Genomic DNA, 142,864 nt, shown 5'->3' on the forward strand with positions numbered 1-142,864 from the left:
ATTCCTACCAAAACAGAGTGCTCTCTGCAAAACAGAGAAGAAAGCAAGCAGTTTTACTAGTGAACAAGCATATCAGAGTACAGTGCATTGCAGGTTATCTGTGAAGAGAGATAACAAAGGCAGTTATACCACTCACTTATACGCCAAACTGCCACAGCTGTTCTATGACACCCTATTTTTAACCACGACATACATAAACTCTCATGGTTAACACACCTCACCTTCCCATAGAGGACTTGACTAAACTCACTTGGAAGTCAAGGAACAACTTGGTCTAGTTAATCGCCTTTATCCAAGGGAATAATAAATTTCTGTTACAATCTTCCCTGCTAGCAGATGGTTACAGCTCCAAGAAAGTCACTTAGGTTAAACTCCACAGTGACAGGAGAGTGAGGTGTCACCTTCTCAGGTGTTTACATTTCAAAAGGGATGAACCCCAGTCAACTGCAAAATATTTCTGGGTTATCAAACTGGCAAATGGCTTATCTTTACAAAAATTTATACACATATCAAAAGATTAGAGAAAATATTCACAGTCACTAAGTTTCTCACAGAAATGGTCTAGGAAAGGTGGGGGAAAGGTCTCCTTCCCTCTTAACAACAGGAATAATTCATTTAAAAATGTATCATTACAATAATAAATAAGATAATATGTGTGAAGCATCTAGCCCATAGAAAAAGCTCCATAACAAAAAAAATATTCAGAAAGCATGTTCTGAAATAATTTTCCTTGTATTTATGTTCATTATACAGAATTTTTTGGATGTTGAGGAAAACCACAGTCTGATTGCACAGGCCCTCAACCTGGAATATTTGGGACAGAAACACTAGCCTTTTTAATCCTTTGAACGTCTCTTTCTTTGTTTAGTGAGTGACTGGTGAGTCTGGGCCAGGAAGGAGGTGTGGCAGGGAGGGGGAGACAAACCCTGCAGTCCCCATCAGGCACATGACCCAGGAGGCCTGGTGCAGGCGGTGGCCACATTTTCCCTCCACTTCTGGCCATCCCCTGCCTGCTGAGCTCCAATACCTCTGCATCCTGTCCTGTGGAGACGTCAGCCCTGGACAGGGGAGGAGAGAGGGAAAGAGAGAGGAGGGGGAGGTTGGGAACTGGTTGTGACTAATGTGCCAAGGGTATCCTGTGTCTAGGATTTTTCTCATCTTGTTTAATCTTCCTAGAAACTCTGAGAGGTGAATATCATCACCCATGGGTAGATAAGATGAAACATGAGCCATTCAAGGACCAGTCAGGATTCCACAACTAAGAAGGAACCAACTACCTTGACCCGAGAGGCAGACTCTCCCTCCATACCTAGGGGCTTCCCTGAGAACTGACCTGAGGCCTTGGGTCTCAGATGAAGATCTTAACATTACTTCAGACTCTTCTAGGAATTTTGCTAAACACTTCAGTTTAGTAAATACCCATTTTGGACATACAGAGCATGTTCCATCTTCAGATTGTTGATGAAAATTCAATTAACTATTAAGTTAAGAAGAAGAAAAAAGAGAATTTTATTTGAGCCAAACTAAGGATTATAACATGGGAAGCAGATTCTCAGAAAGCTCTGCCTGTTAGAAGTTGAAGGCATAGTCATACACATTTTTGAGACAAAGGATGATATATCAAAATGGCATACTGATATTTTACATAAAGGTCACCAAGGATACATAGTGCAGGTAAACACATACAAAGTGAGCAGAAAGTCATCATGACCCTTTACAGAGCTGGGAAAGGACACCATCCTTTTTTTTTTTAAAGAGGGTATTAAATCATTTTTTGATTTCACATGATAATGGATGATACACAAGCTTCATTCCCATCTATAAGTTTATCTGGTACCATAATTCAATTTAGATATATTGCATAGGAGTCCCAACAATCATATTAATAACCTAAAAACGCCATGACTTTGCTTGGGTGACCATTTTAATGGTGAACTCCAGGTCACAACACAGTAACTGTCAGTTCAACTACACCAGGGTTTTTGAAAACAATGGTTTCTCCACCCAAGTACGTTGTAAATAAACTTCGAATGGAACCTGGCATCACCCTGAAGGAATTCTAACTTCACACTCTTGAAGTAGTTTACCAAAATGGCTTCAGAGTAGACTAACTTTACACAGCACGTTTAAAAAAAAGACATTTATTCAGCACCATGATCAGACTATTACATTTAGCAATCAACAGCATGGATGCAAAAAAAAAAAAAAAAAACCTACACTAAAACCCTTTGTTGGAATTCTTTACACTTTCCACAGAACAGAAACTAAAATAACCTGTTATACGATTAGTCACAAATACAATCCTTGAGGTTTTTTTACCCATACACATGAATATTGTCTAAAACATGTCTTCTTTGTATCAGCTAGGCCCTGACACCACTGTGATTGGCTGAGTTCACAAATCTGCTGCAACCTGTGGCTTCCTGTCACTTCTCTGGCTCTCCTCTCCTACTAAGCTTTGTTTCCTGACAGTAATTAAAATCTTCTGCCACTCCCATAGCTGCTGCTGCTGCTGGAACTGCAATAGCCACCTTGGTTTTGTGGTTTGGCAAACTATTGGCCTCCACCACCATAGGGGCCAGAACCTCTGCCTCCAAAGTTTCCTCCTTTCATGGGTCCAAAATTTGAAGATTGATTGTTGTAATTGCCAAAATCATTGTAGCTTCTGCCACCTCCAAAATTGTTTCCATTATCACCACCAAAGCCGCCTCTGCCTCCTCCGTTGTTATAGCTATCATAGCTTCTGCTCCTTCCATAGCCACTGCCCTGGTTTCCATAACCCTGTCCACAACTTCCATAGCCTCTGTTTCCTCCAGAGTAACCAGGGCCACCTCCTCTATAACCACCATCATTATCAAATCCATTATATCCATCCCCACTGCCACCATATCCACCACCATCACAGCTGCCACCAAAGCCACCTTGACCACCGAAGTCTCCTTCACAACCAAAGTTGTCATTCCCACCAAAATCACCTCAGTGACCACCACCAAAATTCCCAGAACTACTTTGACCTCTTTGGCTGGATGAAGCACTAGCCATCTCTAGCTTTGAAAGGACTTTCCTTACTTCACAGTCATGGCCATTCACTGTGTGGTATTTCTGAATGACAATCTTGTCTATAGAGTCATGGTCATCAAAAGTTACGAAAGCAAATCCTCTCTTTTTGCCACTGCCTTGGTCTGTCATGATTTCAATCACTTCAAATTTTCCCAAATGTTCAAAATAATCTCTTAGGTGATGTTCTTCAGTGTCTTCTTTAATGCCACAAGCAAAAATCTTTTTCACTGTTAAGTGTGCACCAGGTCTTTGAGAGTCTTCTCTTGAGACAGCCCTCTTTGCTTCCACACATCTTCCATCCACCTTGTGTGGCCTTGCATTCATGGCTGCGTCTATCTCTTTCACAATGGCATATGTGACAAACCCAAAGCCTCTGGAGTGCTTGGTGTTTGGATCCCTCATTACCACACAGTCTATGAGCATTCCCCTTTGCTCAAAATGGCTCCTCAGACTCTCATTGGTTGTTCCAAAGCTCAAATCTCTGATGAAGAGCTTCCACAGCTGTTGGGACTCTTTGGGAGACTCTGACTTAGACATGACAACAGTAGAGGGGGGAGACTTTAATGATGCTTACTTGGTGGCGTCCAAGGGCAGAAAGCAGAACACTATTCCTTTAAGAAATAACATTTCTAGCATCAGAAGAAAAAAGAAAAAAAATGATCTTTACAGTTGAACAGGCACTCCCATCTTTGAGGAACTCTAGTTAATGTGTAAGGCAGACACACACTGCACATTAGGGAAGGAGGGAGGAGGCCCAAAGAAACACAGAGGGAGAATTTTATGTTCTAATTTTTTCTTGTCCTGCCTTAAAATATAAATTTTATTTCATCATCTTCCCCCTTTTTGTCATTAATCTTTCAATAGAAAGCATTAGGTGATCAAATATTTTGTCCCCCAATGCCAGGGTAGTTGTTTACCTGACCTGGATCCATCATGTCCCTCGATGCCAGGTCTTAAAAGCCCCAGTTCTTTCTTTCCTTTTAGGGGGTTAGTCTAGTAGAATGCTTGGCAAGGACTGAAAGTCAATTCTAGGTTGTCCAATAGGACTTATGCCAATTTTATCCCATATGTGCATTGTGCATGCCCATTATTTTATATAGAACTATAGATAGATCAATAGTTTCAAGTCATTTAGACATTATTATTTTAGTTGGAGTTTTGAATATAAGTTGAGAGCCACAAGAGATTGATTGTATAAATGATATAGAACACAATCAATATAGCCAACAACAATAACAGAGTCAGAAGCAGAGATTTAAACAGCAAATCCCCAGAACAGAACCATTTACCCAAGATTTCATTTAGACTAGAAAGGGGATCTTTCAATGCAGAAATTTGATTTTGTATGTGAGTCATTAGATGGTTATATTAGAGAACTCATCTGATATAAAAGCACAACATTGTCTGGATTACAGCATGTTTCCTGCAAAGTCGTTTTAAAAATCAAGAACCATTTGGTTTTGCAACATCATTTTCTCATCATAGAAACTTCAGAATTGAGTAGATTAATTGAATGTGGTAAACAAACATGGAGGTATATGCTGATGGGGAAACATCTTATAGATTATAGGAACATCTGAAAAGTCAGTGAAAAGACTTATGAGGGACTTATATTGGCCTTGTATTTACCAAGGAATGTGATGACAAATCTGACAGTCAGTAAAATTGCCCCCAATAAGTATTCCTTGTGATAGTGTTACTAAAGAGTTTTCTTTTCATCTTAAACATTGGGGCAAAAGCATAGCTAGAAATAAAACAATAACTTTTTTTTTGACTTATAAACAGAAATTTACTTCTCACAGTTCTGAAGTCTGGAAGCCCAAAATCAAGCCGCCAACAGATTTGGCATCTGGCGAGAGCCCACTTCCAGATTGCAGACTGCTGACTTGCTGTGTCCTCACATGGTAGAAGGGGTGAGGAAGCTCTCTGGGGTCTCTTTATAAAGGCACTAATCCCATTCTTGAGGGCTCCACCCTCATGACCTAATCACCTCCCACAGGCCCCACCTCCTAAGACCATGATATTGGGGATTAGGTTTCAACATATGAATCTGGGGGATGCAAACATTCAGACCAGCAGTGAGTGTAAATCACCAAGTGGAGAATGTGAGGTGAGAAGGAAAGAGAGCGAGTGGTAGCCAGAGACGAAGCAAAGCCCAAGGAGCTGGAGCATGCTCACACCCGTGAAGGGACAGCGAGAGAGGGAGAAGGACATGCAAACATGGGAAGGAGGGTAAAGCCTGAAGACATGGGTCTCCAAGGAGACAGTGATTTTTGTGACATAGGTCAGTTTTCTTTTTCATTTTTCGTTGGTATATACTTAAAGTGTGCAAATTGTCGATGTGATATACATACACATTGTGAAATAGTCACTACAATCAGGTTTATGAACACATCCATCCCCTCACAAGGTAACTGTGTGTGTGTGTGTGTGTGTGTGTGTGTGGTAAGAACACTTAGGGTCTACCCTCTGCAAATTTCAAGTATATTGCACACTGTTGTAACCTATGGTCACCATGCTTTACATTAGATCTCCAGAACCCATTCATCTTACATAACTGAGACTCGATACCCTTCACTGGAATCTTCCATTTCCCCTACCCCACTCTACTGTCTGCTTCTACAAGTTCAGCTTTTTTAGATTCCACATATAAGTGAGATCATACAGTATTTGTCTTTCTGTGTCTGGCTTATTTCACTTAGTAGTGATATAATGTCCTCCAGGTTTACCCATGCTGTTGCAAATAACAAGGTTTCTTTCTTTTTTTAGGCAGAATAACATTCCCTTGTATGTATGGACTGCATTTTCTTTATCCATTCATCTTTCAGTGGACACTTGGGTTGCTTCCCTATCTTGGCTATTATGAATACCACTGTAATCAACACAGGAGTGCAAGCATCTCTTCGAGATCCAGATCAATTCTCTTGGATAAACACTCAGATGTGAGATGGCTGGATAATAAAGTGGTTCTATTTAAAAAATTTTAAGGAACCTCCATACTGTTTTCCACTGTGGCTGCATCAGTTTACAAATCCCACAAACAGTGCTCAAGGATTCCAATTTCTCCTCATCTTTGACAACACTTGTTGTCTTTTGTTATTTTAATAAACTATCCTAACAGGTGTGAGGCAATATTTCATTGTGGTTTTTTAAAAAAAAATGATTAGTTAATTAATTAATTTTTAACATCTTTATTAGAGTATAATTGCTTTACAATGGTGTCTTAGTTTCTGCTTTATAACAAAGTAAATCAGTTATACATACACATATGTCCCCATATCTCTACCCTCTTGTGTCTCCCTCCCTCCGACCCTCCCTATCCCACACCTCTAGGTGGTCACAAACCACCTAGCTGACCTCCCTGTGCTATGCGGCTGCTTCCCAAGCTATCTATTTTACATTTTGTGGTGTATATATGTCCATGCCACTCTCTCACTTTGTCCCAGCTTACCCTTACCCCTTCCTGCCTCCTCAAGTCCATTCTCTAGTAGGTCTGTGTCTTTATTATCGTCTTGCCCCTAGGTTCTTCATGACCTTTTATTTATTTATTTATTTTATATTCCATATATATGTGTTAGCATACGGTATTTGTTTTTCTCTTTCTGACTTACTTCACTCAGTATGACAGACTCTATGTCCATCCACCTCACTACGAATAACTCAATTTCGTTTCTTTTTATGGCTGAGTAATATTCCATTGTATATATGTGTCACATCCTCTTTATCCATTCATCTTTTGATGGACACTTAGGCTGTTTCCATGTCCTAGTTATTGTAAATAGAGGTACAGTGAACATTGTAGTACATGACTCTTTTTGAATTATGGTTTTCTCAGGGTATATGCCCAGTAGTGGGATTGCTGGGTCATAAGGTAGTTCTATTTTTCGTTTTTTAGGGAACGTCCATACTGTTCCCCATAGTGGCTGTATCAGTTTACATTCCCACCAACAGTGCAACAGGGTTCCCTTTTCTCCTGACTCTGTCCAGCATTTATTGTTTGTAGATTTTTCTTTCTTTTTTTTAACATCTTTATTGGAGTATAATTGCTTTACAATGGTGTGTTAGTTTCTGCTTAATAACAAAGTGAATCAGTTATACATATACATATGTTCCCATATCTCTTCCCTCTTGCATCTCCCTCCCTCCTGCCCTCCCTATCTCACCCCTCTAGATGGTCAAAAAGCACCGAGCTGATCTCCCTGTGCTATGCGGCTGCTTCCCACTAGCTATCTATTGTACGGTTGGTAGTGTATATATATCCATCCGACTCTCTCACTTTCTCACAGCTTACCCTTCCCCCTCCCCTATCCTAAAGTCCATTCTCTAGTAACTCTGTGTCTTTATTCCCGTCTTGCCCCTAGGTTCTTCATGACTTTTATTTTTTCTCTTAGATTCCATATATATGTGTTAGCATACGGTATTTGTTTTTCTCTTTCTGACTTACTTCACTCTGTATGACAGACTGTAGGTCCATCCACCTCACTACAAATAACTCAATTTCATTTCTTTTTATGACTGAGTAATAGTCCATTGTATATATGTGCCACATCTTCTTTATCCATTATTCTGTCGATAGACACTTAGGTTGCTTCCATGTCCTGGCTATTGTAAATAGAGCTGCAATGAACATTTTGGTACATGACCCTTTTTGAATTATGCTGGGTCGTATGGTAGTTCCATTTTTAGGTTTTGAAGGAACCTCCATACTGTTCTCCATCATGGCTGTATCAATTTGTTCCCACCAACAGTGCAAGAGCGTTCCCTTATCTCCACACCCTCTCCAGCATTTATTGTTTATAATTTTTTGATAATGGTCATTATGACCGGTGTGAGATGATATCTCATTGTAGTTTTGATTTGCATTTCTCTAATGATTAATGATGTTGAGCATTCTTTCATGTATTTGTTGGCAATCTGTATATCTTCTTTGGAGAATTGTCTATTTCAGTCTTCTGCCCATTTTTGGATTGGGTTTTTTGATTTTTGATATTGAGCTGCATGAGCTGCTTGTAAATTTTGGAGATTAATCCTTTGTCAGTTGCTTCATTTGCAAATATTTTCTCCCATTCTGAGGGTTGTCTTTTGGTCTTGTTTATGGTTTCCTTTGCTGTGCAAAAGCTTTGCAGTTTCATTAGGTTCCATTTGTTTTTATTTCCATTTCTCTAGGAGGTGGGTCAAAAGGATCTTGCTGTGATTGATGTCATAGAGTGTTCTGCCTATGTTTTCCACTAAGAGTTTGATACTTTCTGGCCTTACATTTAGGTCTTTAATCCATTTTGAGTTTATTTTTGTGTATGGTGTTAGGGAGTGTTCTAATTTCACACTTTTACATGTCCAGTTTCCCCAGCACCATTTATTGAAGAGACTGTCTTTTCTCCACTGTATATTCTTGTCTCCTTTATCAAAGATAAGGTGACCATATGTGCATGGGTTTATCTCTGGGCTTTCTATCCTGCTCCATTGATCTATATTTCTGATTTTGTGCCAGTACCATACTGTCTTGATTACTCTAGCTTTGTAATATAGTCTGAAGTCAGGGAGCCTGATTCCTCCATCTCTGTTTCCTTTCTCAAGATTGCTTTGGCTATTCGGGGTCTTTTGTGTTTCCATACAAATTGTGAAATTTTTTGTTCTAGTTCTGTGAAAAATGCCAGTGGTAGTTTGATAAGGATTGCACTGAATCTGTAGATTGCTTTGGGTAGTAGAATCATTTTCACAATGATGATTTTTCCAATCCAAGAACATGGTACATCTCTCCATTTATTTGTATCATCTTTAATTTCTTTCATCAGTATCTTATAATTTTCTGCATACAGGTCTTTTGTCTCCTTAGGTAGGTTTATTCCTAGATATTTTATTCTTTTTGCTGCAATGGTAAATGGGAGTGTTTTCCTAATTTCATGTTCAGATTTTTCATCATTAGTGTACAGGAATGCCAGAGATTTCTGTGCATTAATTTTGTATCCTGCTACTTTACCAAATTCATTGATTAGCTCTAGTAGTTTTCTGGTAGCATCTTTAGGATTCTCTATGTATAGTATCATGTCATCTGCAAACAGTGACAGCTTTACTTCTTCTTTTCCAATTTGGATTCCTTTTATTTCTTTTTCTACTCTGATTGCTCTGGCTAAAACTTCCAAAACTATGTTGACAAGAGTTGTGAGAGTGAGCAGCCTTGTTTTTTTCCTGATCTTAGTGGAAATGGTTTCAGTTTTTCACCATTGAGGACGATGTTGGCTGTGGGTTTGTCATATATGGCCTTTATTATGTTGAGGAAATTTCCCTCTATGCTTACTTTCTGGAGGGTTTTTATTACAAATCAGTGTTGAATTTTGTCGAATGCTTTCTCTGCATCTATTGAGATGATCATATGGTTTTTCTCCTTCAGTTTGTTAATATGGTGTATCACGTTGATTTATTTGTATATACTGAAGAATCCATGCATTCCTGGAATAACCCCACTTGATCATGGTGTATGATCTTTTTAATGTGCTGTTGGATTCTGTTTGCCAGTATTTTGTTGAGGATTTTTGAATCTATGTTCATCAGTGATATTGGCGTGTAGTTTTCTTTCTTTGTGACATATTTGTCTGGTTTTGGTATCAGGGTGATGGTGGCCTCATAGAATGCGTTTGGGAGTGTTCCTCCCTCTGCTATATTTTGGAAGAGTTTGAGAAGGATAGGTGTTAGCTCTTCTCTAAATATTTGATAGAATCGCCTGTGAAGCCATCCGGTCCTGGGCTTTTGTTTGTTGGAAGATTTTTAACCACAGTTTCAATTTCAGTGCTTGTGATTGATCTGTTTATATTTTCTATCTCTTCCTGGTTCTGTCTCGGCAGGTTGTGCAATTCTAAGAATTTGTCCATTTCTTCCAGCTTGTCCCTTTTATTGGCATAGAGTTTCTTGTAAAAATCTGTCATGATCATTTGTATTTCTGTAGTGTCAGTTGTTACTTCTCCTTTTCCATTTCTAATTCTATTGATTTGAATCTTCTCCCTTTTTTTCTTGATGAGTCTGGCTAATGGTTTATCAATATTGTTTATCTTCTCAGAGAACCAGCTTTTAGGTTTATTGATCTTTGTTATCGTTTCCTACATTTCTTTTTCATTTATTTCTCATCTGATCTCTATGATTTCTTTTCTTCTGCTAACTTTGGGGTTTTCTTGTTCTTCTTTCTCTAATTGCTTTAGTGCAAGGTTAGGTTGTTTATTTGAGATGTTTCCTGTTTCTTAAGGTAGATTTGTATTGCTATAAACTTCCCTCTTAAAACTGCTTTTGGGCTTTCCTGGTGGCGCAGTGGTTGACAGTCCACCTGCCGATGGAGGGGACACGGGTTCGTGCCTCGGTCCGGGAAGATCCCACGTGCCGCGGAGCGGCTGGGCCTGTGAGCCATGGTCGCTGAGCCTGCGCGTCCGGAGCCTGTGCTCCGCAATGGGAGAAGCCGCAGCAGTGAGAGGCCCACATACTGCAAAAAAAAAAAAAAAAAAAAACTAACTAAAAAAAAAACCTGCTTTTGCTGCATTGAATAGATTTTAGTCATCATGTTTTCATTGTCATTTGTTTCTAGGTACTTTTTGATTTCCTCTTTGATTTCTTCAGTGATCTCTTGGTTATTAAGTAGTGTATTGTTTAACCTCCATGTGTTTGTATTTTTTACAGATTTTTTCCTGTAATTGATATCTAGTTTCATAACATTGTGATTGTAAAAGATACTTGATACCATTTCAATTTTCTTAAATTTACCAAGGCGTGATTTGTGACACAAGATATGATCTATCCTGCAGAATGTTCCATGACCACTTGAGAAAAATGTGTATTCTGTTGTTCTTGGATGGAATGTCCTATAAATATCAATTAAGTCCACGTTGTTTAATATATCATTTAAAGCTTGTGTTTCCTTATTTATTTTCATTTTGTATGATTTGTCCATTGGTGAAAGTGGGGAGTTAAATTCCCCTATTATGATTGTGTTACTGTCGATTTCTGCTTTTTTGGCTGTTAGTATTTGCCTTATGTATTGAGGTGCTCCTATGTTGGGTGCATAAATATTTATAATTGTTATATCTTCTTCTTGGATCGATCCCTTGATCATTATGTAGTGTCCTTCTTTGTCTCTTCTAATAGTCTTTATTTTAAAGTCTATTTTGTCTGATGTGAGAATTGCTACTCCAGCTTTCTTTTGATTTCCATTTACATGGAATATCTTTTTCCATCCCCTCACTTTCAGTCTGTATGTGTCCCTAGGTCTGAAATGGGTCTCTTGTGGACAGCATATATATGGGTCTTCTTTTTCTATCCATTCAGCCAGTCTGTGTATTTTGGTGGGAGCATTTAATCCATTTACAATTAAGGTAATTATCAATATGTATGTACCTATTCCTATTTTCTTAATTGTTTCAGGTTTGTTATTGTAGGTCTTTTCCTTCTCTTGTGATTCTTGCCTAGAGAAGTTCCTTTAGCATTTGTTGTAAAGCTGGTTTTGTGGTGCTGGACTCGATCAGCTTTTGCTTGTCTGTAAAGGTTTTAATTTCTGATCAAATCTGAATGAGATCCTTGCTGGGTAGAGTAATCTTGGTTGTAGGTTTTTCTGCTTCATCACTTTCAATATGTCCTGCCACTCCCTTCTGGCATGCAGAGTTTCTGCTGAAAGATCAGCTGTTAACCTTATGGGGATTCCCTTGTGTATTATTTGTTGTTTTTCCCTTGCTGCTTTTAATATGTTTTCTTTGTATTTAATTTTTGATAGTTTGATTAATATGTGTCTTGGCATGTTTCTCCTTGGATTTATCCTGTATGGGACTCTCTGTGCTTCCTGGACTTGATTAACTATTTCCTTTCCCATATTAGGGAAGTTTTCAACTATAATCTCTTCAAATATTTTCTCAGTCCCTTTCTTTTTCTCTTCTTATGGTACCCCTATAATTCAAATGTTGGTGCGTTTAATGTTGTCCCAGAGGTCTCTGAGACTTCCTCAATTCTTTTCACTCTTTTTTCTTTATTCTGCTCTGCAGTAGTTATTTCCACTATTTTATCTTCCAGGTCACTTATCCGTTCTTCTGCCTCAGGTTTTCTGCTGTTGATCCCTTCTAGAGTATTTTTAATTTCATTTATTGTGTTGTTCATCATTGCTTGTTTTATCTTTAGTTCTTCTATGTCCTTGTTAAATGTTTCTTGCATTTTCTCTTTTCTATTTCCAAGATTTTAGATCATCTTTACTATCATTATTCTGAATTCTTTTTCAGGTAGGCTGCCTATTTCTTCCTCATTTTTTAAGTCTGGTGAGTTTTTACCTTGCTTCTTTATCTGCTGTGCATTTTTCTGTCTTCTCATTTTGCTTATCTTACTGTGTTTGGGTTCTGCTTTTTGCAGGCTACAGGTTCGTAGTTCCCGTTTTTTTTGGTGTCTCTGCCCAGTGGCTAAGGTTGGTTCAGTAGGTTGTGTTGGCTTCCTGGTGGAGGGGACTAGTGCCTGTGTTCTGGTGGATGAGGCTGGATCTTGTCTTTCTGGTGGGCAAGTCCACATCTGATGGTATGTTTTGGGGTGTCTGTGGCTTTATTATGATTTTAGGCAGCCTCTCTGATAATGGATGGGGCTGTGTTCCTGTCTTGGTACTTGTTTGGCATAGGATGTCCAGCACTGTAGCTTGCTGGGCATTGAGCGAAGCTGGGTCTTGGTGTTGAGATGGAGATCTCTGGGAGATTTTTGCCATTTGATATTACATGGAGTTGGGAGGTCTCTTGTGGACCAGTGTCTTGTAGTTGGCTTTCCCACCTCAGAATCAAAGCACTGACTCCTGGCTGGAGCACCAAGAGCCTTTCATCCACACAGCTCAGAGTAAAAAGGAAAAAAAATAGAAAGAAAGAAAGAAAGAAAGAAAGAAAGAGGATAAAATAAAATAAAATAATGTAATATAAAATAAAATAAAGATATGAAAATAAAAAATAAGTATTGTGAAAAAAATTTTTTAAAGATAAAAAGAACAGACTAATAAAATCCTAGGGCAAATGGTAAAAGCAAAGCTATACAGACAAAAATCTCACACAGAAGCATACACTCACAAAAAGAGGAAAAGGGGAAAAAATAATATATCTTTCTCCCAAAGTCCACCTCCTCAATTTGGGATGATTTGTTGTCTATTCAGGTATTCCACAGATGCAGACTCCATCAAGCTGATTGTGGAGATTTAATCTGCTGCTTCTGCTGCTGCTGGGAGAGATTTCCCTTTCTCTTGTTTGTTCTCACAGCTCCTGGGGTTCAGCTTTGGATTTGGACCCGCCTCTGCATGTAGGTCACCTGAGGGAGTCTCTTCTTTGCTCAGACAGGATGGGGTTAAAGGAGCAGCTGATTTGGGGGCTCTGGCTCACTCAGGCAGTGGGGAGGGAGGGGTATGGATGCGGGGCAAGCCTGTGGCGGCAGAGACCAGCGGGACGTTGCACCAGCCTGATGCGCACCATGCGTTCTACTGGGGAAGTTGTCCGTGGATTACGGGCCCTTGGCAGTGGTGGACCACACAGACTCCCGGGAGGATTGGTGTAGATAGTGACCTGTGCTTGCACACAGGCTTCTGGGTGGCAGCAGCAGCAGCTTTAGTGTCTCATGCCTGTCTCTGAAGTCCGTGCTGATAGCCGTGGCTTGCACCCGTGTCTGGAGCTCCTTTAAGCGGTGCTCTTAATCCCCTCTCCTTGCGCACCAGGAAACAAAGAGGGAAGAAAAAGTCTCCTGCCTCTTCTGCAGGTCCAGACTTTTCCTCGGACTCCCTCCCAGCTAGCCGTGGCACACTAGCCCCCTTCAGGCTGTGTTCATGCCACCAACCCCAGTCTTCTCCCTGCGCTCCGACCGAAGCCTGAGCCTCAGCTCCCAGACCCTGCCCGCCCCGGCGGGTGAGCAGAGAAGCCTCTCGGGCTGGTGAGTGCTGCTTAGCACTGATCCTCCATGCGGGAATCTCTCCACTTTGCCCTCCGCACCCCTGTAGCTGCACTCTCCTCCATGGCTCCGAGGCTCCCTGCCTCTGCCACCCACAGTCTCCACCCGCGAAGGGGCTTCCGAGTGTGTGGAAACCTTTCCTTCTTCAGGCTCCCTCCCACTGGTGCAGGTGCCGTCCCTATTCTTTTGTCTCTGTTTTTTCTTTTGCCTTACCCAGGTATGTGGGGAGTTTCTTGCCTTTTGGGAGGTCTGAGGTCTTTTGCCAGCGTTCAGTAGGTGTTCTATAGGAGCAGTTCCACGTGTAGACGTATTTCTGACATATCTATGGGGAGGAAGGTGATCTCCGTGTCTTACTCTTCTATCACTCTTGTTGGAAGATTTTTAAGTACAGTTTCAATTTCATTACTTGTGATAGGTCTGTTTATATTTTCTAATTATTCCTGGTTCAGACTTGGAAAATTGTACCTCTCCAAGAACTTGTCTATTTCTTTGTGGTTGTCCATTTTATTGGCGTATCGTTGTTTGTAGTAGTCTCCTATAATCCTTTGTACTTCTGTGGTGTCATTTGTGATTTCTCCTTTTTCATTTCTAATTTTGCATCCTCTCCCTCTTTTTCTTGATGAATCTGGCTAAGGGTCTATCAATTTTGTTTACCTTCTCAAAGACCAACTTTAATTTTATTGGTCTTTGCTACTGTTTTCTTCATTTCTATTTCATTTATTTCTGCTCTGATCTTTATGATTTCTTTCTTTCTACTGACTTTGGGTTTTCTTTGTTCTTCTTTCTCTAGTTGCTTTAGGTGTAAGGTTAGATTGTTTATTTGAGATTTTTCTTGTTTCTTAAGGTGAGATTGAATTGCTATCAACTTCTCTCTTAGAACTGCTTTGGCTGTGTACTATAGGTTTTAGGTTGTCGTGTTTTCATTGTCATTTTTTTCTATGTATTTTTAAATTTTCTTCTTTAATTTCTTCAGTGATCTCTTGTTATTTAGTAGCGTACTGTTTAGTGTCCAGGTATTTGTGGTTTTTTACAATTTTTTCCTATAATTGATTTCCAATCTCATAGCATTGTGGTCAGAAAGGAGGCTTGATACAATTTCAGTTTTCTTAAATTTTCCAAGGCGTGACTTGTGACCCAAGATGTGATCTATCCTGGAGAATGTTCCATGTGCACTTGAGAAGAAAGTGTATTCTGCTATTTTCAGACAGAATGTCCTATAAATATCAATTAAGTCTATCTGGTCTGTTGTGCCATTTAAAGCTTGTGTTTCCTTATTTATTTTCTTTTTGGATTATCTGTCCATTGGTGTAAGTGGGGTGTTAAAATCCCCTACTATTATTGTGTTACTGTTAATTTCCCCTTTTATGGTTGTTAGTATTTGCCTTATGTATTGAGTTGCTCCTATGTTGGGTGCATAAATATTTATAATTGTTATATCTTTTTCTTCGATTGATCCCTTGATCATTATGTAGTGTCCTTCCTTATATCTTGTAAAAGTCTTTTAAAGTCTATTTTATCTATAGGAGTATTGCTACTCCAGCTTTCTTTTGATTTCCATTTACATGGAGTATCTTTTTCCATCCCTCCACTTTCAGTCTGTATGTGTCCTTAGGTCTGAAGTGGGTCTCTTGTAGACCCATATGGGTCTTGTTTTTGTAACCATTCAGCCTGTCTGTGTCTTTTGGTTGGAGCATTAATCCACTTACATTCAAGGTTATTATCAACATGTATGTGCCTATTACCATTTTTTAATTGTTTTGGGTTCGTTTTTGTGCATCTTTTTCTTCTCTTGTGTTTCCTGCCTAGAGAAGTTACTTTAGCAATTGTTGTAAAGCTGGTTTGGTGGTGCTGAATTCTTTTAGCTTTTGTTTGTCTGTAAAGCTTTTGATTTCTCATCATATCTGAATGAGATCCTTGCTGGGTAGAATAATCTTGGTTGTAGGTTTTTCTCTTTCATCACTTTAAGTATATCCTGCCACTTCCTTCTGGTCTGAAGAGTTTCTGCTGAAAAATCAGTTGATAACCTTATGGGGATTCCTTTGTATGTTACTTTAATTTTGATAGAGAGACAGACATTTGGTAAACAGTAAAATTGAACTGGTAGGATGGTCTTACAGGTCTGGTCTGGACCTTTGGTTCAGCTGACCTTTGGTTCAACAAATATTGTTGTCTTCCTGTTCTACCCTGGTGATGCCTGTCTTAGTTGAAGCCAGGTACTAAAAACAGGGGTCAATATCCATTCAGGTGGAGGGGCCTTTTTAAAAAATGAGAGATGTGAATCCGTGAATTAACATTTTTCATTTTGGCTGTGCATGGGTTAATGTTACCTTAAAAATTCTTTCCATCTTGCCTGCAAAGAATCTTTTATTTGGTGTTCTTTCCAACAAATAAAATATCCAGGTTGTAATACATGATTATTTTCATTTCCTGGGAGGTTGCTGTAAAAGTAGTCATCATTTTTTTAAGTATCTCTATAAGACCCTGTTGATAATGTAATATATTTCCTTTGAATTATCATGCGTGCAAGTTTCCAATATATTGTTTTCCACATAAAACTATTTTCTCAGATGCCTAATGGGTTAAATAATGTACATGTTGGAGTCATGGCAATTGGGTTTCAATAGACACTGTAAGTTTTGTTTCGTTTCATCAGGTCTAAACCATATTTGTGTGGTGGGGGTCAAAATTCCCCCTTTTTGTTGCCATATGTGTTTCTCTTCTTTAGTGGTGATTCCTTGAGCCTCTAGAAAGAAATATTTTATTGGGTTAGCAGGGTTAATGGAGAGCAGTAGACATTCTCAAGACTAGACAGGATGAATATTTAAAGCTGCCTGTTTGGCTGCAGCATCAGCATGCTGATTTCTTTCAGCCTCCATAGTGTCAGATTTGAAATGCCCTGTTGTTTTAATAATAGCCAACTGTTTTGGCAGTTGCATAACAATAATTCTGCAACCTGTTTTTAATTTTTTTATAGGTTGTATTGCAGAGGTTAAAACCTCATTCCAAAGTTGTGTGCCACTTCAAAAGCATAGTGACTCTCAGTATAAATAATTGTTATCTGCTCTTTAGCTAGTTGGCAATCTAGAGTTAAGGCAATTAAATCGGCTTGTTGTGCTGACTTTGTTCCTGGCAAATAAAAGTTTTCAATTATGTCCATTGTGGACGTTATTGCATATCCAGCTCAATAACGTCCCTGTTCATCCTTTAAGTAGGACCCATCTGTGAATTAACTTAGATCAGTCTTATCAATAGGGGTTCTTATAAGTCATTCCTGGAAGCAAGAAGGTAATCTGTTAACAAAATGCAGTTGTGTTTGTCTCCTTTCTGTAGTGCTGGAAGCAAATTTGCAAGGTTAAAGTTATTACATGGAACCAAGGAAGTATTAGGTGCAGAAAGCAACAATATGTCATAAGAAGTTAGCTGGTTTACAGAATTGTGCTGAGAGTTTAGAAGAGACTCAACTGAGTGTGGGACATAAATTGTTAAAGGAGACCCTATTACTTTTCAGTAGCCTCATGTGAGAGAGCTGTTTCTGAAATAAGCCTTATACAGGGTGGAAGTCTTTTGCTACCAAGTCTAATTTAGTTTTGGCGCATAAAAGCAAGTTATCCACAAGTATTTTTGTAAAAGCACCAGAATAAGACAATAACTGTCTCTAAATGACAAAAGACTTACAAAGCATGGTTAAAGACCTAATTACAATGTGATTGTCAAGGAAATTTGGCTATTTCTGAGACATACAACATTTTAAGATAACTAGAATTATGACTGACAACATACCAGGACATTTCAAATTTTAGTAACTTCATTATAATTTCCAGAACATTTATGTTAATAATATTCATCTATACAATATAACTTTAGACTTATTATTACTTATTTGACAATGTTTCCCATGTAATTTAATATACCAATTAAGCCTAAATAGTTTAATACCTCTCTTTGGGATGTTCAGGGGCCCTCTGAAGCATCCCAAAGTTATCTGGAGGTCAGAAGAATTTTGAATTTAGAATTTGACTTGAGAAAGGTTGTCAAAGATATCAAAAAGTTTTAAACATTTGGCCAAATAGGATCATAAGTCACTGTGAAACAATATTTATTCATACAACCAAAATGACAAGAAAAGCTTTCAAAGGGAAGTGCAAAAAGGTACTGGTAAAGAAACTTTACAATCTGTTATTGAAAGCAGATCAATATTTCAAGAAACTTTGTCCTCTCAACAGAGAAAAAAACAAATTCTAGTTTTAAATCATTTTACTTTTAATATTAAATTTCATTTATTTAATTAAATTTCATCTGATTTTAGTCAGTCTTGACCATGCATAAAACTCTTTTCTCAAGATTCCCTTTGAAAAATTAATTTCTAGGAAGATTTGCCATTTCATAGTACGATCTTTCAATGAAGCACAAAATACATTTATTAAGTTTCAAACATATGTAGTCTGTCTGTAATAAGAGGTCAAAAGTAGGTAAACATAGACTTCTTTAGCAATTAATATTTCAATATTTTATCTTATTAAAAATGATCAAGACATTCAATTAATTTCCATCATTTAATTTAATTTAGCAGAACTCTAAAGTTTCAAGCTGCCAAAAATCCAAAGAAACTGTTTTTAGGTAGACATACCATATAACATGTTGTTGTTTGTTTTTTTTGAACATCTTTATTGGAGTATAATTGCTTTACAATGGTGTGTTAGTTTCTACTTTATAACAAAGTGAATCCGTTATACATATACGTATGTTCCCATATCTCTTCCCTCTTGTGTCTCCCTCCCTCCAACCTTCCCTATCCCACCCCTCTAGGTGGTCACAAACCACCTAGCTGATCTCCCTGTGCTAGGCGGCTGCTTCCCACTAGCTATCTATTTTTCGTTTGGTAGTGTATATATGTCCATGCCATTATCTCACTTTGTCACAGCTTACCCTTCCCCCTACCCATAACCTCAAGTCCATGCTCTAGTAGGTCTGTGTCTTTATTCCCATCTTACTGCTAGGTTCTTCATGACCTTTTTTAAATTTTTTCTTAGATTCCATATATATGTGTTAGCATACGGTATTTCTTTTTCTCTTTCTGACTTACTTCACTCTGTATGACAGACTGTATGTCCATCCACCTCACTACAAATAACTCAATTTTATTTTTTTTATGGCTAATAGTCCATTGTATATATGTGCTACATATTCTTCATCCATTCATCTGTTAATGGACACTTAGGTTGCTTCCATGTCCTGGTTATTGTAAATAGAGCTGCAATGAACATTTTGGTACATGACTCTTTTTGAATTATGGTTTTCTCAGAGTATATGCCCAGTAGTGGGATTGCTGGGTTGTATGGTAGTTCCATTTGTAATTTTTTAAGGAACCTCCATACTGTTCTCCATAGTGGCTGTATCAATTTACATTCCCACCAACAGTGCAAGAGTGTTCCCTTTACTCCACACCCACTCCAGCATTTATTGTTTCTAGATTTTTTGATGATGGCCATTCTGACTGGTGTGAGATAATATCTCATTGTAGTTTTGATTTGTATTTCTCTAATGATTAATGATGTTGAGCATTCTTTCATATGTTTGTTGGCAATCTGTATATCTTCTTTGGAGAATTGTCTATTTCGGTCTTCTGCCCATTTTTGGATTGGGTTGTTTGTTGTTTTGATATTGAGCTGCATGTGCTGCTTGTAAATCTTGGAGATTAATCCTTTGTCAATTGCTTTATTTGCTAATATTTTCTCCCATTCTGAGGATTGTCTTTTGGTCTTGTTTATGGTTTTCTTTGCTGTGCAAAAGCTTTGAAGTTTCATTAGGTTCCATTTGTTTATTTTTGTTTTTATTTCCTTTTCTAGGAGGTGGGTCAAAAAGGATCTTGCTGTGATTTATGTCATAGAGTGTTCTGCCTATGTTTTCCGCTAAGAGTTTGATAGTGTCTGGCCTTACATTTAGGTCTTTAATCCATTTTGAGTTTATTTTTGTGTATGGTGTTAGGGAGTGTTGTAATTTCATACTTTTACATGTAGCTGTCCAGTTTTCCCAGTACCACTTATTGAAGAGGCTGTCTTTTCTCCACTGTATATTCTTGTCTCCTTTATCAAAGATAAGGTGACCAAATGTGCATGTGTTTATCTCTGGGCTTTCTATCCTGCTCCATTGATCTATATTTCTGATTTTGTGCCAGTACCACACTATCTTGATTACTCTAGCTTTGTAGTATAGTCTGAAGCCAGGGAGCCTGATTCCTCCATCTGTTTTCCTTTCTCAAGATTGCTTTGGCTATTCGGGGTCTTTTGTGTTTCCGTACAAATTGTGAAATTTTTTGTTCTAGTTCTGTGAAAAATGCCAGTGTTTGATAGGGATTGCACTGAATCTGTAGATTGCTTTGGGTAGTAGAGTCATTTTCACAATGTTGATTCTTCCAATCCAAGAACATGGTATATCTCTCCAACTATTTGTATCATCTTTAATTTCTTTCATCAGTATCTTATAATTTTCTGCATACAGGTCTTTTGTCTCCTTAGGTAGGTTTATTCCTAGATATTTTATTCTTTTTGTTGCAATGGTAAATGAGAGTGTTTTCTTAATTTCACGTTGACATTTTTCATCATTAGTGTACAGGAATGCCAGAGATTTCTGTGCATTAATTTTGTATCCTGCTACTTTACCAAATTCATTGATTAGCTCTAGTAGTTTTCTGGTAGCATCTTTAGGATTCTCTATGTATAGTATCATGTCATCTGCAAACAGTGACAGCTTTACTTCTTCTTTTCCAATTTAGATTCCTTTTATTTCTTTTTCTTCTCTGATTGTTGTGGCTAAAACTTCCAAAACTGTGTTGAATTAGAGTGGTGAGAGTGGGCAACGTTGTCTTTTTCCTGATCTTAGTGGAAATGGTTTCAGTTTTTCACCATTGAGGACGATGTTGGCTGTGGGTTTGTCATATATGGCCTTTATTATGTTGAGGAAAGTTCCCTCTATGCCTACTTTCTGCAGGGTTTTTATCATAAATGAGTGTTGAATTTTGTCAAAAGCTTTCTCTGCATCTATCATATAACATCTTATTATTAAAGAGTTCACCCAAAAGCTTTTGTTCCACTTATCTTTATTTTTTTATTTATGAAAATATCATCATACCATTAATTATCTTGTTGAAAGATTTTGTAACACAGATGACATGAGCTTATTGACTTTCAGTAAACCTAGGTACAATGAAAGTATTATACTTAATGTTGATGACTCTAAAAACTTATATTAATTAAACCCTCGATTTAAACTTGTTTTTATTCATTAAAGCATAATCCTAGATCAGGTGATCCTTTAAAATTTTGGACTAGTTTATGTTACATTTAGTTACCTACATTACTTGTAGAAATATTTGATTTGTACAAATCAAAATTTGTAAACACTTACTTTTAAGTCAGTTAAAGAGAGCTCTTTTACAAATTAATTTTGATAATACCATCTTAAGGTAGGGGCATATCATACTTAAAACATACACACAGACTATATATATATACAGAGACACAGAGATCTCATAATTTTCCTGCCCGAGGTTTAAAAAGCCCTTTTCCTTTCTTTTTGCTTCCTTTCAGTTTTAAGTTCTATTAATTTAGCTAAGGCTGTAGTCTCAGGTGATGTTATAACTTCAAGTTTTCTCCTAGGAATACTTTTATTTTCTCAAGATCAGAATTTTGAAAAGGTATTTTTTCAAGCTGGCTTTCTCTAGAATGTCAAGAGAGCTCCATGCATGAAGCCAGCTGAAGTTCCAGTGAGTGGCTGCCCATCCGGGAGATGTTCGGCCTTTGAGGCACGGTTTCCCGTTATTAATTTGGCAGCCTAATTCAGATATGATCTGAACAACTTTCTGAGGACAGCATGATGAATCAAATGTGTGCTGCTTCTGAGTCTAGCTCCCCAAGGAGTTACCCTTGGGTTGGTTTGACTCTCTTATGTGTCTTGATTTCTCCCTCCAACAGTCTAAAACTGCCGTGGGTGCTCAGGGCACCAGGTGATCATCCTTTATTATGCCCCCTGGGGGGCAGACTTTACTTAATAGTTGTAGTGGGATTCTCTGTGGGACTGCTACACATCACGAGGATTGATCCTCAGACACTTCCGCTAGGGTCTCAGTCATCTGAGAATGACTTGTGGCCGAAGGAGCAGATGCCCCTTTTCTTTGGAGTTGAGCAGGCTGTCTCTCATTTCACTAGCAGTTTGTTCAGACCATATATACATAATCTTTCCAATTTAAGCCAGTTTTTAAAAAAAGAGAGCCAACCCAATTCACTCCAAATTTCCCCCAAGGTCCCTGCCTAGGAATTTCCCCTTAGGTCCCTGCATAGGAAATGTACTGGTACCCTCTTAGAATTCCAAGTCCCAAGAAAAACAGCTCGAGTAAAATTCAGGACGTCATTTAAAGTAATGATGTCTGGATATCAGAACTCACCAAAGTACCTGAAGGATACCAAGAAATAGGTGAGGCTCAAACGGTCGCTGCTTGTACCAAGCACTGGTTTGGGGTAGACGCCAGGTGTCCTCTGGTGGGTGTCTCTGATATCCTGAAGACTACACAAAGAAAATGTCAATGAAAATTCAAATAACTATCAAGTTAAGAAGAAAAAAGAGAATTTTATTTGAGCCAAACTGAGGATTATAACACAGACAGCAGATTCTCAGAAAGCTCTGAGAACTGTTCCTTCTGTTAGAAGGCATAGTCATATACATTTCTGAGACAAAGGATGGTACATCAAAATGAAATACTGATATTTTACATAAAGTTCACCAAGGATACATAGTCCAGGTAAGCACATACAAAGTGAGCCGCAAGTCACGACAACCCCCTACTGAGCTGGGAAAGGACACTATTCTTTTAAGAAGTTAAACTGCTAGCGTCAGAAGAAAGAAGAAAAAAAATGATCTTTACAGCTGAGCAGGCACTCCCATCTTTGTGGAAGTCTGGTGCACTCTGCACATTAGGGAGGGAGAAGCCCAAACAAACACAGAGAGCGAATTTTATGTTTAATGTTTTTCTTGCCCTGCCTTAAAATATAAATTTTATTTCAACAAGATGTATAAATGGTAATGTATGGGAATATACTCTCAAAACAAATTTGTAATTTTTTGCCTTAGTATATTGAAATGTGTTTGTTATTCTACATCAGTAATCACACCCTCAGGGACAGGGTGTGGGCATCACTTTCTGCCACCTGGCAGTGGGGTGAGCGAGCGTAGATGGGGTCGTGTGGTATTATCAGCAGGTAGATGAAGGCCAGCTTTGCGCTCGCATGGTTACCTGATGGGCTTACAAGCAGGAGGCAGATCAGCAGCCAGCACAGGTTTTGTCAGAGATGGGGAGGCTAGACATTAGTTGGCAGATTTTTGTCACAGTCACATACAGGCATACCTCATTTTATTATGTTTTGCTTTATTGCACTTCACAGATATTGCTTTTTTTTTTTTTCAAATTGAAGGTTTGTGGCAACTGTGCAGTAAGCAATCTGTTGGCACAATTTTTCCAACCTTATCTGCTCACTTTCTGTCTCTGTGTCACATTTTGGTAATTCTTGCAATATTTCAAACTTTTTCTTTATTTTAATATTTGTTATCATGGTCTGGGATCAGTGATCTTTGATGTTACTACTATGATTTGCTAAAGGTTCAGATGATGGTTAGCAATAAATTATTTTAAAAATAAGGTATTACATTTTTTTTAGACAAAAATGCTCCTGCACACTTAATAGAGTACAGTATGAATATAACTTTCATATGCAGTGGGAAACCAAAAATTTGTGTGACTCACTTTACTGCAATATTTGCTTTATTGCTGTGGTCTGGAACCTAACCCACAATTTCTCTGAGGTCTGCTTGTAATTTTAGACATCGCTTTCTTGTTTGCTGGACCTGGGGGAGCAGCTCAACCTTTGTGAATATGGGACCTGCTTTGCCTCAGCAGGTGGGAGGCGGCCTCTTCCTCTGCTCTAGGAGGGATGCTCTGTGGGTCTAAGTGGTGACAGGAAATGGCTGCAAGGCCATCTTACAGCTCCTTCCCAGACCTCTGTTGGACTCCACATCAATCCCTGGTGATTCACTATCAGTGCTATTATCATAGTTATTCCCTAGGTGAGGATGGAGCACAGGATCGGCTTGAGTTCAGACTCAGCTGCCCTCTTTCCAGTTGCATCATGGAAGTGGGGCATGATGTGTGTTAGATGGTATTGGGTTGAAGCCAGGTTCTACTACTTTCCAACAGCAGGGCAGGTTATTCTTGTTGGAGCCTCAGGTTTCCCAAGTGCCAAATAAAAATAATGCTTCACTCAAAAGGTTACCCCGGTGTTGCCTGTCACTGTGAAGATAAAGTATTAGACCTGTGACCTGCATGTAGCAGTCCCCAAATGCTCCCCTAACAAGTCCCAGCCCTAGGAGCTGCAGTAGTGCATGGAGGCCAGGGAAGGTGAGGACTCCAGCAAAGGTGAGGCCAGGAAGCCAAGCAAGGGGGTCGCTGTCGTTTCCCGGCTTCTGTGTGACATTGCAGATGACACAGTGACATGATGGGACTCGGGGGTGTGTTCCTCCCCTTGTTGACCATTGCACAGTCATGAGTCATCTGTGCCAGGCTCCAAGTGGCCCCCTCTGGTTAGTGGGGATGTGACAGACACCTCTTTGTAAGGAAGAGGAAGATAACAGGAAAGGTAATGAGGTATATTTGTATATTCAGCAATTATTCATATTCCTTTGTCTTTTAATTCTCCGCTCTTTCCCTCAACTATTATCTGTGGTGCCTTCTGTGGTAGGTTCCCCCCATCTCCACTGAAGTGGAAGACCAAGGACTGACGTACTTCTCACTGTTACTTTTCCTTCACCGGTGGATTAGGCCTTTCTCTTTCTCCAAATGGAGCAGCCAGCACCCCTCCCAGAGTCTGTGCTGTGTGTCACAGCAGCCAGCCAGCCCCTCCACCGTCTCCTGGAGCCCAGCCAGGGGCTCAGGTCTGGCTCTCATGGCTGGTCCCACCCTGGGGACTTCTGACACAATTCTGGCCGTGGAGAGAGCCCTGGCCCACAGTGACTTAGACATGTTCTGGGCGCCACCTACGGGAAGCTTGGAGGTCAGTCACACCTGAAGTTTAAGGATCAGTGGCAGCTCGTTTGTGAATGTTCCTTCTAACTGAAGAAACTCTTTTGGCTTTGTTTCATTGATAAGTTTTTCTAAGGCATATAGGACAATTACCTACTATGCGACATTAATCTAAATCTACAAGTGATGAAAGTGAATCCAAATTGAGATACAATTATTTTAAATATTTTTCAAATACAGGTTTTATGTTTGAATAAAGCAGCTGCTTATACATTTCTTTCATGTTCTAATCTTCAGCCATTAAAGTAATAAAACAAAAAATCTGTTTCAGGCTTCTGTTAATGATTAGTTTGGCATTATTTATTGTCTTTTTATTTTTATTACATAGTCTAATAGTATTGTTTCTCAGTCATTGCCAGTCTTCCATATTTTCAGTAATTTTTTAAAGCTATCAAAAACTGAGATACAAAGTTGTTGGAGAAATTAGCAACACCTCTGCTGGAGGCCATGGGTGGGTGCCCTGCTCAGCCCGCTCTGCCACAGTGGCACAGCTCACTTCCCCTTCAGGGGAAATTTGGAAATATCTAGGGTTTTAGACTATTTTTAAAATCATTTCAGAAGATACAGGAACTGAAACAGGAGGGAAGGGGGCAGGGGACAACATTTAAAAGAATGACATAGCCCCTTGAGGACATGATATAAACTGGTCCAAGACGGCAGACCAGTTGACTTTCACTAGACCTTGAGCCTCAGTATATGCTCATTGTAACACATCAGCTAAATGACACACCCACAGGTGCCTTGACAGTTCCAAGGCCATAAAAGGTCAGGTGGTCCAATTCCTGGAAATACCCACCCCTTCCCCAAAATAGCTGGAATACTCTTCCCATTAGCCTAAGAAATTACCTACCCCTATATAAACTGACAACCCCGTACCCTGATGCCTCTCATTTTCTGCGATGGCCCACACTCTCTCTGTGGACTGTGTTTCTCTCTAAATAAATCTACTTCTTACCTATCACTTTGTCTCTCACTGAATTCTTTCTGACGAGATATCAAGAAGCTGAGCTTCATTAAGTCCAGAAACCAGGTGTGTGATCTCAATTAAAAGTTCCAGTCTGGGCTTTGGCGGGGTTTGAGTCCTGGCACGTGGGTTCAAGTCCCAATCTGGGTTGCGCAGTTTCAAAACCATGTAGGTAGCATTTTCAAATGGGCATAAACTATAAAGAAAACATTTTCTAATAAAACTGGAAAAATAAAGTTGATATTTTATTTGTTTCCTAATGGGTATTTTCTGAGGTGCAGCAAGTATGGGGATTAAATGTAATTAAAACGAGAAGCCAGAGCAAAGGTGACAACCCCACCGAGGGAACCAACTCTTTACAAACTCAGTGGCCCTGCCAGGAGAGCTTTGTTAAACAGTGTTGAAGTGGAAACCACAGTCCGAACTTTAACAAGAGAGAAGAAAAATGTACCTGAAGACGGGATTTTGTACATGGCCTGCAGATTCCTCGTGGCAGTTTGTTTTTATGCCTATATAAATAGGAGGTTTAATTGAGCCTTGGCTCCTAATAGGTTGTTGATGGTACTGCCCCAAGTCAATGAGATTAGATCCTCTCCAGGGCCCCTAGCAGTGAATACAGGACTGGCACATGAATACCAACCTGTGGTGCTTCCCCAGGGCCGTCTCTCTTGGGTTGGGGTGGGGGAGTGGGGAGGAGGGTGCCTCAACCTTCTCAGGAACTGGAAGTCCATGAGCTCCACCACCAGGCCTACCTGCATCCTGGCCAGATCCCACAGGTGCAGTCAGAGGGCCTCTAACTTTTTTCATTCTTTCAATACAAGTCTGTTGAGAATCTGTGAGGCAGCTGTGCAGAGGAATTGTGACTAAAAGACAGGTAGAGGCCCTACCTGCATGGGCATACAAGCCAGAGTGAACTTTTTTATCCCTTCTTTTTTATTTTTGCAACTGTTGGTGCTTCCTAAATCCAGAGTGCTGGACACGTGTTAGTGATGTACTCACATGTCATCTAGGCTGAAGCAGAGTCCCAGGCACCCCTCCAACCACTGTAAGTGGGCAGAGGCCCAGAGAAGAAGTTCTGCCCCATCAGCTCTATTCAGGTGGAAAGGAGGATCACTGCTCTGGTGGGACACAGGCCCTCAGGGAACACATCCAGACTCACCCTGAGTCAATGGCTGAGTCATCCTGGCTGCCCCAGGGCTGGTGTCTTTAAGAGCTGTTTCGACTTTGGCTTTCATGACCCTGTAAGACCTGCGGCAGCCCTGGTGGCAAATGCCTCCCTTTTTGAGGAGGCCAAGATTCAGAGCATCCACGTGTCCCCACACGAGACCCACCTGCTATTGCCCAGGGAGGAGACGTGTTAAGATGGTGGCAGACTGGAGGCTTCTCTTCCAAGCCCAAGAATAAATGCGACAGTCTGAGTGGAGAATGAAGCCAACTTGTTTCACGGCAAAAGGCTGGAAAGAGTGCCTTCCCACCCTCTACCCTATCCACCTAGATCAGGCTGGGTGGGATTAGCAGGACTGGTCGGTGAAAGAAACTCAGACCCCAGCACAGTGGAAAGCAAACTGCCTCTGTGCATGAAGGGGGTGTGTGGGTGGTGTACATGGGTACAGTCCCAATTGCAAAGCATTTTGGTGGGTGCATGGGCAGCAGTCATGCTCTGTGCCCTTTGACTAAGTGCTTCAGAGTGCTACCTCATGATGCTGACAGCAGGTCAGATGCCATGTGCAGTTTCACTGGGTATGCAAAGCAGACAGGCTCTAAATAGCTAAAAATATGCTTATTGGGATATATTTAAAGCACTTGGATATGTAAGAATTTGAATTTGGTGTCAGTGGGCTTGGGGCTAGGCCTAGTGCTCCTAGTCTACTTGTAAGAGTAAACAACCGAGGGCCACTATACAGGGGCATCTTTACGCCATATGTATCACACTGTTGAGCCAAGCAGTTGGAAACAATTCAGAGGTCTACCTGAAATAAATTCAGAGGTCTGCTTACAAAGTACATTTCCCTGGGAAAATGTGGGTGGATCCACAATGCTCCATTTCTCCAACAGTCAAGGAAAAACTGCACCAGATAAACTGAAAAAGTGTTACCAAGTCCAAGTCTGCTCTGCTCACTGCATGACAGGTCAATCAATTGGGAGATGAGGTGTTGAGGCAAGGAATAGAGACTTTATTTGGAAAGCCGGCAGACTGAGAAGATGGTGGACTATGGTTTCCCCAAGCCCATCTTTTCGGGGTCTGGATGCCAGTTTCTTTTATAGAATGGAGAGGGGGACGAGGTGAGGAAATGTTAGGTTGTTAGTCAGACATTAGTAGCAAGGAGGCGACAATGGTGAAAAGACAAGAGGGGAGTAGTCAAGTCACACCCCAACCATCTGGGGACCCTCCCCTGACCCCACCCAGAATGGGCAAAACTATAGTCGGCTGGTGGGCAACTTATTCTGATAAAGGAGCACGGTAACATGAGGGAACTTCCCCGGGCTGCGTATGCCCAGACTAGACAGGCGTGTGACCTATAGTAAACCCAAACTCATTATACCATCACTATAATAAAATCTGCATGTGGTTTTACCCCCGCCCCATGGGCTTTTCTTAGTGAATCAAGGGTACAGGCATGCGCAGTGATGAACTTATTGCATAACTCGGGAGTGTCAAACAAATAATGATCTCCGTCGCTCACCCATGATTGCGCCCACCTCCTCACGGAACGCTCCTTATAAACACCCTTAAGCCTGTACAGGAGGGCTCGTTTCACTTTGCAGAAACAGCCCGCACTCTCCCTCAGACAGTGTAACTATGCTGTAACAAACTTTGCTTTGCGCTCAAGCCCGAAGTTGTAGTCTGTAATTCTTTGCTTGCTATCACAAGGACCTAGATTGCCGGTCCGGGTCTTCTGTCGACCTCCTCGGTTTAAGCTATTTGACACAGTGCACACTAATCCCCATACCGAGGGGCAGGGTTCCCTGTGACAGGCCATTATGTATGCTTACAGCTATAGACAGTCGTTATAATAACAGAAGCAATGAAACGCGGAGGTTAACGTAAAAGAAACAGATCCAATGCGGAGTCAGAACTGGCTCTTCCCTGTTACAAGAGGAGCGTCAAATATATTTATTGGGGGCACAGAGAGAAGAATGGTTAATTCCAGTTACGGGCAGAGGCATGGCAAAATGTACACTTTCTTTACCTGGTGTTTGTGGATGCTCTATCATGCTTGTGCTCAGTAAGGCGGTGAGGTAATCGCTGAACTCAGCAACGTTCTATAGCAGTTTCTACACCAACAGCACTGCAAGGAAGATAAAGGAGGAAGAGGAGGGAAGAAAGCCAACAGGAGCCTCACATGGAAGGGGGAAAGCCGAGACACAGTAACTTGAATATAATGCACGAGATGGAAAAGGGGTCAGCTCCCTCCCTTTCATGTCATTGCTCTACTGCAGGAGCCCAGCACCCCTTCCTGGGTAGAGTGGGGGTGGGTGGTGCTGGGAACTGTAGCCCAGACAAAAGTGAGCCTCTTGACTGGAGTATGGCACCTGCGTTGATACTTTATTTTTGGAGGGGATTCATTGTAATAGCTGGCTATGGAGACACAAGATCAAGTCAAAGGCTTAGTTTTTATTTAATATTAGAATCATGAAATATAGGTAATGTCGACTAAAAGATATTTTCACAACCTAAAGGTTGAGAGTTATGTTTTATTCGGTGGGAATTTTTAGAACTTCAAGCCCGGGAGGCAGCATCTCAAGTAACCCCTAGAGAACTGCTCGGAGGAGGCGAGGGGCGGGGAGCCAGAATATATAGGAGTTTTGCAACAAGGGGTGGGTAGTCTGAACAACGAAAGATTATTGTTAATAAAAGAAAACCAGATAGATCAAGTTAAGGAATTTATCACTTTTCTATGTATGGGAAGATGCAAGACTCTGGGATTACTGAAATCATTCCTTTGATATGCACCTCAGTTACCTGGGGCCAGTATCCCGTGTTTACACATCCTGAGTTTCCTCAGGGCTCACTGAAAGGAGTGACTGCAGTCTGATGGCTGCTACATGGCAGGTATTCTCTGTTTCCTTCCTGAGTCCCCTCAGGGCTCACCGGCTCACCTTGGAGGGCTGCAATCTCCGATTGTGACATCTTTTTTTACTAATATGGCAGGCAATATTCCATTTATCAGTAATAAAGGAAAAATTATATGATCCTCAGGGGAAAACATGTAAGTTGAGGCTAACTTCATGATATCAAAGCTTAGATGACCAACTGTCTCACAGTTGTGCAGCATATGAATAATTCTACAAAATTTTTTTCTTTTGAATAAGTGTGTGTTTTGACATGGATCACTTCTTTCTGTGCTCCATTTCCCCAGAGTAATATTTGTCAGTTTATGACAGATTATTTTTAAAATGCCTTAAGGCCAGTAACAAGAAATTTTTCCAACTTCCTAGAGATTATTTTGGGCTTTACAGCTTTCTGCACCAAACAATAAAAATGATAATAATTAATAATAAATTTTGCTTTCAAAACTCTCCCTTTTCTCACCTCCTTTATCTTCTTTTAATCCTTCACTGTTTTTGCCTTTGATTTACTGTCCTTTTTTATAGTTTTTAAATCATGATTAAGAAGATATAAAAGCCAAAAACTTATTTACAGAGTGGAAAACTGTGCCGGGTGCAAGATCTTATTTCAGTCAGATAGATAGATTTTTAATGACTATTTTCATCTATGAATATTGTGCTTTTCTCACCAAGACAGCCCACAGTTTAAGAACTTCTCCTTGAACTAGAGAAATCAAGGAGGGCACAGGATCAGACACAGAGTCTGCAGAAGCCTGGAAGCTAAAATCTTAGTACAGGAGAAAGCCTGCAACCCCTTTATATCTGGAAGGGCCAGCTGTCTTTCTCAGCATTTCTCCTGTTGTCACCCAAAATGAAATTTCTTCGCTGAGTAGTCTTTTCCATCTTAGGTCTCTGCTCATGCGTGGTGTCAGAATAATGGTCCCACCCCCCGCCTTGCCGCCCCAAAGATGTCCATGTTCTAATCCCCAGAACCGGTGAATGTGTTATATGGTAAAAAAGAGTTTGTAGACATAATTAAGGACCTTGAGATGGGGAGATTATCACGAATTACCTGGTGGACCCAATCTCATCATATGAGAAAAGAAGAAAAGAGAGGCAGAAATGTGGCTTAGAGAGATGAGATGGAAGAAGAAGGAGCAATTCAAAGCATGACTCAACTTGCCATTGATGGCTTTGGAGATGGAGGAAGGGGGCCATGAACTGGGGAATGCAAGTAACCTCTAGAAGCTAGGAATGACCCTTAGCTGACATCCATCAAGGAAGCAAAATCTTCAGTTCTACAACCACAGGAACTGAATTCTGTCCACAACCCAATGAGAAAGGAAACAGATCCTTCCCTAGAGCCTCCAGAAAAGAATGCAGCCCTGTCAGTCCTGCTGTTAGGCCAGTGAGACCCATGTTGGATGTATGACCCACAGAACTGTAAGAGAATAAATTTTTGTTGTTTTGAGCTGCTAAGTTTGCGATAGTTTATTACAGCAGCAAGAGGAAATTGATATATGCTGTGCATTTGAAAGGTCAGGCATGCATAACAGTGTCTCTCCCCAAACATGATCCCCCATTGTTCTTTCATTTTTTTCTATAATCTTCTGCCAACCTGCTAAAGTGGATAAGCATATGATAAAGTCCTATATGATGAGTATTTAAAAAAATATGCCAGGGGCTTCCATGGTGGCTCAGTGGTTAAGAATCCACCTGCCAATGCAGGGGACATGGGTTTGATCCCTGGTCCAGGAAGATCCCATATGCTGTGGAGCAACAAAGCCTGTGAGCCACAACTACTGAGCCTGCGTTCTGCAACTACTGAAGCCCATGTGCCTAGAGTCCATGATCCGCAACAAGAGAAGCCACCGCAATGAGAAGGCTGAGCACTATGACAGAGTAGCCCCCACTCGCCACAACTAGAGAGAAAGCCCACGTGCAGCAACAAAGACCCAAAGCAGCCAAAATAAATAAAAATTTAAAAATAATGCCAGGTCTACTTTTTTCAGGAGTTAGCTAACAGAACATCTTCAATCAACTATTGATTGTTGAGGTGTTCTGGCTCAGCCTTGGTACAGGTTAGCTGGATTCTGTGTTCAGGGTCCCACCAGGGATCAGCTGAAGCCTCAGGGAAGTGGACATTTGTCTAACTTTTGCTGGTGTAACTCTCTGAACGTGGGCACTCAAAGGAGGCAGAGTTGGGAGGGAGGAGAAAACAATCTAATAAAGCAGATTGTGCCCAAGTGGTTTTCTCATTGAGTTACAATGACAATGACGGTGTTGGCAGCAATGAGGCTCAATCCTGACGAGTGCTCTCCAGGGTGCTGATTCAGACAGCACTGAGCCCTGTTTACAATCTACTGTTCTCAAAGCAGGAGGGCCCTTTCTTTTTGTAGCATCTAGTGCCTGAAGAGTGTGGCATCTCCCTCCCCCCCTTTGTGAATTTGATCATTATAAAGAGATATATATATATATATATATTTTTTTTAGCGGTACGTGGGCCTCTCACTGTTGTGGCCTCTCCTGTTGTGGAGCACAGGCTCTGGACGCGCAGGCTCAGCAGCCATGGCTCACAGGCCCAGCTGCTCCACGGCATGTGGGATCTTCCCGGACCGGGGCACGAACCCGTGTCCCCTGCTTTGGCAGGAGGACTCTCAACCACTGCGCCACCAGGGAAGCCCCTATAAAGATATTTTTTAAAAAAATATTTATTTATTTATTTGGCTGCACTGGGTCTTAGTTGTGGCATGCAGGATCTTTATTTTTAGTTGCAGCATGTGAACTCTTAGTTGCGGCATGTGGGATCTACTTCCCTGACCAGGGATTGAACCCAGGCTCCCTGCATTGGGAGTGCGGAGTCTTAGTCACTGGACTACTATGGAAGACCCTAGAAAAACTTTTATATTTATATTCCTAACTCAAGTGTATAAATTTGAGTAGCAAAAGGAGCAAGGGCACCAATGTAGGTTGGGAGGGAAGTTTCCTGTGAAGCTTGTTTTCCAAATGCAGTTTAGAGTTGTGTTGGAGAGAGGTAGTTTGGGCATTGAGCATTTCAAGGCAAACACATTTTTTATCTTTGTGATACAGTTGAATGATAAAATACAATTTAAAAAATAGGCTCCTCAGGTTTCATGGATATCAAAGAGAATTTAGAAAATAGCATTTTGGAGAAGAATACAAATGGGGATGCATAATATTCCACAACCTAAGAATACACTGGAGTTTAAGAAATATTACGTGTAAAAGCATGATTCATGATTTAGAAGAGACTTAAAACATAAGGAAAAGAAAATGTAGACATTCTGACATTCCTAAATTTCCACTGGGGCAAACTGTCATTGCCTAAAGGAAAACGGACTCATTTCTTGGTATAAAGGCAATGTGTTCTCCAGAGCCTTAGCCCTGTAGCATTTTTATTTCAAGTTGGAACAATTAGTGATGGATTGATTTACTGTGGAAGAATTAAGTTTCCCTACCCTCTACCTATAGTCTCTGTGAGCTCGTGGGGAAGGGCAGCTCTAATCACAAGACATAATTACAGACGAGTACAAGCAATTTCCCATTTCAGTTGATGAATCATACTGAAGGAAGAAAGAACTCTAGGGGAAAAGCCAATACTTTCACATGCAGGATGCTGGAGGTCATTGCTAAGTCTAAAATATTTAACCCAAGAGAGATGCTTGATTGAAAAGTATTTGTTAACAAGTGGCAGGCTCTACTGCTTTCAGGGAAGTATAGTCATTCAGTATTCACCACAGATTTTAATATCCATAAATTATTTATTTGCTGATAATAAGTAACTACTACAAATCCAGGAAATGAATCAGTTATAGTGATCAGGGGAAGATGGAGAGAATCTGACAAAATGGTAACTTGAGAGTGTCCCACGCCTGAGTCTTACTTGGTAAAATCCATATTCTTTAATTCCTAGTGATGGATAAACACTCTTTGCTGGTAATGGTGATTCCTGGTTGCATTAGCCCAGTGACTTTAAAACTTTAGTACGCATCAGAATAACCTGGAAGGCTTATTAAACTGAATTTCTGATTCAGTGGGTCTGAGATAAGGTCTGAGAATTTGCTGTCCTAACGAGTTACCAGGTGATGCTGTGTTTAGGGGCCACAATTTGAGAACTATTGCAGAGCCTTTAGGTCAGTGATTCTAAACCTATCTACACATTGGAGCCACCTAGGAAATTTTATAAACTTCTGATGCTGGAGTCCCGTACCTAAAAGAGTCTAACTTAGTTGGTCTGGGGTGTACCTGGAATTCAGTGTTTTTTCCAAAGTTCATTAGGTGATCATAAGGTGCAATCAAAGTTGAGAACCTCCGTCTAGTAGCTCCCATCTTCTCTGAAATCTCCTAACTTCAGTTAACAGGTGCTCCTCTGACTCACTCTCACTCACAAAATCCTACACAACCCTTTCCAGAAGGCTCAGGAGGTGTCTCACAAATGTGCACAAATAAGTCTTCTCAACTCCCACACAATGACAACTACATTTTCCCCTGGCTTCAGCAGTGTCACTGAAGTCACGGGAAGGGCCCTCCCATCTCAGTCCTGGGGCAGTTCTCATTTTGTCCCTTGCACAAAAGCCCACCCCAAAGTGACAGCATGTCAAAGCCACCCATTACAGTGAAAAAGCTCCACAGCTCTGGATTCCCAAATACCACAGAGATTTTTGTTTCAAAGAAGTTCTTTGAGTCTATAGATTTAAATATTCAGGATAAAATCTCATGCTTTCCTCAGCCCATACTGGTGCTATTTGTCCCCCAAACACATTTGACCCTGAGGCCTGTGTCTTACTGTGATGCTGCACATGACTAATCATTAGTTAATATTTTTCTCAACTCTCATTTCTTTTTGTTCTTCCCATCTGTGCTTTTGTCACTGTGTGCCACTGCCTCAAAACACTGCATCTACGAATCTGTCCTTCAGAAATACAAGTATCTGTAAGCAAGTTGGCCACACAAATGATCATTTATAGCAGTATTTGCAATAGCAAGAAGGGAACAGTTAAATGAAAACATACTATGGAATATTAACATTACTGAAACAAATAAAGAACATCAATATGTATTTGTATAGCGTATAACCGTATTTGTGTTAAGAATGTAAAGTATTTGTATGTGAAGAAATACAAATACCTGCAATCACACACAACTGCATATAAAAAAGGTATAAAAGGACCCTTCGCTATTAATGGTTACTTCTGTAGGGATTTGAAGGATTTGGAGCTGATCAAGGAAACCTATGTCCACAAGAGTCAGTAACACACAACAAGTTTTATCAGGTGGCACTAGAACAGGGTTGCCTGAGAGCAGAAGTTCCTTCCAATATAAGACCTCCAGGAACCTTACAGCGAGTGGAGCACCACCTAGAAAGGGAATAGGGGAGGGGATACCTGGAGGAGAAGTAGATGGGAGAGGGGTATATGTGTGTAGGTAATATTGCTCAGTAGCACAGTGGGAATCTCTGGCTTAGCAGCTCTGAAGGCTACAGTGGCTTTGGCTTTTACCCTAGATTCTACCTTTTCAAAGTCTACCAGATGCTAGGTGAGGTTTTGCAGAGTATGTAAAGCAGGCAGGCCCTTAATTCCCCCAAATTTGCTTGTTTGGCTATTTAAAAATAATCAGATGCATAAAAGTTTGAATTTGTTGCTGGCAGGCTTTTGAGCTAAGGGGTACCAGCCTGATGCTGTGAAGAAATAAACAACTTAGGAACCAATACATAGAGGTCATCTTTGCCTCATTAGCATAACAATTTCCAAAGAGGGGAGCAGAATAGCAAGTGGGGTGAAAATGACTGTTTTGTTACTTTATGTGCTACTATATCTTCCATTCTTTTCACGTACATAAGTATTCTTTCTTTACATGTATTTACTTTAAATAAATGAGAAAAGTAACCACAATATTTTGCATTGAGGAGGTCATCAGTGATGCTGGTGAGAAGAGTTTCAGTAAGTGGTAGGGGTGGAAGTCTTGTTGAATTGGGTGACCAGTAGGGCAGGGAGAGGGGATGGCAATGAAGGATCAGTAGTCTCCAAACATTTGGTCCCACAATACTTCAGTAACAATTTTTTCATGTATACTCAGGGGCAGATCCAGGATTTGTGGGACTTTATGCAATTTGAGAACAATTACTCTAAGAAAAATTATACAAAATTATGAATAAATATTAGGTTTTTAAGTGAATAATTATTTGAAATTAAAAAAATCACAAATGCCACAAACTAACTAATGCAGAAAAATGTCATAATAGTTATATTAATTACTTCTTGATACATTGCTATAGTATTCTCCACAGACTAGCTTCTGGCTCTGTATATCTCAAAACTTGCTTCTCCTCTGTCATTCAAATAATCTGGGATTATGTGTCATTGGACATATTTTTATCATATGATTTTTGGCCTGGATGTCAGTACTATTGGCAGTAGCAGTCTTAGAAGCCATGCCTACACAAAGATGGCCAGAAACTAACTGTACACAGCAATGATCGCAAATCACATAAATACATCCTACTAAAGCTCAACTAAACATATTTCTCCCTACAAAAAAGGGTGGGGCTTTCCTGGTGGCACAGTGGTTGAGAGTTCGCCTGCCAATGCAGGGGACATGGGTTCGTGCCCTGGTCTGGGAAGATCCCACATGCCACAGAGCAGCTGGGCCCGTGAGCCATGGCTGCTGAACCTGCATGTCCGGAGCCTGTGCTCCGCAATGGGAGAGGTCAAAACAGTGAGAGGCCCGCATACCGCAAAAAAAAAAAAAAAAAAAAGGTGACATTCCATGATTAGGTGAGAGGACATATTTAGGAGAACTTGTGAGTACCTCCTAAAGCCTTTTAGAAAGTCTATAAGATCCCATAGCTACACAACACTACCTGACTTAATAAGAACTGTGACAGAGGAGAGTGAGAAGAGGAAATCAGAAAAGAAGTGACAGTAATCTGAACAGACTGTGATTCAAACATCTTATTTTTGTAAATTTTACTATAACCTAGGAAGCTGAAAATACATTGCTAGGGCCCTTGACAGAGTCTTGGAAGCTTTAGAGACTCTCCCTTCCCACATAGGTTTAAGTTTCATTAATGTCACAGTAAATCCTCCTCTGCTATACTCCTTACAAATGCATAATTATTTACAAACAATATATGTATATGTCATGTATTCCGCAAAAAATACATAAAAGCAGAAAATAAATGTTGGAGGTGAAAATTAAGGGAGTAAAATATTTAAATAGAAGGCTATTTTGCTGACTTCATACTTGTAACCTTCATCTGATAATATTTCAAGACATAATACACTCTTAGGGTGATATTCACTGATATCAATAATGGAAGTAAACTTATATTCAATTGTCCTCCTGATATTTTTTATTTTTGATCATTGTCTTCTCAGATCTGATGAGATTATTGTGTTTTAATCCCTTAATATGTCTGATGAAGAGCTTGTATTAAGAGTATTGGAAGTGTCTGCTCAGCTATGTTCTTATTATTTGCTTGTTTTGCAGTATCATTTTATGTTTACTCATTGATTTATTTTCAGGTGTACTCTGGTTTGGAAAGTTGGATTAGTTAAACTGAATAATATAATTTATAAATCTAATTGAGACACATGTAACTCACCTATATTACTACATACTGAAATTAACAATTGAGGGGGCTTTGTTAAATGTTCTTTCTTCAAGAATCCTTGAGGGAGTGAATGTAGATTGACTTTGTGACTATGTGTCAAGCAAGGGCATCAATGTCAACCCAAGTATAATTATTTGCAAAGATAAATAACTTTTTTATTGGATTAACTGTTTTGTATGCTTTTGAGATTATGGATCTAGATGATTTGTCCAGAACTCTTGTAGGTAACAGAGGAAGAAAAAACAGTAACTAGGCAGAATTTTGTGGTATATAAAAGGTATTTTCCTGGTCTTCCCTGGTGGCGTAGTGGTTGAGAGTTCGCCTGCCGATGCAGAGGACACGGGTTCGTGCCCCGGTCTGGGAAAATCCCACATGCCGTGGAGAGGCTGGGCCCGTGAGCCATGGCTGCTGAGCCTGCGCATCTGGAGCCTGTGCTCCACAACGGGAGAGGCCACAACAGTGAGAGGCCTGCGTACCGCAAAAAAAAAAAAAAAAAGTATTTTCCTGAAGATGGCAGAAGAGTAAGACGAGGAGATCACCATTCTCCCCACAGATACATCAGAAATACATCTACATGTGGGACAACTCCTACAGAACACCTACTGAACGCTGGTCAAAGACCTCAGACCTCCCCAAAGGTAAGAAGCTCCCCACGTACCTGGGTAGGGCAAAAGAAAAAAGAATAAACAGAGACAAAAGGATAGGGACGGGACCTGCACCAGTGGGAGGGAGCTGTGAAGGAGGAAAAGTTTCCACACACTAGGAGCCCCTTCATGGGCAGAGACTGCAGGTGGCAGATTTGGGGAAGCTTCGGAGCTGAGGAGGAGAGCGCAGAAACAGGGGTGCAGAAGGCAAAGCGGAGAGATTCCCGCACAGAGGATCAGTGCTGACCAGCACTCACCAGCCCAAGAGGCTTGTCTTCTCACCCACCGGGGCAGGCAGGGCTGGGAGCTGAGGCTCGGGTTTCGGTCGGAGCGCAGGGAGAGGACTGGCGGCGTGAACACAGCCTGAAGGGGCTAGTGCACCACTGCTAGCTGGGAGGGAGTCTGGGAAAAAGTCTGGACCTGCTGAAGAGGCAAGAGACTTTTTCTTCCCTCTTTGTTTCCTGGTGCGCGAGGAGAGGGGATTAAGAGCGCTGCTTAAAGGAGCTCCAGAGATAGGTGTGAGCCGCAGCTAACAGTGCGGATCCCAGAGACGGTCATGAGACGCTAAGGGTGCTGCTGCCGCCACCAAGAAGCCTGTGTGCGAGAACAGGTCACTATCCACACCTCACTTTCTGGGAGCCTGTGCAGCCTGCCACTGCCAGGGTCCCGGGATCCAGGGACAACTTCCTCGGGAGAATATATGGCGTGCCACAGGCTGGTGCAATGTCCCACCAGCCTCTGCCGCTGCAGGGTCGCCTCGCATCTGCACCCCAACCTCCCCCCGGCCTGAGTGAGCCAGAGCCCCCGAAGCAGCTTCTTCTTTAAAACCATCCTCTCTGAGTGAAGAACAAACGCCCTCAGGCAACCTACACGCAGAGGCGGGGCCAAATCCAAAGCTGAGTCCCGGGAGCTGTGCGAACAAAGAAGAGAAAGGGAAATCTCTCCCAGCAGCCTGAGAAGCAGCGGATTAAACCTCCACAATCAACTTGATGTACCCTGCATGTGTGGGATACATGAATAGACAACCAATCATCCCAAAATTGAGGAGGTGGACTTTGAGAGCAAGATTTATTATTTTTTCCCCTTTTCCTCTTTTTGTGAGTGTGTATATGCATGCTTCTGTGAGAGATTTTGTCTGTTTAGCTTTGGTTTCACCATTTGTCCTAGGGTTCTATCTGTCCATTTTTTTTTCCTTAAAAAAATTTTTTTCTTAAAAGTTAATTTTTATTTTAATAACTTTATTTTATTTTATCTTTCTTTTCTTTCTCTCTCTCTCTTTCTTTCTTTCTTTCTTTCTTTCTTCTCACTTTTATTCTGAGCCGTGTGGATGAAAGGCTCTTGATGCTGCAGCCTGGAGTCAGTGCTGCGTCTCTGAGGTGGGAGAGCCAATTTCAGGACACTGGACCACAAGGGGCTTCCAAGTTCCACGTAATATCAAATGGCAAAAATCTCCCAGAGATCTCCATCTCAACATCAACACCCAGCTTCACTCAACGACCAGCAAGCTACAGTGCTGGACACCCTATGCCAAACAACTAGCAAGACAGGAACACAATGCCACCCATTAGCAGAGAGGCTGCCTAAAATCATAATAAGTCCACAGACACCCCAAAACACACCACCAGACGTGGACCTGTTCACCAGAAAAACAAGATCCAGCCTCATCCACCAGAACACAGGTACTAGTCCCCTCCACCAGGAAGCCTACACAACCCACTGAACCAACTTTAATCACTGGGGACAGACACCAAAAACAACGGGAACTACGAACCTTCAGCCTGCAAAAAGGAGACCCCAAACACAGTAAGATAAGCAAAATGAAAAGACAGAAAAACACAGAGCAGATGAAGGAGCAAGATAAAAACCCACCAGAACTAACAAATGAAGAGGAAATAGGCAGTCTACATGAAAAAGAATTCAGAATAATGATAGTAAATATGATCCAAAATCTTGGAAATAGAATGGACAAAATGCAAGAAACATTTAACAAGTTCCTAGAAGAACTAAAGATAAAACAAGCAATGATGAACAACACAATAAATGAAATTAAAAATACTCTAGATGGGATCAATGGCAGAAAAACTGAGGCAGAAGAATGGATAAGTGACCTGGAAGATAACATAGTGGAAATAACTACTGCAGAGCAGAATAAAGAAAAAAGAATGAAAAGAACTGAGGACAGTCTCAGAGACCTCTGGGACAACATTAAACGCACCAACATTCGAATTATAGGGGTTCCAGAAGAAGAAGAGAAAAAGAAAGGGACTGAGAAAATATTTGAAGAGATTATAGTTGAAAACTTCCCTAATATGGGAAAGGAAATAGTTAATCAAGTCCAGGAAGCACAGAGAGTCCCATACAGGATAAATCCAATGAGAAACATGCCAAGACACATATTAACCAAACTGTCAAAAATTAAATACAAAAGAAACATATTAAAAGCAGCAAGGGAAAAACAATAAATAACACATAATGGAATCCCCATAAGGTGAACAGATGATCTTTCAGCAGAAACTCTGCAAGCCAGAAGGGACTGGCAGGACATATTTAAAGTGATGAAGGAGAAAAACCTACAATAAATATTACTCATTCCAGCAAGGATTTCATTCAGATTTTATGGAGATATTTAAACCTTTACTGACAAGCAAAAGCTGAGCGAGTCCAGCACCACCAAACCAGCTTTACAACAAATGCTACAGGGACTTCTCTAGGCAAGAAAAACAAGAGAAGGAAAAGACCTACAATAACAAACCCAAAACAATAAAGAAAATGGGAATAGGAACATACATATAGATAATTACCTTAAATTTAAATGGGCTAAATGCTCCCACCAAAAGACACAGACTGGGTGAATGGATACAAAAATAAGACCCATATATATACTGTCTACAAGAGACCCACTTCAGACCTAGACACGCATACAGACTGAAAGTAAGGGGATGGAAAAAGGTATTCCATGCAAATGGAAGTCAAAAGAAAGCTGGAGTAGCAATTCTCATATCAGAAAAAATATACTTTAAAATAAAGACTATTAGAAGAGATGAAGAAGGACACTACATAATGATCAAGGGATCGATACAAGAAGAAGATATAACGATTGTAAATATTTATGCACCCAACATAGGAGCACCTCAATACATAAGGCAAATATTAACAGCCATAAATGGGGAAATCGACAGTAACACATTCATAGTAGGGTACTTTAACTCCCCACTTTCACTAATGGACAGATCATCCAAAATTAAAATAAATAAGGAAACACAAGCTTTAAATGATACATTAAAGAAGATGGACTTAATTGATATTTATAGGACACTCCATCCAAAAACAACAGAATACACATTTTTCTCAAGTGCTCATGGAATATTCTCCAGGATAGATCATATCATGGGTCACAAATCACGCCTTGGTAAATTTAAGAAAATTGAAATTGTATCAAGTATCTTTTCCGACCACAACACCATGAGACTAGATATAAAATACAGGAAAATATCTGTAAAAATACAAACACATGGAGGCTAAACAATACACTACTTAATAACAAAGTGATCACTGAAGAAATCAAAGAGGAAACCAAAAAATACCTAGAAACAAATGGCAATGGAGACACGACGACCCAAAACCTATGGGGTGCAGCAAAAGCAGTTCAAAGAGGGAAGTTTACAGCAATACAAGCCCACCTTAAGAAACAGGAAACATCTCGAATAAACACCCTAACCCTGCCCCTAAAGCAACTAGAGAAAGAAGAACAAAAACCCCCCAAAGTTAACAGAAGGAAAGAAATCATAAAAATCAGATCAGAAATAAATGAAAGAGAAATGAAGGAAGTGATAGCAAAGATCAATAAAACTAAAAGGTGGTTCTTTGAGAAGATAAAGTAGATAAACCATTAGCCAGACTCATCAAGAAAAAAAGGGAGAAGACTCAAATCAATAGAATTAGAAATGAAAAAGGAGAAGTAACAACTGACACTGCAGAAATACAAAAGATCAATAGAGATTACTACAAGCAACTCTATGTCAATCAAATGGACAACCTGGAAGAAATGGACAAATTCTTAGAAATGCATAACCTGCCAAGACTGAATCAGGAAGAAATAGAAAATATGAACAGACCAATCACAAGCACTGAAATTGAAACTGTGGTTAAAAATCTTTCAACAAACAAGAGCCCAGGACCAGAGGGCTTCACAGGCGAATTCTATCAAACATTTAGAGAAGAGCTAACGCCTATCCTTCTCAAACTCTTCCAAAATATAGCAGAGGGAGGAACACTCCCAAATTCATTCTATGAGGGCACCATTACCTTGATACCAAAACCAGACAAGGATGTCACAAAGAAAGAAAACTACAGGCCAATATCACTGATGAACATAGATACAAAAATCCTCAACAAAATACAAGCAAACAGAATCCAACAGCACATTAAAAGGATCATACAACAATGATCAAGTGGGGTTTATTCCAGGAATGTAAGGATTTTTCAATATACGCAAATCAATGAATGTGATAAACCATATTAAAAAATTGAAGGAGAAAAACCACATGATCATCTCAATAGATGCAGAGAAAGCTTTTGACAAAATTCAACACCAATTTATGATAAAAACTCTGCAAAAACTAGGCATAGAGGGAACTTTCCTCAACATAATAAAGGCCATATATGACAAACCCACAGCCAACATCGTCCTCAATGGTGAAAAACTGAAAGCATTTCCACTAAGATCAGGAACAAGACAAGGTTGCCCACTCTCACCACTCTTATTCAACATAGTTTTGGAAGTTTTAGCCATAGCAATCAGAGAAGAAAAGGAAATAAAAGGAATCCAAATCGGAAAAGAAGAAGTAAAGCTGTCACTGTTTGCAGATGACATGATACTATACATAGAGAATCCTAAAGATGCTACCAGAAAACTACTAGAGCTAATCAATGAATTTGGTAAAGTAGCAGAATACAAAATTAATGCACAGAAATCTCTGGCATTTCTGTACAATAATGATGAAAAATCTGAAAGTGGAATCAAGAAAACACTCCCATTTACCATTGCAACAAAAAGAATAAAATATCTAGGAATAAACCTACCTAAGGAGACAAAAGACCTATATGCAGAAAATTATAAGACACTGATGAAAGAAATTAAAAATGATACAAATAGTTGGAGAGATATACCATGTTCTTGGATTGGAAGAATCCACATCGTGAAAATTACTCTATTGCCCAAAGCAATCTAAAGATTCAATGCAATCCCTATCAATCTACGACTGGCATTTTTCACAGAACTAGAACAAAAAATTTCACAATTTGTATGGAAACACAAAAGACCCCGAATAGCCAAAGCAGCCTTGAGAATGAAAAACGGAGCTGTAGGAATCAGGCTTCCTGACTTCACACTATACTACAAAGCTACAGTAATCAAGACAGTATGGTACTGGCACAAAAACAGAAAGATAGATCAATGGAACAGGATAGAAAGCCCAGAGGTAAACCCACGCACATATGGTCACCTTATCTTTGATAAAGGAGGTAGGAATTTACAGTTCAGAAAGCATAGCCTCTTCAATAAGTGGTGCTGGGAAAACTGGAGAGGTACATGTAAAGGTATGAGATTAGATCACTCCCTAACACCATACACAAAAATAAGCTCAAAATGAATTAAAGTCCTAAATGTAAGGCCAGACACTATAAAATTCTTAGAGGAAGACATAGGCAGAACATTCTATGACATAAATCACAGCAAGATCCTTTTTGACCTGCCTCCTAGAGAAATGGAAATAAAAACAAAAATAAACAAATGGAACTTAATGAAACTTCAAAGCTTTTGCACAGCAAAGGAAACCATAAACAAGACCAAAAAACAACCCTCAGAATGGGAGAAAATATTTGCAAATGAAGCAACTAACAAAGGATTAATCTCCAAAATTTATAAGCAGCTCATGCAGCTCAATAACAAAAAAAGCAAACAACCCTATCCAATAATGGACAGAAGACCTAAATAGACATTTCTCCAAAGATGATATACAGACTGCCAACAAACACATGAAAGAATGCTCAACATCATTAATCACTAGAGAAATGCAAATCCAAACTACAATGAGATATCCTCTCACACCCGTCAGAATGGCCATCATAAAAAATCTAGAAACAATAAATGCTGGAGAGGGTGTGGAGAAAAGGAACACTCTTGCACTGCTGGTGGGAATGTGAATTGGTACAGCCACTATGTAGAACAGTATGGAGGTTCCTTAAAAAACTACAAATAGAACTACCATATGACCCAGCAATCCCACGACTGGGCATATACACTGAGAAAACCATAATTGAAAAAGAGTCACGTACCAAAATATTCATTGCTGCTCTATTTACAATAGCCGGTGATGGAAACAACCTAAGTGTCCATCATCAGATGAATGGATAAAGAAGATGTGGCACATATATACAATGGAATATTACTCAGCCATAAAAAGAAATGAAATTGAGCTATTTGTAATGAGGTGGAGAGACCTACAGTCTGTCATACAGAGTGAAGTAAGTCAGAAAGAGAAAGACAAATACCGTATGCTAACACATATATATGGAATTTAAGAAAAAAAAATGTCATGAAGAACTTGGGGGAAGACAGGAATAAAGACACAGACCTACTAGAGAACAGACTTGAGTATATGGGGAGGGGGAAGGGTGAGCTGTGACAAAGGGAGAGAGAGGCATGGACATATATATACACTACCAAACGAAGGTAGATAGCTAGTGGGAAGCAGCCGCATAGCACAGGGAGATCAGCTTGGTGCTTTGTGACTGACTGGAGGGGTGGGATAGGGAGGGTGGGAGGGAGGGAGATGCAAGAGGGAAGAGATATGGGAACATAGGTATATGTATAACTGATTCACTTTGTTATTAAAAAAAAAAGTCCCTGCAGTATTGGAGCTACAAGGGAGACCATCGCAATACACTGGGAACATTGCTGAATCAATTTTCCTTTAAAGGCATCTAAGTGTGGCAGATTCCCTAACAGAGAGAAGGCATTAGCAAGGCCTAGTTGGCAATGCCTCTTACGATGGCCTACCAGGGCAAAGTGAGGAATTGTGCTCTTTGCTCAGGTTGGTCCCCATTTCGAATTCCTGCTTAACCTAGTGCAAAGTGAGGAATTGTGCTCCTTGTTCAGGTTGGTCCTCACTACGTCTTCCTGATTAACCTAGTGCAAAGTGAGGAATTGTGCTCTTTGCTCAGGTTGGACCTCACCTCGATTTCTTTCTTAACCTAGAGAGCCAGCAAGCGTGTGCTCCCGGAAGGAACGCCTAGCAGAGTGTTTACCTCAATGCAGGTCACTTTTCCTCACTGAATCCAAGTTGCCCAGCACACGAGACTGGCTCGGACTGCCTTTATGAGCGTTGCCAAGCTGGGGCAATGTAGGTTTCCAAGGAAGAGGACAGTGTGTTGCATTGGACCCTGTATGCCAGGAAGTGTTACGAAGGGCCTACAGGGCTGCCTGCTGCTCAGCAGGCAGGGAGGAGATGTTTGGTCTTCACTTCAGTTGCACAGGAAACAGTGCAGAGGCCAGAGTTCTGTGAGTCCTGAAAGCTCTCCTTGCTTTCCATTTAAGCCCAACTACGGTGGAGACCTCATGGAAACTGCGGCAGGCAGAACTTGCCTGGTGGAAATTTGGACACTACACTGAGGCTAAGCGACACCTTGCGGTTTCCCTGGAGGAACGTGGGCCTGGGGATTTTCTCTCTTGCAGAGTTGGAAGAACCCTGTTTTTCAGGCTAAAATACTCCCTACCTACACAGGTGTCCTGGAAGAGGATAGATGCTCAGCAATAACAGGATTTTGCAAGCTGCCCCTAAGACACCAGGATCCAAGCTTCCAAAGAGAAAAGACTGGTTTTGTATGCAGCACCACCTATCCTAGTTAACAGCAAGCAAAATCCCTGCAGTATTGGTGCTGCAAAGGTAGACCACCGTGCTACACTGGGAACATCGTTGAATAAATTTTCCTTTAAAGGTGTTTAAGTGTGGCAGGTTATGTAACAGAGTGAAGGTCCTAGCAAGGCCTAGTCGGCAATGCTTCTTACGACAGCCTACCAGTGCAAAGTGAGGAATTGTGCTCTTTGCACAGGTTGGTCCTCATTTCGACTTCCCGCTTAACCTAGTGAAAGTGAGGAATTGTGCTCTTTTCTCTGGTTGGAACTCACCTCGACTTCCTTCTTAACCTAGAGAATTGGCAAGTGTGAGCTTCCAGAAAGAATGCTGAGCAGAGTGTTTACCTCAGTGCAGGTCGCTTTTCCTCACTGAATCCACGTTGCCAAGCACATGAGACTTGTTCAGACTGCCATTGTGGGCGTTGGCCAGCTGTGGCAACGTAGGATTCCAAGTAAGAGAACAGTGTGTCGCCTTGGACTCTGCATTCCAGGATGTGTTAAGAAGGGCTTACACGGCTGCCTCTTGCTTTGCAGGCATGGAGGAGACTTGTGGTCCTCAGTTCAGTTGCATGGGAAACAGTGTGGAGGCCAGAGTTCTGTGAGTCTTGAAAATCCTCCTGGCATTCCATTTAGGCCCAACCACGGTGGAGAGCTCTTGGAAAATGTGGAACAGAAAACTTCCCCTGTGGAAATTTAGACACTACTCTGAGGATAATGGTCGCCTTACTCTTTCCCTGGAGGAACACGGGCCACATGATTATATCATCTCCTGAGTTACAAGAACCCTGTTTCTCAGGCGAAAATACTTGCATCCTAAACAGGCATACTGGTAGGAGATAGAAGCAGGGCAATAGCAGGGATTTGCAAGCAGCCCCTGCAAAACCAGGATCCTAGCTTCCAAAGTGAAAAGCCTGCTTTGGTAGGCACGGCCACCTATTCTAGTTAACAGCAAACATAGCACCCTGCAGTACTGGACCTGCAAACGCAGATCACCTTGAAACACTGGGATGTAGGCTGAATAAATTTTCCTATACAGGCGTCTAAGTGTGCCAGTTTCCCGGACAGAGGGAAGGCCTTAACAATGCCTAGTAGGCAATAACTCTTACGACAGCCTACCAGTTCCATGTGACAAATTTTGCTCTTTCCTCAGGTTGGTCCTCACTTCAACTTCCTGCTTGACCTAGTGCAAAATAAGGAATTGTGCTCTTTGCTCAGGGTTGACCTCACCTCTACTTCCTGCTTAACCTAGAGAGCTGGCAAGTGTGAGCTCCCGGAAGAAACACTGGGCAGTGAATTTACATCACTGAAGGTCGCTTTTCCTCACTGAATCCAAGTTGCCCAGCACATGAGACTGGCTCTGACTGCCTTCGTGAGTGTTGTCAAGCTGTGGCAACCTAGGTTTCTATGGAAGATAACAGTGTGTCGTCTTGGACTCTTCATGTCTACAAATGTTAAAAAGGGCCTACATTACTGCCTGTTGCTCAACAGCCAGGGAAGAGATGTGTGGTCTTCAGTTCAGTTATATGGGAAACTGTGTGTAGGCGAGATCTGTGAGTCCTGAAAGCTCTACTTGCTTTCCACTTAAGCACATCAACGGTGGAGACAACATGGAAACTGTGGCAGGCAGAAGTTGCCCCATGAAAATTTAGACACTACACTGAGGCTAAGGGTTTCCTTGTGGTTTCCCAAGAAGAACAATAGCCGCTGGATTATCTCTCTTCCAGAGTTGTAAGAACCCTGTTTCTTTGGCTAAAATACTCGCTTCCTACACATGAGTTCTGACAGAGGACAGAATCTGGGCAATAGCAGGGTTTTGAAAGCAGCCCTTATGCAACCAGGATCCAAGCTTCCAAAGGGAAAAGCCTGCTTTTGTATGCAAGGCCACCTATCCAAGTACACAGCAAACATAAATCTCTGCAGTACTTGAGCTGCAAAGGGAGACCATCGTGAAACACTGGGAACTTCGCTGAATATATTTTCCTTTAAATGCGTCAATGTGTGGCAGATTCCCTAAGAGAGGGAAGGCCTTAGCAAGGCCTAGTTGGCAATGCCTCTTACGACGGTCTACCAGTGCAAAGTGAGGAATTGTGCTCTGTGCTCAGGTAGGACCTAGTCTCTACTTCCTGCTCAACCTAGAGAGCCGGCAAGAGTGAGCTCCCAGAAGGAAATCTGAGCAGTGTTTACCTCAATTCAGGTCGCTTTTCCTCACTGAATCCAAGTTGCCCGGCTCATAAGACTGGCTCGAACTGCCTTCATGAGTGTTGCCAAGCTATGGCAACATAGGTTTCCATGGAACAGAACAGTGTGTCGCCTTTGACTCTGCATGCCATCAAGTGTTATGAAGGGCCTACACGGCTGCCTGTTGCTCAGCACGCAGGGAGGACACATGGGGTCCTCAGAGCATTTGCATGGGAAATGCTGCAGAAGCCAGGGTTCTGTGAGTCTTGAGAAATCTCTTGGCATTCCATTTAAGCCCAACCACTGTGGAGAGCTCATGGAAAATGTGGAACACAAAACTTCCCCTGTGGAAATTTAGACACTACTCTGAGGCGAAGTGTCGCCTTGCAGTTTCCCTGGAAGAAAACAGGCCGCGTGATTATATCTCCTCCTGAGTTACAAGAACCCTGTTTGTCAGGCGAAAATACATGCTTCCTACACAGGCGTACCAGCAGAGGATAGAAGCTGGGCAATAGCAGGGTTTTGCAAGCAGCCCCTACGAAAACAGTATCCTAGATTCCAAAGCGAAAAGCCTGCTTTTGTAGGCTTGGCCACCTATTCTATTTAAGAGCAAACATAGCACCCTGCAGTATTGGACCTGTCAATGCAGATCATCTTGAAACACTGGGAACTAGGCTGAATAAATTTTCCTATGCAGGGATCTATGTGTGCAAGTTTCCCTGACGGAGGGAAGGCCTTAGCAACGCCTAGTAGGCAGTGCCTCTTATGACGGCCTACAAGTGCAAAGTGACGAATTTTGCTCTTTGCTCAGGGTGGTCCTCACTTCGAATACCTGCTTAACCTGGTGCAAAGTAAGGAATTGTGCTCTTTTCTCAGGTTTGACCTCATCTCAATTTCTGCTTAACCTAGAGAGCTGGCAAGTGTGAGCTCCCAGAAGGAATGCTGAGCCGAGATTTTACCTCACTGAAGGTCTATTTTTCTCACTGAATCCAAGTTGCCTAGCACATGAGACTGGCTCGGACTGCCTTCGTGAGTGTTGGCAAGCTGTGGCAACCTAGGTTTAAAAGGAAGACAACAGTGTGTCGACTTGGTCTCTGCATATCAACAAGTGTTAAAAAGGGCTTACACCACTGCTTGTTGCTCAGCAGACAGGGAGGAGACTTGTGGTCTTCGGTTCAGTTACATGGGAAACTGTGTGGAGGCGAGATTTGTGAGTCCTGAAAGCTCTACTCCCTTTGCAATTATGCATAACAATGGTGGAGACCACATGGAAACTGCGGCAGGCAGAAGTTGCCCCCTGAAAATGGAGACACTACACTGAGGTTAAGGATACCCTTGTGGTTTCCCAGGAGGAACATGGGCCACTGGATTACCTCTCCTCCGGAGTTGCAAGAACCCTGTTTCTATGGCTAAAATACTAGCTTCCTACACAGGCGTACTGGCAGAGGACAGAACCTGGTCAATAGCAGGGTTTTGAAAGCAGCCCTTATGCAACCAGGATCCAAGCTTCCAAAGGGAAAATCCTGCTTTTGTATGCAGGTCCACCTATCCTAATAAGAAGCAAACAGGAATCTCTGTGGTACTGGAGCTGCAAAGGGAGACCATTGTGAAACACTGGGAACTTGGCTGAATATATTTTCCTTTAAAAGCATCAATGTGTGGCAGATTCCCTAACAGAGGGAAGGACTTAGCAAGGCCTAGTTGGCAATGCCTCTTACGACGTCCTACCAGAGCAAAGTGAGGAATTGTGCTCTTTGCTCAGGTTAGCCCTCACTGCGACTTCCTGCTTAACCTAGTGCAAAGTGAGGAATTGTGCTCTTTTCTCAGGTTGGACCAAGTCTCTACTTCCTGCTTAACCTAGAGAGCCGGCAAGAGTGATCTCCCAGAATGAAATCTGAGCAGAGTGTTTACCTCAATGCAGGTCGCTTTTCATCACTGAATCCAAGTTACACAGCACATGAGACTGGCTCGAAGGGCCTTTGTGAACGTGGCCAAGCTATGGCAATGTAGGATTGCATGGAAGAGAACACTGTGTCGCCTTTGACTCTGCGTGCCAAGAAGTGTTATGAAGGGCGCACACGGCTTCCTGTTGCTCAGCAGGCAGGGAGGAGACATTGGGTTCTCAGTGAAGTTGCATGGGAAACATTGCAGAGGCCAGGGTTTTGTGAGTCATGATAAATCTCCAGGCCTTCCATTTAGGCCCAACCATGGTGGAGACCTCATGGAAAATGTGGAACACAAAACTTCCCCTGTGGAAATTTAGACACTACTCTGAGGCTAAGGGTTGCCTTGCCATTTCTCTTGAGTAACAATGGCCGCATGATTTTATCTCCTCCTGAGTTACAAGAAAGCCATTTCTCAGGTGAAAATACTCACTTCCTACAAAGGGGTACCAGCAGAGGATAGAAGTTGGGCAAAGCAGGGTTTGCAAGCAGCCCCTACGAAAACAGGATCCTTGCTTCCAAAGTGAAAAGCCCAGTTTTGTAGGCATGGCCACCTATTCTAGTTAACCGCAAACATAGCACCATGCAGTATTGGACATGCGAATGGAGATCACCTTGAAAAACTGGGAACTGGGCTGTATAAATTTTCCTACAGAGGGGTGTAAGTGTGCCAGGTTCCCTGACAGATGGAAGGCCTAAGCAAGGCTTAGTAGGCAATGCCTCTTATGATGGCCTACCAGTTCCACATGACTAATTTTGTTCTTTCCTAAGGTTGGTCCTCACTTCAACTTCCTGCTTGATCTAGTGCAAAGTAAGCAATTGTGCTCTTTGTTCAGATTTGACCTCACTTCTACTTCCTACTTAACCTAGAGAGCTGGCAAGTGTGAGCTCCTGGAAGGAATGCTGAGCAGAGATTTTACCTCACTGAAGGTCACTTTTCCTTACTGAATCCAAGTTTCCCAGCACATGAGACTGGCTTGGAATACCTTCGTGAGTGTTGTCAAGCTGTGACAACCTAGGTTTCCAAGGAGGAGAACAGTGTGTTGTCTTGGACTCTACATGTCGACAAGTGTTACAAAAGGACTACACAGTTGCCTGTTGCTCAGCAGCCAGGGAGGAGACGTGTGGTCTTCAGTTCAGTTACATGTGATACTGTGTGATGGCGAGATCTGTGAGTCCTGAAAGCTCTACACGCTTTCCACTTAAGCACAAAAACGGTGGAGACCACATAGAAAGTGCGGCCGGCAGAGGTTGCCCCATGAAAATTTAGACACTACACTGAGGCTAAGGGTCACTTTGCCGTTGCCCTGGAGGAACACACGCCACGTGATTATGTCTTCTCCAGAGTTACAAGAGCCCTGTTTCTCAGGCAAAAACACACGCTTCCTACACAGGCGTACCAGTAGAGGATAGAAGCTAGGCAATAGCAGGGTTTTGCAAGCATACCCTATGAAACCAGCTTCCTCGCTTCCAGAGAGAAAACCCAGTTTTGTTGGCATGACCACCTATTCTAGTTAACAGCAAGCATAACACACTGCAGTATTATGTCTGCAAATGCAGATCATCTTGAAACACTGTTAAATAGGCTGAATAAATTTTCCTATGCAGGGGTCTAACTGTGCCAGGTTCCCTGACAGAGGGAAAGCCTTAACAAGGCCTAGTAGGCAATGCATCTTATGATGGTCTACCAGTGCAAAGTGACTAATTTTGCTCTTTGCTCAGCGTGGTCCTCTCTTTGACTTCCTGCTTAACTCAGTGCAAAGTGAGGAATTGTGCTCCTTGCTCAGGTTTGATCTCACCTCTACTTTCTGCTTAATGTAGAGAGCTGGCAAGTGTTAGCTCCCGTAAGGAACACTGAGTAAAGATTCTACCTCATTGAACGTCGCTTTTCCTCACTGAATCCAAGTTGTCCAGCACATCAGACTGGCATGGACTGCCTTCGTGAGTGTTGGCAAGCTGTGGCAAACTTTGTTTCCAAGGAAGAGAACAGTGTGTCGTCTTGAACTCTGCATGTCCAAAAGTGTTACAAAGGGTCTACACGGCTGCATGTTGCTCAGCAGCAAGGGAGGACACTTGTGGTTTTCAGTTCATTTATATTGGAAACTATGTGGAGGCGATATCTTTGAGTGCTGAAAGCTCTACTCACTTTCCACTTAAGCACAACAATGGTGGAGACCACATGGAAACTGCAGCAGGCAGAAGTTACCCCATGAAAATTTAGACACTACACTGAGGCTAAGGGTCTCCTTGTGGATTCCCAGGAGGAATATTGGCCGCTGGATTACCTCTCCTCCAGAGGTGCAAGAACCCTCTTTCTATGGATAAAACATTTGCTCACTACACAGGCGTACTGGCAGAGGATAGATCCCGGGCAATTGTGGCTTTTGAAACCAGCCCTTATGAAACCAGAATCCAAGATTCCAAAGGGAAAAGACTCCTTTTGTATGCAGGTCCACCTAACCTAGTAAGCAGCAAACAATCCCTGCAGTACTGGAGCTGCAAAGGGAGACCATCATGAAACACTTGGAACTTCGCTGAATATATTTTCCTTTAAGTGCGTCAAAGTGTGGCACATTCCCTACCAGAGGGAAGGCCTTATCAAGGCCTAGTTGGCAATGCCTCTTACGATGGCCTACCAGTGCAAAGTGAGGAATTGTGCTCTTTGCTAAGGTTGGTCCTCATTTCGACTTCCTGCTTAACCTAGGGCAAAGTGAGGAACTGTGCTCTTTGCTCAGGTAGGACGTAGTCTCTACTTCCTGCTTAACCTAGAGAGCTGGCAAGAGTGAGCTCCCAGAAAGAAATCTGAGCAGAGTGTTTACCTCAATGCAGGTCACTCTTCCTCACTGAATCCAAGTTGCCCATCACATGAGACTGGCTGGAACTGCCTTAGTGAGCATTGCCAAGCTATGGCAATGTAGGTTTCCACTGAAGACAACAGTGTGTCACCTCTCACTCTGCATGCCAAGAAGTGTTATGAAGGACCTTCACAGCTGCCTGTTGCTCAGCAGGCATGGAGGAGACATGGGGTCCTCAGTGCAGTTGCATGGTAAATGTTGCATTGGCCAGGGTTCTGTGAGTCCTGAAAACTCTCCTGGCGTTCCATTTAGGCCCAACCATGGTGGAGACCTCATGGAATATGTGGAACACAAAACTTCTGCTGTGGAAATTTAGACGCTACTCTGAGGTTAAGGGTCGCCTTGTGGTGCCCCTGGAGGAACACGGGCCGTGTGATTATATCTCCTCCAGAGTTACAAAAACCTTGTTTCTCAGGCGAAAATACTCGCTTCCTACACAGGCTTACCAGCAGAGGTTAGAAGCTGGGCAATAGCAGGGTCTGGCAAGCAGCCCTAATGAAACCAGGATCCTAGCTTCCAAAGCAAAAAGCCTGCTTTTGTAGGGAGGACTACCTATTTTTGTTAACAGCAAAGAACACCCAGCAGTATTGGATCTGCAAATGCAGATCATCTTTAAACACTGGGAACTAGGCTGAATAAATTTTCTTATGCAGGTGTCTAAGTGTGGCAGTTTCCCTGACAGAGGGAAGGCCTTAGCAAAGCCTAGTAGGCAAGGCCTCTTATGATGGCCTACCAGTGCAGACTGACTTATTTTGCTGTTTGCTCACGATTGACCTCTTTTCGACTTCCTGTTTCACCTAGTGCAAAGCAAGGAATTGTGCTCTTTGCTCACGTTTGATCTCACCTATACTTCCTGCTTAACCTATACAGCTGGCAAGTGGGAGCTCCCAGAAGGAATGCTGAGCAGAGATTTTACCTCAATGAAGGTCGTTTTCCTCATTGAATCCAAGTTCCCCAGCACATGATACTGTCTCTGACTGCCTTCATGAGCGTTGCCAAGCAGTGGCAACCTAGGTATCCAAGGAAGAGAACACTGTGTCGCCTTGGAGTCTGCATACCAAGAAGTGTTACGAAGGGCCTACTGAGTTGCCTGTTGCTCAGCCTGCTGGGAGGAGACGTGGGGACGTCAGTGCAGTTCCATGTGAAACACTGAATTGGCCAGGGTTCTGTGAGTCATCAAAACTTTCCTGGTGGTCCATTTAGGCCCAACCATGATGGAGATTTCATGGAAAATGTGGAACAGAAAACTTTGCATGTGGAAATTTAGATACATTCTGAGGCTAAGTGTCACCTTGCAGTTTCCCAGGAGGAACACAGGCCTCGTGATTATATCACCCCCTGAGTTACAAAACTCTGTTTCTCAGGCAAAAATACTCACTTCCTACACAGGCGTAATGGCAGAGGATAGAAGCTGGGCAATAGGAGGGTTTTGCAAGCAGCCCCTAAGAAACCTGGATACAAGCTTCCAAAGTAAAAAGCCTGCTTTTGTAGGCAGGACCACCTATTCCAGTTAACAGCAAATATAACACCCTGCAGTGTTGGATCTGTGAACGCAGACCATCTTGAAACACTGGGAACTAGGCTGAATAAATTGTCTTATGCAGGGGTCTAAGTGTGGCAGTTTCCATGACAGAGGGAAGGCCTTAGCAACTCCTAGTAGGCAATGCCTCTTACGACGGCCTACCAGTGCCATGTGACAAATTTTGCTCTTTCCTCAGGTTGGACCTCACTTCAACTTCCGGCTTGACCTAGTGCAAAGTAAGGAATTGTGCTCTTTGCTCTGGTTTGACCTCACTTCTACTTCCTGCTTAACCTAGAGAGCTGGCAATTCTGAGCTCCAGGGAGGAATGCTGAGCAGAGATTTTACCTCACTGATTGTCGCTTTTCCACACTGAATCCAAGTTGAGCAGCACATGAGACTGGCTCGGAATGCCTTCATCAATGTTGGCAAGCTGTGGCTAGCTAGGTTTCCAAGGAAGAGAACAGTGTGTCTTCTTGACCTCTGCATGTCAGCAAGTGTTACAAAGAGCATACACGGCTGCCTGTTGCTCAAGAGCCAGGGAGGAGATGGGTGGTCTTCTATTGAGTTACATGAGAAACTGTGTGTAGGCGAGATCTGTGAGTCCTGAAAGCCCTACATGCTTTCCACTTAAGAACAACAACGGTAGAAACCACATGGAAATTGTGGCAGGAAGAGGTTGCCATATGAAAATTTAGACACTACCCTGAGGCTAAGGATCTCTTTGTGGTTTCCCAGGAGGACCATGGGTCGCTGGATTACTTCTCCTCCAGAGTCACAAGAACTGTGTTTCTATGGCTAAAATACTCACATCTTAAAAAGGCGTACTGGCAGAGGGCAGAACCTGGGCAATACCAGGGTTTTGAAAGCAGCCCTTATGAAACCAGGATGCAAGTTTCCAAAGGGAAAAGGCTGCTTTTGTATGCAGGGCCCCCTATCCTAGAATGAAGCAAACAAAAATATCAGCAACACTGGAGCTTCAAAGGGAGGACATCGCAAAACACTGGGAACTTCGCTGAGTATATTTTATTTTAATTGGGCCAAAGTTTGGCAGATTACCTAACAGAGGGAAGGCCTTAGAAAGGCCTAGATGGCAATGCCTCTTACAACGGCCTACCAGTGCAAAGTGAGGAATTGTGTTCTTTGCTCAGCTTGGACCTCACCTCGTTCTCCTGCTTAAGCTAGAAAGCCGGCAAGTGTGACCTCCCGGATGGCACGATGAGCAGAACGTTCACCTCAATGCAGGATGCTTTTCCTGTAACTGGATCCAAGTGGCCCAAAACATGAGACTGGCTTGGACTGCCATCATGAGCATTGGCAAGCTGGGGCACCGTATTTTTCCAAGGAACAGAACAGTGTGTCGCCTTGGAGTCTACATTCCAAGAAGTGTTACGAAGGGCCTACAGAGATGCCTGGTTCTCGGCAGGCCAGGAAGAGAGGTGTGGTCTTGAGTTCAGTTGCATGGCAAACAATGCGGGGCCAGAGTTCTGTGAGAGCCGACAGCTCTCCTCGCTCTCCATTTAAGCCCCAAAACGGTGGAGACCTCGTGGAAAATGCAGCAGACAGAACTTGTCCATCGGAAATTTAGTCACTACACTAAAGCTAAGGGTCACCTTGCGGTTTCCCAGGACGAACATGGGCTGCAGGATTATCGCTCCTCCAGAGTTGCAAGAGCTCTGCTTCTCAGGCTACAATACTCGCTTCTTACACAGGCGTACGGGCAGAGGATAGATGGTGGGCAATAGCAGGGTCATGCAAGCAGCCCCTAAGAAACCAGGATCTAAGCTTCCAAAGAGAAAAGCCTGCTTCTGTATACAGGGCCCCGTACCCTAGATAGCAGTAAACCTAAGTCCCTGCAATATTGGTGATGCAAAGGTTGACCATCGCCAAACAATGGGAACTTCGTTGAATAAATTTTCCTTTAAAGGTGTCTAACTGTGACAGTTTCCTTAACACAGGGAAGGCCTTAGTCAGGCATAGTTGCCAATTCCTCTTACGATGACTACCAGTGCGACATGAGGAATTATGCTCTTTGCCCGGGTTGGACCTCACCTGGACATCCTGCTTAACCTAGATAGGGGGCAATTGTGAGCTCCAAGAAAGAACGCTGAGCAGAGTGTTCACCTTAGTGCAGGTGGCTTTTCGTAACTGAATCCAAGTTGCCCAGCAAATGAGACTGGCTAGGACTGCCTTTGGTAGCGTTTGGCAAGCTGTGGCAATGTAGGTTTCCAAGCAAGAGGACAGTGTGTCGCCTTGGACTCTGCATGCCAGGAAATGTTAACAAGGGCCTACACGGCGGCCTGTTTCTCAGCAGGCCGGGAGGAGACGTGTGGTCTTGAGTTCAGTTGCATGGCACACAGTGCGGAAGCCAGAGTTCTGTGAGAGCTGACAGCTCTCCTCACTCTCCATTTAGGCCCGAAAATGGTGGAGACCTCATGGAAACTGCGGCAGAAAGAACTTCTCTGGCGGAAATTTCGCCAGTACACTGAGGCCAAGGGTCGCCTTGCGGTTTCCCAGGACGAATGTGGGCTGCAGAATTATCGCTTCTCCACAGTTGCAAGAGCCCTGCTTCTCAGGCTAAAATACTCGCTTCCTACACAGGCGTAGGGGCAGAGGATAGATGCTGGGCAATAGCAGGGTCTTGGAAGCAGCCCCTAAGAAACCAGGATCCAAGCTTCCAAAGGGAAACGCCTGCTTCTGTATGCAGGGTCACCTAGCCTAGTTAGCAGCAAACCTATGTCCCTGCTGTATTGGCCCTGCGAAGGGAGACCGTCGCAAGACACTGGGAACTTCGCTGAATAAATTTTCCTTTACAGGCGTCTAAGTGTGGCGGCTTCCCTAACAGAATGAAGACCTTAGCAAGGCCTAGTAGGCAATGCCTCTTACGACGACTACCACTGCAAAGTGAGCAATTGTGCTCTTTACTCAGTTTGGACCTCACCTCGACATCCTGCTTAACCTAGAGAGGGGGCAATTGTGAGCTCCCGGAAAGAACACTGAGCAGAGTGTTCACCTCAATGCAGGTGGCTTTTCGTAACCGAATCAAAGTTGCGCAGCACACGAGACTGGTTAGGACTGCCTTCGGTAACGTTTGGCAAGCTGTGGCAACGTAGGTTTCCAAGGAAGAGGACAGTGTGTCGCCTTGGACTCTGCACGCCAGGAAATGTTAACAAGGGCCTACACGGATGCCTGTTTCTCAGCAGGTCGGGAGGAGATGTGTGGTCTTTTTTTTTTTTTTTTAAACATCTTTATTGGAGTATAATTGCTTTACAATGGTATGTTAGTTTCAGCTTCACAACAAAATGAATCAGTTATATATATACATATGTTCCCATATCTCTTCCCGGTTGCATCTCCCTCCCTCCCACCCTCCCTATCCCACCCCTCCAGGTGGTCACAAAGCACCTAGCTGATCTCCCTGTGCTATGCAGCTGCTTCCCACTAGCTATCTACCTTGCGTTTGGTAGTGTATATATGTCCATGCCTCTTTATCGCTTTGTCACCGTTTACCCTTCCCCCTCCCCATAGCCTCTAGTCCATTCTCTAGGAAGTCTGTGTCTTTATTCCTGTTTCACCCCTAGGTTTTTCATGACATTTTTTTTCTTAAATTCCATATATATGTGTTAGCATACGGTATTTGTCTCTCTCTTTCTGACTTACTTCACTCTGTATGACAGACTCTAGGTCTATCCACCTCATTACAAATAGCTCAATTTCGTCTCTTTTTATGGGTGAGTAATATTCCATTGTATATATGTGCCACATCTTCTTTATCCATTCATCCGATGATGGACACTTAGGTTGTTTCCATCTCTGGGCTATTGTAAATAGAGCTGCAATGAACATTTTGGTACATGACTCTTTTTGAATTATGGTTTTCTCAGGGTATATGCCCAGTAGTGAGATTGCTGGGTCATATGGTAGTTCTATTTGTAGCTTTTTAAGGAACCTCCATACTGTTCTCCACAGTGGCTGTATCAATTTACATTCCCACCAACAGTGTAAGAGGGTTCCCTTTTCTCCACACCCTCTCCAGCATTTATTGTTTCTAGGTTTTTTGATGATGGCCATTCTGACTGGTGTGAGATGATATCTCATTGTAGTTTTGATTTGCATTTCTCTAATGATTAGTGATGTTGAGCATTCTTTCATGTGTTTGTTGGCACTCTGTATATCTTCTTTGGAGAAATGTCTATTTAGGTCTTCTGCCCATTTTTGGATTGGGTTGTTTGCTTTTTGTTATTAAGCTGCATGAGCTGTTTATAAATTTTGGAGATTAATCCTTTGTCAGTTGCTTCATTTGCAAATATTTTCTCCCATTCTGAGGGTTGTCTTTTGGTCTTCTTTATGGTTTCCTTTGCTGCGCAAAAGCTTTTAAGAGTCATTAGGTCCCATTTGTTTACTTTTGTTTTTATTTCCATTTCTCTAGGAGGTGGGTCAAAAAGGATCTTGCTGTGATTTATGTCATAGAGTGTTCTGCCTATGTTTTCCTCTAAGAGTTTGATAGTTTCTGGCCTTACATTTAGGTCTTTAATCCAATTTGAGCTTATTTTTGTGTATGATGTTAGGGAGTGATCTAATCTCATACTTTTACATGTAGCTGTCCAGTTTTCCCAGCACCACTTATTGAATAGGCTGTCCTTTCTCCACTGTACATTTCTGCCTACTTTGTCAAAGATAAGGTGACCATATGTGCGTGGGTTTATCTCTGGGCTTTCTATCCTGTTCCATTGATCTATATTTCTGTTTTTGTGCCAGTACCATACTGTCTTGATTACTGTAGCTTTGTAGTATAGTCTGAAGTCAGGAAGCCTGATTCCTCCAGCTCCATTTTTCGTTCTCAAGATTGCTTTGGCTATTCGGGGTCTTTTGTGTTTCCATACAAATTGTGAAATTTTTTGTTCTAGTTCTGTGAAAAATGCCAGTGGTAGTTTGATAGGGATTGCATTGAATCTATCGATTGCTTTGGGTAGTAGAGTCATTTTCACAATGTTGATTCTTCCAATCCAAGAACATGGTATATCTCTCCATCTATTTGTATCATCTTTAATTTCTTTCATCAGTGTCTTATAATTTTCTGCATACAGGTCTTTTGTCTCCTTAGGTAGGTTTATTCCTAGGTATTTTATTCTTTTTGTTGCAATGGTAAATGGGAGTGTTTTCTTGATTTCACGTTCAGATTTTTCATCCTTAGTGTATAGGAATGCCAGAGATTTCTGTGCATTAATTTTGTATCCTGCTACTTTACCAAATTCATTGATTAGCTCTAGTAGTTTTCTGGTAGCATCTTTAGGATTCTCTATGTATAGTATCATGTCATCTGCAAACAGTGACAGCTTTACTTCTTCTTTTCCGATTTGGATTCCTTTTATTTCCTTTTCTTCTCTGATTGCTGTGGCTAAAACTTCCAAAACTATGTTGAATAAGAGTGGTGAGAGTGGGCAACCTTGTCTTATTCCTGATCTTAGTGGAAATGCTTTCAGTTTTTCACCATTGAGGACGATGTTGGCTGTGGGTTTGTCATATATGGCCTTTATTATGTTGAGGAAAGTTCCCTCTATGCCTACTTTCTGCAGGGTTTTTATCATAAATGGGTGTTGAATTTTGTCAAAAGCATCTATTGAGATGATGAGATGATCATATGGTTTTTCTCCTTCAATTTGTTAATATGGTGTATTACGTTGATTGATTTGCGTATATTGAAGAATCCTTGCATTCCTGGAATAAACCCCACTTGATCATGGTGTATGATCCGTTTAATGTGCTGTTGGATTCTGTTTGCTAGTATTTTGTTGAGGATCTTTGCATCTATGTTCATCAGTGATATTGGCCTGTGGTTTTCTTTCTTTGTGACATCCTTGTCTGGTTTTGGTATCAGGGTGATGATGGCCTCGTAGAATGAGTTGGGGAGTGTTCCTCCCTCTGCTATATTTTGGAAGAGTCTGAGAAGGATAGGTGATAGCTCTTCTCTAAATGTTTGATAGAATTCGCCTGTGAAGCCATCTGGTCCTGGGCTTTTGCTTGTTGGAAGATTTTTAACCACAGTTTCAATTTCAGTGCTTGTGATTGGTCTGTTCATATTTTCTATTTCTTCCTGATTCAGTCTTGGCAGGTTGTGCCTTTCTAAGAATTTGTCCATTTCTTCCAGGTTGTCCATTTGATTGACATAGAGTTGCTTGTAGTAATCTCTATTGATCTTTTGTATTTCTGCAGTGTCAGTTGTTACTTCTCCTTTTTCATTTCTAATTCTATTGATTTGAGTCTTCTCCCTTTTTTTCTTCATGAGTCTGGCTAATGGTTTATCAATTTTGTTTATCTGCTCAAAGAACCAGCTTTTAGTTTTATTGATCGTTGCTATCGTTTCCTTCATTTCTTTTTCATTTATTTCTGATCTGATTTTTATGATTTCTTTCCTCCTGCTAACTTTGGGGTTTTTTTGTTCTTCTTTCTCTAATTGCTTTAGGTGCAAGGTTAGGTTGTTTATTCGAGATGTTTCCTGTTTCTTAAGGTAAGATTGTATTGCTATAAACTTCCCTCTTAGAACTGCTTTTGCTGCATCCCATAGATTTTGAATCGTCGTGTCTCCATTGTCATTTGTTTCTAGGTATTTTTTGATTTCCTCTTTGATTTCTTCAGTGATCACTTCGTTATTAAGTAGTGTATTATTTAGCCTCCATGTGTTTGTATTTTTTACAGATCTTCTCCTGTAATTGATATCGAGTCTCATAGCGTTGTGGTCGGAAAAGATACTTGATAAAATTTCAATTTTCTTAAATTTACCAAGGCTTGATTTGTGACCCAAGATATGATATATCCTGGAGAATGTTCCATGAGCACTTGAGAAAAATATGTATTCTGTTGTTTTTGGATGGAATGTCCTATAAATGTCAATTAACTCCATCTCGTTTAATGTATCATTTAAAGCTTGTGTTTCCTTATTTATTTTCATTTTGGATGATCTGTCCATTGGTGAAAGTGGGGTGTTAAAGTCCCCTACTGTGAATGTGTTACTGTCGATTTCCCCTTTTATGGTTGTCAGTATTTGCCTTATGTATTGAGGTGCACCTATGTTGGGTGCATAAATATTTACAATTGTTATATCTTCCTCTTGGATCGATCCCTTGATCATTATGTAGTGTCCTTCTTTGTCTCTTCTAATAGTCTTTGTTTTAAAGTCTATTTTGTCTGATATGAGAATTGCTACTCCAGCTTTCTTTTGGTTTCCATTTGCATGAAATACCTTTTTCCATCCCCTTATTTTCAGTCTGTATGTGTCTCTAGGTCTGAAGTCGGTCTCTTGTAGACAGCAAATATATGGGTCTTGTTTTTGTATCCATTCAGCCAATCTGTGTCTTTTGGTGGGAGCATTTAGTCCATTTACATTTAAGGTAATTATCGATATGTGTGTTCCCATTCCCATTTTCTTAATTGTTTTGGGTTCGTTATTGTAGGTCTTTTCCTTCTTTTGTGTTTCTTGCCTAGAGAAGTTCCTTTAGCAGTTGTTGTAGAGCTGGTTTGGTGGTGCTGAACTCTCTCAGCTTTTGCTTGTCTGTAAAGGTTTTAATTTCTCCATCAAATCTGAATGAGATCCTTGCTGGGTAGAGTAATCTTGGTTGCAGGTTTTTCTCCTTCAACACTTTCAATATGTCCTGCCACTCCCTTCTGGCATGCAGAGTTTCTGCTGAAAGATCAGCTGTTAACCTTATGGGGATTCCCTTGTGTGTTATTTGTTGTTTTTCCCTTGCTGCTTTTAATATGTTTTCTTTGTATTTAATTTTTGACAGTTTGATTAATATGTGTCTTGGCGTATTTCTCCTTGGATTTATCCTGTATGGGACTCTCTGTGCTTCTTGGACTTGATTAACTATTTCATTTCCCATATTAGGGAAGTTTTCAACTATAATCTCTTCAAATATTTTCTCAGTCCCTTTCTTTTTCTCTTCTTCTTCTGGAACCCCTATAATTCGACTGTTGGTGTGTTTAATGTTGTCCCAGAGGTCTCTGAGACTGTCCTCAGTTCTTTTCATTCTTTTTTCTTTATTCTGCTCTGCAGTAGTTATTTCCACCATTTTATCTTCCAGGTCACTTATCCGTTCTTCTGCCTCAGTTATTCTGCTATTGATCCCATCTACAGTACTTTTAATTTCATTTATTGTGTTGTTCATCGTTGCTTGTTTCATCTTTAGTTCTTCTAGGTCCTTGTTAACTGATTCTTGCATTTTGTCCATTCTATTGTCCATTCTATCTCCAAGATTTCGGATCAACCTTACTATCATTATTCTGAATTCTTTTTCAGGTAGACTGCCTATTTCCTCTTCATTTGTTAGGTCTGGTGGGTTTTTATCTTGCTCCTTCATCTGCTCTGTGTTTTTCTGTCTTTTCATTTTGCTTATCTTACTGTGTTTGGGGTCTCCTTTTTTGCAGGCTGAAGGTTCGTAGTTCCTGTTGTTTTTTGTGTCTGTCCTCAGTGGCTAAGGTTGGTTCAGTGGGTTGTGTAGGCTTCCTGGTGGAGGGTACTAGTGCCTGTGTTCTGGTGGATGAGGCTGGATCTTGTCTTTCTGGTGGGCAGGTCCACGTCTGGTGGTGTGTTTTGGGGTGTCTGTAGACTTATTATGATTTTGGGCAGCCTCTCTGCTAATGGGTGGGGTTGTGTTCCTGTCTTGCTAGTTGTTTGGCATAGGATGTCCAGCACTGTAGCTTGCTGGTCGTTGAGTGAAGCTGGGTGCTGGCGTTGAGATGGAGATCTCTCGGAGATTTTTGCTGTTTGATATTATGTGCAGCTGGGAGGCCTCTTGTGGACCAGTGTCCTGAAGTTGGCTCTCCCACCTCAGAGGCACAGCACTGACTCCTGGCTGCAGCACCAAGAGCCTTTCATCCACAGGGCTCCTTAATTTGGGATGATTCATTGTCTATTCAGGTATTCCACAGATGCAGGGTATATCAAGTTGATTGTGGAGCTTTAATCCGCTGCTTCTGAGGCTGCTGGGAGAGATTTCCCTTTCTCTTCTTTGTTCTCACAGTTCCCAGGGGCTCAGCTTTGGATTTGGCCCCGCCTGTGTGTGTAGGTCGCCGGAGGGCGTCTGTTCTTTGCTCAGACAGGACGGGGTTAAAGGAGCCGCTGATTCGGAGGCTCTGGCTCACTCAGGCCGGGGGGTAGGGAGGGTCACGGAGTGTGGGGCGGGCCTGCGGCGGCAGAGGCCTGCATGACGTTGCAGCCTGAGGCGCACCGTGCGTTCTCCCGGGGGAGTTGTCCCTGGATCCCGGGACCCTGGCAGTGGCGGGCTGCACAGACTCCCCAGAAGGGCGTGTGGCTAGTGACCTGTGTTCGCACACAGGCCTCCTGGTGGCGGCAGCAGTGACCTTAGCGTCTCATGTCTGTCTCTGGGCTCCGCACTTTTAGCCGCGGCCTGCGCCCGTCCCTGGAGTTCTCTCAAGCAGCGTTCTTAATCCCCTCTCCTCGTGCACCACGAAACAAAGAGGGACGTAAAAGTCTCTTGCCTCTTCGGCAGGTCCAGACATTTCCCCCGACTCTCTCCCGGATAGCCGCGGTGCACTAACGCCCTGCAGGCTGTGTTCACGCTGCCAACCTCAGTCCTCTCCCGGCGCTCCGACAAAAGCCGGAGCCTCAGTTCCCAGTCCCGCCTGCCCCGGCGGGCGAGCAGACAAGCCTCTCGGCTGGTGAGTTCCGGTCGACTCGATCCTCTGCGCTGGAATCTGTCCGCTTTGCCTTCCGCACCCCTGTTGCTGTGCTCTCCTCCACGGCTCTCAAGCTCCCCCACTCCGCCTCCCGAAGTCTCCACCCACGAAGGGGCTTCCTAGTGTGTGGACACATTTCCTCCTTCACAGCTCTCTCCCGCCTGTTCAGGACCCATCCCTATCCGTTTGTCTCTGTTTAGTTTTTTCTTTGCCCTAACAAGGTACGTGGGGGGTTCCTTGCCTTTTGGGAGGTCTGAGGTCTTCTGTCAGCATTCAGTAGGTGCTCCGTAGGAGTTGTTCCACGCATAGATATATTTCTGGTGTATCTGTGGGGAGGAAGGTGATCTCTGCGTCTTACCCTTCCGCCATCTTCCTGGAAGTCCCCGAGACGTGTGGTCTTGAGTGCAGTTGCATGGCAAACAGTGCGGAGGCCAGAGTTCTGTGAGAGCCGACAGCTCTCCTCACTCTCTGTTTAAGCATGAAGACGGTGGAGAACTCACGGAAACCGCGGCAGGCAAGACCTGTCCGGCGGCAATTTCGCCACTACACTGAGGCCAAGGGTCGCCTTGCAGGTTCCCAGGATGAACGTGGGCTGCAGGATTATCTCTCCTTCAGAGTTGCAAGAGCCCTGCTTCTCAGGCTAAAATACTCGCTTCCTACCCAGGCGTAGGGGCAGAGGTCAGATGCTGGGCAATAGCAGGGTCTTGGAAGCAGCCCCTAAGAAACCAGGATCCAAGCTTCCAAAGAGAAACGGCTGTTTCTGTATGCAGGGTCACCTAGCCTAGTTAGCAGAAAACCCAAGTCCCTGCTGTATTGGCCCAGCGAAGGGAGACCGTCGCAAGACATGGGGAACTTCGCGGAATAAATTTTCCTTTAAAGGCGTATAAGTGTGGCTGGTTCCTTAACACAGGGAAGGCCATAGACAGGTGTAGTTGGGAATTCCTCCTACGACGACTACCAGTGTAATGTGAGGAATTGTGCTCTTTGCTCAGGTTGGTCCTCACTATGACTTCCTGCTTAACCTAGAGAGGCGGCAAGTGTGAGGTCCCGGAAAGAACGCTGAGCAGACTGTTCACATCAATGCAGGTGGCTTTCCCTCACTGAATGCAAGTGGCCCAGCACATGAGACGGGCTCGGACTGCCTTCATGAGGGTTGGCAAGCTGGGGCACCATATTTTTCCAAGGAAGAGGACAGTGTGTCACCCGGAGTCTACATGCCAAGAAGTGTTACGAAGGGCCTACACAGCGGCCTGTTTCTCAGCACGCCAGCAGGAGACGTGTGGTCTTGAGTGCAGTTGCATGGCAGACAGTGTGGAGGCCAGAGTTCTGTGAGAGCCGATAGCTCTCCTCGCTCTCCATTTAAACCCGAAAAAGGTGGAGAATTTATGGAAACTGCGGCAGGCAAGATTTGTACGGCGGCCATTTCGCCACTACATTGAGACCAAGGGTCGCCTTGTGGTTTCCCAGGATGAACGTGGGCTGCAAGATTAGCTCTCCTCCAGAGTTACAAGAGCCCTGCTTCTCAGGCTAAAATACTCGCTTCCTACCCAGGCGTAGGGGCAGAGGATAGATGCTGGGTAATAGTAGGGTCTTGCAAGCAGCCCCTGAGAAACCGGGATACAAGCTTCCAAAGGGAAAAGCCTGCTTCTGTATGCAGGGTCACCTAGCCTAGTTAGCAGCAAACCTAAGTCCCTGCTGTATTGGTCCTGTGAAGGGAGACCGTCGCAAGACACTGGGAACTTCGCTGAATAAAGTTTCCTTTACAGGCGTCTAAGTGTGGCGACTTCCCTAACAGAACGAAGACCTTAGCAAGGCCTAGTAGGCAATGCCTCTTACGACGACTACCACTGCAAAGTGAGCAATTGTGCTCTTTGCTCAGTTTGGACCTCACCTCGACATCCTGCTTAACCTAGAGAGGGGGCAATTGTGAGCTCCCGGAAAGAACACTGAGCAGAGTGTTCACCTCAACGCAGGTGGCTTTTCGTAACCGAATCAAAGTTGCGCAGCACACGAGACTGGTTAGGACTGCCTTCGGTAGCGTTTGGCAAGCTGTGGCAACGTAGGTTTCCAAGGAAGAGGACAGTGTGTTGCCTTGGACTCTGTACGCCAGGAAATGTTAACAAGGGACTACACGGATGCCTGTTTCTCAGCAGGTCGGGAGGAGACGTGTGGTCTTGAGTGCAGTTGCATGGCAAACAGTGCGGAGGCCAGAGTTCTGTGAGAGCCGACAGCTCTCCTCGCTCTCCATTTAAGCCCGAAGACGGTGGAGAACTCACGGAAACCGCGGCAGGCAAGACCTGTCCGGCGGCCATTTCGCCACTACACTGAGGGAAAGGGTCGCCTTGCGGTTTCCCAGAACGAACGTGGGCTGCAGGATTAGCTCTCCTTCAGAGTTTCAAGAGCCCTGTTTCTCAGGCTAAAATACTCGCTTCCTACCCGGGCCTAGGGGCAGAGGACAGATGCTGGGCAATAGCAGGGTCTTGCAAGCAGCCCCTGAGAAACCGGGATCCAAGCTTCCAAAGGGAAACGCCTGCTTCTGTATGCAGGGTCACCTAGCCCTGTTAGCAGCAAACCTAAGTCCCTGCAGTATTGGCGCTGCAAAGGTTGACCATCGCCAAACAATGGAAACTTTGCTGAATAAATTGTCCTTTCAAGGCCTCTAAGTGTGGCTGGTTCCTTAACACAGGGAAGGCCTCAGCCAGGCGTAGTTGGCAATTCCTCTTACGACGACTACCAGTGTAACGTGAGGAATTGTGCTCTTTGCTCAGGTTGGTCCTCACTACAACTTCCTGCTTAACCTAGAGAGGCAGCAAGTGTGAGCTCCCGGAAAGAACGCTGAGCAGAGTGTTCACCTCATTGCAGGTGGCTTTTCCTCACTGAAAGCAAGTGGCCCAGCACATGAGACGGGCTCGGACTGCCTTCGTGAGCGTTGGCAAGCTGGGGCAACGTAGGTTTCCAAGGAAGAGGACAGCGTGTCGCCTTGGAGTCTACATGCCAAGAAGTGTTACGAAGGGCCTGCACGGCGGCCTGTTTCCCAGCAGGCCGGGAGGAGACGTGTGGTCTTGCGTTCAGCTGCATGGCAAACAGTGTGGAGGCCAGAGTTCTGTGAGAGCCGACAGCTCTCTTCACTCTCCATTTAAGCCCGAAGACGGTGGAGAACTCACGGAAACCGCGGCAGGCGAGACTTTTCCAGTGGCCATGTCGCAACTACACTGAGGCCAAGGGTCGCCTTGCGGTTTCCCAGGACGAACGTGGGCTGCAGGATTAGCTCTCCTCCAGAGTTGCAAGAGCCCTGCTTCTCAGGCTAGAATACTCGCTTCCTACCCAGGCGTAGGGGCAGAGGATAGATGCTGGGCAATAGCAGGGTCTTGCAAGCAGCCCCTGAGAAACCGGGATCCAAGCTTCCAAAGGGAAAAGCCTGCTTCTGTATGCAGGGTCACCTAGCTTAGTTAGCAGCAAACCTAAGTTCCTGCTGTATTGGCCCTGCGAAGGGAGACCGTCGCAAGACACTGGGAACTTCGCTGAATAAAGTTTCCTTTACAGGCGTCTAAGTGTGGCGACTTCCCTAACAGAACGAAGACCTTAGCAAGGCCTAGTAGGCAATGCCTCTTACGACGACTACCACTGCAAAGTGAGCAATTGTGCTCTTTGCTCAGTTTGGACCTCACCTCGACATCCTGCTTAACCTAGCGAAGAGGCAATTGTGAGCTCCCGGAAGGAACGCTGAGCAGTGTTCACCTCAATGCAGGTGGCTTTTTGTAACCGAATCAAAGTTGCGCAGCACACGAGACTGGTTAGGACTGCCTTCGGTAGCGTTTGGCAAGCTGTGGCAACGTAGGTTTCCAAGGAAGAGGACAGTGTGTCGCCTTGGACTCTGCTCGCCAGGAAATGTTAACAAGGGCCTACACGGATGCCTGTTTCTCAGCAGGTCGGGAGGAGACGTGTGGTCTTCAGTGCAGTTGCATGGCAAACAGTGCGGAGGCCAGAGTTCTGTGAGAGCCGACAGCTCTCCTCGCTCTCCATTTAAGCCCGAAGACGGTGGAGAACTCACAGAAACCGCGGCAGGCAAGACTTGTCCGGCGGCCATTTCGCCACTACACTGAGGCCAAGGGTCGCCTTGTGGTTTCCCAGGACGAACGTGGGCTGCAGGATTAGCTCTCCTCCAGAGTTGCAAGAGCCCTGCTTCTCAGGCTAAAATACTCGCTTCCTACCCGGGTGTAGGGGCAGAGGACAGATGCTGGGCAATAGCAGGGTCTTGCAAGCAGCCCCTGAGAAACCGGGATCCAAGCTTCCAAAGGGAAACACCTGCTTCTGTATGCAGGGTCACCTAGCCCTGTTAGCAGGAAACCTAAGTCCCTGCAGTATTCGTGCTGCAAAGGTTGAACATCGCCAAACAATGGAAACTTCGCTGAATAAATTTTCCTTTCAAGGCCTCTAAGTGTGGCTGGTTCCTTAACACAGGGAAGGCCTCAGCCAGGCGTAGTTGGCAATTCCTCTTACGACGACTACCAGTGTAACGTGAGGAATTGTGCTCTTTGCTCAGGTTGGTCCTCACTACGACTTCCTGCTTAACCTAGAGAGGCGGCAAGTGTGAACTCCCGGAAAGAACGCTGAAAAGAGTGTTCACCTCAATGCAGGTGGCTTTTCCTCACTGAATGCAAGTGGCCCAGCACAGGAGACGGGCTCGGACTGCCTTCGTGAGCGTTGGCAAGCCGGGGCAACATAGGTTTCCAAGGAAGAGGACAGCGTGTCGCCTTGGAGTCTACATGCCAAGAAGTGTTACGAAGGGCCTGCACAGCGGCCTGTTTCTCAGCAGGCCGGGAAGAGACGAGTTGTCTTGCATTCAGCTGCATGGCAAACAGTGCGGAGGCCAGAGTTCTGTGAGAGCCGACAGCTCTCCTCGCTCTCCATTTAAGCCCGAAGACGGTGGGGAGCTCACGGAAACTGCGGCAGGCAAGACCTGTCCGGCGGCCAATTCGCCACTACACTGAGGCCAAGGGTCCCCTTGCGGTTTCCCAGGACGAACGTGGGCTGCAGGATTAGCTCTCCTCTAGAGTTGCAAGAGCCCTGCTTCTCAGGCTAAAATACTCGCTTCCTACCCAGGCGTAGGGGCAGAGGACAGATGCTGGGCAATAGCAGGGTCTTGCAAGCAGCCCCTGAGAAACCAGGATCCAAGCTTCCAAAGGCAAAAGCCTGCTTCTGTATGCAGGGTCATCTAGCCTAGTTAGCAGCAAACGTAAGTCCCTGCTGTATTGGCCCTGCGAAGGGAGACCGTCGCAAGACACTGGGAACTTCGCTGAATAAAGTTTCTTTACAGGCGTCTAAGTGTGGCGACTTCCCTACCAGAATGAAGACCTTAGCAAGGCCTAGTAGGCAATGCCTCTTACGACGACTACCACTGCAAAGTGAGCAATTGTGCTCTTTGCTCAGTTTGGACCTCACCTCGACATCCTGCTTAACCTAGAGAGGGGGCAATTGTGAGCTCCCGGAAAGAACGCTGAGCAGAGTGTTCACCTCAATGCAGGTGGCTTTTCGTAACCGAATTAAAGTTGCGCAGCACACGAGACTGGTTAGGACTGCCTTCGGTAGCGTTTGGGAAGCTGTGGCAATGTAGGTTTCCAAGGAAGAGGACAGTGTGTCGCCTTGGACTCTGCACGCCAGGAAATGTTAACAAAGGCCTACACGGATGCCTGTTTCTCAGCAGGCCGGGAGGAGATGTGTGGTCTTGAGTGCAGTTGCATGGAAAACAGTGCGGAGGCCAGAGTTCTGTGAGAGCCGACAGGTCTCCTCGCTCTCCATTTAAGCCCGAAGATGGTGGAGAACTCACGGAAACTGCGGCAGACAAGACGTTTCCGGCGGCCATTTCGCCACTACACTGCGGCCAAGGGTCGCCTTGCGGTTTCCCAGGACGAACGTGGGCTGCAGGATTAGCTCTCCTCCAGAGTTGCAAGAGCCCTGCTTCTCAGGCTAAAATACTCGCTTCCTACCCAGGCGTAGGGGCAGAGGACAGATGCTGGGCAATAGCAGGGTCTTGCAAGCAGCCCCTGAGAAACCGGGATCCAAGCTTCCAAAGGGAAACACCTGCTTCTGTATGCAGCGTCACCTAGCCCTGTTAGCAGGAAACCTAAGTCCCTGCAGTATTCGTGCTGCAAAGGTTGAACATCGCCAAACAATGGAAACTTCGCTGAATAAATTTTCCTTTCAAGGCCTCTAAGTGTGGCTGGTTCCTTAACACAGGGAAGGCCTCAGCCAGGCGTAGTTGGCAATTCCTCTTACGACGACTACCAGTGTAACGTGAGGAATTGTGCTCTTTGCTCAGGTTGGTCCTCACTACGACTTCCTGCTTAACCTAGAGAGGCGGCAAGTGTGAACTCCCGGAAAGAACGCTGAAAAGAGTGTTCACCTCAATGCAGGTGGCTTTTCCTCACTGAATGCAAGTGGCCCAGCACAGGAGACGGGCTTGGACTGCCTTCGTGAGCGTTGGCAAGCCGGGGCAACATAGGTTTCCAAGGAAGAGGACAGCGTGTCGCCTTGGAGTCTACATGCCAAGAAGTGTTACGAAGGGCCTGCACAGCGGCCTGTTTCTCAGCAGGCCGGGAAGAGACGAGTTGTCTTGCATTCAGCTGCATGGCAAACAGTGCGGAGGCCAGAGTTCTGTGAGAGCCGACAGCTCTCCTCGCTCTCCATTTAAGCCCGAAGACGGTGGGGAGCTCACGGAAACTGCGGCAGGCAAGACCTGTCCGGCGGCCAATTCGCCACTACACTGAGGCCAAGGGTCCCCTTGCGGTTTCCCAGGACGAACGTGGGCTGCAGGATTAGCTCTCCTCTAGAGTTGCAAGAGCCCTGCTTCTCAGGCTAAAATACTCGCTTCCTACCCAGGCGTAGGGGCAGAGGACAGATGCTGGGCAATAGCAGGGTCTTGCAAGCAGCCCCTGAGAAACCAGGATCCAAGCTTCCAAAGGCAAAAGCCTGCTTCTGTATGCAGGGTCATCTAGCCTAGTTAGCAGCAAACGTAAGTCCCTGCTGTATTGGCCCTGCGAAGGGAGACCGTCGCAAGACACTGGGAACTTCGCTGAATAAAGTTTCTTTACAGGCGTCTAAGTGTGGCGACTTCCCTACCAGAATGAAGACCTTAGCAAGGCCTAGTAGGCAATGCCTCTTACGACGACTACCACTGCAAAGTGAGCAATTGTGCTCTTTGCTCAGTTTGGACCTCACCTCGACATCCTGCTTAACCTAGAGAGGGGGCAATTGTGAGCTCCCGGAAAGAACGCTGAGCAGAGTGTTCACCTCAATGCAGGTGGCTTTTTGTAACCGAATTAAAGTTGCGCAGCACACGAGACTGTTTAGGACTGCCTTCGGTAGCATTTGGCAAGCTGTGGCAATGTAGGTTTCCAAGGAAGAGGACAGCGTGTCGCCTTGGACTCTGCACGCCAGGAAATGTTAACAAGAGCCTACACGGATGCCTGTTTCTCAGCAGGCCGGGAGGAGACGTGTGGTCTCGAGTGCAGTTGCATGGCAAACAGTGCGGAGGCCAGAGTTCTGTGAGAGCCGACAGCTCTCCTCGCTCTCCATTTAAGCCCGAAGACGGTGGAGAACTCATGGAAACCGCGGCAGGCAAGACCTGTCCGGCGGCCATTTCGCCACTACACTGAGGCCAAGGGTCGCCTTGCGGTTTCCCAGGACGAACGTGGGCTGCAGGATTAGCTCTCCTCCAGAGTTGCAAGAGCCCTGCTTCTCAGGCTAAAATACTCGCTTCCTACTCGGGCGTAGGGGCAGAGGACAGATGCTGGGCAATAGCAGGGTCTTGCAAGCAGCCCCTGAGAAACCGGGATCCAAGCTTCCAAAGGGAAACGCCTGCTTCTGTATACAGTGTCACCTAGCCCTGTTAGCAGCAAACCTAATTCCCTGCAGTATTGGCGCTGCAAAGGTTGACCATCGGCAAACAATGGGAACTTCGCAGAATCAATTGTTCTTTCAAGGCCTCTAAGTGTGGCTGGTTCCTTAACACAGGGAAGGCCTCAGCCAGGCGGAGTTGGCAATTCCTCTTACGACGACTACCAGTGTAACGTGAGGAATTGTGCTCTTTGCTCAGGTTGGTCCTCACTACGACTTCCTGCTTAACCTAGAGAGGCGGCAAGTGTGAGCTCCCGGAAAGAACGCTGAGCAGAGTGTTCACCTCAATGCAGGTGGCTTTTTGTAACTGAATCAAAGTTGCGCAGCACACGAGACTGGTTAGGACTCCCTTTGGTAGCGTTTGGCAAGCTGTTGCAACGTAGGTTTCCAAGGAAGTGGACAGCGTGTTGTCTTGAACTCTGCACGCCAGGAAATGTTAACAAGGGCCTACACGGATGCCTGTTTCTCAGCAGGCCGGGAGGAGACTTGTGGTCTTGAGTGCAGCTGCATGGCAAACAGTGCGGAGGCCAGAGTTCTGTGAGAGCCGACAGCTCTCTTCGCTCTCCATTTAAGCCCAAATATGGTGGAGAACTCACGGAAACCGTGGCAGGCAAGACCTGTCCGGCGGCCATTTCGCCACTACACTGAGGGCAAGGGTCTCCTTGCGGTTTCCCAGGACGAACGTGGGCTGCAGGATTAGCTCTCCTCCAGAGTTGCAAGAGCCCTGCTTCTCAGACTAAAATAATCGCTTCCTACCCGGGCGTAGGGGCAGAGGATAGATGCTGGGCAATAGCAGGGTCTTGCAAGCAGCCCCTGAGAACCCGGGATCCAAGCTTCCAAAGGGAAAAGCCTGCTTCTGTATGCAGGGTCACCTAGCCTAGTTAGCAGCAAACCTAAGTCCCTGCTGTACTTGCCCTGCGAGGGGAGACCGTCGCAAGACACTGGGAACTTCGCTCAATGAAGTTTCCTTTACAGGCGTCTAAGTGTGGCGACTTCCCTAACAGAACGAAGACCTTAGCAAGGCCTAGTAGGCAATGCCTCTTACAACGACTACCACTGCAAAGTGAGCAATTGTGCTCTTTGCTCAGTTTGGACCTCACCTCGACATCCTGCTTAACCTAGAGAGGGGGCAATTGTGAGCTCCCGGAACGAACGCTGAGCAGAGTGTTCACCTCAATGCAGGTGGCTTTTCGTAACCGAATCAAAGTTGCGCAGCACACGAGACTGTTTAGGACTGCCTTCGGTAGTGTTTGGCACGCTGTGGCAACGTAGGTTTCCAAGGAAGAGGACAGTGTGTCGCCTAGGACTCTGCACGCCAGGAAATGTGAACAAGGGCCTACACAGATGCCTGTTTCTCAGCAGGCCGGGAGGAGACGTGTGGTCTCGACTGCAGTTGCATGGCAAACAGTGCTGAGGCCAGAGTTCTGTGAGAGCCGACAGCTCTCCTCGCTCTCCATTTAAGCCCAAAGACGGTGGAGAACTCACGGAAACTGCGGCAGGCAAGACCTGTCCGGCGGCCATTTCGCCACTACACTGAGGCCAAGGGTCCCTTTGCGGTTTCCCAGGACGAACGTGGGCTGCAGGATTAGCTCTCCTCCAGAGTTGCAAGAGCCCTGCTTCTCAGGCTAAAATACTCGCTTCCTACCCAGGCGTACGGGCAGAGGATAGATGCTGGGCAATAGCACGGTCTTGCAAGCAGCCCCTGAGAAACCGGGATCCAAGCTTCCAAAGGGAAAAGGCTGCTTCTGTATGCAGGGTCACCTAGCCTACATAGCAGCAAACCTAAGTCCCTGCTTTATTGGCCCTGCGAAGGGACACCGTCGCAAGACACTGGGAACTTCGCTGAATAAAGTTTCCTTTACAGGCGTCTAAGTGTGGCGACTTCCCTAACAGAACGAAGACCTTAGCAAGGCCTAGTAGGCAATGCCTCTTACGACGACTACCACTGCAAATTGAGCAATTGTGCTCTTTGCTCAATTTGGACCTCACCTCGACATCCTGCTTAACCTATAGAGGGGGCAATTGTGAGCTCCCGGAAAGAACGCTGAGCAGAGTGTTCACCTCAATGCAGGTGGCTTTTCGTAACCGAATCAAAGTTGCGCAGCACACGAGACCGGTTAGGACTGCCTTCGGTAGCGTTTCGCAAGCTGTGGCAACGTAGGTTTCCAAGGAAGAGGACAGTGTGTCGCCTTGGACTCTGCACGCCAGGAAATGTTAACAAGGGCCTACACGGATGCCTGTTTCTCAGCAGGTCGGGAGGAGACGTGTGGTCTCGAGTGCAGTTGCATGGCAAACAGTGTGGAGGCTAGAGTTCTGTGAGAGCCGACAGCTCTCCTCGCTCTCCATTTAAGCCCGAAGACGGTGGAGAAGTCACGGAAACCGCGGCAGGCAAGACCTGTCTGGCGGCCATTTCGCCACTACACTGAGGCCAAGGGTCGCCTTGCGGTTTCCCAGGACGAACGTGGGCTGCAGGATTAGCTCTCCTCCAGAGTTGCAAGAGCTCTGCTTCTCAGGCTAAAATACTCGCTTCCTATCCGGGCGTAGGGGCAGAGGACAGATGCTGGGCAATAGCAGGGTCTTGCAAGCAGCCCCTGAGAAACCGGGATCCAAGCTTCCAAAGGGAAACGCCTGATTCTGTATGCAGGGTCACCTAGCCCTGTTAGCAGCAAACCTAAGTCCCTGCAGTATTGGCGCTGCAAAGGTTGACCATCGCCAAACAATGGAAACTTCGCTGAAAAAATTGTCCTTTCAAGGCCTCTAAGTGTGGCTGTTTCCTTAACACAGGGAAGGCCTCAGCCAGGCGTAGTTGGCAATTCCTCTTACGACGACTACCAGTGTAACGTGAGGAATTGTGCTCTTTGCTCAGGTTGGTCCTCACTACGACTTCCTGCTTAACCTAGAGAGGCGGCAAGTGTGAGCTCCCGGAAAGAACGCTGAGCAGAGTGTTCACCTCAATGCAGGTGGCTTTTCCTCACTAAATGCAAGTGGCCCAGCACATGAGACGTGCTCGGACTGCCTTCGTGAGCGTTGGCAAGCTGGGGCAACGTAGGTTTCCAAGGAAGAGGACAGCGTGTCGCCTTGGAGTCTACATGCCAAGAAGTGTTACGAAGGGCCTGCACGGTGGCCTGTTTCTCAGCAGGCCGGGAGGAGACGTGTGGTCTTGCGTTCAGCTGCATGGCAAACAGTGCGGAGGCCAGAGTTCTGTGAGAGCCGACAGCTCTCCTCGCTCTCCATTTAAGCCCGAAGACGGTGGAGAACTCACGGAAACCGCGGCAGGCAAGACCTGTCCGGCGACCATTTTGCCACTACACTGAGGCTAAGGGTCGCTTTGCGGTTTCCCAGGACGAACGTGGGCTGCAGGATTAGCTCTCCTCCAGAGTTGCAATAGCCCTGCTTCTCAGGCTAAAATACTCGCTTCCTAACCGGGCGTAGGGGCAGAGGACAGATGCTGGGCAATAGCAGGGTCTTGCAAGCAGCCCCTGAGAAACTGGGATCCAAGCTTCCAAAGGGAAACGCCTGCTTCTGTGTGCAGTGTCACGTAGCCCTGTTAGCAGCAAATCTAAGTCCCTGCTGTATTGGCCCTGCGAAGGGAGAAAGTCTCAAGACACTGGGAACTTCGCTGAATAAAGTTTCCTTTACAGGCGTCTAAGTTTGGCGACTTCCCTAACAGAACGAAGACCTTAGCAAGGCCTAGGAGGCAATGCCTCTTACGTCGACTACCACTGCAAATTGAACAATTGTGCTCTTTGCTCAGTTTGGACCTCACCTCGACATCCTGCTTAACCTAGAGAGGCGGCAATTGTTAGCTCCTGGAAAGAACGCTGAGCAGAGTGTTCACCTCAATGCAGGTGGCTTTTCATAACCGAATCAAAGTTGCACAGCACACGAGACTGGTTAGGACTGCCTTCGGTAGCGTTTGGCAAGCTGTGGCAACGTAGGTTTCCAAGGAAGAGGACAGTGTGTCGCCTTGGACTCTGCACGCCAGGAAATGTTAACAAGGGCCTCCACGGATGCCTGTTTCTCAGCAGGCCGGGAGGAGACGTGTGGTCTCGAGTGCAGTTGCATGGCAAACAGTGTGGAGGCTAGAGTTCTGTGAGAGCCGACAGCTCTCCTCGCTCTCCATTTAAGCCCGAAGACGGTGGAGAAGTCACGGAAACCGCGGCAGGCAAGACCTGTCTGGCGGCCATTTCGCCACTACACTGAGGCCAAGGGTCGCCTTGCGGATTCCCAGGACGAACGTGGGCTGCAGGATTAGCTCTCCTCCAGAGTTGCAAGAGCTCTGCTTCTCAGGCTAAAATACTCGCTTCCTACCCAGGCGTAGGTGCAGAGCATAGATGCTGGGCAATAGCAGGGTCTTGCAAGCAGCCCCTGAGTAACCGGGATCCAAGCTTCCAAAGGGAAAAGCCTGCTTCTGTATGCAGGGTAACCTAGCCTAGTTAGCACCAAACCTAAGTCCCTGCTGTATTGGCCCTGTGAAGGGAGACCGTCGCAAGACACTGGGAACTTCGCTGAATAAAGTTTCCTTTACAGACGTCTAAGTGTGGAGACTTCCCTAACAGAACGAAGACCTTAGCAAGGCCTAGTAGGCAATGCCTCTTACGACGACTACCACTGCAAAGTGAGCAATTGTGCTCTTTGCTCAGTTTGGACCTCACCTCGACATCCTGCTTTACCTAGGGAGGGGGCAATTGTGAGCTCCCGGAAAGAATGCTGAGCAGATTGTTCACCTCAATCCAGGTGGCTTTTCGTAACCGAATCAAAGTTGCGCAGCACACGAGACTGGTTAGAACTGCCTTCGGTAGCGTTTGGCAAGCTGTGGCAACGTAGGTTTCCAAGGAAGAGGACTGTGTGTCGCCTTGGACTCTGCACGCCAGGAAATGTTAACAAGGGCCTCCACGGATGCCTGTTTCTCAGCAGGCCGGGAGGAGACGTGTGGTCTCGAGTGCAGTTGCATGGCAAACAGTGCGGAGGCCAGAGTTCTGTGAGAGCCGACAGCTCTCCTCGCTCTCCATTTAAGCCCGAAGACGGTGAAAAACTCACGGAAACCGCGGCAGGCAAGACCTGTCTGGCGGCCATTTCGCCACTACACTGAGGCCAAGGGTCGCCTTGCGGTTTCCCAGGACGAACGTGGGCTGCAGGATTAGCTCTCCTCCAGAGTTGCAAGAGCCCTGCTTCTCAGGCTAAAATACTCCTTCCTACCCGGGCCTAGGGGCAGAGGACAGATGCTGGGCAATAGCAGGGTCTTGCAAGCAGCCCCTGAGAAACCGGGATCCAAGCTTCCAAAGGGAAACGCCTGCTTCTGTATGCAGGGTCACCTAGCCCTGTTAGCAGCAAACCTAAGTCCCTGCAGTATTGGCGCTGCAAAGGTTGACCATCGCCAAACAATAGAAAGTTCGCTGAATAAATTGTCCTTTCAAGGCCTCTAAGTGTGGCTGGTTCCTTAACACAGGGAAGACCTCAGCCAGGCGTAGTTGGCAATACCTCTTACGACGACTACCAGTGTAACGTGAGGAATTGTGCTCTTTGCTCAGGTTGGTCCTCACAATGACTTCCTGCTTAACCTAGAGAGGCGGCAAGTGTGAGCTCCCGGAAAGAACGCTGAGCAGAGTGTTCACCTCAATGCAGGTGGCTTTTCCTCACTGAATGCAAGTGGTCCAGCACATGAGACGGGCTCAGACTGCCTTCGTGAGCGTTGGCAAGCTGGGGCAACGTAGGTTTCCAAGGAAGAGGACAGCGTGTCGCCTTGGAGTCTACATGCCAAGAAGTGTTACGAAGGGCCTGCACGGCGGCCTGTTTCTCAGCAGGCCGGGAGGAGACGTGTGGTCTTGCGTTCAGCTGCATAGCAAACAGTGCGGAGGCCAGAGTTCTGTGAGAGTCGACAGCTCTCCTCGCTCTCCATTTAAGCCCGAAGACGGTGGAGAACTCACAGGAACCGCGGCAGGCAAGACTTTTCCAGTGGCCATTTCGACACTAAACTGAGGCCAAGTGTCACCTTGCGGTTTCCCAGGACGAACGTGGGCTGCAGGATTAGCTCTCCTCCAGAGTTGCAAGAGCCCTGCTTCTCAGGCTAAAATACTCGCTTCCTACCCGGGCGTAGGGGCAGAGGACAGATGCTGGGCAATAGCAGGGTCTTGCAAGCAGCCCCTGAGAAACCGGGATCCAAGCTTCCAAAGGGATACGCCTGCTTCTCTATGCAGTATCACCTAGCCCTGTTAGCAGCAAACCTAAGTCCCTGCTGTATTGGCGTTGCAAAGGTTGACCATCGCCAAACAATGGAAACTTCGCTGAATAAATTGTCCTTTCAAGGCCTCTAAGTGTGGCTGTTTCCTTAACACAGGGAAGGCCTCAGCCAGGCATAGTTGGCAATTCCTCTTACGACGACTACCAGTGTAACGTGAGGAATTGTGCTCCTTGCTCAGGTTGGTCCTCACTACGACTTCCTGCTTAACCTAGAGAGGTGGCAAGGGTGAGCTCCCGGAAAGAATGCTGAGCAGAGTGGTCACCTCAATGCAGGTGGCTTTTCGTAACCGAATCAAAGTTGCGCAGCACACGAGGCTGGTTAGGACTGCCTTCGGTAGCGTTTGGCAAGCTGTGACAACGTAGGTTTCCAAGGAAGAGGACAGTGCGTCGCCTTGGACTCTGCACGCCAGGAAATGTTAAGAAGGGCCTCCACGGATGCCTGTTTCTCAGCAGTTCGGGAGGAGACGTGTGGTCTCGAGTGCAGTTGCATGGCAAATAGTGCGGAGGCCAGAGTTCTGTGAGAGCCGACAGCTCTCCTCGCTCTCCATTTAAGCCCGAAGACGGTGGAGAACTCACGGAAACCGCGGCAGGCAAGACCTGTCCGGCGGCCATTTCGCCACTACACTGAGGCCAAGGGTCGCCTTGCGGTTTCCCAGGAGGAACGTGGGCTGCAGGATTAGCTCTCCTCCAGAGTTGCAAGAGCCCTGCTTCTCAGGCTAAAATACTCGCTTCCTACCCGGGCGTAGGGGCAGAGGACAGATGCTGGGCAATAGCAGGGTCTTGCAAGCAGCCCCTGAGAAACCGGGATCCAAGCTTTCAAAGGGAAAAGCCTGCTTCTGTATGCAGGGTCACCTAGCCTAGTTAGCAGCAAACCTAAGTCCCTGCTGTATTGGCGCTGCAAAGGTTGACCATCGCCAAACAATGGGAACTTCGCTGAATCAATTGTTCTTTCAAGGCCTCTAAGTGTGGCTGGTTCCTTAACACAGGGAAGGCCTCAGCCAGGCGTAGTTGGCAATTCCTCTTACGACGACTACCAGTGTAACGTGAGGAATTGTGCTCTTTGCTCAGGTTGGTCCTCACTACGACTTCCTGCTTAACCTAGAGAGGCAGCGAGTGAGAGCTCCCGGAAAGAACGCTGAGCAGAATGTTCACCTCAATGCAGGTGGCTTTTACTCACTGAATTCAAGTGACCCAGCACATGAGACGGGCTCGGACTGCCTTCGTGAGCGTTGGCAAGCTGGGGCAACGTAGGTTTCGAAGGAAGAGGACAGCGTTTCGCCTTGGAGTCTACATGCCAAGAAGTGTTACGAAGGGTCTGCACGGCGGCCTGTTTCGCAGCAGGCCGGGAGGAGACGTGTGGTCTTGCGTTCAGCTACATGGCAAACAGTGCGGTGGCCAGAGTTCTGTGAGAGCCGACGGCTCTCCTCGCTCTCCATTTAAGCCCGAAGGTGGTGGAGAACTCACGGAAACCGTGGCAGGCAAGACCTGTCCGGCTGCCATTTCGCCACTACACTGAGGCCAAGGGTCGCCTTGCGGTTTCCCAGGACGAACCTGGGCTGCAGGATTACCTCTCCTCCAGAGTTGCAAGAGCCCTGCTTCTCAGGCTAAAATACTCGCTTCCTACCCAGGCATAGGGGCAGAGGATAGATGCTGGGCAATAGTAGGGTCTTGCAAGCAGCCCCTGAGAAACCGGGATCCAAGCTTCCAAAGGGAAAAGCCTGCTTCTGTATGCAGGGTCACCTAGCCTAGTTAGCAGCAAACCTAAGTCCCTGCTGTATTGGCCCTGCGAGGGGAGACCATCGCAAGACACTGGGAACTTTGCTGAATAAAGTTTCCTTTACAGGCGTCTAAGTGTGGCGACTTCCCTAACAGAACGAAGACCTTAGCAAGGCATAGTAGGCAATGCCTCTTACGACGACTACCGCTGCAAAGTGAGCAATTGTGCTGTTTGCTCAGTTTGGATCTCACCTCGACATCCTGCTTAACCTAGAGAGGAGGCAATTGTGAGCTCCCGGAAAGAACACTGAGCAGAGTGTTCACCTCAATGCAGGTGTCTTTTCGTAACCGAATCAAAGTTGCGCAGCACACAAGACTGGTTAGGACTTCCTTCAGTAGCGTTTGGCAAGCTATGGCAACGAAGGTTTCCAAGGAAGAGGAGAGTGTGTCGCCTTGGACTCTGCACGCCAGGAAATGTTAACAGGGGCCTACACTGATGCCTGTTTCTCAGCAGGCCGGGAGGAGACGTGTGGTCTTGAGTGCTGTTGCATGGCAAACAGTGCGGAGGCCAGAGTTCTGTGAGAGCCGACAACTCTCCTCGCTCTCCATTTAAGCCCGAAGACGGTGGAGAACTCACGGAAACCGCGGCAGGCAAGACCTGTCCGGCGGCCATTACACCACCACACTGAGGCCAAGGGTCGCCTTGCGGTTTCCCAGGACGAACGTGGGCTGCAGGATTAGCTCTCCTCCAGAGTTGCAAGAGCCCTGCTTCTCAGGCTAAAATACTCTCTTCCTACTCTGGCGTAGGGGCAGAGGATAGATGCTGGGCAATAGCAGGGTCTTGCAAGCAGCCCCTGAGAAATCGGGATCCAAGCTTCCAAAGGGAAAAGCCTGCTTCTCTATGCAGGGTCACCTAGCCTAGTTAGCAGCAAACCTAAGTCCCTGCTGTATTGGCCCTGCGAGGGGAGACCATCGCAAGACACTGGGAACTTCGCTGAATAAAGTTTCCTTTACAGGCGTCTAAGTGTGGCGACTTCCCTAACAGAACGAAGACCTTAGCAAGGCCTAGTAGGCAATGCCTCTTACGACGACTACCACTGCAAAGTGAGCAATTGTGCTCTTTGCTCAGTTTGGACCTCACCTCGACATCCTGCTTTACCTAGAGAGGGGGCAATTGTGAGCTCCCGGAAAGAACGCTGAGCAGATTGTTCACCTCAATCCAGGTGGCTTTTCGTAACCGAATCAAAGTTGCGCAGCACACGAGACTGGTTAGGACTGCCTTCGGTAGCGTTTGGCAAGCTGTGGCAACGTAAGTTTCCAAGGAAGAGGACAGTGTGTCGCCTTGGACTCTGCACGCCAGGAAATGTTAACAAGGGCCTACACGGATGCCTGTTTCTCAGCAGTTCGGGAGGAGACGTGTGGTCTCGAGTGCAGTTGCATGGCAAATAGTGCGGAGGCCAGAGTTCTGTGAGAGCCGACAGCTCTCCTCGCTCTCCATTTAAGCCCGAAGACGGTGGAGAACTCACAGAAACCGCGGCAGGCAAGACCTGTCTGGCGGCCATTTCGCCACTACACTGAGGCCAAGGGTCGCCTTGCGGTTTCCCAGGACGAACGTGGGCTGCAGGATTAGCTCTCCTCCAGAGTTGCCAGAGCCCTGCTTCTCAGGCTAAAATACTCGCTTCCTACCCGGGCGTAGGGGCAGAGGACAGATGCTGGGCAATAGCAGGGTCTTGCAAGCAGCCCCTGAGAAACCGGGATCCAAGCTTCCAAAGGGAAACGCCTGCTTCTGTATGCAGGATCACCTAGCCCTGTTAGCAGCAAACCTAAGTCCCTGCAGTATAGGCGCTGCAAAGGTTGACCATCGCCAAACAATGGAAACTTGGCTGAAAAAATTGTCCTTTCAAGGCCTCTAAGTGTGGCTGGTTCCTTAACACAGGGAAGGCCTCAGCCAGGCGTAGTTGGCAATTCCTCTTACGACGACTACCAGTGTAACGTGAGGAATTGTGCTCTTTGCTCAGGTTGGTCCTCACTACGACTTCCTGCTTAACCTAGACAGGCAGCAAGTGTGAGCTCCCGGAAAGAACGCTGAGCAGAGTGTTCACCTCAATGCAGGTGGCTTTTCCTCACTGAATGCAAGTGGCCAAGCACATGAGACGGGCTCGGACTGCCTTCGTGAGCGTTGGCAAGCTGGGGCAACGTAGGTTTCCAGGAAGAGGACAGAGTGTCGCCTTGGAGTCTACATGCCGAGAAGTGTTACGAAGGGCCTGCACGGCGGCCTGTTTCTCAGCAAGCCGGGAGGAGACGTGTGGTCTTGCGTTCAGCTACATGGCAAACAGTGGGGAGGCCAGAGTTCTGTGAGAGCCGACAGCTTTCCTCGCTCTCCATTTAAGCCCGAAGACGGTGGAGAACTCATGGAAACCGCGGCAGGCAAGACCTGTCCGGCGGCCATTTCGCCACTACACTGAGGCCAAGGGTCGCCTTGCGGTTTCCCAGGACGAACGTGGGCTGCAGGATTAGCTCTCCTCCAGAGTTGCAAGAGCCCTGCTTCTCAGGCTAAAATACTCGCTTCCTACCCAGGCGTAGGGGAAGAGGACAGATGCTGGGCAATAGCAGGGTCTTGCAAGCAGCCCCTGAGAAACCGGGATCCAAGCTTCCAAAGGGAAAAGGCTGCTTCTGTATGCAGGGTCACCTAGCCTAGTTAGCATCAAACCTTAGTACCTGCTGTATTGGCCCTGCGAAGGGAGACCGTCGCAAGACACTGGGAACTTCGCTGAATAAAGTTTCCTTTACAGGCGTCTAAGTGTGGCTACTTCCCTAACAGAACGAAGACCTTAGCAAGGCCTAGTAGGCAATGCCTCTTACGACGACTACCATTGCAAAGTGAGCAATTGTGCTCTTTGCTCAGTTTGGACCTCACCTCGACATCCTGCTTAACCTAGAGAGGGGGCAATTGTGAGCTCCCGGAAAGAACGCTGAGCAGTGTTCACCTCAATGGAGGTGGGTTTTCGTAACCGAATCAAAGTTGCGCAGCACACGAGACTGGTTAGGACTGCCTTCGGTAGCGTTTGGCAAGCTGTGGCAACGTAGGTTTCCAAGGAAGAGGACAGTGTGTCGTCTTGGACTCTGCTCGCCAGGAAATGTTAACAAGGGCCTACACGGATGCCTGTTTCTCATCAGGCCGGGAGGAGACGTGTGGTCTTGCATTCAGCTGCATGGCAAACAGTGCGGAGGCCAGAGTTCTGTGAGAGCCGACAGCTCTCCTCGCTCTCCATTTAAGCCGGAAGACGGTGGAGAACTCACAGAAACCGCGGCAGGCAAGACCTGTCCGGCGGCCATTTCGCCACTACACTGAGGCCAAGGGTCGCCTTGTGGTTTCCCAGGACGAACGTGGGCTGCAGGATTAGCTCTCCTCCAGAGTTGCAAGAGCCCTGCTTCTCAGGCTAAAATACTCGCTTCCTACACGGGTGTAGGGGCAGAGGACAGATGCTGGGCAATAGCAGGGTCTTGCAAGCAGCCCCTGAGAAACCGGGATCCAAGCTTCCAAAGGGAAACACCTGCTTCTGTATGCAGGGTCACCTAGCCCTGTTAGCAACAAACCTAAGTCCCTGCAGTATTGGCGCTGCAAAGGTTGACCATCGCCAAACAATGGAAACTTCGCTGAATAAATTGTCCTTTCAAGGCCTCTAAGTGTGGCTGGTTCCTTAACACAGGGAAGGCCTCAGCCAGGCGTAGTTGGCAATTCCTCTTACGACGACTACCAGTGTAACGTGAGGAATTGTGCTCTTTGCTCAGGTTGGTCCTCACTACGACTTCCTGCTTAACCTAGAGAGGTGGCAAGTGTGAGCTCCCAGAAAGAATGCTGAGCAGAGTGTTCACCTCAATGCAGGTGGCTTTTCCTCACTAAATGCAAGTGGCCCAGCACATGAGACGTGCTCGGACTGCCTTCGTGAGCGTTGGCAAGCTGGGGCAACGTAGGTTTCCAAGGAAGAGGACAGCGTGTCGGTTTGGAGTCTACATGCCAAGAAGTGTTACGAAGGGCCTGCACGGCGGCCTGTTTCTCAGCAGGCCGGGAGGAGACGTGTGGTCTTGCGTTCAGCTGCAAGGCAAACAGTGCGGAGGTTAGAGTTCTGTGAGAGCCGACAGCTCTCCTCGCTCTCCATTTAAGCCCGAAGATGGTGGAGAACTCACGGAAACGGCGGCAGGCAAGACCTGTCCGGCGGCCATTTCGCCACTACACTGAGGCTAAGGGTCGCCTTGCGGTTTCCCAGGATGAACGTGGGCTGCAGGATTAACTCTCCTCCAGAGTTCCAAGAGCCCTGCTTCTCAGGCTAAAATACTCGCTTCCTACCCAGGCGTAGGGGCAGAGGATAGATGCTGGGCAATAGCAGGGTCTTGCAAGCAGCCCCTGAGTAACCGGGATCCAAGCTTCCAAAGGGAAAAGCCTGCTTTTGTATGCAGGGTCACCTAGCCTAGTTAGCAGCAAACCTAAGTCCCTGCTGTATTGGCCCTGCGAAGGGAGACCGTTGCAAGACAGTGGGAACTTCGCTGAATAAAGTTTCCTTTACAGGCGTCTAAGTGTGGCGACTTCCCTAACAGAACGAAGACCTTAGCAAGGCGTAGTAGGCAATGCCTCTTATGACGACTACCACTGCAAAGTGAGCAATTGTTCTCTTTGCTCAGTTTGGACCTCACCTCGACATCCTGCTTAACCTAGAGAGGGGGCAATTGTGAGCTCCCGGAAAGAACGCTGAGCAGAGTGTTCACCTCAATGCAGGTGGCTTTTCCTCACTGAATGCAAGTGGCCCAGCACATGAGACGGGCTCGGAGTGCCTTCATGAGCGTTGGCAAGCTGGGGCAACGTAGGTTTCCAAGGAAGAGGACAGCGTGTCGCCTTGGAGTCTACATGCCAAGAAGTGTTACGAAGGGCCTGCACGGCGGCCTGTTTCTCAACAGGCCGGGAGGAGACGTGTGGACTTGCGTTCAGCTGCATGGCAAACAGTGCGGAGGCCAGAGTTCTGTGAGAGCCGACAGCTCTCCTCGCTCTCCATTTAAGCCCGAAGACGGTGGAGAACTCATGGAAACCGTGGCAGGCAAGACCTGTCCGGCTGCCATTTCGCCACTACACTGAGGGCAAGGGTCGCCTTGCAGTTTCCCAGGACGAACGTGGGCTGCAGGATTAGCTCTCCTCCAGAGTTGCAAGAGCCCTGCTTCTCAGACTAAAATACTCGCTTCCTACCCGGGCGTAGGGGCAGAGGATAGATGCTGGGCAATAGCAGGGTCTTGCAAGCAGCCCCTGAGAAACCGGGATCCAAGCTTCCAAAGGGAAAAGCCTGCTTCTGTATGCAGGGTCACCTAGCCTAGTTAGGAGCAAACCTAAGTCCCTGCTGTATTGGCCCTGCGAGGGGAGACCGTCGCAAGACACTGGGAACTTCGCTGAATGAAGTTTCCTTTACAGGCGTGTAAGTGTGGTGACTTCCCTAACAGAACGAACACCTTAGCAAGGCCTAGTAGGCAATGCCTCTTACAACGACTACCACTGCAAAGTGAGCAATTGTGCTCTTTGCTCAGTTTGGACCTCACCTCGACATCCTGCTTAACCTAGAGAGGGGGCAATTGTGAGCTCCCGGAACGAACGCTGAGCAGAGTGTTCACCTCAATGCAGGTGGCTTTTCGTAACCGAATGAAAGTTGCGCAGCACACGAGACTGGTTAGGACTGCCTTCGGTAGTGTTTGGCACGCTGTGGAAATTTAGGTTTCCAAGGAAGAGGACAGTGTGTCGCCTAGGGCTCTGCACGCCAGGAAATGTTAACAAGGGCCTACACGGATGCCTGTTTCTGAGCAGGCCGGGAGGAGACGTGTGGTCTCGACTGCAGTTGCATGGCAAACAGTGCGGAGGCCAGAGTTCTGTGAGAGCCGACAGCTCTCCTCGCTCTCCATTTTAGCCCGAAGATGGTGGAGAACTCACGGAAACCGCGGCAGGCAAGACCTGTCCGGCGGCCATTTGGCCACTACACTGAGGCCAAGGGTCGCCTTGCGGTTTCCCAGGATGAACGTGGGCTGCAGGATTAGCTCTCCTCCAGAGTTGCAAGAGCCCTGCTTCTCAGGCTAAAATACTCGCTTCCTACCCAGGCATAGGGGCAGAGGACAGATGCTGGGCAATAGCAGGGTCTTGCAAGCAGCCCCTGAGAAACCGGGATCCAAGCTTCCAAAGGGAAACGCCTGCTTCTGTATGCAGGGTCACCTAGCCTAGTTAGGAGCAAACCTATGTCCCTGCTGTATTGGCCCTGCGAGGGGAGACCGTCGCAAGACACTGGGAACTTCGCTGAATGAAGTTTCCTTTACAGGCGTCTAAGTGTGGTGACTTCCCTAACAGAACGAACACCTTAGCAAGGCCTAGTAGGCAATGCCTCTTACAACGACTACCACTGCAAAGTGAGCAATTGTGCTCTTTGCTCAGTTTGGACCTCACCTCGACATCCTGCTTAACCTAGAGAGGGGGCAATTGTGAGCTCCCGGAACGAACGCTGAGCAGAGTGTTCACCTCAATGCAGGTGGCTTTTCGTAACCGAATGAAAGTTGCGCAGCACACGAGACTGGTTAGGACTGCCTTCGGTAGTGTTTGGCACGCTGTGGAAATTTAGGTTTCCAAGGAAGAGGACAGTGTGTCGCCTAGGGCTCTGCACGCCAGGAAATGTTAACAAGTGCCTACACGGATGCCTGTTTCTGAGCAGGCCGGGAGGAGACGTGTGGTCTCGACTGCAGTTGCATGGCAAACAGTGCGGAGGCCAGAGTTCTGTGAGAGCCGACAGCTCTCCTCGCTCTCCATTTTAGCCCGAAAACGGCGGAGAACTCACGGAAACCGCGGCAGGCAAGACCTGTCCGGCGGCCATTTCGCCACTACACTGAGGCCAAGGGTCGCCTTGCGGTTTCCCAGGATGAACGTGGGCTGCAGGATTAGCTCTCCTCCAGAGTTGCAAGAGCCCTGCTTCTCAGGCTAAAATACTCGCTTCCTACCCAGGCATAGGGGCAGAGGACAGATGCTGGGCAATAGCAGGGTCTTGCAAGCAGCCCCTGAGAAACCGGGATCCAAGCTTCCAAAGGGAAACACCTGCTTCTGTATGCAGGGTCACCTAGCCCTGTTAGAAGCAAACCTAAGTCCCTGCAGTATTGGCGCTGCAAAGGTTGACCATCGCCAAACAATGGAAACTTCGCTGAAAAAATTGTCCTTTCAAGGCCTCTAAGTGTGGCTGGTTCCTTAACACAGGGAAGGCCTCAGCCAGGCGGAGTTGGCAATTCCTCTTACGACGACTAACAGTGTAACGTGAGGAATTGTGCTCTTTGCTCAGGTTGGTCCTCACTACGACTTCCTGCTTAACCTAGAGAGGTGGCAAGTGTGAGCTCCCGGAAAGAATGCTGAGCAGAGTGTTCACCTCAATGCAGGTGGCTTTTCCTCACTGAATGCAAGTGGCCCAGCACATGAGACGGGCTCGGACTGCCTTCGTGAGCGTTGGCAAGCTGGGGAAACGTAGGTTTCCAAGGAAGAGGACAGTGTGTCGTCTTGGACTCTGCTCGCCAGGAAATGTTAACAAGGGCCTACACGGATGCCTGTTTCTCAACAGGTCGGGAGGAGACGTGTGGTCTTGAGTGCAGTTGCATGGCAAACAGTGCGGAGGCCAGAGTTCTGTGAGAGCCGACAGCTCTCCTCGCTCTCCATTTAAGCCCGAAGACGGTGGAGAACTCACGGAAACCGCAGCAGGCAAGACCTGTCCGGCGGCCATTTCGCAACTACACTGAGGCCAAGGGTCGCCTTGCGGTTTCCCAGGACGAACGTGGGCTGCAGGATTAGCTCTCCTCCAGAGTTGCAAGAGCCCTGCTTCTCAGGCTAAAATACTCGCTTCCTACCCAGGCGTAGGGGCAGAGGACAGATGCTGGGCAATAGCAGGGTCTTGCAAGCAGCCCCTGAGAAACCGGGATCCAAGCTTCCAAAGGGAAACACCTGCTTTTGTATGCAGGGTCACCTAGCCCTGTTAGCAGCAAACCTAAGTCCCTGCAGTATTGGCGCTGCAAAGGTTGACCATCGCCAAACAATGGAAACTTCGCTGAATAAATTGTTCTTTCAAGGCATCTAAGTGTGGCTGGTTCCTTAACACAGGGAAGGCCTCAGCCAGGCGTAGTTGGCAATTCCTCTTACGACGACTACCAGTGTAACGTGAGGAATTGTGCTCTTTGCTCAGGTTGGTCCTCACTACGACTTCCTGCTTAACCTAGAGAGGTGGCAAGTGTGAGCTCCCGGAAAGAATGCTGAGCAGAGTGTTCACCTCAATGCAGGTGGCTTTTCCTCACTGAATGCAAGTGGCCCAGCACATGAGACGGGCTCGGACTGCCTTCGTGAGCGTTGGCAAGCTGGGGCAACGTAGGTTTCCAAGGAAGAGGACAGCGTGTCTCCTTGGAGTCTACATGCCAAGAAGTGTTACGAAGGGCCTGCACGGCGGCCTGTTTCTCAGCAGGCCGGGAGGAGACGTGTGGTCTTGCGTTCAGCTGCATGGGAAAGAGTGCGGAGGCCAGAGTTCTGTGAGAGCCGACAGCTCTCCTCGCTCTCCATTTAAGCCCGAACACAGTGGAGAACTCACGGAAACCGCGGCAGAGAAGACCTGTCTGGCGGCAATTTCGCCACTACACTGAGGCCAAGGGTCGCCTTGCGGTTTCCCAGGATGAACGTGGGCTGCAGGATTAGCTCTCCTCCAGAGTTGCAAGAGCCCTGCTTCTCAGGCTAAAATACTCGCTTCCTACCCAGGCGTAGGGGCAGAGGATAGATGCTGGGCAATAGCAGGGTCTAGCAAGCAGCCCCTGAGTAACCGGGATCCAAGCTTCCAAAGGGAAAAGCCTGCTTCTGTATGCAGGGTCACCTAGCCTAGTTAGCACCAAACCTAAGTCCCTGCTGTATTGGCCCTGTGAAGGGAGACCGTCGCAAGACACTGGGAACTTTGCTGAATAAAGTTTCCTTTACAGACATCTAAGTGTAGAGACTTCCCTAACAGAACGAAGACCTTAGCAAGGCCTAGTAGGCAATGCCTCTTACGACGACTACCACTGCAAAGTGAGCAATTGTGCTCTTTGCTCAGTTTGGACCTCACCTCGACATCCTGCTTAACCTAGAGAGGGGGCAATTGTGAGCTCCCGGAAAGAACGCTGAGCAGAGTGTTCACCTCAATGCAGGTGGCTTTTCCTCACTGAATGCAAGTGGCCCAGCACATGAGACGGGCTCGGACTGCCTTCGTGAGCGTTGGCAAGCTGGGGAAACGTAGGTTTCCAAGGAAGAGGACAGCGTGTCGCCTTGGATTCTACATGCCAAGAAGTGTTACGAAGGGCCTGCACGGCGGCCTGTTTCTCAGCAGGCCGGGAGGAGACTTGTGGTCTTGCGTTCAGCTGCATGGCAAACAGTGCGGAGGCCAGAGTTCTGTGAGAGCCGACAGATCTCCTCGCTCTCCATTTAAGCCCGAAGATGGTGGAGAACTCATGGAAACTGCGGCAGGGAAGACCTGTCCGGCGGCCATTTCACCACTACACTGAGGCCAAGGGTCGCCTTGCAGTTTCTAGGACGAACGTGGGCTGCAGGATTAGCTCTCCTCCAGAGTTGCAAGAGCCCTGCTTCTCAGGCTAAAATCCTCGCTTTCTACCCAGGCCTAGGGGCAGAGGACAGATGCTGGGCAATAGCAGGGTCTTGCAAGGAGCCCCTGGGAAACCGGGATCCAAGCTTCCAAAGGGAAAAGCCTGCTTCTGTATGCAGGGTCACCTAGCCTAGTTAGCAGCAAACCTAAGTCCCTGCTGTATTGGCCCTGCGAAGGGACACCGTCGCAAGACACTGGGAACTTCGCTGAATAAAGTTTCCTTTACAGGCGTCTAAGTGTGGCGACTTCCCTAACAGAACGAAGACCTTAGCAAGGCCTAGTAGGCAATGCCTCTTACGACGACTACCACTGCAAAGTGAGCAATTGTGCTCTTTGCTCAGTTTGGACCTCACCTCGACATCCTGCTTAACCTAGAGAGGGGGCAATTGTGAGCTCCTGGAAAGAACGCTGAGCAGTGTTCACCTCAATGGAGGTGGGTTTTCGTAACCGAATCAAAGTTGCGCAGCACACGAGACTGGTTAGGAATGCCTTCGGTAGCGTTTGGCAAGCTGCGGCAACGTAGGTTTCCAAGGAAGAGGACAGTGTGTCGTCTTGGACTCTGCTCGCCAGGAAATGTTAACAAGGGCCTCCACGGATGCCTGTTTTTCAGCAGGCCGGGAGGAGACGTGTGGTCTTGCGTTCAGCTGCATGGCAAACAGTGCGGAGGCCAGAGTTCTTTGAGAGCCGACAGTTCTCCTCGCTCTCCATTTAAGCCCGAAGACGGTGGAGAACTCACTGAAACCGCGGCAGGCAAGACCTGTCCGGCGGCCATTTCGCCACTACACTGAGGCCAAGGGTCGCCTTGCGGTTTCCCAGGACGAACGTGGGCTGCAGGATTAGCTCTCCTCCAGAGTTGCAAGAGCCCTGCTTCTCAGGCTAAAATACTCGCTTCCTACCCGGGCGTAGGGGCAGAGGACAGATGCTGGGCAATAGCAGGGTCTTGCAAGCAGCCCCTGAGAAACCGGGATCCAAGCTTCCAAAGGGAAACACCTGCTTCTGTATGCAGGGTCACCTAGCCCTGTTAGCAACAAACTTAAGTCCCTGCAGTATTGGCGCTGCAAAGGTTGACCATCGCCAAACAATGGAAACTTCGCTGAATAAATTGTCCTTTCAAGGCCTCTAAGTGTGGCTGGTTCCTTAACACAGGGAAGGCCTCAGCCAGGCATAGTTGGCAATTCCTCTTACGACGACTACCAGTGTAACGTGAGGAATTGTGCTCTTTGCTCAGGTTGGTCCTCACTACGACTTCCTGCTTAACCTAGAGAGGGGGCAATTGTGAGCTTCCGGAAAGAACGCTGAGCAGAGTGTTCACCTCAATGCAGGTGGTTTTTCCTCACTGAATGCAAGTGGCCCAGCACATGAGACGGGCTCGGACTGCCTTCGTGAGCGTTGGCAAGCTGGGGCAACGTAGGTTTCCAAGGAAGAGGACAGCGTGTCGCCTTGGAGTCTACATGCCAAGAAGTGTTACGAAGGGCCTGCACGGCGGCCTGTTTCTCAGCAGGCCAGGAGGAGACGTGTGGTCTTGCGTTCAGCTGCATGGCAAACAGTACGGAAGCCAGAGTTCTGTGAGAGCCGACAGTTCTCCTCGCTCTCCATTTAAGCCCGAAGACGGTGGAGAACTCACGGAAACTGCGGCAGGCAAGACCTGTCCGGGGGCCATTTCGTCACTACACTGAGGCCAAGGGTCGCCTTGCGGTTTCCCAGGACGAACGTGGGCTGCAGGATTAGCTCTCCTCCAGAGTTGCAAGAGCCCTGCTTCTCAGGCTAAAATACTCGCTTCCTACACAGGCGTAGGGGCAGAGGACAGATGCTGGGCAATAGCAGGGTCTTGCAAGCAGCCCCTGAGTAACCGGGATCCAAGCTTCCAAAGGGAAAAGCCTGCTTCTGTATGAAGGGTCATCTAGCCTAGTTAGCAGCAAACCTAAGTCCCTGCTGTATTGGCCCTGGGAAGGGAGACCGTCGCAAGACACTGGGAACTTCGCTGAATAAAGTTTCCTTTACAGGCGTCTAAGTGTGGCAACTTCCCTAACAGAACGAAGACCTTAGCAAGGCCTAGTAGGCAATGCCTCTTACGACGACTACTACTGCAAAGTGAGCAATTGTTCTCTTTGCTCAGTTTGGGCCTCACCTCGACATCCTGCTTAACCTAGAGAGGGGGCAATTGTGAGCTCCCGGAAAGAACGCTGAGCAGTGTTCACCTCAATGTAGGTGGGTTTTCGTAACCGAATCAAAGTTGCGCAGCACACGAGACTGGTTAGGACTGCCTTCGGTAGCATTTGGCAAGCTGTGGCAACGTAGGTTTCCAAGGAAGAGGACAGTGTGTCGTCTTGGACTCTGCTCGCCAGGAAATGTTAACAAGGGCCTACACGGATGCCTGTTTCTCAGCAGGCCGGGAGGAGACGTGTGGTCTTGCGTTCAGCTGCATGGCAAACAGTGCGGAGGCCAGAGTTCTGTGAGAGCCGACAGCTCTCCTTGCTCTCCATATAAGCCCGAAGACGGTGGAGAACTCACGGAAACCGCGGCAGGCAAGACCTGTCCGGCGGCCATTTCGCCACTACACTGAGGCCAAGGGTCGCCTTGCGGTTTCCCAGGACGAACGTGGGCTGCAGGATTAGCTCTCCTCCAGAGTTGCAAGAGCCCTGCTTCTCAGGCTAAAATACTCGCTTCCTACCCGGGCGTAGGGGCAGAGGACAGATGCTGGGCAATAGCAGGGTCTTGCAAGGAGCCCCTGGGAAACCGGGATCCAAGCTTCCAAAGGGAAACGCCTGCTTCTGTATGCAGGGTCACCTAGCCCTGTTAGCAGCAAACCTAAGTCCCTGCAGTATTGGTGCTGCAAAGGTTGACCATCGCCAAACAATGGAAACTTCGCTGAATAAATTGTCCTTTCAAGGCCTCTAAGTGTGGCTGGTTCCTTAACACAGGGAAGGCCTCAGCCAGGCGTAGTTGGCAATTCCTCTTATGACGACTACCAGTGTAACGTGAGGAATTGTGCTCTTTGCTCTGGTTGGTCCTCACTACGACTTCCTGCTTAACCTAGAGAGGCGGCAAGTGTGAGCTCCCGGAAAGAACGCTGAGCAGAGTGTTCACCTCAATGCAGGTGGCTTTTCCTCACTGAATGCAAGTGGCCCAGCACATGAGACGGGCTCGGACTGCCTTCATGAGCGTTGGCAAGCTGGGGCAACGTAGGTTTCCAAGGAAGAGGACAGCGTGTCGCCTTGGAGTCTACATGCCAAGAAGTGTTACGAAGGGCCAGCACGGCGGCCTGTTTCTCAGCAGGCCGGGAGGAGTCATGTGGTCTTGCGTTCAGCTGCACGGCAAACAGTGTGGAGGCCAGAGTTCTGTGAGAGCCGACAGCTCTCCTCGCTCTCCATTTAAGCCCGAAGACAGTGGAGAACTCACGGAAACTGCGGCAGGCAAGACCTATCTGGCGGCCATTTCGCCACTACACTGAGGCCAAGGGTCGCCTTGCGGTTTCCCAGGACGAACGTGGGCTGCAGGATTAGCTCTCCTCCAGAGTTTCAAGAGCCCTGCTTCTCAGGCTAAAATACTCGCTTCCTACCCAGGCGTAGGGGCAGAGGACAGATGCTGGGCAATAGCAGGGTCTTGCAAGGAGCCCCTGGGAAACCGGGATCCAAGCTTCCAAAGGGAAACGCCTCCTTCTGTATGCAGGGTCACCTAGCCTAGTTAGTAGCAAACCTAAGTCCCTGCTGTATTGGCCCTGCGAAGGGAGACCGTCACAAGACACTGGGAACTTCGCTGAATAAATTTTCCTTTACAGGCGTCCAAGTGTGGCGACTTCCATAACAGAACGAAGACCTTAGCAAGGCCTAGTAGGCAATGCCTCTTACAACGACTACCACTGCAAAGTGAGCAATTGTGCTCTTTGCTCACTTTGGACCTCACCTCGATATGCTGCTTAACCTAGAGAGGGGGCAATTGTGAGCTCCCGGAACGAACGCTGAGCAGAGTGTTCACCTCAACGCAGGTGGCTTTTCGTAACCGAATCAAAGTTGCGCAGCACACGAGACTGGTTAGGACTGCCTTCGGTAGTGTTTGGCACGCTGTGGCAACGTAGGTTTCCAAGGAAGAGGACAGTGTGTCGCCTAGGACTCTGCACGCCAGGAAATGTTAACAAGGGCCTACACGGATGCCTGTTTCTCAGCAGGCCGGGAGGAGACGTGTGGTCTCGACTGCAGTTGCATGGCAAACAGTGCGGAGGCCAGAGTTCTGTGAGAGCCGACAGCTCTCCTCGCTCTCCATTTAAGCCCGAAGACGGTGGAGAACTCACGGAAACCGCGGCAGGCAAGACCTGTCCGGCGGCCATTTCGCCACTACACTGAGGCCAAGGGTCGCCTTGCGGTTTCCCAGGATGAACGTGGGCTGCAGGATTAGCTCTCCTCCAGAGTTGCAAGATCCCTGCTTCTCAGGCTAAAATACTCGCTTCCTACCCAGGCATAGGGGCAGAGGAGAGATGCTGGGCAATAGCAGGGTCTTGCAAGCAGCCCCTGAGAAACCGGGATCCAAGCTTCCAAAGGGAAACGCCTGCTTCTGTATGCAGGATCACCTAGCCCTGTTAGAAGCAACCGTAAGTCCCTGCAGTATTGGCGCTGCAAAGGTTGACCATCGCCAAACAATGGAAACTTCGCTGAAAAAATTGTCCTTTCTTGGCCTCTAAGTGTGGCTGGTTCCTTAACACAGGGAAGGCCTCAGCCAGGCGGAGTTGGCAATTCCTCTTACGACGACTAACAGTGTAACATGAGGATTTGTGCTCTTTGCTCAGGTTGGTCCTCACTACGACTTCCTTCTTAACCAAGAGAGAGGGCAATTGTGAGCTCCCGGATAGAACGCTGAGCAGAGTGTTCACCTCAATGCAGGTGGCTTTTCCTCACTGAATGCAAGTGGCCCAGCACATGAGACGGGCTCGGACTGCCTTCGTGAGCGTTGGCAAGCTGGGGCAACGTAGGTTTCCAAGGAAGAGGACAGCGTGTCGCCTTTGAGTCTACATGCCAAGAAGTGTTACGAAGGGCCTGCACGGCAGCCTCTTTCTCAGCAGGCCGGGAGGAGACGTGTGGTCTCGCGTTCAGCTGCATGGCAAACAGTGCGGAGGCCAGAGTTCTGTGAGAGCCGACAGCTCTCCTCGCTCTCCATTTAAGCCCGAAGACGGTGGAGAACTCACGGAAACCGCGGCAGGGAAGACCTGTCCGGCGGCCATTTCGCCACTACACTGAGGCCAAGGGTCGCCTTGCGGTTTCCCAGGACGAACGTGGGCTGCAGGATTAGCTCTCCTCCAGAGTTGCAAGAGCCCTGCTTCTCAGGCTAAAATACTCGCTTCCTACCCAGGCGTAGGGGCAGAGGATAGATGCTGGGCAATAGCAGGGTCTTGCAAGCAGCCCCTGAGTAACCAGGATCCAAGCTTCCAAAGGGAAAAGCCTGCTTCTGTATGCAGGGTCACCTAGCCTAGTTAGCAGCAAACCTAAGTCCCTGCTGTATTGGCCCTGCGAAGGGACAGCGTCGCAAGACACTGGGAACTTTGCTGAATAAAGTTTCCTTTACAGACGTCTAAGTGTGGAGACTTCCCTAACAGAACGAAGACCTTAGCAAGGCCTAGTAGGCAATGCCTCTTACGACGACTACCACTGCAAAGTGAGCAATTGTGCTCTTTGCTCAGTTTGGACCTCACCTCGACATCCTGCTTAACCTAGAGAGGGGGCAATTGTGAGCTCCCGGAAAGAACGCTGAGCAGAGTGTTCACCTCAATGCAGGTGGCTTTTTGTAAGCGAATCAAAGTTGCGCAGTACACGAGACTGGTTAGGACTGCCTTCGGTAGCGTTTGGCAAGCTGTGGCAACGTAGGTTTCCAAGGAAGAGGACAGTGTGTCGCCTTGGACTCTGCACGCCAGGAAATGTTAAGAAGGCCCTACACGGATGCCTGTTTCTCAGCAGGCCGGGAGGAGACGTGTGGTCTCGAGTGCAGTTGCATGGCAAACAGTGCGGAGGCCAGAGTTCTGTGAGAGCCGACAGCTCTCCTCGCTCTCCATTTAAGCCCGAAGACGGTGGAGAACTCACGGAAACCGCGGCAGGCAAGACCTGTCCGGCGGCCATTTCGCCACTACATTGAGGCCAAGAGTCGCCTTGCGGTTTCCCAGGACGAACGTGGGCTGCAGGATTAGCTCTCCTCCAGAGTTGCAAGAGCCCTGCTTCTCAGGCTAAAATACTCGCTTCCTACCCAGGCGTAGGGGCAGAGGACAGATGCTGGGCAATAGCAGGGTCTTGCAAGCAGCCCCTGAGAAACCGGGATCCAAGCTTCCAAAGGGAAACGCCTGCTTCTGTATGCAGGGTCACCTAGCCCTGTTAGCAGCAAACCTAAGTCCCTGCAGTATTGCCGCTGCAAAGGTTGACCATCGCCAAACAATGGAAACTTCGCTGAATAAATTGTCCATTCAAGGCCTCTAAGTGTGGCTGGTTCCTTAACACAGGGAAGACCTCAGCCAGACGTAGTTGGCAATTCCTCTTACGACGACTACCAGTGTAACGTGAGAAATTGTGCTCTTTCCTCAGGTTGGTCCTCACTACGACTTCCTGCTTAACCTAGAGAGGCGGCAAGTGTGAGCTCCCGGAAAGAATGCTGAGCAGAGTGTTCACCTCAATGCAGGTGGCTTTTCCTCACTGAATGCAAGTGGCCCAGCATATGAGACGGGCTCGGACTGCCTTCGTGAGCGTTGGCAAGCTGGGGCAACGTAGGTTTCCAAGGAAGAGGACAGCGTGTCGCCTTGGAGTCTACATGCCAAGAAGTGTTACGAAGGGCCTGCACGGCGGCCTGTTTCTCAGCAGGCTGGGAGGAGACGTGTGGTCTTGCATTCAGCTGCATGGCAAACAGTGCGGAGGTCAGAGTTCTGTGAGAGCCGACAGCTCTCCTCGCTCTCCATTTAAGCCCGAAGACGGTGGAGAACTCACGGAAACCGCGGCAGGCAAGACCTGTCCGGCGGCCATTTCGCCACTACACTGAGGCCAAGGGTCGCCTTGCGGTTTCCCAGGACGAACGTGGGCTGCAGGATTAGCTCTCCTCCAGAGTTGCAAGAGCCCTGCTTCTCAGGCTAAAATACTCGCTTCCTACCCAGGCGTAGGGGCAGAGGATAGATGCTGGGCAATAGCAGGGTCTTGCAAGCAGCCCCTGAGAAACCGGGATCCAAGCTTCCAAAGGGAAAAGCCTGCTTCTGTATGCAGGGTCACCTAGCCTAGTTAGCAGCAAACCTATGTCCCTGCTGTATTGGCCCTGCGAGGGGAGACCGTTGCAGGACACTGGGAACTTCGCTGAATAAAGTTTCCTTTACAGGCGTCTAAGTGTGGCGACTTCCCTAAAAGAACGAAGACCTTAGCAAGGCCTAGTAGGCAATGACTCTTACGACGACTACCACTGCAAAGTGAGCAATTGTGCTCTTTGCTCAGTTTGGACCTCACCTCGACATCCTGCTTAACCTAGAGAGGGGGCAATTGTGAGCTCCCGGAAAGAACGCTGAGCAGAGTGTTCACCTCAATGCAGGAGGCTTTTCGTAACCGAATCAAAGTTGCGCAGCGCACGAGACTGGTTAGGACTGCCTTCGGTAGCGTTTGGCAAGCTGTGGCAACGTAGGTTTCCAAGGAAGAGGACAGTGTGTCGCCTTGGACTCTGCACGCCAGGAAATGTTAACAAGGGCCTACTCGGATGCCTGTTTCTCAGCAGGCTGGTAGGAGACGTGTGGTCTTGCGTTCAGCTGCATGGCAAACAGTGTGGAGGCCAGAGTTCTGTGAGAGCCGACAGCTCTCCTTGCTTTCCATTTAAGCCCGAAGACCGTGGAGAACTCACAGAAACCGCGGCAGGCAAGACTTTTCCAGTGACCATTTCGCCACTAAACTGAGGCCAAGGGTCACCTTGGGGATTCCCAGGATGAACGTGGGCTGCAGGATTAGCTCTCCTCCAGAGTTGCAAGAGCCCTGCTTCTCAGGCTAAAATACTCGCTTCCTACCCAGGCGTAGGGGCAGAGGATAGATGCTGGGCAATAGCAGGGTCTTGCAAGCAGCCCCTGAGAAACCGGGATCCAAGCTTCCAAAGGGAAAAGCTGCTTCTGTATGCAGGGTCACCTAGCCCTGTTAGCAGCAAACCTAAGTCCCTGCAGTATTGGCGCTGCAAAGGTTGACCATCACCAAACAATGGGAACTTCGCTGAATAAATTGTCCTTTCAAGGCCTCTAAGTGTGGCTGGTTCCTTAACACAGGGAAGGCCTCAGTCAGGCGTAGTTGGCAATTCCTCTTACGACGACTAACAGTGTAACGAGAGGAATTGTGCTCTTTGCTCAGGTTGGTCCTCACTACGACTTCCTGCTTAACCTGGAGAGGCGGCAAGGGTGAGCTCCCGGAAAGAACGCTGAGCAGAGTGTTCACCTCAATGCAGGTGGCTTTTCCTCACTGAATGCAAGTGGCCCAGCACATGAGACGGGCTCGGACTGCCTTCGTGAGCGTTGGCAAGCTGGGGAAACGTAGGTTTCCAAGGAAGAGGACAGCGTGTCGCCTTGGAGTCTACATGCCAAGAAGTGTTATGAAGGGCCTGCATGGCGGCCTGTTTCTCAGCTGGGCGAGAGGAGACGTGTGGTCTTGCGTTCAGCTGCATGGCAAACAGTGTGGAGGCCAGAGTACTGTGAGAGCCGACAGCTCTCCCCGCTCTCCATTTAAGCCCGAAGACGGTGGAGAACTCACAGAAACCGCGGCAGGGAAGACTTTTCCAGTGGCCATTTCGCCACTAAACTGAGGCCAAGGGTCACCTTGCGGTTTCCCAGGACGAACGTGGGCTGCAGGATTAGCTCTCCTCCAGAGTTGCAAGAGCCCTGCTTCTCAGGCTAAAATACTCGCTTCCTTCCCAGGCGTAGCGGCAGAGGATAGATGCTGGTCAATAGCAGGGTCTTGCAAGCAGCCCCTGAGAAATCGGGATCCAAGCTTCCAAAGGGAAAAGCGTCCTTCTGTATGCAGGGTCATCTAGCCTAGTTAGCAGCAAACCTAAGTCATTGCTGTATTGACCCTGCGAGGGGAGACCGTCGCAAGACACTGGGAACTTCGCTGAATAAAGTTTCTTTTACAGGCGTCTAAGTGTGGCGACTTCCCTAACAGAACGAAGACCTTAGCAAGGCCTAGTAGGCAATGCCTCTTACGACGACTACCACGGCAAAGTGAACAATTGTGCTCTTTGCTCAGTTTGGACCTCACCTCGACATCCTGCTTAACCTAGAGAGGCGGCGATTGTGAGCTCCTGGAAAGAACGCTGAGCAGAGTGTTCACCTCAATGCAGGTGGCTTTTCGTAACCGAATCAAAGTTGCGCAGCACACGAGACTGGTTAGGACTGCCTTCGGTAGCGTTTGGCAAGCTGTGGCAACGTAGGTTTCCAAGGAAGAGGACAGTGTGTCGCCTTGGACTCTGCACGCCAGGAAATGTTAACAAGGGCCTCCACGGATGCCTGTTTCTCAGCAGGTCGGGAGGAGACGTGTGGTCTCGAGTGCAGTTTCATGGCAAACAGTGCGGAGGCCAGAGTTCTGTGAGAGCCGACAGGTCTCCTCGCTCTCCATTTAAGCCCGAAGATGGTGGAGAACTCACGGAAACCGTGGCAGGCAAGACCTGTCAGGCCACAATTTCGCCACTACACTGAGGCCAAGGGTCGCCTTGCGGTTTCCCAGGACGAACGTGGGCTGCAGAATTAACTCTCCTCCAGAGTTGCAAGAGCCCTGCTTCTCAGGCTAAAATACTCGCTTCCTACCCGGGCGTAGGGGCAGAGGACAGATGCTGGGCAATAGCAGTGTCTTGCAAGCAGCCGCTGAGAAACCGGGATCCAAGCTTCCAAAGGGAAACGCCTGCTTCTGTGTGCAGGGTCACCTAGCCCTGTTAGCAGCAAACCTAAGTCCCTGCAGTATTGGCGCTGCAAAGGTTGACCATCGCCAAACAATGGGAACTTCGCTGAATAAATTGTCCTTTCAAGGCCTCTAAGTGTGGCTGGTTCCGTAACACAGGGAAGACCTCAGCCAGGCGTAGTTGGCAATTGCTCTTACGACAACTACCAGTGTAACGTGAGGAATTGTGCTCTTTGCTCAGGTTGGTCCTCACTACGACTTCCTGCTTAACCTAGAGAGGCGGCAAGTGTGAGCTCCCGGAAAGAACGCTGAGCAGAGTGTTCACCTCAATGCAGGTGGCTTTTCCTCACTGAATGCAAGTGGCCCAGCACATGAGACGGGCTCGGACTGCCTTCGTGAGCGTTGGCAATCTGGGGCAACGTAGGTTTCCAAGGAAGAGGACAGCGTGTCGCCTTAGAGTCTACGTGACAAGAAGTGTTACGAAGGGCCTGCACGGCGGCCTGTTTCTCAGCAGGCCGGGAAGAGACGTGTGGACTTGCATTCAGCTGCATGGCAAATGGTGCGGAGGCCAGAGTTCTGTGAGAGCCGACAGCTCTCCTTGCTCTCCATTTAAGCCCGAAGACGGTGGAGAACTCACGGAAACTGTGGCAGGCAAGACCTGTCCGGCGGCCATTTCGCCACTACACTGAGGCCAAGGGTCGCCTTGCGGTTTCCCAGGACGAACGTGGGCTGCAGGATTAGCTCTCCTCCAGAGTTGCAAGAGCCCTGCTTCTCAGGCTAAAATACTCGCTTCGTACCCAGGCGTAGGGGCAGAGGACAGATGCTGGGCAATAGCAGGGTCTTGCAAGCAGCCCCTGAGAAACTGGGATCCAAGATTCCAAAGGGAAAAGCCTGCTTCTGTATGCAGGGTCACCTAGCCTAGACAGCAGCAAACCTAAGTCCCTGCTGTATTGGCCCTGCGAAGGGACACCGTCGCAAGACACTGGGAACTTCGCTGAATAAAGTTTCCTTTACAGGCGTCTAAGTGTGGCGACTTCCCTAACAGAACGAAGACCTTAGCAAGGCCTAGTAGGCAATGCCTCTTACGACGACTACCACTGCAAAGTGAGCAATTGTGCTCTTTGCTCAGTTTGGACCTCACCTCGACATCCTGCTTAACCTAGAGAGGCGGCAATTGTTAGCTCCCGGAAAGAACGCTGAGCAGAGTGTTCACCTCAACGCAGGTGGCTTTTCGTAACCGAATCAAAGTTGCGCAGCACACGAGACTGGTTAGGACTGTCTTCGGTAGCGTTTGGCAAGCTGTGGCAACGTAGGTTTCCAAGGAAGAGGACAGTGTGTCGCCTTGGACTCTGCACGCCAGGAAATGTTAACAAGGGCCTACACGGATGCCTGTTTCTCAGCAGGCCGGGAGGAGACGTGTGGTCTCGAGTGCAGTTGCTTGGCAAACAGTGCGGAGGCCAGAGTTCTGTGAGAGCCGACAGCTCTCCTCGCTCTCCATTTAAGCCCGAAGACGGTGGAGAACTCATGGAAACCGCGGCAGGCAAGAACTGTCTGGCGGCCATTTCGCCACTACACTGAGGCCAAGGGTCGCCTTGCGGTTTCCCAGGACGAACATGGGCTGCAGGATTAGCTCTCCTCCAGAGTTGCAAGAACCCTGCTTCTCAGACTAAAATACTCTCTTCCTACCCGGGCGTAGAGGCAGAGGACAGATGTTGGGCAATAGCAGGGTCTTGCAAGCAGCCCCTGAGAAACTGGGATCCAACCTTCCAAAGGGAAACGCCTGCTTCTGTGTGCAAGGTCACTTAGCCCTGTTAGCAGCAAACCTAAGTCCCTGCAGTATTGGCGCTGCAAAGGTTGACCATCGCCAAACAATGGAAACTTCACTGAATAAATTGTTCTTTCAAGGCCTCTAAGTGTGGCTGCTTCCTTAACACAGGGAAGACCTCAGCCAGGCGTAGTTGGCAATTCCTCTTACGACGACTACCAGTGTAACGTGAGGAATTGTGCACTTTGCTCAGGTTGGTCCTCACTACGACTTCCTGCTTAACCTAGAGAGGCGGCAAGTGTGAGCTCCCGGAAAGAACGCTGAGCAGAGTGTTCACCTCAATGCAGGTGGCTTTTCCTCACTGAATGCAAGTGGCCCAGCACATGAGACGGGCTCGGACTGCCTTCGTGAGCGTTGGTAATCTGGGACAACGTAGGTTTCCAAGGAAGAGGACAGCGTGTCGCCTTGGACTCTGATCGCCAGGAAATGTTAACAAGGGCCTACACGGATGCCTGTTTCTCAGCAGGCTGGGAGGAGACGTGTGGTCTTCAGTGCAGTTGCATGGCAAACAGTGCGGAGGCCAGAGTTCTGTGAGAGCCGACAGCTCTTCTCGCTCTCCATTGAAGCCCGAAGACGGTGGAGAACTCACGGAAACCGCGGCAGGCAAGACCTGTCCGGCCTCCATTTAACCACTACACTGAGGCCAAGGGTCACCTTGCGGTTTCCCAGGACGAACGTGGGCTGCAGGATTAGCTCTCCTCCAGAGTTGCAAGAGCCCTGCTTCTCAGGCTAAAATACTCGCTTCCTACCCAGGCGTAGGGGCAGAGGACAGATGCTGGCCAATAGCAGGGTCTTGCAAGCAGCCCCTGAGAAACCGGGATCCAAGATTCCAAAGGGAAAAGCCTGCTTCTGTATGCAGGGTCATCTAGCCTAGTTAGCAGCAAACCTAAGTCCCTGCTGTATTGGCCCTGCGAAGGGAGACCGTCGCAAGACACTGGGAACTTCGCTGAATAAAGTTTCCTTTACAGGCGTCTAAGTGTGGGGACTTCCCTAACAGAACGAAGACCTTAGAAAGGCCTAGTAGGCAATGCCTCTTACGACGACTACCACTGCAAAGTGAGCAATTGTGCTCTTTGCTCAGTTTGGACCTCACCTCGACATCCTGCTTAACCTAGAGAGGTGGCAAGTGTGAGCTCCCGGAAAGAACGCTGAGCAGAGTGTTCACCTCAATGCAGGTGGCTTTTCGTAACCGAATCAAAGTTGCGCAGCACACGAGACTGGTTAGGACTGCCTTCGGTAGCATTTGGCAAGCTGTGGCAATGTAGGTTTCCAAGGAAGAGGACAGTGTGTCGCCTTGGACTCTGCTCGCCAGGAAATGTTAACAAGGGCCTACACGGATGACTGTTTCTCAGCAGGTCGGGAGGAGACGTGAGGTCTTGAGTGCAGTTGCATGGCAAACAGTGCGGAGGCCAGAGTTCTGTGAGAGCCGACAGCTCTCCTCGCTCTCCATTTAAGCCCGAAGACGGTGGAGAACTCACAGAAACCGCGGCAGGCAAGACCTGTCCGGCGGCCATTTCGCCACTACACTGAGGCCAAGGGTCGCCTTGTGGTTTCCCAGGACGAACGTGGGCTGCAGGATTATCTCTCCTCCAGAGTTGCAATAGCCCTGCTTCTCAGGCTAAAATACTCGCTTCCTACCCAGGCGTAGGGGCAAAGGACAGATGCTGGGCAATAGCAGGGTCTTGCAAGCAGCCCCTGAGAAACCGGGATCCAAGCTTCCAAAGGGAAAAGCCTGCTTCTGTATGCAGGGTCACCTAGCCTATTTAGTAGCAAATCTAAGTCCCTGCTGTATTGGCCCTGCGAAGGGAGACCGTCGCAAGACACTGGGAACTTCGCTGAATAAAGTTTCCTTTACAGGCGTCTAAGTGTGGCGACTTCCCTAACAGAACGAAGACCTTAGCAAGGCCTAGTAGGCAATGCCTCTTACGACGACTACCACTGCAAATTGAGCAATTGTGCTCTTTGCTCAGTTTGGACCTCACCTCGACATCCTGCTTAACCTAGAGAGGCGGCAATTGTTAGCACCCGGATAGAACGCCGAGCAGAGTGTTCACCTCAATACAGGTGGCTTTTCATAAGCGAATCAAAGATGCGCAGCACACGAGACTGGTTAGGACTGCCTTCGGTAGTGTTTGGCAAGCTGTGGCAACGTAGGTTTCCAAGGAAGAGGACAGTGTGTCGCCTTGGACTCTGCACGCCAGGAAATGTTAACAAGGGCCTACACGGATGCCTGTTTCTCAGCAGGCTGGGAGGAGACATGTGGTCTTCAGTGCAGTTGCATGGCAAACAGTGCGGAGGCGAGAGTTCTGTGAGAGCCGACAGCTCTCCTCGCTCTCCATTTAAGCCCGAAGATGGTGGAGAACTCACGGAAACCGCGGCAGGCAAGACCTGTCAGGCCACAATTTCGCCACTACACTGAGGCCAAGGGTCGCCTTGCGGTTTCCCAGGACGAACGTGGGCTGCAGGATTAACTCTCCTCCAGAGTTGCAAGAGCCCTGCTTCTCAGGCTAAAATACTCGCTTCCTACCTGGGCGTAGGGGCAGAGGACAGATGCTGGGCAATAGCAGTGTCTTGCAAGCAGCCGCTGAGAAACCGGGATCCAAGCTTCCAAAGGGAAACGCCTGCTTCTGTGTGCAGGGTCACCTAGCCCTGTTAGCAGCAAACCTAAGTCCCTGCAGTATTGGCGCTGCAAAGGTTGACCATCGCCAAACAATGGGAACTTCGTTGAATAAATTGTCCTTTCAAGGCCTCTAAGTGTGGCTGGTTCCGTAACACAGGGAAGACCTCAGCCAGGCGTAGTTGGCAATTGCTCTTACGACAACTACCAGTGTAACGTGAGGAATTGTGCTCTTTGCTCAGATTGGTCCTAACTATGACTTCCTGCTTAACCTAGAGAGGCGGCAAGTGTGAGCTCCCGGAAAGAACGCTGAGCAGAGTGTTCACCTCAATGCAGGTGTCTTTTCCTCACTGAATGCAAGTGGCCCAGCACATGAGACGGGCTCTGACTGCCTTCGTGAGCGTTGGCAATCTGGGGCAACGTAGGTTTCCAAGGAAGAGGACAGCGTGTCGCCTTAGAGTCTACGTGACAAGAAGTGTTACGAAGGGCCTGCACGGCGGCCTGTTTCTCAGCAGGCCGGGAGGAGACGTGTGGACTTGCATTCAGCTGCATGGCAAATGGTGCGGAGGCCAGAGTTCTGTGAGAGCCGACAGCTCTCCTTGCTCTCCATTTAAGCCCGAAGACGGTGGAGAACTCACGGAAACTGTGGCAGGCAAGACCTGTCCGGCGGCCATTTCGCCACTACACTGAGGCCAAGGGTCGCCTTGCGGTTTCCCAGGACGAACGTGGGCTGCAGGATTAGCTCTCCTCCAGAGTTGCAAGAGCCCTGCTTCTCAGGCTAAAATACTCGCTTCGTACCCAGGCGTAGGGGCAGAGGACAGATGCTGGGCAATAGCAGGGTCTTGCAAGCAGCCCCTGAGAAACTGGGATCCAAGATTCCAAAGGGAAAAGCCTGCTTCTGTATGCAGGGTCACCTAGCCTAGACAGCAGCAAACCTAAGTCCCTGCTGTATTGGCCCTGCGAAGGGACACCGTCGCAAGACACTGGGAACTTCGCTGAATAAAGTTTCCTTTACAGGCGTCTAAGTGTGGCGACTTCCCTAACAGAACGAAGACCTTAGCAAGGCCTAGTAGGCAATGCCTCTTACGACGACTACCACTGCAAAGTGAGCAATTGTGCTCTTTGCTCAGTTTGGACCTCACCTCGACATCCTGCTTAACCTAGAGAGGCGGCAATTGTTAGCTCCCGGAAAGAACGCTGAGCAGAGTGTTCACCTCAACGCAGGTGGCTTTTCGTAACCGAATCAAAGTTGCGCAGCACACGAGACTGGTTAGGACTGTCTTCGGTAGCGTTTGGCAAGCTGTGGCAACGTAGGTTTCCAAGGAAGAGGACAGTGTGTCGCCTTGGACTCTGCACGCCAGGAAATGTTAACAAGGGCCTACACGGATGCCTGTTTCTCAGCAGGCCGGGAGGAGACGTGTGGTCTCGAGTGCAGTTGCTTGGCAAACAGTGCGGAGGCCAGAGTTCTGTGAGAGCCGACAGCTCTCCTCGCTCTCCATTTAAGCCCGAAGACGGTGGAGAACTCATGGAAACCGCGGCAGGCAAGAACTGTCTGGCGGCCATTTCGCCACTACACTGAGGCCAAGGGTCGCCTTGCGGTTTCCCAGGACGAACATGGGCTGCAGGATTAGCTCTCCTCCAGAGTTGCAAGAACCCTGCTTCTCAGACTAAAATACTCGCTTCCTACCCGGGCGTAGAGGCAGAGGACAGATGTTGGGCAATAGCAGGGTCTTGCAAGCAGCCCCTGAGAAACTGGGATCCAACCTTCCAAAGGGAAACGCCTGCTTCTGTGTGCAGGGTCACTTAGCCCTGTTAGCAGCAAACCTAAGTCCCTGCAGTATTGGCGCTGCAAAGGTTGACCATCGCCAAACAATGGAAACTTCACTGAATAAATTGTTCTTTCAAGGCCTCTAAGTGTGGCTGGTTCCTTAACACAGGGAAGACCTCAGCCAGGCGTAGTTGGCAATTCCTCTTACGACGACTACCAGTGTAAGGTGAGGAATTGTGCACTTTGCTCAGGTTGGTCCTCACTACGACTTCCTGCTTAACCTAGAGAGGCGGCAAGTGTGAGCTCCCGGAAAGAACGCTGAGCAGAGTGTTCACCTCAATGCAGGTGGCTTTTCCTCACTGAATGCAAGTGGCCCAGCACATGAGACGGGCTCGGACTGCCTTCGTGAGCGTTGGTAAGCTGGGACAACGTAGGTTTCCAAGGAAGAGGACAGCGTGTCGCCTTGGACTCTGATCGCCAGGAAATGTTAACAAGGGCCTACACGGATGCCTGTTTCTCAGCAGGCTGGGAGGAGACGTGTGGTCTTCAGTGCAGTTGCATGGCAAACAGTGCGGAGGCCAGAGTTCTGTGAGAGCCGACAGCTCTTCTCGCTCTCCATTGAAGCCCGAAGACGGTGGAGAACTCACGGAAACCGCGGCAGGCAAGACCTGTCTGGCCTCCATTTAACCACTACACTGAGGCCAAGGGTCACCTTGCGGTTTCCCAGGACGAACGTGGGCTGCAGGATTAGCTCTCCTCCAGAGTTGCAAGAGCCCTGCTTCTCAGGCTAAAATACTCGCTTCCTACCCAGGCGTAGGGGCAGAGGACAGATGCTGGCCAATAGCAGGGTCTTGCAAGCAGCCCCTGAGAAACCGGGATCCAAGATTCCAAAGGGAAAAGCCTGCTTCTGTATGCAGGGTCATCTAGCCTAGTTAGCAGGAAACCTAAGTCCCTGCTGTATTGGCCCTGCGAAGGGAGACCGTCGCAAGACACTGGGAACTTCGCTGAATAAACTTTCCTTTACAGGCGTCTAAGTGTGGGGACTTCCCTAACAGAACGAAGACCTTAGAAAGGCCTAGTAGGCAATGCCTCTTACGACGACTACCACTGCAAAGTGAGCAATTGTGCTCTTTGCTCAGGTTGGACCTCACCTCGACATCCTGCTTAACCTAGAGAGGGGGCGATTGTGAGCTCCCGGAAAGAACGCTGAGCAGAGTGTTCACCTCAACGCAGGTGGCTTTTCGTTACCGAATCGAAGTTGCGCAGCACACGAGACTGGTTAGGACTGCCTTCGGTAGCGTTTGGCACGCTGTGGCAACGTAGGTTTCCAAGGAAGAGGACAGCGTGTCGCCTTGGACTCTGCATGCCAGGAAATGTTAACAAGGGCCTACACGGTTGGCTGTTTCTCAGCAGGCCGGGAGGAGACGTGTGGTCTCGAGTGCAGTTGCATGGCAAACAGTGCGGAGGCCAGAGTTCTGTGAGAGCCGACAGCTCTCCTCGCTCTCCATTGAAGCCCGAAGACGGTGGAGAACTCACGGAAACCGCGGCAGGCAAGACCTGTCCGGCGGCCATTTCGCCACTACACTGAGGCCAAGGGTCGCCTTGCGGTTTCCCAGGACGAACGTGGGCTGCAGGATTAGCTCTCCTCCAGAGTTGCAAGAGCCCTGCTTCTCAGGCTAAAATACTCGCTTCCTACCCGGGCGTAGGGGCAGAGGACAGATGCTGGGCAATAGCAGGGTCTTGCAAGCAGCCCCTGAGAAACCGGGATCCAAGCTTCCAAAGGGAAACGCCTGCTTCTGTATGCAGGGTCACCAGCCCTGTTAGCAGCAAACTTACGTCCCTGCAGTATTGGCGCTGCAAAGGTTGACCATCGCAAAACAATGGGAACTTCGCTGAATAAATTGTCCTTTCAAGGCCTCTAAGTGTGGCTGGTTCCTTAACACAGGGAAGGTCTCAGCCAGGCGTAGTTGGCAATTCCTCTTACGACGACTACCAGTGTAACGTGAGGAATTGTGCTCTTTGCTCAGGTTGGTCCTCACTACGACTTCCTGCTTAACCTAGAGAGGCGGCAAGTGTGAGCTCCCGGAAAGAACTCTGAGCAGACTGTTCACCTCAATGCAGGTGGCTTTTCGTAACTGAATCAAAGTTGCGCAGCACACGAGACTGTTTAGGACTCCATTTTGTAGCGTTTGGCAAGCTGTGGAAACGTAGGTTTGCAAGGAAGAGGACAGTGTGTCGCCTTGGACTCTGCACGCCAGTAAATGTTAACAAGGCCCTACACGGATGCCTGTTTCTCAGCAGGCCGGGAGGAGACGTGTGGTCTTGATTGCAGTTGCATGGCAAACAGTGCGGAGGCCAGAGTTCTGTGAGAGCCGACAGCTCTCCTCGCTCTCCATTTAAGCCTGAAGACGGTGGAGAACTCACGGAAACTGCGGCAGGCAAGACCTGTCCGGCGGCCATTTCCCCACTACACTGAGGCCAAGGGTCGCCTTGCGGTTTCCCAGGACGAACGTGGGCTGCAGGATTAGCTCTCCTCCAGAGTTGCAAGAGCCCTGCTTCTCAGGCTAAAATACTCGCTTCCTACCCAGGCGTAGGGGCAGAGGACAGATGCTGGGCAATAGCAGGGTCTTGCAAGCAGCCCCTGAGAAACCGGGATCCAAGCTTCCAAAGGGAAATACCTGCTTCTGTATGCAGGGTCACCTAGCCCTGTTAGCAGCAAACCTAAGTCCCTGCAGTATTGGCGCTGCAAAGGTTGACCATCGCCAAACAATGGAAACTTCGCTGAATAAATTGTCCTTTCAAGGCCTCTAAGTGTGGCTGGTTCCTTAACACAGGGAAGGCCTCAGCCAGGTGTAGTTGGCAATTCCTCTTACGACGACTACCAGTGTAACGTGAGGAATTGTGCTCTTTGCTCAGGTTGGTCCTCACTACGACTTCCTGCTTAACCTAGAGAGGCGGCAAGTGTGAGCTCCCGGAAAGAACGCTGAGCAGAGTGTTCACCTCAATGCAGGTGGCTTTTCCTCAACTGAATGCATGTGGCCCAGCACATGAGATGGGCTCGGACTGCCTTCATGAGCGTTGGCAAGCTGGGGCAACGTAGGTTTCCAAGGAAGAGGACAGCGTGTCGCCTTGGATTCTACATGCCAAGAAGTGTTACGGAGGGCCTGCACGGCGGCCTGTTTCTCAGCAGGCCGGGAGGAGACTTGTGGTCTTGCGTTCAGCTGCATGGCAAACAGTGCGGAGGCCAGAGTTCTGTGAGAGCCGACAGCTCTCCTCGCTCTCCATTTAAGCCCGAAGACGGTGGAGAACTCACGGAAACTGCGGCAGGGAAGACCTGTCCGGCGGCCATTTCGCCACTACACTGAGGCCAAGGGTCGCCTTGCGGTTTCCCAGGACGAACGTGGGCTGCAGGATTAGCTCTCCTCCAGAGTTGCAAGAGCCCTGCTTCTCAGGCTAAAATACTCGCTTCCTACCCAGGCGTAGGGGCAGAGGATAGATGCTGGGCAATAGCAGGGTATTGCAAGCAATCCCTGAGAAACCGGGATCCAAGCTTCCAAAGGGAAAAGCCTGCTTCTGTATGCAGTGTCACCTAGCCTAGTTAGCAGCAAACCTAAGTCCCTGCTGTATTGGCCCTGCGAAGGGAGACCGTCACAAGACACTGGGAACTTCGCTGAATAAAGTTTCCGTTACAGGCGTCTAAGTGTGGCGACTTCCCTAACAGAACGAAGACCTTAGCAAGGCCTTGTAGGCAATTCCTCTTACGAGGACTACCACTGCAAAGTGAGCAATTGTGCTCTTTGCTCAGTTTGGACCTCACCTCGACATCCTGCTTAACCTAGAGAGGGGGCGATTGTGAGCTCCCGGAAAGAACGCTGAGCAGAGTGTTCACCTCAACGCAGGTGACTTTCCGTAACCGAATCAAAGTTGCGCAGCACACGAGACTGGTTAAGACTGCCTTCGGTAGCGTTTGGCAAGCTGTGGCAACGTAGGTTTCCAAGGAAGAGGACAGCGTGTCGCCTTGGACTCTGCACGCCAGGAAATGTTAACAAGGGCCTACACGGATGCCTGTTTCTCAGCAGGCCGGGAGGAGACGTGTGGTCTCGAGTGCAGTTGCATGGCAAACAGTGCGGAGGCCAGAGTTCTGTGAGAGCCGACAGCTCTCCTCGCTCTCCATTTAAGCCCAAAGACGGTGGAGAACTCACGGAAACCGCGGCAGGCAAGACCTGTCCGGCGGCCATTTTGCCACTACACTGAGGCCAAGGGTCGCATTGCGGTTTCCCAGGACGAACGTGGGCTGCAGGATTAGCTCTCCTCCAGAGTTGCAAGAGCCCTGCTTCTCAGGCTAAAATACTCGCTTCCTACCCGGGCGTAGGGGCAGAGGACAGATGCTTGGCAATAGCAGGGTCTTGCAAGTAGCCCCTGAGAAACCGGGATCCAAGCTTCCAAAGGGAAACGCCTGCTTCTGTATGCAGGGTTACCTAGCCCTGTTAGCAGCAAACATACGTCCCTGAAGTATTGGCGCTGCAAAGGTTGACCATCGCCAAACAATGGGAACTTCGCTGAATAAATTGTCCTTTCAAGGCCTCTAAGTGTGGCTGGTTCCTTAACACAGGGAAGGCCTCAGCCAAGCGTAGTTGGCAATTCCTCTTACGACGACTACCAGTGTAACGTGAGGAATTGTGCTCTTTGCTCAGGTTGGTCCTCACTACGACTTCCTGCTTAACCTAGAGAGGCGGCAAGTGTGAGCTCCCGGAAAGAACGCTGAGCAGAGTGTTCACCTCAATGCAGGTGGCTTTTCCTCAACTGAATGCAAGTGGCCCAGCACATGAGACGGGCTCGGACTGCCTTCGTGAGCGTTGGCAAGCTGGGGCAACGTAGGTTTCCAAGGAAGAGGACAGCGTGTCGCCTTGGAGTCTACATGCCAAGAAGTGTTACGAAGGGCCTGCACGGCAGCCTGTTTCTCAACAGGCCGGGAGGAGACGTGTGGTCTTGCGTTCAGCTGCTTGGCAAACAGTGCGGTTGCCAAAGTTCTGTGAGAGCCGACAGCTCTCCTTGCTCTCCATTTAAGCCCGAAGACGGTGGAGAACTCACGGAAATCGGGGCAGGCAAGACCTGTCCGGCGGCCATTTCGCCACTACACTGAGGCCAAGGGTCGCCTTGCGGTTTCCCAGGACGAACGTGGGCTGCAGGATTAGCTCTCCTCCAGAGTTGCAAGAGCCCTGCTTCTCAGGCTAAAATACTCGCTTCCTACCCAGGCGTAGGGGCAGAGGACAGATGCTGGGCAATAGCAGGGTCTTGCAAGCAGCCCCTGAGAAACCGGGATCCAAGCTTCCAAAGGGAAAAGCCTGCTTCCGTATGCAGGGTCACCTAGCCTAGTTAGAGGCAAACCTAAGTCCCTGCTCTATTGACCCTGCGAACGGAGACCGTCGCAAGACACTGGGAACTTCGCTGAATAAAGTTTCCTTTACAGGCGTCTAAGTGTGGCGACTACCCTAACAGAACGAAGACCTTAGCAAGGCCTAGTAGGCAATGCCTCTTACGACGACTACCACTGCAAAGTGAGCAATTGTGCTCTTTGCTCAGTTTGGACCTCACCTCGACATCCTGCTTAATATAGAGAGGAGGAAATTGTGAGCTCCCATGAAAGAACGCTGAGCAGAGTGTTCACCTCAATGCAGGTGGCTTTTCGTAACCGAATCAAAGTTGCGCAGCACACGAGACTGGTTAGGACTGCCTTCGGTAGCGTTTGGCAAGCTGTGGCAACGTAGGTTTCCAAGGAAGAGTACAGTGTGTCGCCTTGGACTCTGCACGTCAGGAAATGTTAACAAGGGCCTACACGGATGCCTGTTCCTCAGCAGGTCGGGAGGAGACGTGTGGTCTCGAGTGCAGTTGCCTGGCAAACAGTGCGGTGGCCAGAGTTCTTTGAGAGCCGACAGCTCTCCTCGCTCTCCATTTAAGCCCGAAGACGGTGGAGAACTCACGGAAACCGCGGCAGGCAAGACCTGTCCGGCGGCCATTTCGCCACTACACTGAGGCCAAGGGTCACCTTGCGGTTTCCCAGGATGAACATGGGCTGCAGGATTAGCTCTCCTCCAGAGTTGCAAGTAGCCCTGCTTCTCAGGCTAAAATACTCGCTTCCTACCTGGGCGTAGGTGTAGAGGACAGATGCTGGGCAATAGCAGGGTCTTGCAAGCAGCCCCTGAGAAACCGGGATCCAAGCTTCCAAAGGAAAATGCCTGCTTCTGTATGCAGGGTCACCTAGCCCTGTTAGCAGCAAACCTAAGTCCCTGCAGTATTGGCGCTGCAAAGGTTGACCATCGCTAAACAATGGAAACTTCGCTGAATAAATTGTCCTTTCAAGGCCTCTAAGTGTGGCTGTTTCCTTAACACAGGGAAGGCCTCAGCCAGGCGTAGTTGGCAATTCCTCTTACGACGACTACCAGTGTAACGTGAGGAATTGTGCTCTTTGCTCAGGTTGGTCCTCACTACGACTTCCTGCTTAACCTAGAGAGGCGGCAAGTGTGAGGTCCCGGAAAGAACGCTGAGCAGACTGTTCACATCAATGCAGGTGGCTTTTCGTAACCGAATCAAAGTTGCGCAGCACACGAGACTGGTTAGGACTGCCTTCCGTAGCGTTTGGAAAGCTGTGGCAACGTAGGTTTCCAAGGAAGAGGACAGTGTGTCTCCTTGGACTCTGCACGCCAGGAAATGTTAACAAGGGCCTACACGGATGCCTGTTTCTCAGCAGGCCGGGAGGAGACGTGTGGTCTCGAGTGCAGTTGCATGGCAAACAGTGCGGAGGCCAGAGTTCTGTGAGAGCCGACAGCTCTCCTCGCTCTCCATTTAAGCCCGAAGACGGTGGAGAACTCACGGAAACCGCGGCAGGCAAGACCTGTCCGGCGGCCATTTCGACACTACACTGAGGCCAAGGGTCGCCTTGCGGTTTCCCAGGACGAACGTGGGCTGCAGGATTAGCTCTCCTCCAGAGTTGCAAGAGCCCTGCTTCTCAGGCTAAAATACTCGCTTCCTACACGGGTGTAGGGCCAGAGGACAGATGCTGGGCAATAGCAGGGTCTTGCAAGCAGCCCCTGAGAAACCGGGATCCAAGCTTCCAAAGGAAAATTCCTGCTTCTGTATGCAGGGTCACCTAGCCCTGTTAGCAGCAAACCTAAGTCCCTGCAGTATTGGCGCTGCAAAGGTTCACCATCGCCAAACAATGGAAACTTCGCTGAATAAATTGTTCTTTCAAGGCCTTTAAGTGTGGCTGGTTCCTTAACACAGGGAAGACCTCAGCCAGGCGTAGTTGGCAATTCCTGTTACGACGACTACCAGTGTAACGTGAGGAATTGTGCTCTTTGCTCAGGTTGGTCTTCACTACGACTTCCTGCTTAACCTAGAGAGGCGGCAAGTGTGAGCTCCCGGAAAGAACGCTGAGCAGACTGTTCACCTCAATGCAGGTGGCTTTTCGTAACTGAATCAAAGTTGCGTAGCACACGAGACGGGCTCGGACTGCCTTCGTGAGCGTTGGCAAGCTGGGGCAACGTAGGTTTCCAAGGAAGAGGACAGCGTGTCGCCTTGGAGTCTACATGCCAAGAAGTGTTACGAAGGGCCTGCACGGCGGCCTGTTTCTCAGCAGGCCGGGAGGAGACGTGTGGTCTTGCGTTCAGCTGCATGGCAAACAGTGTGGAGGCCAGAGTTCTATGAGAGCCGACAGCTCTCCTCGCTCTCCATTTAAGCCCGAGGACGGTGGAGAACTCACGGAAACCGCGGCAGGCAAGCCCTGTCCGGTGGCCATTTCTCCACTACACTGAGGCCAAGGGTCGCCTTGCGGATTCCCAGGACGAACGTGGGCTGCAGGATTAGCTCTCCTCCAGAGTTGCAAGAGCCCTGCTTCTCAGGCTAAAATACTCGCTTCCTACCCAGGTGTAGGGGCAGAGGACAGATGCTGGGCAATAGCAGGGTCTTGCAAGCAGCCCCTGAGAAACCGGGATCCAAGCTTCCAAAGGGAAAAGCCTGCTTCTGTATGCAGGGTCACCTAGCCTAGTTAGCAGCAAACCTAAGTCCCTGCTGTATTGGCCCTGCGAAGGGAGACCGTCGCAAGACACTGGGAACTTCGCTGAATAAAGTTTCCTTTACAGGCGTCTAAGTGTGGCGACTTCCCTAACAGAACGAAGACCTTAGCAAGGCCTAGTAGGCAATGCCTCTTACGACGACTACCACTGCAAAGCGAGCAATTGTGCTCTTTGCTCAGTTTGGACCTCACCGCGACATCCTGCTTAACCTAGAGAGGGGGCGATTGTGAGCTCCCGGAAAGAACGCTGAGCAGAGTGTTCACCTCAACGCAGGTGGCTTTCCGTAACCGAATCAAAGTTGCGCAGCACACGAGACTGGTTAGGACTGCCTTCGGTAGCGTTTGGCAAGCTGTGGCAACGTAGGTTTCCAAGGAAGAGGACAGCGTGTCGCCTTGGACTCTGCACGCCAGGAAATGTTAACAAGGGCCTACACGGATGCCTGTTTCTCAACAGGCCGGGAGTAGACGTGTGGTCTCGAGTGCAGTTGCATGGCATACAGTGCGGAGGCCAGAGTTCTGTGAGAGCCGACAGCTCTCCTCGCTCTCCATTTAAGCCCGAAGACGGTGGAGAACTCACGGAAACCGCGGCAGGCAAGACCTGTCCGGCGGCCATTTCGCCACTACACTGAGGCCAAGGGTCGCCTTGCGGTTTCCCAGGACGAACGTGGGCTGCAGGATTAGCTCTCCTCCAGAGTTGCCAGAGCCCTGCTTCTCAGGCTAAAATACTCGCTTCCTACACGGGCGTAGGGGCAGAGGACAGATGCTGGGCAATAGCAGGGTCTTGCAAGCAGCCCCTGAGAAACCGGGATCCAAGCTTCCAAAGGGAAACGCCTGCTTCTGTATGCAGGGTCACCTAGCCCTGTTAGCAGCAAACCTACGTCCCTGCAGTATTGGCGCTGCAAAGGTTGACCATCGCCAAACAATGGGAACTTCGCTGAATAAATTGTCCTTTCAAGGCCTCTAAGTGTGGCTGGTTCCTTAACACAGGGAAGGCCTCAGCCAGGCGTAGTTGGCAATTCCTCTTACGACGACTACCAGTGTAACGTGAGGAATTGTGCTCTTTGCTCAGGTTGGTCCTCACTACGACTTCCTGCTTAACCTAGAGAGGTGGCAAGTGTGAGCTCCCAGAAAGAACGCTGAGCAGAGTGTTCACCTCAATGCAGGTGGCTTTTCCTCACTGAATGCAAGTGGCCCAGCACATGAGACGGGCTCGGACTGCCTTCGTGAGCGTTGGCAAGATGGGGCAACGTAGGTTTCCAAGGAAGAGGACAGCGTGTCGCCTTGGAGTCTACATGCCAAGAAGTGTTACGAAGGGCCTGCACGGCGGCCTGTTTCTCAGCAGGCCGGGAGGAGACGTGTGGTCTTGCGTTCAGCTGCATGGCAAACAGTGCGGAGGCCAGAGTTCTGTGAGAGCCGACAGCTCTCCTCGCTCTCCATTTAAGCCCGAAGACGGTGGAGAACTCACGGAAACCGCGGCAGGCAAGACCTGTCCGGCGGCCATTTCGCCACTACACTGAGGCCAAGGGTCGCCTTGCGGTTTCCCAGGACGAACGTGGGCTGCAGTATTAGCTCTCCTCCAGAGTTGCAAGAGCCCTGCTTCTCAGGCTAAAATACTCGCTTCCTACACGGGCGTAGGGGCAGAGGACAGATGCTGGGCAATAGCAGGGTCTTGCAAGCAGCCCCTGAGAAACCGGGATCCAAGCTTCCAAAGGGAAACGCCTGCTTCTGTATGCAGGGTCACCTAGCCCTGTTAGCAGCAAACCTACGTCCCTGCAGTATTGGCGCTGCAAAGGTTGAGCATCGCCAAACAATGGGAACTTCGCTGAATAAATTGTCCTTTCAAGGCCTCTAAGTGTGGCTGGTTCCTTAACACAGGGAAGGCCTCAGCCAGGCGTAGTTGGCAATTCCTCTTACGACGACTACCAGTGTAACGTGAGGAATTGTGCTCTTTGCTCAGGTTGGTCCTCACTACGACTTCCTGCTTAACCTAGAGAGGCGGCAAGTGTGATCTCCCAGAAAGAACGTTGAGCAGACTGTTCACCTCAATGCAGGTGGCTTTTCCTCACTGAATGCAAGTGGCCCAGCACATGATTCGGGCTCGGACTGCCTTTGTGAGCGTTGGCAAGCTGGGGCAACGTAGGTTTCCAAGGAAGAGGACAGCGTGTCGCCTTGGAGTCTACATGCCAAGAAGTGTTACGAACGGCCTGCACGGCGGCCTTTTTCTCAGCAGGCCGGGAGGAGACGTGTGGTCTTGCGTTCAGCTGCATGGCAAACAGTGCGGAGGCCAGAGTTCTGTGAGAGCTGACAGCTCTCCTCGCTCTCCATTTAAGCCCGAAGATGGTGGAGAACTCACGGAAACCGCGGCAGGCTAGACCTGTCCGGCGGCCATTTCGCCACTACACTGAGGCCAAGGGTCGCCTTGCGGTTTCCCAGGACGAACGTGGGCTGCAGGATTAGCTCTCCTGCAGAGTTGCAAGAGCCCTGCTTCTCAGGCTAAAATACTCGCTTCCTACCCAGGCGTAGGGGCAGAGGATAGATGCTGGGCAATAGCAGGGTCTTGCAAGCAGCCCCTGAGAAACCGGGATCAAAGCTTCCAAAGGGAAACGCCTGCTTCTGTATGCAGGGTCACCTAGCCCTGTTAGCAGCAAACCTAAGTCCCTGCAGTATTGGCGCTGCAAAGGTTGACCATCGCCAAACAATGGAAACTTCGCTGAATAAATTGTCCTTTCAAGTCCTCTAAGTGTGGCTGGTTTCTTAACACAGGGAAGGCTTCAGCCAGGCATAGTTGGCAATTCCTCTTACGACGACTACCAGTGTAACGTGAGGAATTGTGCTCTTTGCTCAGGTTGGTCCTCACTACAACTTCCTGCTTAACCTAGAGAGGTGGCAAGTGTGAGCTCCCGGAAAGAACGCTGAGCAGAGTGTTCACCTCAATGCAGGTGGCTTTTCCTCACTGAATGCAAGTGGCCCAGCACATGAGACGGGCTCGGACTGCCTTCGTGAGCGTTGGCAAGCTGGGGCAACGTAGGTTTCCAAGGAAGAGGACAGCGTGTCGCCTTGGAGTCTACACGCCAAGAAGTGTTACGAAGGGCCTGCACGGCGGCCTGTTTCTCAGCAGGCCGGGAGGAGACGTGTGGTCTTGCGTTCAGCTGCATGGCAAACAGTGCGGAGGCCGGAGTTCTGTGAGAGCCGACAGTTCTCCTCGCTCTCCATTTAAGCCCGAAGACGGTGGAGAACTCACGGAAACCGCGGCAGGCAAGACCTGTCCGGCGGCCATTTCGCCACTACACTGAGGCCAAGGGTCGCCTTACGGTTTCCCAGGACGAACGTGGGCTGCAGGATTAGCTCTCCTCCAGAGTTGCAAGAGCCCTGCTTCTCAGGCTAAAATACTCGCTTCCTACCCGGGCGTAGGGGCAGAGGACAGATGCTGGGCAATAGCAGGGTCTTGCAAGCAGCCCCTGAGAAACCGGGATCCAAGCTTCCAAAGGGAAACGCCTGCTTCTGTATGCAGGGTCACCTAGCCCTGTTAGCAGCAAACCTACGTCCCTGTAGTATTGGCGCTGCAAAGGTTGACCATCGCCAAACAATGGGAACTTCGCTGAATAAATTGTCCTTTCACGGCCTCTAAGTGTGGCTGGTTCCTTAACACAGGGAAGGCCTCAGCCAGGCGTAGTTGGCAATTCCTCTTACGACGACTACCAGTGTAACGTGAGGAATTGTGCTCTTTGCTCAGGTTGGTCCTCACTACGACTTCCTGTTTAACCTAGAGAGGCGGCAAGTGTGATCTCCCAGAAAGAACGTTGAGCAGACTGTTCACCTCAATGCAGGTGGCTTTTCCTCACTGAATGCAAGTGGCCCAGCACATGATTCGGGCTCGGACTGCCTTTGTGAGCGTTGGCAAGCTGGGGCAACGTAGGTTTCCAAGGAAGAGGACAGCGTGTCGCCTTGGAGTCTACATGCCAAGAAGTGTTACGAAGGGCCTGCACGGCGGCCTGTTTCTCAGCAGGCCGGGAGGAGACGTGTGGTCTTGCTTTCAGCTGCATGGCAAACGGTGCGGAGGCCAGAGTTCTGTGAGAGCCGACAGCTCTCCTCACTCTCCATTTAAGCCCGAAGACGGTGGAGAACTCACGGAAACCGCGGCAGGCAAGACCTGTCCGGCGGCCATTTCGCCACTACACTGAGGCCAAGGGTCGCCTTGCGGTTTCCCAGGACGAATGTGGGCTGCAGGATTAGCTCTCCTCCAGAGTTGCAAGAGCCCTGCTTCTCAGGCTAAAATACTCGCTTCCTACCCAGGCGTAGGGGCAGAGGATAGATGCTGGGCAATAGCAGGGTCTTGCAAGCAGCCCCTGAGAAACCGGGATCCAAGCTTCCAAAGGGAAAAGCCTGCTTCTGTATGCAGGGTCACCTAGCCTAGTTAGCAGCAAACCTAAGTCCCTGCTGTATTGGCCCTGCGAAGGGAGACCGTCGCAAGACACTGGGAACTTCGCTGAATAAAGTTTCCTTTACAGGCGTCTAAGTGTGGCGACTTCCCTAACAGAACGAAGACCTTAGCAAGGCCTAGTAGGCAATGCCTCTTACGACGACTAACACTGCAAAGTGAGCAATTGTGCTCTTTGCTCAGTTTGGACCTCACCTCGATATCCTGCTTAACCTAGAGAGGGGGCGATTGTGAGCTCCCGGAAAGAACGCTGAGCAGAGTGTTCACCTCAACTCAGGTGGCTTTTCGTAACCGAATCAAAGTTGCGCAGCACACGAGACTGGTTAGGACTGCCTTCGGTAGCGTTTGGCAAGCTGTGGCAACGTAGGTTTCCAAGGAAGAGGACAGCGTGTTGCCTTGGACTCTGCACGCCAGGAAATGTTAACAAGGGCCTACACGGATGCCTGTTTCTCAGCAGGCCGGGAGGAGATGTGTGGTCTCGAGTGCAGTTGCATGGCAAACAGTGCGGAGGCCAGAGTTCTGTGAGAGCCGACAGCTCTCCTCGCTCTCCATTTAAGCCCGAAGACGGTGGAGAACTCACGGAAACCGCGGCAGGCAAGACCTGTCCGGCGGCCATTTCGCCACTACACTGAGGCCAAGGGTCGCCTTGCGGTTTCCCAGGACGAACGTGGGCTGCAGGATTAGCTCTCCTCCAGAGTTGCAAGAGCCCTGCTTCTCAGGCTAAAATACTCGCTTCCTACCCGGGCGTAGGGGCAGAGGACAGATGCTGGGCAATAGCAGGGTCTTGCAAGCAGCCCCTGAGAAACCGGGATCCAAGCTTCCAAAGGGAAACGCCTGCTTCTGTATGCAGGGTCACCTAGCTCTGTTAGCAGCAAACCTAAGTCCCTGCAGTATTGGCGCTGCAAAGGTTGACCATCGCCAAACAATGGGAACTTCGCTGAATAAATTGTCCTTTCAAGGCCTCTAAGTGTGGCTGGTTCCTTAACACAGGGAAGGCCTCAGCCAGGCGTAGTTGGCAATTCCTCTTACGACGACTACCAGTGTAACGTGAGGAATTGTGCTCTTTGCTCAGGTTGGTCCTCACTACGACTTCCTGCTTAACCTAGAGAGGCGGCAAGTGTGAGCTCCCGGAAAGAACGCTGAGCAGACTGTTCAACTCAATGCAGGTGGCTTTTCCTCACTGAATGCAAGTGGCCCAGCACATGAGACGGGCTCGGACTGCCATCGTGAGCGTTGGCAAGCTGGGGCAACGTAGGTTTCCAAGGAAGAGGACAGCGTGTCGCCTTGGAGTCTACATGCCAAGAAGTGTTACGAAGGGCCTGCACGGCGGCCTGTTTCTCAGCAGGCCGGGAGGAGACGTGTGGTCTTGCGTTCAGCTACATGGCAAACAGTGCGGAGGCCAGAGTTCTGTGAGAGCCGACAGCTCTCCTCGCTCTCCATTTAAGCCCGAAGACGGTGGAGAACTCACGGAAACCGCGGCAGGCAAGATCTGTCCGGCGGCCATTTCGCCACTACACTGAGGCCAAGGGTCGCCTTGCGGTTTCCCAGGACGAACGTGGGATGCAGGATTAGCTCTCCTCCAGAGTTGCAAGAGCCCTGCTTCTCAGGCTAAAATACTCGCTTCCTACCCAGGCGTAGGGGCAGAGGACAGATGCTGGGCAATAGCAGGGTCTTGCAAGCAGCCCCTGAGAAACCGGGATCCAAGCTTCCAAAGGGAAAAGCCTGCTTCTGTATGCAGGGTCACCTAGCCTAGTTAGAAGCAAACCTAAGTCCCTGCTGTATTGGCCCTGCGAAGTGAGACCGTCACAAGACACTGGGAACTTCGCTGAATAAAGTTTCCTTTACAGGCGTCTAAGTGTGGCGACTTCCCTAACAGAACAAAGACCTTAGCAAGGCCTAGTAGGCAATGCCTCTTACAACGACTACCACTGCAAAGCGAGCAATTTTGCTCTTTGCTCAGTTTGGACCTCACCTCGACATCCTGCTTAACCTAGAGAGGGGGCGATTGTGAGCTCCCGGAAAGAATGCTGAGCAGAGTGTTCACCTCAATGCAGGTGGCTTTTCGGAACCGAATCAAAGTTGCGCAGCACATGAAACTGGTTACGACTGCCTTCGGTAGCGTTTGGCAAGCTGTGGCAACGTAGGTTTCCAAGGAAGAGGACAGCGTGTCGCCTTGGACTCTCCAGGCCAGGAAATGTTAACAAGGGCCTACACGGATGCCTGTTTCTCAGCAGGCCGGGAGGAGACGTGTGTTCTCGAGTGCAGTTGCATGGCAAACAGTGCGGAGGCCAGAGTTCTGTGAGAGCCGACAGCTCTCCTCGCTCTCCATTTAAGCCCGAAGACGGTGGAGAACTCACGGAAACCGCGGCAGGCAAGACCTGTCCGGTGGCCATTTCGCCACTACACTGAGGCCAAGGGTCGCCTTGCGATTTCCCAGGACGAACGTGGGCTGCAGGATTAGCTCTCCTCCAGAGTTGCAAGAGCCCTGCTTCTCAGGCTAAAATACTCGCTTCCTACCCGGGCGTAGGGGCAGAGGACAGATGCTGGGCAATAGCAGGGTCTTGCAAGCAGCCCCTGAGAAACCGGGATCCAAGCTTCCAAAGGGAAACGCCTGCTTCTGTATGCAGGGTCACCTAGCCCTGTTAGCAGCAAACCTAAGTCCCTGCAGTATTGGCGCTGCAAAGGTTGACCATCGCCAAACAATGGGAACTTCGCTGAATAAATTGTCCTTTCAAGGCCTCTAAGTGTGGCTGGTTCCTTAACACAGGGAAGGCCTCAGCCAGGCGTAGTTGGCAATTCCTCTTACGACGACTACCAGTGTAACGTGAGGAATTGTGCTCTTTGCTCAGGTTGGTCCTCACTACGACTTTTTGCTTAACCTAGAGAGGCGGCAAGTGTGAGCTCCCGGAAAGAACGCTGAGCAGACTGTTCAACTCAATGCAGGTGGCTTTTCCTCACTGAATGCAAGTGGCCCAGCACATGAGACGGGCTCGGACTGCCTTCGTGAGCGTTGGCAAGCTGGGGCAACGTAGGTTTCCAAGGAAGAGGACAGCGTGTCGCCTTGGAGTCTACATGCCAAGAAGTGTTACGAAGGGCCTGCACGGCGGCCAGTTTCTCAGCAGGCCGGGAGGAGACGTGTGGTCTTGCGTTCAGCTGCATGGCAAACAGTGCGGAGGCCAGAGTTCTGTGAGAGCCGACAGCTCTCCTCGCTCTCCATTTAAGCCCGAAGACGGTGGAGAACTCACGGAAACCGCGGCAGGCAAGATCTGTCCGGCGGCCATTTCGCCACTACACTGAGGCCAAGGGTCGCCTTGCGGTTTCCCAGGACGAACGTGGGCTGCAGGATTAGCTCTCCTCCAGAGTTGCAAGAGCCCTGCTTCTCAGGCTAAAATACTCGCTTCCTACCCAGGCGTAGGGGCAGAGGACAGATGCTGGGCAATAGCAGGGTCTTGCAAGCAGCCCCTGAGAAACCGGGATCCAAGCTTCCAAAGGGAAAAGCCTGCTTCTGTATGCAGGGTCACCTAGCCTAGTTAGAAGCAAACCTAAGTCCCTGCTGTATTGGCCCTGCGAAGTGAGACCGTCACAAGACACTGGGAACTTCGCTGAATAAAGTTTCCTTTACAGGCGTCTAAGTGTGGCGACTTCCCTAACAGAACAAAGACCTTAGCAAGGCCTAGTAGGCAATGCCTCTTACAACGACTACCACTGCAAAGCGAGCAATTTTGCTCTTTGCTCAGTTTGGACCTCACCTCGACATCCTGCTTAACCTAGAGAGGGGGCGATTGTGAGCTCCCGGAAAGAATGCTGAGCAGAGTGTTCACCTCAATGCAGGTGGCTTTTCGGAACCGAATCAAAGTTGCGCAGCACATGAAACTGGTTAGGACTGCCTTCGGTAGCGTTTGGCAAGCTGTGGCAACGTAGGTTTCCAAGGAAGAGTACAGCGTGTCGCCTTGGACTCTGCACGCCAGGAAATGTTAACAAGGGCCTACACGGATGCCTGTTTCTCAGCAGGCTGGGAGGAGATGTGTGGTCTCGAGTGCAGTTGCATGGCAAACAGTGTGGAGGCCAGAGTTCTGTGAGAGCCGAGAGCTCTCCTCGTTCTCCATTTAAGCCCGAAGACGGTGGAGAACTCACGGAAACCGCGGCAGGCAAGACCTGTCCGGCGGCCATTTCGCCACGACACTGAGGCCAAGGGTCGCCTTGCAGTTTCCCAGGACGAACGTGGGCTGCAGGATTAGCTCTCCTCCAGAGTTGCAAGAGCCCTGCTTCTCAGGCTAAAATACTCGCTTCCTACCCGGGCGTAGGGGCAGAGGACAGATGCTGGGCAATAGCAGGGTCTTGCAAGCAGCCCCTGAGAAACCGGGATCCAAGCTTCCAAAGGGAAACGCCTGCTTCTGTATGCAGGGTCACCTAGCTCTGTTAGCAGCAAACCTAAGTCCCTGCAGTATTGGCGCTGCAAAGGTTGACCATCGCCAAACAATGGGAACTTCGCTGAATAAATTGTCCTTTCAAGGCCTCTAAGTGTGGCTGGTTCCTTAACACAGGGAAGGCCTCAGCCAGGCGTAGTTGGCAATTCCTCTTACGACGACTACCAGTGTAACGTGAGGAATTGTGCTCTTTGCTCAGGTTGGTCCTCACTACGACTTCCTGCTTAACCTAGAGAGGCGGCAAGTGTGAGCTCCCGGAAAGAACGCTGAGCAGACTGTTCAACTCAATGCAGGTGGCTTTTCCTCACTGAATGCAAGTGGCCCAGCACATGAGACGGTCTCGGACTGCCTTCGTGAGCGTTGGCAAGCTGGGGCAACGTAGGTTTCCAAGGAAGAGGACAGCGTGTCGCCTTGGAGTCTACATGCCAAGAAGTGTTACGAAGGGCCTGCACGGCGGCCTGTTTCTCAGCAGGCCGGGAGGAGACGTGTGGTCTTGCGTTCAGCTGCATGGCAAACAGTGCGGAGGCCAGAGTTCTGTGAGAGCCGACAGCTCTCCTCGCTCTCCATTTAAGCCCGAAGACGGTGGAGAACTCACGGAAACCGCGGCAGGCAAGATCTGTCCGGCGGCCATTTCGCCACTACACTGAGGCCAAGGGTCGCCTTGCGGTTTCCCAGGACGAACGTGGGCTGCAGGATTAGCTCTCCTCCAGAGTTGCAAGAGCCCTGCTTCTCAGGCTAAAATACTCGCTTCCTACCCAGGCGTAGGGGCAGAGGACAGATGCTGGGCAATAGCAGGGTCTTGCAAGCAGCCCCTGAGAAACCGGGATCCAAGCTTCCAAAGGGAAAAGCCTGCTTCTCTATGCAGGGTCACCTAGCCTAGTTAGCAGCAAACCTAAGTCCCTGCTGTATTGGCCCTGCGAAGTGAGACCGTCACAAGACACTGGGAACTTCGCTGAATAAAGTTTCCTTTACAGGCGTCTAAGTGTGGCGACTTCCCTAACAGAACAAAGACCTTAGCAAGGCCTAGTAGGCAATGCCTCTTACGACGACTACCACTGCAAAGTGAGCAATTTTGCTCTTTGCTCAGTTTGGACCTCACCTCGACATCCTGCTTAACCTAGAGAGGGGGCGATTGTGAGCTCCCGGAAAGAATGCTGAGCAGAGTGTTCACCTCAATGCAGGTGGCTTTTCGGAACCGAATCAAAGTTGCGCAGCACATGAAACTGGTTACGACTGCCTTCGGTAGCGTTTGGCAAGCTGTGGCAACGTAGGTTTCCAAGGAAGAGGACAGCGTGTCGCCTTGGACTCTGCACGCCAGGAAATGTTAACAAGGGCCTACACGGATGCCTGTTTCTCAGCAGGCTGGGAGGAGATGTGTGGTCTCGAGTGCAGTTGCATGGCAAACAGTGTGGAGGCCAGAGTTCTGTGAGAGCCGAGAGCTCTCCTCGCTCTCCATTTAAGCCCGAAGACGGTGGAGAACTCACGGAAACCGCGGCAGGCAAGACCTGTCCGGCGGCCATTTCGCCACGACACTGAGGCCAAGGGTCGCCTTGCAGTTTCCCAGGACGAACGTGGGCTGCAGGATTAGCTCTCCTCCAGAGTTGCAAGAGCCCTGCTTCTCAGGCTAAAATACTCGCTTCCTACCCGGGCGTAGGGGCAGAGGACAGATGCTGGGCAATAGCAGGGTCTTGCAAGCAGCCCCTGAGAAACCGGGATCCAAGCTTCCAAAGGGAAACGCCTGCTTCTGTATGCAGGGTCACCTAGCCCTGTTAGCAGCAAACCTACGTCCCTGCAGTATTGGCGCTGCAAAGGTTGACCATCGCCAAACAATGGGAACTTCGCTGAATAAATTGTCCTTTCAAGGCCTCTAAGTGTGGCTGGTTCCTTAACACAGGGAAGGCCTCAGCCAGGCGTAGTTGGCAATTCCTCTTACGACGACTACCAGTGTAACGTGAGGAATTGTGCTCTTTGCTCAGGTTGGTCCTCACTACGACTTCCTGCTTAACCTAGAGAGGCGGCAAGTGTGAGCTCCCGGAAAGAACGCTGAGCAGAGTGTTCACCTCAATGCAGGTGGCTTTTCTTAACCGAATCAAAGTTGCGCAGCACATGAAACTGTTTAGGACTGCCTTCGGTAACGTTTGGCAAGCTGTGGCAACGTAGGTTTCCAAGGAAGAGGACAGCATGTCGCCTTGGAGTCTGCACACCAGGAAATGTTAACAAGGGCCTACACGGATGCCTGTTTCTCAGCAGGCTGGGAGGAGACGTGTGGACTCGAGTGCTGTTGCATGGCAAACAGTGCGGAGGCCAGAGTTCTCTGAGAGCCGACAGCTCTCCTCGCTCTCCATTTAAGCCCGAAGACGGTGGAGAACTCACGGAAACCGCGGTAGGCAAGACCTGTCCGGCGGCCATATCGCCACTACACTGAGGCCAAGGGTCGCCTTGCGGTTTCCCAGGACGAACGTGGGCTGCAGGATTAGCTCTCCTCCAGAGTTGCAAGAGCCCTGCTTCTCAGGCTAAAATACTCGCTTCCTACCCGGGCGTAGGGGCAGAGGACAGATGCTGGGCAATAGCAGGGTCTTGCAAGCATCCCCTGAGAAACCGGGATCCAAGCTTCCAAAGGGAAACGCCTGCTTCTGTATGCAGGGTCACCTAGCCCTGTGAGCAGCAAACCTACGTCCCTGCAGTATTGGCGCTGCAAAGGTTGACCATCGCCAAACAATGGGAACTTCGCTGAATAAATTGTCCTTTCAAGGCCTCTAAGTGTGGCTGGTTCCTTAACACAGGGAAGGCCTCAGCCAGGCGTAGTTGGCAATTCCTCTTACGACGACTACCAGTGAAACGTGAGGAATTGTGCTCTTTGCTCAGGTTGGTCCTCACTACGACTTCCTGTTTAACCTAGAGAGGCGGCAAGTGTGAGCTCCCGGAAAGAACGCTGAGCAGAGTGTTCACCTCAATGCAGATGGCTTTTCCTCAACTGAATGCAAGTGGCCCAGCACATGAGACGGGCTCGGACTGCCTTCGTGAGCGTTGGCAAGCTGGGGCAACGTAGGTTTCCAAGGAAGAGGACAGCGTGTCGCCTTGGAGTCTACATGCCAAGAAGTGTTACGAAGGGCCTGCACGGCGGCCTGTTTCTCAGCAGGCCGGGAGGAGACGTGTGGTCTTGCGTTCAGCTGCATGGCAAACAGTGCGGAGGCCAGAGTTCTGTGAGAGCCGACAGCTCTCCTCGCTCTCCATTTAAGCCCGAAGATGGTGGAGAACTCACAGAAACCGCGGCAGGCAAGACCTGTCCGGCGGCCATTTCGCCACTACACTGAGGCCAAGGGTCGCCTTGCGGTTTCCCAGGACGAACGTGGGCTGCAGGATTAGCTCTCCTCCAGAGTTGCAAGAGCCCTGCTTCTCAGGCTAAAATACTCGCTTCCTACCCAGGCGTAGGGGCAGAGGATAGATGCTGGGCAATAGCAGGGTCTTGCAAGCATCCCCTGAGAAACCGGGATCCAAGATTCCAAAGGGAAAAGCCTGCTTCTGTATGCAGGGTCACCTAGCCTAGTTAGCAGCAAACCTAAGTCCCTGCTGTATTGGCCCTGCGAAGGGAGACCATCGCAAGACACTGGGAACTTCGCTGAATAAAGTTTCCTTTACAGGCGTCTAAGTGTGGCGACTTCCCTAACAGAACGAAGACCTTAGCAAGGCCTAGTAGGCAATGCCTCTTATGACGACTACCACTGCAAAGTGAGCAATTGTGCTCTTTGCTCAGTTTGGACCTCACCTCGACATCCTGCTTAACCTAGAGAGGGGGCGATTGTGAGCTCCCGGAAAGAACGCTGAGCAGAGTGTTCACCTCAAAGCAGGTGGCTTTCCGTAACCGAATCAAAGTTGCGCAGCACACGAGACTGGTTAGGACTGCCTTCGGTAGCGTTTGGCAAGCTGTGGCAACGTAGGTTTCCAAGGAAGAGGACAGCGTGTCGCCTTGGACTCTGCACGCCAGGAAATGTTAACAAGGGCCTACACGGATGCCTGTTTCTCAGCAGGCCGGGAGGAGACGTGTGGTCTCGAGTGCAGTTGCATGGCAAACAGTGCGGAGGCCAGAGTTCTGTGAGAGCCGACAGCTCTCCTCGCTCTCCATTTAAGCCCGAAGACGGTGGAGAACTCACGGAAACCGCGGCAGGCAAGAGCTGTCCGGCGGCCATTTCGCCACTACACTGAGGCCAAAGGTCGCCTTGCGGTTTCCCAGGACGAACGTGGGCTGCAGGATTAGCTCTCCTCCAGAGTTGCAAGAGCCCTGCTTCTCAGGCTAAAATACTCGCTTCCTACCCGGGCGTAGGGGCAGAGGACAGATGCTGGGCAATAGCAGGGTCTTGCAAGCAGCCCCTGAGAAACCGGGATCCAAGCTTCCAAAGGGAAACGCCTGCTTCTGTATGCAGGGTCACCTAGCCCTGTTAGCAGCAAACCTAAGTCCCTGCAGTATTGGCGCTGCAAAGGTTGACCATCGCCAAACAATGGAAACTTCGCTGAATAAATTGTCCTTTCAAGGACTCTAAGTGTGGCTGGTTCCTTAACACAGGGAAGGCCTCAGCCAGGCGTAGTTGGCAATTCCTCTTACGACGACTACCAGTGTAACGTGAGGAATTGTGCTCTTTGCTCAGGTTGGTCCTCACTACGACTTCCTGCTTAACCTAGAGAGGCGGCAAGTGTGAGCTCCCGGAAAGAACGCTGAGCAGAGTGTTCACCTCAATGCAGGTGGCTTTTCCTCACTGAATGCAAGTGGCCCAGCACATGAGACGGCCTCGGACTGCCTTCGTGAGCGTTGGCAAGCTGGGGCAACGTAGGTTTCCAAGGAAGAGGACAGCGTGTCGCCTTGGAGTCTACATGCCAAGAAGTGTTACGAAAGGCCTGCACGGCAGCCTGTTTCTCAGCAGGCCGGGAGGAGACGTGTGGTCTTGCGTTCAGCTGCATGGCAAACAGTGCAGAGGCCAGAGTTCTGTGAGAGCCGACAGCTCTCCTCGCTCTCCATTTAAGCCCGAAGACGGTGGAGAACTCACGGAAACCGCGGCAGGCAAGACCTGTCCGGCGGCCATTTCGCCACTACACTGAGGCCAAGGGTCGCCTTGCGGTTTCCCAGGACGAACGTGGGCTGCAGGATTAGCTCTCCTCCAGAGTTGCAAGAGCCCTGCATCTCAGGCTAAAACACTCGCTTCCTACCCGGGCGTAGGGGCAGAGGATAGATGCTGGGCAATAGCAGCGTCTTGCAAGCAGCCCCTGAGAAACTGTGATCCAAGCTTCCAAAGGGAAAAGCCTGCTTCTGTATGCAGGGTCACCTAGCCTAGTTAGCAGCAAACCTAAGTCCCTGCTGTATTGTCCCTGCAAAGGGAGACCGTCGCAAGACACTGGGAACTTCGCTGAATAAAGTTTCCTTTACAGGCGTCTAAGTGTGGCGACTTCCCTAACAGAACGAAGACCTTAGCAAGGCCTAGTAGGCAATGCCTCTTATGACGACTACCACTGCAAAGTGAGCAATTGTGCTCTTTGCTCAGTTTGGACCTCACCTCGACATCCTGCTTAACCTAGAGAGGGGGCGATTGTGAGCTCCCGGAAAGAACGCTGAGCAGAGTGTTCACCTCAAAGCAGGTGGCTTTCCGTAACCGAATCAAAGTTGCGCAGCACACGAGACTGGTTAGGACTGCCTTCGGTAGCGTTTGGCAAGCTGTGGCAACGTAGGTTTCCAAGGAAGAGGATAGCGTGTCGCCTTGGACTCTGCACGCCAGGAAATGTTAACAAGGGCCTACACGGATGCCTGTTTCTCAGCAGGCCGGGAGGAGACGTGTGGTCTCGAGTGCAGTTGCATGGCAAACAGTGCGGAGGCCAGAGTTCTGTGAGAGCCGACAGCTCTCCTCGCTCTCCATTTAAGCCCGAAGACGGTGGAGAACTCATGGAAACCGCGGCAGGCAAGACCTGTCCGGCGGCCATTTCGCCACTACACTGAGGCCAAGGGTCGCCTTGCGGTTTCCCAGGACGAACGTGGGCTGCAGGATTAGCTCTCCTCCAGAGTTGCAAGAGCCCTGCTTCTCAGGCTAAAATACTCGCTTCCTACCCGGGCGTAGGGGCAGAGGACAGATGCTGGGCAATAGCAGGGTCTTGCAAGCAGCCCCTGAGAAACCGGGATCCAAGCTTCCAAAGGGAAACGCCTGCTTCTGTATGCAGGGTCACCTAGCCCTGTTAGCAGCAAACCTAAGTCCCTGCAGTATTGGCGCTGCAAAGGTTGACCATCGCCAAACAATGGAAACTTCGCTGAATAAATTGTCCTTTCAAGGCCTCTAAGTGTGGCTGGTTCCTTAACACAGGGAAGGCCTCAGCCAGGCGTAGTTGGCAATTCCTCTTACGACGACTACCAGTGTAACGTGAGGAATTGTGCTCTTTGCTCAGGTTGGTCCTCACTACGACTTCCTGCTTAACCTAGAGAGGCGGCAAGTGTGAGCTCCCGGAAAGAACGCTGAGCAGAGTGTTCACCTCAATGCAGGTGGCTATTCCTCACTGAATGCAAGTGGCCCAGCACATGAGACGGCCTCGGACTGCCTTCGTGAGCGTTGGCAAGCTGGGGCAACGTAGGTTTCCAAGGAAGAGGACAGCGTGTCGCCTTGGAGTCTACATGCCAAGAAGTGTTATGAAAGGCCTGCACGGCAGCCTGTTTCTCAGCAGGCCGGCAGGAGACGTGTGGTCTTGCGTTCAGCTGCATGGCAAACAGTGCGGAGGCCAGAGTTCTGTGAGAGCCGACAGCTCTCCTCGCTCTCCATTTAAGCCCGAAGACGGTGGAGAACTCACGGAAACCGCGGCAGGCAAGACCTGTCCGGCGGCCATTTCGCCACTACACTGAGGCCAAGGGTCGCCTTGCGGTTTCCCAGGACGAACGTGGGCTGCAGGATTAGCTCTCCTCCAGAGTTGCAAGAGCCCTGCTTCTCAGGCTAAAACACTCGCTTCCTACCCGGGCGTAGGGGCAGAGGATAGATGCTGGGCAATAGCAGCGTCTTGCAAGCAGCCCCTGAGAAACTGTGATCCAAGCTTCCAAAGGGAAAAGCCTGCTTCTGTATGCAGGGTCACCTAGCCTAGTTAGCAGCAAACCTAAGTCCCTGCTGTATTGGCCCTGCGAAGGGAGACCGTCGCAAGACACTGGGAACTTCGCTGAATAATGTTTCCTTTACAGGCGTCTAAGTGTGGCGACTTCCCTAACAGAACGAAGACCTTAGCAAGGCCTAGTAGGCAATGCCTCTTACGACGACTACCACTGCAAAGCGAGCAATTGTGCTCTTTGCTCAGTTTGGACCTCACCTCGACATCCTGCTTAACCTAGAGAGGGGGCGCTTGTAAGCTCCCGGAAAGAACACTGATCAGAGTGTTCACCTCAATGCAGGTGGCTTTTCGTAACCGAATCAAAGTTGCGCAGCACAGGAGACTGGTTAGGACTGCCTTCGGTAGCGTTTGGCAAGCTGTGGCAACGTAGGTTTCCAAGGAAGAGGACAGCGTGTCGCCTTGGACTCTGCACGCCAGGAAATGTTAACAAGGGTCTACACGGATGCCTGTTTCTCAGCAGGCCGGGAGGAGACGTGTGGTCTCGAGTGCAGTTGCATGGCAAACAGTGCGGAGGCCAGAGTTCTGTGAGAGCCGACAGCTCTCCTCGCTCTCCATTTAAGCCCGAAGATGGTGGAGAACTCACGGAAACCGCGGCAGGCAAGACCTGTCCGGCGGCCATTTCGCCAGTACACTGAGGCCAAGGGTCGCCTTGCGGTTTCCCAGGACGAACGTGGGCTGCAGGAATAGCTCTCCTCCAGAGTTGCAAGAGCCCTGCTTCTCAGGCTAAAATACTCGCTTCCTACCCAGGCGTAGGGGCAGAGGACAGATGCTGGGCAATAGCAGGGTCTTACAAGCAGCCCCTGAGAAACCGGGATCCAAGCTTCCAAAGGGAAACGCCTGCTTCTGTATGCAGGGTCACCTAGCCCTGTTAGCAGCAAACCTAAGTCCCTGCAGTATTGGCGCTACAAAGGTTGACCATCGCCAAACAATGGAAACTTCGCTGAATAAATTGTCCTTTCAAGGCCTCTAAGTGTGGCTGGTTCCTTAACACAGGGAAGGCCTCAGCCAGGCGTAGTTGGCAATTCCTCTTACGACGACTACCAGTGTAACGTGAGGAATTGTACTCTTTGCTCAGGTTGGTCCTCACTACGACTTCCTGCTTAACCTAGAGAGGTGGCAAGTGTGAGCTCCCAGAAAGAACGCTGAGCAGAGTGTTCACCTCAATGCAGGTGGCTTTTCCTCACTGAATGCAAGTGGCCCAGCACATGAGACGGCCTCGGACTGCCTTCCTGAGCGTTGGCAAGCTGGGGCAACGTAGGTTTCCAAGGAAGAGGACAGCGTGTCGCCTTGGAGTCTACATGCCAAGAAGTGTTACGAAGGGCCTGCACGGCGGCCTGTTTCTCAGCAGGCCGGGAGGAGACGTGTGGTCTTGCGTTCAGCTGCATGGCAAACAGTGCGGAGGCCAGAGTTCTGTGAGAGCCGACAGCTCTCCTCGCTCTCCATTTAAGCCCGAAGACGGTGGAGAACTCACGGAAACCGCGGCAGGCAAGACCTGTCCGGCGGCCATTTCGCCACTACACTGAGGCCAAGGGTCGCCTTGCAGTTTCCCAGGACGAACGTGGGCTGCAGGATTAGCTCTCCTCCAGAGTTGCAAGAGCCCTGCTTCTCAGGCTAAAATACTCGCTTCCTACCCAGGCGTAGGGGCAGAGGATAGATGCTGGGCAATAGCAGGGTCTTGCAAGCAGCCCCTGAGAAACCGGGATCCAAGCTTCCAAAGGGAAAAGCCTGCTTCTGTATGCAGCGTCACCTAGCCTAGTTAGCAGCAAACCTAAGTCCCTGCTGTATTGTCCCTGCAAAGGGAGACCGTCGCAAGACACTGGGAACTTCGCTGAATAAAGTTTCCTTTACAGGCGTCTAAGTGTGGCGACTTCCCTAACAGAACGAAGACCTTAGCAAGGCCTAGTAGGCAATGCCTCTTACGACGACTACCACTGCAAAGAGAGCAATTGTGCTCTTTGCTCAGTTTGGACCTCACCTCGACATCCTGCTTAACCTAGAGAGGGGGCGATTGTGAGCTCCCGGAAAGAACGCTGAGCAGAGTGTTCACCTCAACGCAGGTGGCTTTTCGTAACCGAATCAAAGTTGCGCAGCACACGAGACTGGTTAGGACTGCCTTCGGTAGCGTTTGGCAAGCAGTGGCAATGTAGGTTTCCAAGGAAGAGGACAGCGTGTCGCCTTGGACTCTGCACGCCAGGAAATGTTAACAAGGGCCTACACGGATGCCTGTTTCTCAGCAGGCCGGGAGGAGACGTGTGGTCTCGAGTGCAGTTGCATGGCAAACAGTGCGGAGGCCAGAGTTCTGTGAGAGCCGACAGCTCTCCTCGCTCTCCATTTAAGCCCGAAGACGGTGGAGAACTCACGGAAACCGCGGCAGGCAAGACCTGTCCGGCGGCCATTTCGCCTCTACACTGAGGCCAAGGTTCGCCTTGCGGTTTCCGAGGACGAACGTGGGCTGCAGGATTAGCTCTCCTCCAGAGTTGCAAGAGCCCTGCTTCTCAGGCTAAAATACTCGCTTCCTACCCGGGCGTAGGGGCAGAGGACAGATGCTGGGCAATAGCAGGGTCTTGCAAGCAGCCCCTGAGAAACCGGGATCCAAGCTTCCAAAGGGAAACGCCTGCTTCTGTATGCAGGGTCACCTAGCCCTGTTAGCAGCAAACCTAAGTCCCTGCAGTATTGGCGCTGCAAAGGTTGACCATCAACAAACAATGGGAACTTCGCTGAATAAATTGTCCTTTCAAGGCCTCTAAGTGTGGCTGGTTCCTTAACACAGGGAAGGCCTCAGCCAGGCGTAGTTGGCAATTCCTCTTACGACGACTACCAGTGTAACGTGAGGAATTGTGCTCTTTGCTCAGGTTGGTCCTCACTACGACTTCCTGCTTAACCTAGAGAGGCGGCAAGTGTGAGCTCCCGGAAAGAACGCTGAGCAGAGTGTTCACCTCAATGCAGGTGGCTTTTCCTCACTGAATGCAAGTGGCCCAGCACATGAGACGGGCTCGGACTGCCTTCGTGAGCGTTGGCAAGCTGGGGCAACGTAGGTTTCCAAGGAAGAGGACAGCGTGTCGCCTTGGAGTCTACATGCCAAGAAGTGTTACGAAGGGCCTGCACGGCGGCCTGTTTCTCAGCAGGCCGGGAGGAGACGAGTGGTCTTGCGTTCAGCTGCATGGCAAACAGTGCGGAGGCCAGAGTTCTGTGAGAGCTGACAGCTCTCCTCGCTCTCCAATTAAGCCCGAAGACGGTGGAGAACTCACGGAAACCGCGGCAGGCAAGACCTGTCCGGCAGCCATTTCGCCACTACACTGAGGCCAAGGGTCGCCTTGTGGTTTCCCAGGACGAACGTGGGCTGCAGGATTAGCTCTCCTCCAGAGTTGCAAGAGCCCTGCTTCTCAGGCTAAAATACTCGCTTCCTACCCAGGCGTAGGGGCAGAGGATAGATGCTGGGCAATAGCAGGGTCTTGCAAGCAGCCCCTGAGAAACCGGGATCCAAGCTTCCAAAGGGAAAAGCCTGCTTCTGTATGCAGGGTCACCTAGCCTAGTTAGCAGCAAACCTAAGTCCCTGCTGTATTGGCCCTGCGAAGGGAGACCGTCGCAAGACACTGGGAACTTCGCTGAATAAAGTTTCCTTTACAGGCGTCTAAGTGTGGCGACTTCCCTAACAGAACGAAGACCTTAGCAAGGCCTAGTAGGCAATGCCTCTTACGACGACTTCCACTGCAAAGTGAGCAATTGTGCTCTTTGCTCAGTTTGGACCTCACCTCGACATCCTGCTTAACCTAGAGAGGGGGCGATTGTGAGCTCCCAGAAAGAACGCTGAGCAGAGTGTTCACCTCAACGCAGGTGGCTTTCCGTAACCGAAACAAAGTTGCGCAGCACACGAGACTGGTTAGGACTGCCTTCGGTAGCGTTTGGCAAGCTGTGGCAACGTAGGTTTCCAAGGAAGAGGACAGCGTGTCGCCTTGGACTCTGCACGCCAGGAAATGTTAACAAGGGCCTACACGGATGCCTGTTTCTCAGCAGGCCGGGAGGAGACGTGTGGTCTCGAGTGCAGTTGCATGGCAAACAGTGCGGAGGCCAGAGTTCTGTGAGAGCCGACAGCTCTCCTCGCTCTCCATTTAAGCCCGAAGACGGTGGAGAACTCACGGAAACCGCGGCAGGCAAGAGCTGTCCGGCGGCCATTTCGCCACTACACTGAGGCCAAGGGTCGCCTTGTGGTTTCCCAGGACGAACGTGGGCTGCAGGATTAGCTCTCCTCCAGAGTTGCAAGAGCCCTGCTTCTCAGGCTAAAATACTCGCTTCCTACCCGGGCGTAGGGGCAGAGGACAGATGCTGGGCAATAGCAGGGTCTTGCAAGCAGCCCCTGAGAAACCGGGATCCAAGCTTCCAAAGGGAAATGCCTGCTTCTGTATGCAGGTTCACCTAGCCATGTTAGCAGCAAACCTATGTCCCTGCAGTATTGGCGCTGCAAAGGTTGACCATCGCCAAACAACGGGAACTTCGCTGAATAAATTGTCCTTTCAAGGCCTCTAAGTGTGGCTGGTTCCTTAACACAGGGAAGGCCTCAGCCAGGCGTAGTTGGCAATTCCTCTTACGACGACTACCAGTGTAACGTGAGGAATTGTGCTCTTTGCTCAGGTTGGTCCTCACTACGACTTCCTGATTAACCTAGAGAGGCGGCAAGTGTGAGCTCCCGGAAAGAACGCTGAGCAGACTGTTCAACTCAATGCAGGTGGCTTTTCCTCACTGAATGCAAGTGGCCCAGCACATGAGACGGGCTCGGACTGCCTTCGTGAGCGTTGGCAAGCTGGGGCAACGTAGGTTTCCAAGGAAGAGGACAGCGTGTCGCCTTGGAGTCTACATTCCAAGAAGTGTTACGAAGGGCCTGCACGGCGGCCTGTTTCTCAGCAGGCCGGGAGGAGACGTGTGGTCTTGCGTTCAGCTGCATGGCAAACAGTGCGGAGGCCAGAGTTCTGTGAGAGCCGACAGCTCTCCTCGCTCTCCATTTAAGCCCGAAGACGGTGGAGAACTCACGGAAACCGCGGCAGGCAAGACCTGTCCGGCGGCCAATTCGCCACTACACTGAGGCCAAGCGTCGCCTTGCGGTTTCCCAGGACGAACGTGGGCTGCAGGATTAGCTCTCCTCCAGAGTTGCAAGAGCCCTGCTTCTCAGGCTAAAATACTCGCTTCCTACCCAGGCGTAGGGGCAGAGGACAGATGCTGGGCAATAGCAGGGTCTTGCAAGCAGCCCCTGAGAAACCGGGATCCAAGCTTCCAAAGGGAAAAGCCTGCTTCCGTATGCAGGGTCACCTAGCCTAGTTAGAGGAAAACCTATGTCCCTGCTCTATTGACCCTGCGAACGGAGACCGTCGCAAGACACTGGGAACTTCGCTGAATAAAGTTTCCTTTACAGGCGTCTAAGTGTGGCGACTACCCTAACAGAACGAAGACCTTAGCAAGGCCTAGTAGGCAATGCCTCTTACGACGACTACCACTGCAAAGTGAGCAATTGTGCTCTTTGCTCAGTTTGGACCTCACCTCGACATCCTGCTTAATATAGAGAGGAGGAAATTGTGAGCTCCCATGAAAGAACGCTGAGCAGAGTGTTCACCTCAATGCAGGTGGCTTTTCGTAACCGAATCAAAGTTGCGCAGCACACGAGACTGGTTAGGACTGCCTTCGGTAGCGTTTGGCAAGCTGTGGCAACGTAGGTTTCCAAGGAAGAGGACAGCGTGTCGCCTTGGACTCTGCACGTCAGGAAATGTTAACAAGGGCCTACACGGATGCCTGTTTCTCAGCAGGCCGGGAGGAGACGTCTGGTCTCGAGTGCAGTTGCATGGCAAACAGTGCGGAGGCCAGAGTTCTTTGAGAGCCGACAGCTCTCCTCGCTCTCCATTTAAGCCCGAAGAACGGTGGAGAACTCACGGAAACCGCGGCAGGCAAGACCTGCCCGGCGGCCATTTCGCCACTACACTGAGGCCAAGGGTCACCTTGCGGTTTCCCAGGATGAACGTGGGCTGCAGGATTAGCTCTCCTCCAGAGTTGCAAGAGCCCTGGTTCTCAGGCTAAAATACTCGCTTCCTACCTGGGCGTAGGGGTAGAGGACAGATGCTGGGCAATAGCAGGGTCTTGCAAGCAGCCCCTGAGAAACCGGGATCCAAGCTTCCAAAGGAAAATGCCTGCTTCTGTATGCAGGGTCACCTAGCCCTGTTAGCAGCAAACCTAAGTCCCTCCAGTATTGGCGCTGCAAAGGTTGACCATCGCCAAACAATGGGAACTTCGCTGAATAAATTGTCCTTTCAAGGCCTCTAAGTGTGGCTGGTTCCTTAACACAGGGAAGGCCTCAGCCAGGCGTAGTTGGCAATTCCTCTTACGACGACTACCAGTGTAACGTGAGGAATTGTGCTCTTTGCTCAGGTTGGTCCTCACTACGACTTCCTGCTTAACCTAGAGAGGCGGCAAGTGTGAACTCCCGGAAAGAACGCTGAGCAGAGTGTTCACCTCAATGCAGGTGGCTTTTCCTCAACTGAATGCAAGTGGCCCAGCACATGAGACGGGCTCGGACTGCCTTCGTGAGCGTTGGCAAGCTGGGGCAACGTAGGTTTCCAAGGAAGAGGACAGCGTGTCGCCTTGGAGTCTACATGCCAAGAAGTGTTACGAAGGGCCTGCACGGCGGCCTGTTTCTCAGCAGGCCGGGAGGAGACGTGTGGCCTTGTGTTCAGCTGCATGGCAAACAGTGCGGAGGCCAGAGTTCTGTGAGAGCCGACAGCTCTCCTCGCTCTCCATTTTAGCCCGAAGACGGTGGAGAACTCACGGAAACTGCGGCAGGCAAGACCTGTCCGGCGGCCATTTCGCCACTACACTGAGGCCAAGGGTCGCCTTGCGGTTTCCCAGGACGAACGTGGGCTGCAGGATTAGCTCTCCTCCAGAGTTGCAAGAGCCCTGCTTCTCAGGCTAAAATACTCGCTTCCTACACAGGCGTAGGGGCAGAGGACAGATGCTGGGCAATAGCAGGGTCTTGCAAGCAGCCCCTGAGAAACCGGGATCCCAGCTTCCAAAGGGAAAAGACTGCTTCTGTATGCAGGGTCACCTAGCCTAGTTAGCAGCAAACCTAAGTCCCTGCTGTATTGGCCCTGCGAAGGGAGACCGTCGCAAGACACTGGGAACTTCGCTGAATAAAGTTTCCTTTACAGGCGTCTAAGTGTGGCGACTTCCCTAACAGAACGAAGACCTTAGCAAGGCCTAGTAGGCAATGCCTCTTACGACGACTTCCACTGCAAAGTGAGCAATTGTGCTCTTTGCTCAGTTTGGACCTCACCTCGACATCCTGCTTAACCTAGAGAGGGGGCGATTGTGAGCTCCCAGAAAGAACGCTGAGCAGAGTGTTCACCTCAACGCAGGTGGCTTTCCGTAACCGAAACAAAGTTGCGCAGCACACGAGACTGGTTAGGACTGCCTTCGGTAGCGTTTGGCAAGCTGTGGCAACGTAGGTTTCCAAGGAAGAGGACAGCGTGTCGCCTTGGACTCTGCACGCCAGGAAATGTTAACAAGGGCCTACACGGATGCCTGTTTCTCAGCAGGCCGGGAGGAGACGTGTGGTCTCGAGTGCAGTTGCATGGCAAACAGTGCGGAGGCCAGAGTTCTGTGAGAGCCGACAGCTCTCCTCGCTCTCCATTTAAGCCCGAAGACGGTGGAGAACTCACGGAAACCGCGGCAGGCAAGAGCTGTCCGGCGGCCATTTCGCCACTACACTGAGGCCAAGGGTCGCCTTGTGGTTTCCCAGGACGAACGTGGGCTGCAGGATTAGCTCTCCTCCAGAGTTGCAAGAGCCCTGCTTCTCAGGCTAAAATACTCGCTTCCTACCCGGGCGTAGGGGCAGAGGACAGATGCTGGGCAATAGCAGGGTCTTGCAAGCAGCCCCTGAGAAACCGGGATCCAAGCTTCCAAAGGGAAATGCCTGCTTCTGTATGCAGGTTCACCTAGCCATGTTAGCAGCAAACCTATGTCCCTGCAGTATTGGCGCTGCAAAGGTTGACCATCGCCAAACAACGGGAACTTCGCTGAATAAATTGTCCTTTCAAGGCCTCTAAGTGTGGCTGGTTCCTTAACACAGGGAAGGCCTCAGCCAGGCGTAGTTGGCAATTCCTCTTACGACGACTACCAGTGTAACGTGAGGAATTGTGCTCTTTGCTCAGGTTGGTCCTCACTACGACTTCTTGATTAACCTAGAGAGGCGGCAAGTGTGAGCTCCCGGAAAGAACGCTGAGCAGACTGTTCAACTCAATGCAGGTGGCTTTTCCTCACTGAATGCAAGTGGCCCAGCACATGAGACGGGCTCGGACTGCCTTCGTGAGCGTTGGCAAGCTGGGGCAACGTAGGTTTCCAAGGAAGAGGACAGCGTGTCGCCTTGGAGTCTACATTCCAAGAAGTGTTACGAAGGGCCTGCACGGCGGCCTGTTTCTCAGCAGGCCGGGAGGAGACGTGTGGTCTTGCGTTCAGCTGCATGGCAAACAGTGCGGAGGCCAGAGTTCTGTGAGAGCCGACAGCTCTCCTCGCTCTCCATTTAAGCCCGAAGACGGTGGAGAACTCACGGAAACCGCGGCAGGCAAGACCTGTCCGGCGGCCAATTCGCCACTACACTGAGGCCAAGCGTCGCCTTGCGGTTTCCCAGGACGAACGTGGGCTGCAGGATTAGCTCTCCTCCAGAGTTGCAAGAGCCCTGCTTCTCAGGCTAAAATACTCGCTTCCTACCCAGGCGTAGGGGCAGAGGACAGATGCTGGGCAATAGCAGGGTCTTGCAAGCAGCCCCTGAGAAACCGGGATCCAAGCTTCCAAAGGGAAAAGCCTGCTTCCGTATGCAGGGTCACCTAGCCTAGTTAGAGGAAAACCTATGTCCCTGCTCTATTGACCCTGCGAACGGAGACCGTCGCAAGACACTGGGAACTTCGCTGAATAAAGTTTCCTTTACAGGCGTCTAAGTGTGGCGACTACCCTAACAGAACGAAGACCTTAGCAAGGCCTAGTAGGCAATGCCTCTTACGACGACTACCACTGCAAAGTGAGCAATTGTGCTCTTTGCTCAGTTTGGACCTCACCTCGACATCCTGCTTAATATAGAGAGGAGGAAATTGTGAGCTCCCATGAAAGAACGCTGAGCAGAGTGTTCACCTCAATGCAGGTGGCTTTTCGTAACCGAATCAAAGTTGCGCAGCACACGAGACTGGTTAGGACTGCCTTCGGTAGCGTTTGGCAAGCTGTGGCAACGTAGGTTTCCAAGGAAGAGGACAGCGTGTCGCCTTGGACTCTGCACGTCAGGAAATGTTAACAAGGGCCTACACGGATGCCTGTTTCTCAGCAGGCCGGGAGGAGACGTCTGGTCTCGAGTGCAGTTGCATGGCAAACAGTGCGGAGGCCAGAGTTCTTTGAGAGCCGACAGCTCTCCTCGCTCTCCATTTAAGCCCGAAGAACGGTGGAGAACTCACGGAAACCGCGGCAGGCAAGACCTGCCCGGCGGCCATTTCGCCACTACACTGAGGCCAAGGGTCACCTTGCGGTTTCCCAGGATGAACGTGGGCTGCAGGATTAGCTCTCCTCCAGAGTTGCAAGAGCCCTGGTTCTCAGGCTAAAATACTCGCTTCCTACCTGGGCGTAGGGGTAGAGGACAGATGCTGGGCAATAGCAGGGTCTTGCAAGCAGCCCCTGAGAAACCGGGATCCAAGCTTCCAAAGGAAAATGCCTGCTTCTGTATGCAGGGTCACCTAGCCCTGTTAGCAGCAAACCTAAGTCCCTCCAGTATTGGCGCTGCAAAGGTTGACCATCGCCAAACAATGGGAACTTCGCTGAATAAATTGTCCTTTCAAGGCCTCTAAGTGTGGCTGGTTCCTTAACACAGGGAAGGCCTCAGCCAGGCGTAGTTGGCAATTCCTCTTACGACGACTACCAGTGTAACGTGAGGAATTGTGCTCTTTGCTCAGGTTGGTCCTCACTACGACTTCCTGCTTAACCTAGAGAGGCGGCAAGTGTGAACTCCCGGAAAGAACGCTGAGCAGAGTGTTCACCTCAATGCAGGTGGCTTTTCCTCAACTGAATGCAAGTGGCCCAGCACATGAGACGGGCTCGGACTGCCTTCGTGAGCGTTGGCAAGCTGGGGCAACGTAGGTTTCCAAGGAAGAGGACAGCGTGTCGCCTTGGAGTCTACATGCCAAGAAGTGTTACGAAGGGCCTGCACGGCGGCCTGTTTCTCAGCAGGCCGGGAGGAGACGTGTGGCCTTGTGTTCAGCTGCATGGCAAACAGTGCGGAGGCCAGAGTTCTGTGAGAGCCGACAGCTCTCCTCGCTCTCCATTTTAGCCCGAAGACGGTGGAGAACTCACGGAAACTGCGGCAGGCAAGACCTGTCCGGCGGCCATTTCACCACTACACTGAGGCCAAGGGTCGCCTTGCGGTTTCCCAGGACGAACGTGGGCTGCAGGATTAGCTCTCCTCCAGAGTTGCAAGAGCCCTGCTTCTCAGGCTAAAATACTCGCTTCCTACACAGGCGTAGGGGCAGAGGACAGATGCTGGGCAATAGCAGGGTCTTGCAAGCAGCCCCTGAGAAACCGGGATCCAAGCTTCCAAAGGGAAAAGACTGCTTCTGTATGCAGGGTCACCTAGCCTAGTTAGCAGCAAACCTAAGTCCCTGCTGTATTGGCCCTGCGAACGGAGACCGTCGCAAGACACTTGGAACTTCCCTGAATAAAGTTTCCTTTACAGGCGTCTAAGTGTGGCGACTTCCCTAACAGAACGAAGACCTTAGCAAGGCCTAGTAGGCAATGCCTCTTACGACGACTTCCACTGCAAAGTGAGCAATTGTGCTCTTTGCTCAGTTTGGACCTCACCTCGACATCCTGCTTAACCTAGAGAGGGGGCGATTGTGAGCTCCCAGAAAGAACGCTGAGCAGAGTGTTCACCTCAACGCAGGTGGCTTTCCGTAACCGAAACAAAGTTGCGCAGCACACGAGACTGGTTAGGACTGCCTTCGGTAGCGTTTGGCAAGCTGTGGCAACGTAGGTTTCCAAGGAAGAGGACAGCGTGTCGCCTTGGACTCTGCACGCCAGGAAATGTTAACAAGGGCCTACACGGATGCCTGTTTCTCAGCAGGCCGGGAGGAGACGTGTGGTCTCGAGTGCAGTTGCATGGCAAACAGTGCGGAGGCCAGAGTTCTGTGAGAGCCGACAGCTCTCCTCGCTCTCCATTTAAGCCCGAAGACGGTGGAGAACTCACGGAAACCGCGGCAGGCAAGACCTGTCCGGCGGCCATTTCGCCACTACACTGAGGCCAAGGGTCGCCTTGTGGTTTCCCAGGACGAACGTGGGCTGCAGGATTAGCTCTCCTCCAGAGTTGCAAGAGCCCTGCTTCTCAGGCTAAAATACTCGCTTCCTACCCGGGCGTAGGGGCAGAGGACAGATGCTGGGCAATAGCAGGGTCTTGCAAGCAGCCCCTGAGAAACCGGGATCCAAGCTTCCAAAGGGAAATGCCTGCTTCTGTATGCAGGTTCACCTAGCCATGTTAGCAGCAAACCTATGTCCCTGCAGTATTGGCGCTGCAAAGGTTGACCATCGCCAAACAACGGGAACTTCGCTGAATAAATTGTCCTTTCAAGGCCTCTAAGTGTGGCTGGTTCCTTAACACAGGGAAGGCCTCAGCCAGGCGTAGTTGGCAATTCCTCTTACGACGACTACCAGTGTAACGTGAGGAATTGTGCTCTTTGCTCAGGTTGGTCCTCACTACGACTTCCTGATTAACCTAGAGAGGCGGCAAGTGTGAGCTCCCGGAAAGAACGCTGAGCAGACTGTTCAACTCAATGCAGGTGGCTTTTCCTCACTGAATGCAAGTGGCCCAGCACATGAGACGGGCTCGGACTGCCTTCGTGAGCGTTGGCAAGCTGGGGCAACGTAGGTTTCCAAGGAAGAGGACAGCGTGTCGCCTTGGAGTCTACATTCCAAGAAGTGTTACGAAGGGCCTGCACGGCGGCCTGTTTCTCAGCAGGCCGGGAGGAGACGTGTGGTCTTGCGTTCAGCTGCATGGCAAACAGTGCGGAGGCCAGAGTTCTGTGAGAGCCGACAGCTCTCCTCGCTCTCCATTTAAGCCCGAAGATGGTGGAGAACTCACGGAAACTGCGGCAGGCAAGACCTGTCCGGCGGCCATTTTGCCACTACACTGAGGCCAAGGGTCGCCTTGCGGTTTCCCAGGAGGAACGTGGGCTGCAGGATTAGCTCTCCTCCAGAGTTGCAAGAGCCCTGCTTCTCAGGCTAAAATACTCGCTTTCTACCCAGGCGTAGGGGCAGAGGATAGATGCTGGGCAATAGCAGGGTCTTGCAAGCAGCCCCTGAGTAACCGGGATCCAAGCTTCCAAAGGGAAAAGCCTGCTTCTGTATGCAGGGTCACCTAGCCTAGTTAGCACCAAACCTAAGTCCCTGCTGTATTGGCCCTGCGAAGGGAGACCGTCGCAAGACACTGGGAACTTTGCTGAATAAAGTTTCCTTTACAGACGTCTAAGTGTGGCGACTCCCCTAACAGAACGAAGACCTTAGCAAGGCCTAGTAGGCAATGCCTCTTACGACGACTTCCACTGCAAAGTGAGCAATTGTGCTCTTTGCTCAGTTTGGACCTCACCTCGACATCCTGCTTAACCTAGAGAGGGGGCAATTGTGAGCTCCCGGAAAGAACGCTGA

The 142,864-nt window shown here is 48.9% G+C and overlaps 1 pseudogene across 1 annotated transcript; it reads right to left on the reverse strand.

Annotated features, from left to right (window-relative positions):
* Positions 1-2,475: 2,475 nt before the first annotated feature.
* LOC309825056 (heterogeneous nuclear ribonucleoprotein A1-like) lies at positions 2,476-3,597 on the reverse strand (annotated as a pseudogene). Its single transcript has one exon. The product of its transcript is annotated as a heterogeneous nuclear ribonucleoprotein A1-like (transcript).
* Positions 3,598-142,864: the final 139,267 nt, after the last annotated feature.

This window comes from Grampus griseus (assembly GCF_964374135.1).
Source record: "Grampus griseus genome assembly, chromosome: 7".
Classification (NCBI taxonomy): domain Eukaryota; kingdom Metazoa; phylum Chordata; class Mammalia; order Artiodactyla; family Delphinidae; genus Grampus; species Grampus griseus.